General features: G+C 44.5%; 3 protein-coding genes across 6 annotated transcripts; 1 reads left to right on the top strand and 2 right to left on the bottom strand.

Moving 5' to 3' along the window:
* Nucleotides 1-1,178: 1,178 nt before the first annotated feature.
* Nucleotides 1,179-21,980, bottom strand: SLBP (stem-loop histone mRNA binding protein). Of its 3 annotated transcripts, none has more exons than XM_075930904.2 (8): nucleotides 21,883-21,980; nucleotides 20,553-20,687; nucleotides 15,157-15,261; nucleotides 13,913-13,972; nucleotides 13,488-13,619; nucleotides 13,047-13,196; nucleotides 8,732-8,816; nucleotides 1,179-2,775 (listed from the first exon to the last, which is right to left on the bottom strand). In XM_075930904.2, the coding sequence occupies exons 1-8, from the start codon at nucleotides 21,963-21,965 to the stop codon at nucleotides 2,659-2,661; spliced, it is 867 nt and encodes a 288-aa protein (XP_075787019.1). In that variant the 5' UTR covers nucleotides 21,966-21,980; the 3' UTR covers nucleotides 1,179-2,658. The 3 variants fall into 3 exon arrangements, with proteins under 3 accessions (XP_075787019.1, XP_075787021.1, XP_075787020.1); XM_075930906.2 differs by having other exon boundaries at nucleotides 21,721-21,930; XM_075930905.2 differs by having other exon boundaries at nucleotides 20,553-20,690; nucleotides 21,721-21,930.
* A 1,317-nt stretch (nucleotides 21,981-23,297) lies between these two features.
* On the bottom strand, nucleotides 23,298-43,381 carry TMEM129 (transmembrane protein 129, E3 ubiquitin ligase). The gene is made up of 4 exons (XM_075930902.2): nucleotides 42,707-43,381; nucleotides 37,846-38,320; nucleotides 29,682-29,841; nucleotides 23,298-28,734 (listed from the first exon to the last, which is right to left on the bottom strand). Exons 1-4 carry the CDS (start codon nucleotides 42,909-42,911, stop codon nucleotides 28,486-28,488), a joined length of 1,089 nt encoding a protein of 362 aa, XP_075787017.1. The 5' UTR covers nucleotides 42,912-43,381; the 3' UTR covers nucleotides 23,298-28,485.
* A 1,011-nt stretch (nucleotides 43,382-44,392) lies between these two features.
* TACC3 (transforming acidic coiled-coil containing protein 3) lies at nucleotides 44,393-71,728 on the top strand. Of its 2 annotated transcripts, none has more exons than XM_006134740.5 (16): nucleotides 44,393-44,552; nucleotides 49,154-49,316; nucleotides 49,440-49,585; nucleotides 52,476-53,546; nucleotides 54,068-54,158; nucleotides 54,825-55,017; nucleotides 57,569-57,621; nucleotides 59,164-59,300; nucleotides 59,380-59,494; nucleotides 59,851-60,006; nucleotides 63,058-63,134; nucleotides 63,228-63,271; nucleotides 66,712-66,872; nucleotides 68,823-68,929; nucleotides 69,294-69,414; nucleotides 71,543-71,728. In XM_006134740.5, exons 2-16 carry the CDS (start codon nucleotides 49,155-49,157, stop codon nucleotides 71,606-71,608), a joined length of 2,700 nt encoding a protein of 899 aa, XP_006134802.3. In that variant the 5' UTR covers nucleotides 44,393-44,552; nucleotide 49,154; the 3' UTR covers nucleotides 71,609-71,728. The 2 variants fall into 2 exon arrangements, with proteins under 2 accessions (XP_006134802.3, XP_075787016.2); XM_075930901.2 differs by lacking the exon at nucleotides 44,393-44,552 and adding an exon at nucleotides 44,835-45,007.
* Nucleotides 71,729-139,337: the final 67,609 nt, after the last annotated feature.

Raw genomic sequence — 139,337 nt, forward strand, 5'->3', positions numbered from 1 at the left:
AGGAAGTGTAAATTGCATCCTGAAACAAATGCCTAATTACAAACTTATGATCAGAGAAGCACCCACTGATTTCAGGCAGCTTCATTTTTGGGTTCTGAATTTCAGAAGTACCAAGCACTGGTTGACTTCAAAGAATGTTCTGGGTGCTCAGCACCTACAGAAATTGAGCATAGAAAAAGTGAGCCATGTGATATTAAAGGTCAATTTTGAAAGCTTTGTTCTTAGAGTCGACTACTAGTGCAGCAAATGGAGAGGTTACATACCAGTAACAAGCTCAGTTTATTGCCTGCACACAGCTACTGCACTTCATAATTGTTTCCAAAGCAGTGACCATTATAGCCACATGTTCACTTGCCTTTAGCCAGGCTGCCAGATGTAGTAACCTGACTGCTGTTCTGGCTGAACAAGGTTAGGTTGAAAGGTTCACTGGATCTAAATAATCAGAACTGGCTGACCATACTGGGCCTGTTATAATCACCACCCTGTAGCTGCTTCAGGATTGTTGATATCATAAGTATCAGTGAGAAAGCATACCACAAGTCTCAGTGTCCAGTCAGTGAGCAAGGCAGCTGACAGTAAGCCTGGCCCAGACCTCTTTACAAAATACTTGTAATTTCTTGGTCTAGCTCTAGTCTGTGGCATGATGGATTTTAACTTTTTCCAAATACTAAAACAATTTGTTTTAGTGCAGATAATTATATTTTGCTGGATGTTCCTGGTAGTTGGCAATGCAAAGTTGGATATTGGCAGAATAGACTTTACTAATGAACAGATCCAGTCTTAGGGGGCTTTTCCCTTGGTGTTATTAGCAGCTCTTGCTCTCTGGATCTTTCCTCAACAGCCACTAAAACAAGAGACCCTATTACTAACTATGAATAAGATACTTAGAACTTCAGTCCTCATAGCAGATGCCATGAAGCAGAAAACTCCATTTTCCTGAACAGTAAAAGTCATACTCCACCTTTCTCCCATCTTAATATCATATACAAAAAGGAGGCAAACAGAGAGGGAATAATGTCATATGCTCTGCTCTCTAGACCACTTCCTCCCCTAACATCTCTAGCAGTCATGCTCTTCTTAGGCATAGTATGCATCTAAGATTTGAGTCTTACTTTGAGGAAAGCTTATTACCTCCATAAGGAAAACATTAAGAAAAAAATGATTAAGTATGAAAAATGTACAAGTTAAGACACATGTATTTTTATTTTTAGCAACACTATCCCATACAAAAGCAATAGCAACATTAACTGCTTTCAGCAGAATGTCTGTACAAAGTTATCATTTACAACAGTTTTACAATAAAATCAGCAAATACAAATCAAGCGCTTTCCCTGGATATATTGTTTATTTTTCTCTGAGTGTTAGACAACTTATGTCTACCCATAACTATTTACAGGTACCAAATTTAGGCTACAGCTCCTTAATGCATCAGTGCCACACTTCAGGCTTTTTTTTTTAGTAAATGTTGCATACTATGTCCTTTCCCACCACTATAAAATAATCTTTTGCAAATGAGAGGAATTTACTTTAATGAATCAGTCAAAAGGAAAACCATGTCATATGGAAAAACCACTTACACAAATATCTTTACCGATTAAGGAAAATGTCAGAGGTTCAGTGATGCAGGAAACAAGGACAGAGCCTGCCACACTTCCAAATCAATAGCTCAAGTATCTGGTCTAGACCAATAATGAACTAGAAGTTGTTATAGGTTATTGTAGTTGCAGGTGGAAACTCCATGAGCTGGCACCCCTGGGACCTAAGCAGTCAAAGAGTTTTCCAGATCAGGGGAGGTCCACCCTGCTCCTTGCCACAGGCCTGCTGCCCCCAGCCTTGCTGGAGCTGTACTCCCCAGCTCGCTGACTCCAGCTGGGGCTGTGCTCTTGCTGCTAGCCCAGGAGTGCAGCCTGGGCACCAGCCTTGCTGTGTCTGGCCCGGATGGGGCTACACTCCCCACTTTGCTGGTCTAGCTAGGTCCTTGCTGCCGGTCTCTGCCAGCCCTGCTGCCTCCAGGTGGGCGTGGCTACGTTCTCCACCACCATCCCAGCCCCTGAACCTGGCTAGCCTGGGTTCTCTGGTCCAGCAATATTTGTGGCCTTCCAAATCACAGATGTTGCTAGACCAGAAGGTCCTGGATTTTAGAGGTGAAATCTAGAGGGCATGGACCCTTTAGGCAGGATTTGCAGGAGAGTTAGTTCACCAAGGCAGTGTACAAAATCTCAAACCACACCTGCTTATCCTATGGTGGATAAATTGCTCTATGGATTGTCAGAGTGCTTAAGTAACAAGCTAACTTATGGAGAAACAAATGACAACCTGAAGTTTTACAGAACAGTTTTCTGGAGGGTAGTAGCGTTGCTTTTGGCCGGGTACGCTATGAACAGTTCAATGTTTTGAAAATTATAAAAAAGTAGTCTTGTAAAACCATCTGATATACATTAAATTAGAATTCAAAGAGGAGTTACACAGCTTAAGTTCTATTCTTTACATATTTGGTCCAGAAAATATAGAGACCACAAATTAGGGAACAGCCCTTTAACTTGCTTAAGCTTCTGCACTACTGACAGGTAGGGAACAACATCCAGTTTGAGAATATCAAGATATCAGTTCACAAAATTTTAAAATGTTTCCCTTAAAAGAGTATGCACAGAGAACCATTTAGCTCACAGTACTGAAGTCTTTAAGTGGCTCATTCAAACACGCTTCCAAGTCAAATTCACCTTCCACCTGATAGTCAACATGCCTAACCTTGGTGGGAGTGCCAGAAAAGGTGTCCTGGAATATAAAATTACATTAGTGATTAAGAAATTAAGATCAGCGTGAACCTCATCTACTTAATACATCTCAATTTTCTAAAGCTCTATAGAAACAGTACTACATCAGAAGAGAGACTTGGAGGCAAGACTGTACAGAACGCAAGACCTTCTTTACTGCTGTTCTTTGCTCAAGAGGTCATTTTTGGCTGCTTCAGCCTTCACAAGACTTATGAAAATGAACTCTCTTTATGCCTAGGGCTATGATTTTGGCATACATTTTTATTGAAAATTTCAGACAGGACATAGGAATTAAACAATAAATTACCAAATATACATAAGGGCTGGAGTTAGGAGGGCAACTGCTTACCACCCAAGGCCTGAATTAGTGGAATTTTGAGGAAGTCATGCAAGTTTTGTAAAAAAAAATAAAAATAATCACAGAATCTGTGACTGACCCAGTCTTATGCCCCATTTCAACCTTCAGTTGTTGTTAAAGGCATACCCAAAAAGAGTGATCTCAGCAGGTCATGTCTTTCACATATGTTCCCCTTATGTGCTTTGAAAAGTGAATATTTAATGTTAATATTTAAAATATCAATGGCTTTTGAATTAGCTCCACTGAAGTACTATTTCAGGATCTCTGCAAATTCAGACATTCCTAGATTAGCTATACTTAGGTCTTATTTTCAGGAGTTTCTTCACAGCCATACAGCTAAAGCCTTTAAATGAAAACTTAAGACTCTGGAGAACAATTAAATGGTTTGTTCAGACACCCGTGAGTAATGGGGGGGGGGGGGGGGGAGCGGCAGGGGAAGGAAATCCACAAAAACTGGTTACCCATCTTTTTGTAACTATTTTTCTCTGAAATGTGTTGCTCATGTCCATTCCATTCTAGGCATGCATGTTCCCACATGAGGGATCTTCACAGATTTTTGCCTTAGCAGTATTTGTAAGATACTGCCACGGCACTCTCTTAAGTGCGGAGCTCACGAACTGGTTTATCAGGTGTCACTGGCTCTATACCCTCTCGGTTCCTTCTTGTTAACAACTCCGACAACAGGTAACGTGGGTAGGTAATGGAATGGACATGAGCAACACGTCTTGAAGAACAAGTTACAAAAAGATGAAGAATCATTTTTTTCTTCAAGTGCTTGCTTATGTTAATTCCATTCTAGGTGACTCATAAGCAGGAGGTGGGCTCAGAATTCACGCCTTGTATCCTGCAGCACAGCTCTGCCAAAGCCATCACCATCACCATCACCACCAGCTTGCTGGGTCAGAAAATAAGACATGAACGTGAGGGTGGACGAACTGATTGCAGGCCAACAGATTTCTTGGTTAGGAACGTGTGTCAGGAGGCTGATGACACCCATGCCCTGGTTGAACATGCTTGTCATGATTGCCGGAGGCATTTTTGCCAGCTCATAGCAGTAGTGGATACAGGCAGAGATCTAGGAAAAGATCCTCTGAACGGGACACTGAACAACCTATCATCCTGTCCATTACCACCACAAGCAACTTTTGCATAGTCTACCCATGGCTTTATCTATGCACAAAGCCAGCACCCATCTGACTTCCAGAGTGTGAAGCTTGCAGTGCTCCTCTGATATGAGGCTTGGGAAAGAATATGGGTAAACAGGTGTCCTGGCTAGCATGAAACTAGGAAAGAATCTTGGAGAAAGACTAGATGCGGATGGAAGTGAACCTTGTCCTTGGAGAAGACTGTATAGGGAAGTTCCAAAGTAAGAGCCCTGATCTCAGACACCTTGAGGGCCGATGTTATCGCTACCAGGAATGAAACTTCCCAGGAAAGCAGCAGGAGAAAGTAAGAAGCCAGCTGTGCCTCATTACTATCACTGCTGAGATGATCCTGGCTGTTAGGTTTGCCATATCCCACACCATCTGGAAAGTAGGGGTGTTAAATTTAGATTAATAGGCTAATCGAATAGCCAATGCAATTTGCCTTGACTATTTGATTAGTCTATAAGGAAGCCTGGCCTTTGAGGCTGTTGCTACACTTCAAAGGCAAAAGTGATGCAGAGAGCACTGGGCAGTGGGGAGTTGCCACTCTGAAACTCAGCATGGAGCCAGGGACCAGCAGCGCTGCTGCTTTGAAATGCCACGTGGGGCTCCCTGCGGTGTTTCAAAGCAGCAGCGCCATGTGGAGCCCGGGTCAGCAGGGGAGTCCCCAGCTGACTCTGGCTCCACACAGTGCTGCCACTCTGAAGCCTCCCCTCCTCTTCCCCACCCTTGCTGCCACTTTCTCATAGAGGCAGTAAAGGGTGTGGGGGGAAGCAAATAGTCCACTAGTGTATCGACTGTCCAATAAGCTTTTGCTTACAAAGGGAATCCCATAAGTTAAAATTGTATCAGCCTAAGAGGGCTTTGATGGTTTGCCACCGAAAACTGCAAACTGGCTGTGGAATAAATTTTCCTTCCAAACAAATCCAGTCATTTGATTCTGTTTTTTGGAGCAAAGTTGGAATGCCCCAGTTTCTCTTTTTCATTGGCTGTTGAAACAACCAGCATGCCAGGGACAGGGTGGGTATAAAGTTATTCAAACCCGGTGGCCAGAACAAAGTATTTCTTTTCAACCTGTTTTGAAGTGGGAGGGCTGCAGGAAGGAGTTCGCCAGATGGGCAATCTTGAGGACACCATCATGCATTGTGCAAGACTGGTTGGGGCAGAAGCTCAAAGGACATTAAGCAGTCTGGGAAGGAGGAAGGCTCTGGAACAAGCACAGCCTCCTCTGCCTCTGTGTACACCTTTTGCATCGAGCCCAGCGCTGTCAGTAGTTGTTCCAAGGTGGTAGCAGAGAAACAGAGTGAAGGAGGTATTGCCATGACTGGCATTACCCATGCTTTCCAATAAAGCCATTACACCACCTATTGGCTGGGCTGCTATTATGCCAACACTGTTGACCTTGGGTATCCATTCATGCCACTGGGATCTAGGCCAAGGGCTGAATTTCCCTTCCATACCAGAGGAATTCACTTCCGGAGACCACAGTGACATTATTGACACCTGAGTCTGTTTGGAGACCATAGCTGTTGCTGGAAACCAGTACCCAGAGAGAGGAGAGTGGTAGAGGTAATACGGGGACAGGTGCCATGGAGAGTGTTCCCACAGTATAGGTGACCAGACCCAGCATTGAGAAGGTAACAGGTGCCAACAGAATTGAGACTGGTGCCATCCCCTCGCCCCAAGAAATCCATGTTCAGGTGGCAGGACCATGATTATAGTACCAGTGAAGGAGGGTAAGCTGTGACAATCTGGGCAATGACTCCAATGTTCTGTGGGATGGAGAGCATGTCATTGTTTTAAGGGATTGACTGATCTCTGAAGAGTCTTAGCAGCTGGCTTGCCCCTCTTGGGGAGTCTTTGCTGAACCCTGCAGTACATGCAGTGTTGGTGGTGCAATCGGAAGCCATTGCTCTCGATGCTGGGGGAGCACGCAAAGGCGTGGGTGCCATGAAGGATTTTGCTCTCTTCACTGCTCATACTGGTCTCTTAGGAGTTGGAGGAGGACCCTTCAAAAGACTAATGCAGGGGTGGTCAACCTATTCTGGGCACAGAGCCAAGATAGCAGTGGATCCAGCACGAAGTGCCAGGGCAAAGCAGTCAAGAAAAAGAAAAAGGACTGCCTTTGAGGCATTTTGGCCACAGAAGGCTCCCGACGCCATCTTCATTTCTCGTCTTTCATGGCCGCACCAGACAGATCCCCTACCCAGGTCAGGACAAGGAGCCTGGAGGAGAGGGCCGTTTTTGGGAGTGTGGGGGGAGGGCTTACAAGCCACCGGGGGGAGGGGGAAGAGAGAGAAGAGGAAGAGAAGAAGAGCAGCATGCGGCTCAGGTTGGCCACGGCTGGACTAATGGTTCCAACCAGAGAAGCACAACTGCATGGCTCAGAAGGGTAACCAGAAGCATGTCTTTTGTCTAATAACCACTGGCTTTTCTTCCCTAGTGCCAGACAGTCAGCTTCCTCGCCTTCTTTATAGACCCCAGTGATAGAGATCAGTATTAGGCGGATCCCAGTGCCAGAGACATGTCACAGTGATGCCAACATGCTCAGAGATGCTTGCTGGGATGACTCAGAGGGCAGACTGCACAAAGAGCCTATAACCAAATATCCTACTCTTTTTGCATTCAGAAGCCAAAAGTTTCTTATAAATATGGCACTTGTCTCAACTGCTTGGGGGAGGCTCTTGTGAGACAACTGCTATGGAGGGGGGTCACTTACAAGCATCGGATTGCTACAGTCAGCACATTACATAAACCTGGGAGACCAGGACATGTCCCACCTGCGGTGAATCAATGCTGGGACTCTTAACTACTATGAGACTTAACAGCTACTTAAACTTAACTACTGAGAAACAATGTATAAGGCAAGACAAAAAACTGCTAGCCCTTGCTAAGTAAGGAAAGGTTCTCTAAGCACCATAGTCAATAAGGAACTGACAGGTCATAGGACCAGCAACACCTGATATACCAGTGCATGACTATGGCACTCAAGGGGTGCCATGGTCGAGCCTACAGATACAAGGCAAAAATCTCTGGGTACATTTAAACTACATGGCTCTGTCGATGGAGCCATGTAGATGTGTTGTTTTGGCAAAGTCAAATGAAGCCGCGATTTAAATGATCGCAGCTTCATTTAAATTTACATGGCTGCCGCGCTGAGCCGACAAACAGCTGATCAGCTGTTTGTCCGCTCAGCACGCTAGTCTGGATGCTCCCCTGTCGACATCAAAGCCCTTTGTCGGCAGCCCCAGCAAACCTCATCCCACGAATAATGGGGCTGCCGACAAAGGGCTTTGATGTCAACAGGGGAGCGTCCAGACTAGCGCGCTGAGCGGACAAACAGCTGATCAGCTGTTTGTCGGCTCAGCGCGGCAGCCATGTAAATTTAAATGAAGCCGCGATCATTTAAATCGCGGCTTCATTTGACTTTGCCCATGTGTCTAATCTACATGCCTCTGACGACAGAGGCATGTAGTCTAGACACAGCCTCTGATGACCGCACACACGGGTACCCACACGCCTAGAATGAAATAACCGTGAGCAAGCACTCAAAGAACCTCCTCACACTTTAGGAAATGTTATCTGTAAAGTAGCAAAAAGTTGATCATTAAGAGGGCTTTCACCACAGTTCCTGCAAGTGATTAATGCAAGCCAAATCAATTAGATTAAAAAACTGTTGTGATTAATTACAGTTTTAATCACACTGTTAATAGAATACCAATTTAAATTTATAATAGCTTTGAATGTTTGTCTACATTTACAAATACATTTGTTTCAATTACAACACTACAAGAAGTGTATAGTGCTCACTTTCTTATAATGTAAAAAGATTTTAAAAAGTTCAATTCACCTCATACAAGTCCATTCAGTCCTACTTTTTGTTCAGCAATACTCAAACAAGTTTGTTTACATAAGTTTATTTACATTTATGGGAGATAATGCTGCCCACTTCTTATTTACACTTATCTGAAAGTGAGAACAGGCACTCATGTCACTACTGCAACTGGCATTTCAAGGTACTTATGTGCCAGATATGCTAAACATTCATATGCCCCTCCATGCTTCAACTTGTAAGTGCTAAAAAGTTCTTTGCACTAAAAAACAAAAGTTACATAAAAAAATTCAGTTGTAAGATGCACTTTCATGATAAAGAGATTGTACTACAGTACTTGTATAAAAAGGACATTTTATCATTATTACAATGCAAATATTTGTAATAAAAAAATATAAAGTGAGCACTATAATCTTTGTATTCTGTGCTGTAACTGAAAAATATATTTGTAAATGTAAAAATCCAAAACCAGTAAATTTTAATCGCCCTGTTAAACAATAGAATACCAATTAATCATGACCTTTTTAATCTTGCGACTGTGACTTTTAAAAATAATTTGACAGCCCTAATTATTGATTTGAAATATAATTTAGTTGAATAGTTATGGCAAAATATTACTTACATAATTGTCTTGAGAGCTTGCTTGAGATTCAGTAGAATTACTTCCTATGGATTCTGTTTCCATCTCACCAAGATCAACAGGAGTACTACAATTCAAAAAAATTCAAAACAAACGATTTAGAGCAAGTTAAAGTGTCCCAATGATGCACTCTTAACTATTGTACAGTTATTAGGAAGCACACCTCACGCAACACTCAGTCAGTTAAAAATAATTCTGCATTGCTTGCAATGAACTTGGTGCATCACTTTAGGAATTCATAATCTTGTGTGTTCATAATCAGAGGTCAATTTTGTAAATTTAACAGTTTGAAATTATAATGTGAGTTTTACTAAAGAATGTCTCACTCACAAAGTCACACTGAAGATAAAACAGAGCTTGTTTAATCTAAAACCCCAATTACTACTGGATGCTAGAAAATACCAGTGTGCTCTTACGATGTCAGAAGCAAAATTCTATCAATTAACATGGTAAGTTCTAGCTGTTCTTCTAGCAACCTTTAAGCTTTGGTGGGAGTGCCTGAAAAGATATGACCCAATGGTGAGAGGATGACTATCAACTCTCAAGGCTTCCAATATGCAGAAACAGAAATTAGTAAGGAAGCTGGAAGCACTCTGGGAAGAGGTGGTAGTTTTGCCAGCAGTCTGCAGCTCTCTCAGGAAGATCCAGCAGGAAAAAAACTGGCCCCCATAGCTCATGGAATTTAGTGAATGAAGCGATCTCTTGTGCCTTCCCCCCTTCTAGTAGCAGTCTATTTTTTCTGCTGTTGTTAGACACTCCCCTATTTGTTCTGTAGGAAGTTTCTTAAATGTTCCCATTATAGCTACAAATAGTAGGAAAACTAGCTTTTACTGCCTACTGGGATTTTAACTACAGGTTGGACCTCCCTGGTGTGGCACCCTCAGGACCTGACTGGTCCTGTATGAGGGATTTTGCCAGACCAGGAAGGTCATATCTGGCCCTCCAGCTACCACCTCGACCCCTAGGTCTGGACCAGCTGCTGGCCTCCTGGCTGGCCTTCCAGCAGGCTCCACTCACTTCCTAGCCCTCTGCCACAGGGAGCCTCAACCAGGACTGTCTGATCCTAGAACATTACCAAACCAGAGAGTCCCATCCTAGCTCTGCTCAGAATTTAGAAAGCATAGCAGTAAGTTACTTCTATGTCTATTCTAGCATGCCACTGTTACTAGTGCGGATAATGATTTTTAGAGAAATAGATATTGTATATAGAAGGCCATCAAAAGCAAGGCACAGAATGTTTTCCTCCCCCAACACAGAAGCAGGTACCTTAGCGTCTGCGCCTCAGCTTCCCCTGGGAAAAGGGGATAATAATACTGACCTTCTTTATAAAGGATTTTGAGATAACTGGGGAAAGAGTGAAATAAAAGCTAGGTGCCACCTGCCAGATTGGAGAGGTTCTAATCTTCAGGCAACATTCTGGATACCTACCACATAATGAAGGCATGCTATAAAATCTATAATTTGAGCTGAAAATAAAAGTAAGTAAGTAAAAAAAGAGCACTGGGATTTTCCTGAAGCCATGGTTCGCATTTCTGAAATATGGTCTCTCCAGAAATGTCAGGTGTTTCCTGAGCTCAGAAATATCAGTTTTGAAAAAAGCTAAGACTGAAGCAGTCCCCACTCGCTCTGGGTCCCAACTGCTGCACCTCTGCTTTTCAAAGGTTTCTGCCATTTTAAAGGCAGAAATGCAGCAGAGAACACAGGGTGAGCGGGGAACTACTTCAATACCCGCTTGCCCTGTGTTCCGACTACTGTGCTTCTGCCTTTTAAAATGTGGTAAGTGCAACAGGGGGCTCTTACTACATTTGAAAGGCAGAAGCACAGCCAGGATAGAGACCCCACCCCTTATCAGCTAATCAAGCAGTTGATAGAAATTCCATTGACTACTCGATTAGCTGATTAATCAAAATTTAACATCCCTACATTGTATTACAATCTTTAGTTACATGATCACATACTATTTCTTCCACAAGATTCAGCATCCTACAGCGCACAGGAGGGTGCTGAGGGAATTAATCATGGTTGTGTAGTGAATAAAGCCATTTGTAAGTTCCCTCCCTCATTCTCTAGAGAAGTAGGAACATCTACAGAGAACAAGGCAGAGGACTGCAGGAAGGGAAAAGAAGGACTCTAATTAAGGCAGGCAATGGCACGGTACAGCTCAGTTCAAATCCTATCTCAAAGGCTTTCTATGAGATCCTGAGCAAGTTACTTACATGCAAATTTGGGAGACTATTAATTGCTTTGGGAACCCATAACGAGTCCCTTGGCTTTTATTTATATTTTGTCATACTGCGTCAGGTTTTATCAGTCAACAATTATTGTGTCAGATGTTTGGATTGAAGACAATTTCCTGTATTATTTGCTAATTACCTCAACCTGCACAGAGCAAGCAAACAGTACTAACGATGGAAACTGCAGTTTCTAAATATTTGGGTTAAGCTGTTTTATTCTTCTATTTGCATGGTTAAAACTCTACCCGCAAAGTTACATCTGAAATCACTGAAACAGTGAGATATATAATTGTTTGGAATATTGACTCACACTGCCAATGTCAACAGATTCCAATGAACAGGAATCTATTCACCATTTAAGTATTGCTTTCAAAGTCCTCTGGCTAGGACTGAAGTAAACAGAAAAAAAAAGAAAAATGTCATTTATAGCCTAGGTGGTGTCAAGAATAGCACAAGGGGAACCATTTACAGCAAAAAGGCACTAGCAAGTGGACAGTAAGAACTATGGTGAGGAGTTGCTGGGGCCAACTGAGGTGATAATCATGCTATTAGGAAAGAACCAAATAAGTGGTAAGCACTAAGTTAAATTCCTGAGACTGAATAGCAATGCAATTGTCAAAGATAGCAATACTGATACTTGAACCTAGCATTATGGAAGGCAAATTTAGTGGGAAGAGAGCCAAGTGGACTTCACTGTGATTGAAAGAGTCTAGCTGAATTTTGTGCCATAGATAAAGGTGCTGAAACACACTGTTTTAGGAACACACTGTTTTAGTATGTGCTTGATTGGAACTGAACTTTAAACATTTCCTACTTCTCCTGCAATGTATGAAAAAAGCATCAACACAGCGGAGCCAAAAAAAAGGGTTTTCAACTTTAAGCATGGTTATACTCAATCCCCTGCACTAAAATCACTTTACAAATGCGAGTAGGAATGACACACATTGATTCTTTGTGAAGATGTATTTCTGCTTAAGTTTAGATCACACTGGGCCTATGTTCATTTTGTCGGTTTCAGAAAATTATCTCCTCACCACTGCTAGTATCAGATAATTTCTCCTTCCATTTTAAGGGCAAGTAAGCTGTTCCTGCCAAAAAACAAAAGCAAAACAAGAAGCAAAATCTGCAGAGACAAGGGACATCATCACTGTTTCCGCAACTCTGTAAAGTCACAGAATTTGGTACATCATGGAGACTTGTAGGCTCGACAGTTTTATATTGTTTTGTTTTTGAGTGCAGTTACATAGCAAAAGTCTACATCTGTAAATGGTACTTTGATGATAAAACAATTGCGCTACAGTACTTGAAGAAAACTGAAATATTATTTCTTTTATCATTTAGTGTATATATTTGCAATAAAAAATATTGTGAGCATTGCGCACTTTGTATTGTGCTGTAATTAAAATCAATATATTTGAAAATGTAGAAAAACATCTACAAATTAGTATTTTATTAACTGTGATTAAATCTGCAATTAATTTGAGTTAACTATGTGAATCAACTGCAACTGACTGCCCTATCAATTACAATTGGTTAACATAGTAAAAGCCTCCTGATGATTCCATTCTGAACATGAGATCTAGAAGCTTCTGCCAAGTTGTTGTGCTAGAACAGTGATTTAGATATAAAGTAATAGTGACAGCGGGGCTTGTTTAATCTATTGACTAGAATGTGCTTTAGGTTCTGATAGGCTGAGCCTTCAAGCCCTTAATAGTAGCTTCTTGGGTTTATTACTAAGCCATAGCTCTCGAATTTAGCAAAAGGAAGCCAGAAGGACATGAGACAGAAGTTACCCTTGGAAACAACGCACATGGAAGCCATAGACTCACTAAATATGGAGAGCCAGGTGAGCCTTAAGCATTCTGATTGAAGGTGATCTGAATTGGAACTTAGCTAAAAATGGAAACGTGTTTATATGGCGTGAACATTAAATACTGCTTTAATCACTTTGAAAAAGCTGAAGATGAATATACTAAAACATTACATAGATGTCAGTTGATCCATAGTCATTTTCTGAAAAAATTGTAATATATTAGAACAAAAATTGTGGGATCAATACATACATTGTTTGCAAGTCACTTCCTTCTTCAGCAGGAGGGTCCCAAGAATGCAAAGCAACCTTCCACAGTCTGATTTGCTGGTCCCAGGATCTACGGCTATACTTCTTAAATTTATTCGGAGTCCTAGGATGGACCCCTGGGACCCGATGACACCTATATATTCAGAAAAATGTCATGAAAATTCCACTATAGCTTTTCAAATAATCTTTCAAGTGACTGAATTTGTCTAACACTGGAAGCCTATTAAATCCCATTCTCAGAGTATTTTGGGTTGGTTTTAAACCCATGCAAGTATTCAAGACAGTTAAGCTGTTTGACTCTTGTGCAGCTCAGGTTTCTCCCACTTCCTCCCCAGAAAGTTTGGTCTATAAACACGCTTAATAAGTAACCAAATACATGATTGTATTATACATGTCTGGTTCTTTGAATTTACAATAAACTTACCTTGGAACTTCTTTAATGTATCTGTCATACGCAATTGTGTTTTTTCCATAATTTATCTGTTTTTGCCGTCTCATCAGAACCACTTCATCTGTCTCAAGTTCTACTGATACAGTGGATTCCTTTGAATCAGAACTAAAGAAAAAACATTTAGATTTGAGTTAAACTGCATTAGGTTCTTGTGAGTACCAGAACACACAAGCCACCCCCGCAACAGAAATCCTTACACCTGCTGTACTAATTAGGTTTGTTTCTGAAAATGGATGCTTGAGATTTTGTGGAATTAGCATGTTACAAAGTGATCTTGTGAAAACAAATTACTTCAAATTGATTATTTACAACAAGGAAATCATGGGCATGCAAGGAGTTTAAAAACAACTATTGCAGGATATTTTTTCATTGACCTCCAGAAATGAATTTACACTTACCTTCCAGAAGAGGACTTTCTTTCTCTTGCAAATTCATTTATCAAGAGCTTTCTTTTGTATCTACAGAAGACAATTTATTCAATATAAATATGTTTAAAATGTCAAATAAGTGGTAAGTGGTCAAAGGCCCTCTTTCCTATGGAGGGAGTGCAAGGTCTGGGATGGGGGTTAGGTACAGAAGGGAGCTCCGGGTAGGGAACTAGGGTGCAGGAGAGGGTGTCGGCTCTAGGAGGAGGTATGGAAGCAGGAGAGGATTCTGGTCTGAGGGAGGACTGTAAGAGGGGGTGCAGGGTCTTGGAGGGGGAGATGCAGAGGGTTTGGGTGGTATCCTGGGGCAAGGAATTGGGGTGTAGCAAGGGGGAGGAGTGCGAGGCAAGCTCTGGCAGGGAGGTGCTTACCTAGGCTGCTCCCAGCCAGCAGCCCCAAGACTGTCCCCTGCCTGCCAGCAGCCCCAGACCACCCAAGGTAACTGGCTGCTCCCTGAGGCTCTCTGCCCCAGGCACTGGGGGAGGGGGGGACTTTGCACACTGCCCTTGCTCCAGTACAAACACTCAGCTCCTATTGGCCAGTTTCAGCCCTTAGGCTGAAGAATTTTCCTCAGATCAGATTGGCAGAGATTCCGGCATTTTTTTCACCTTCCTCTGAAACATGGGTCCTGGGTCATTTTGCAGGTTTAATGTAGCATAAATGGTAGATTCTCCATAAGTTGAAATCTTTAAATCATAATTTGAGGACTTCAGTAACTAAAGTCAAAATGAAGTGGGGAGGTGAAGTTCTGTGATCTGCAATGTGTAAATCAGACTAGACAATTACAATATTGGTCCCTTCTTGACCTTAATCATCTGAGAAGTTCAAACAGTGCACAGTAAACATTTTTCCATCATGAAAATGAGTCCCTCTCTCTTTCGTAATCTAAAGATTCGTCTTTCAAAACTCCCGCTCAAGTCTTATCCTGGCAATTACCATGCAAACAGATAGGGAGTGGATGGGATAAAGTTCAAAGAGCAAGCCAATCCTGAATCTGCTGGCAGTCCATCCAAACGACTATACAACATTATTTGTCTAGTATTTCTATAAATCTAAGCTGGCCTGGGAACAGATATCAGAATTTGCCCCTAGATATGATAGTCATAAGTGATTATTCATTATTGTGCTGCTATAATTATGAATGTAAAAAAGCAGCTATGATTCTACAAGAACAGGGATTTGCTTTTGTAACATCAATCATACATAGCATATGGTACCTGGCAATTTCTTTATTAACAGTGGTCCTCATTTCATCTTCCTCAACTGCAGATCCCCAGTCTGAACATCTTGAAAGAGGCCCAAGTCCTTCTGGTGTTGTAAAGCTGAAAAACAAAATCTCTGAATACAACTGGAATTTTATCCCAATTTCCCCACATAATTAATCTCTAGTTTGATGGCTATTTAAAGCATTTTTTCAATAGAACTGCTTACTCAGTGTAGTGCTTATGTGTATCCAATAGTATCTACATGCACTACAGGTGTTAACATGTGTTTACATGGGGGGAAGGGGAGAAGGGAGCTGGTGAATGCGAGGAGCCAATTTTTAAGCCAGCTCCCCATGAGCAAGAGCTCCCTTCCCTCCACCCCACCCCTTAGAGGGGGACAGGCAGCTCTGTGGGAGCTGGTGCTCCTGCCTGTCCCTCAATCCCTCATGCTGCTGCCTCTGTGGTAGGCAGCAGCGGGGGAGGAGGGCAGGTGGCTCAACAGGAGCTAGCACGCGCAGGGAGCTAACTTAAAAGCCTCCCACTACTTCCCTCCCTGCCTCTGATACAGAGCTCACTTCCCCCAAGCACTGCTCCCCCCGTGCTCCCTCCCCCCCCCGTGCTGCTGCCTCTGTAGAAGGGAGCAGCTCCACAGACCTTGGCGCCTGGCTCCCCCCTCCCCCCCCGCCTTTGATTCAGAGGCAGCAAAAGTTATGTGTGCATGTAACCATTAGGATTAACTGATGAGCCCAGGCTTATCAGTTAATTGCATAAACAAGTACATGCTAACATCCCTAGTCCTCAGGTACATATTCACATACCCAATGTGCACTAATAAAAAAATTTCAATGCTTCATACCAGCGCAGAGCTTCTATACCTTGTGATGGTTGTTGACCAGGTCATGATGGAAGGCATTCAGATCAATTCACTTGTGTATCTCATAGTAATGGTTATATGTATAAGTGTGTACTCAGATTTTTAAACTTCATAAAAGCTAGTGGAGTATCACTGATACTGTTTTCATTTATCTACTCCTGTCAATGTTGCAGCAAACATTTACACAGTAATTACCCATCAAGGAAAACTTGTGAAATGCTAATGAAAGATTTAAGGATTTACAGAAAATGCTAATTTCAAAGCTAGTGGCCCTTATGCACGTGGGTCAAAAGTATACATGCATTTCTCAGGCATGGTCATCAAAGGAAAATCCCATGTGAGTAGACATACTGTCAACTTGCTTTTGAATAAAGGAGCTATAAATAAGGATTCAAGAAGTGATCCAATCTCTCTGGACTGACTGATTCTAAGAGGACAGAGTAACTCAATGAGAAGAAGGAGAATTAATCTCTGTATTCCAGAAAGGCTTTTGGACAATTGGAAGATTTTAACATCACTGACACCCTTTGGAATTACAAACTCTGTAAACAAATTGTTTTATTTCACCTGCTTTAACCGCTCAAGAACTCATTCTGGTGTAAGTGGGCCCTTGGAACTGGGAGAAATCCGGTGTGATTTTTTATTTTAATAACCATTTAACACAACATTCACTTTGTCTGGGTAGCAAGATAGACTAGAGGCACCAAGAGTGAGACTCCAGGGCCTACTCATGAGCCAGGTGTCAGCCCTTGAGGTAGGCACTCACTTTTGAGAGTCACTCCAGACAGTAAAAAACAAACAAATGGTCGGGTAGCTCATTTTATACTAACAAAACATGTAGATGGTATCATGAGCTTTCGTGGGCACAGCCCACTTCTTACAGTGTGACACAGCTACAGGAGAGTGATCTGTATTCTTTTATGGCATTTCCAACAACAAATTGTGGAGCTGATAATAGAGTTATATAAGTGTAACTTAAAGCAGTAGTTCCCAATGTTTTTGATACCAGGGACCAGCAGACTCATTCAATAGCTTTTGGCAGCCTGGTAACGTTTTATTTGCATATTTGTTATGCAAATGATCAATATGCAAACAAACAATTATCAGTCCCTTAAAAGCCTAGCCCCCAGTGCCAGCCCTAACCACTACAGCCCCACTTCTCCTCTACCTCCCAGAGTCCCTTGCACCCAACCTCCCAGTGCCAGGCTCCTGTCCTCAGATCCCGCCAGTGCCAGCCCCCCACCCTAAACACCTCTGTGCCAGCCCGCTGTCCCTTAGAGCTCCCCCACCAGACCGCCCAGTACCAGCCTCCTGTTTCCAGAGCCCCACTGCACCCAATCCCCAGAGCCTCCCCCAGTGCCAGCCCTCAATATTAGCTCCATCCCCAGAGTCCCCCAGTGTCAGCCCTGCCCCCATAGCCATCCCCTACTAGCACAGCCTCCAGAGCCCCCCAGCACTTGTCCCACCCCTGGAGCCCCCATGCCTGCCCCATCACCCTCACCTAGCCCTGTGCTGCTGCCTATGCCATGGCAGTTCTGGGGGCTCGGGAACACTGCAGCACCTCTCCTCCAGCCACGGCTTTTGGGAGAGGCTTGTCCTGCCCTACCTCTCAGCCAACCAGCTCTGGGCAGGGGCAGGGTCTCCTCCAGCCATGGATGAGTGCTTCCCCGTGCGGCAGGAGACTCCCACCCCTGACCAATGCTGGTTGGCTGAGAGGCAGGGCAGAACATACCTCTTCCAACAGCTGTGTTGACAGTTGTGTACCCTAGCCCAGGCCCCCAGAGGTTCACAGCCCGCCCGGCAGTTGGGAACTATTGATTTAAAGCAATGGGGATGGACAGGTCAGAGAATCTGATGTGCCAACAATAGAGAAGCCACAAAGCTTGACTTTCAGCTGTTACATTGAGTTTGTAGGGCCATATAAGAAACATCTTTCTTGAAAAATGGAGCACAGCTAAGACTTTTAAATGGACGTGGGACACACCCACTGTACTCAATGACAATTCATGTTTGAGAATAATACCACATTCAAGTAGTTTAGCTTTTCACTTATAATGCTAGTTTCTGCAGTTAAAGACTACAGATTGTAAGGTAGGAAAGCGCGGGAGGGGGAAAGCATGCTTTATATTACATTAAAAGCCACTACAAGCAAATCTGACCTTTTACCTAAACTCTGCTGAGTATATTTCTGGCTTTGTTTTCCAGTTACTGCTAACTAAGCAGTTATACAATTTATCTTTCCTCTAACATGGTATCCAAAATTTTACACAAGACTGTAGAAGTGGTCCACATCAGAGACAGAAAAGTTCAATTAAGACAAAATAAAGTCTCAGAGGGGTAACTATTAATCTGTAACTTGAAAAACAATAAATAGTCCTGTAGCACCTTTGAGACTATCTATATACACAGATAATTATAAGTTTTTGTGGGCAAAATCTACTTCTTCAGGTGAGCTGAAAGACAATATAGTTCATTACCACTCATGCAAAACTACTTCTTAGAGCACTAGTTCTCATTGTGGCCCAGAATGGGGATTGCCTTTAAAAAAAAAAGTCACAGCAGAATTATCTCCCCACCTTAATAACTCCATTGGGATAGGGGACCCTCAGCCATCAACTTGTGTCCCAAGCAATAGAGACTATTATGCTGGCTATGGTGGGATGTGTAGATCCTTTAGTTCCTCATGAGATAGCACTTTGATGTCTCCCCCCACTGCAGGCCTGTGTGGGACAACATATGGTCTAGGCCAGGACTCTTAATGGCCACTGTGTCAGTTACCACCCTCCCACCCACTGAACTCCTGCCAACTAAATAAATGCAGCAGTGGCTGCCGGGACCCTGTCCATAGGTGAAAAAAATTCTCTTCGCCCTCTACAATAGGACCAGCCTGCCATCTCCCTGATTCTCTCCAGAAGGGGACAATCTCACTAACCTCTCAACCAGAAAAGGTATCTTTAGTGGGGAGACAAAACCAGGGACACCTGCACTGCTACCTCCCAGCAGTTGGAATAAAAGGCCTAATTTTGCTGTTTCTATGCAGTGTGTGAAACCACAGTTCTCAAAGGTCCCTACTATTTGTAGGCTATTGGCAGTCTGCAGAGCACTCATCTACGGCTTACAGTAGTAGTTTCAAGATTAGAAAAATCTATCTGAATTCATACCAATACAGCCATGCTTGGTGTGCATATCATGCATGTTGGATTTTTTTTTTAAACAACACAGAACCTTAAGATTGGAAGGTACCTTAAGAGATCTTCTACTCCAGTTCCCCCACTCTTGGAAGGAGTAATTATCTTGACAATCCCTAACAACTATTTGTCTAACCAGCTCTTAAAAATCTGCAGTGATGGAGTTTGCACAATCTTCATTTTATTCCAGAGCTTAACCACTCTGACAAAGTTTTCCCTAATGTCTATCCCTAAACTGTCCTTGTTGCAATTTAAGCCCATTGCTTTTTGTCCTATTCTCCACAAGAGCTTTTTAAATTTACTGTATTGATTCAATTACACAGATTACAAAAAAAAAAGGATATAACTGTCACAGAAAGGCAGTATCAGCAAGATGAAGATAGGAAAAATCTGTTTACTTAACACTTGCTTCTTTTGGTGTAATCGAACTCTAGGACTGCTGCAGAACTGCACTACAACATGCAACTTTGGATCTATGGCATTACAGTATGTTGTACAGTGCTCTGTCCGGACCAATCTTAAATATTTTAAATCAATGAAGTCACAATCCCCTTTTTGACTACTGTAAAACCTAACATGCTTTATTCACCATGAAGACTCTCTCAACATGCAGGTCAAATTTACCTTTTCTAATTTTATCCCAACAACTGATGTTTCCCATCCTCTTGGTCCAGGGTAAGTAGCAGCAGCTGGAACAAGGAACAACATATGACCTCAAATCCACCCCCTCCAAATATTCTTGCACAGCTAGAAGTAGCTCCTTGGAAAGTTTCCCTGATCCTGTAGTAGCCCTAAAGCAACCAGTCCTGGCAATGGCTCCCGCTACTCCAAACCCCTCTTCTCTGCTCTCTTATCTCAACCATAAGGTAACGTGATGCCCAGACCCACAACACTAAATTATCTACAAGCTGATTCAGCCTTTCTGGCAAGCAGGGCCTTAGTGAACAAAGAACAACAGGAGAGAAAAGGGCTACCTCTGTATTTGTCACAGTAAAGTAACACCATGATAAAAAAGAAGTCACTAAACAGTGTTTTTCACTTCTTGGTTTTTACATCCTGCCAGTACTTTAATAGAGGTTTTCCCCTACTCGCCCTCACAAAAGAAACCTCAGGTCATCTGAAGTAGTAGTCTGTGCCCACAAAAGCTCATTATACCATTTACATGTTTTGTTAGTCTAAAAAGTGCTACCAGACCACTTGTTTTTTTAAAAATTACTATATAGTGATATATCACATGAGGTCTGGAAAGTGAAAATATACTGGCCAGTTTCACGTTTTCTCATCCACTAGAAATGCAGGCCTGTTTCAGCTGCATACCCTATGGACAAATCCTTTATTACACATACCTATCCAACCTGTTGTCAGAAGATTTATACTTGTTTTCATTATCAAAAACAGAGGAATCCGAATCATTGGGCTTTCTGCGTTTCCCATCTGCTCCACGTTTCCTTCCTTGAGACCAACGAGGTGGATGTTGTGGGCTGCTGGGATATAAGTCAATATTTAACAAGTGGAACTTGCATGCCACCTTTTAACCTTTTACATCCACAATGCAACCAAGATTGCAGCAAGTCTACAGGCACCACTTATACCCTGAAAGCAACACCCCACCCAGCAGCTCCCCTTTCCTCCCTGAAAGGTTTCTAAACCCAAATCTGCACAGAAAATGCTAGCTTCCTGGAAGGGCTCTACAAACCGGGGCGATCTTTCACACCTGCACCTCCCTTAATTCTCCTGGATAGGAATCCCATGCTAAGCCGGGTGATGTGAATGGTTAACCGGATGATGTTCCCATACTGGAAACGCATGCTCAGGCTAGAGACGAGAATGCACCCAAGGGCAATACTCACCGGGTACACTTTGAATTAACAGAGACTGCCCATCTCCTAGAACTGGAAGGGACCTTGAAAGGTCATGGAGTCCAGTCTCCTGCCTTCACAGCAGGACCAAGTACCATCCCTGACAAATTTTTGCCCCATCTTCCTAAACGGCCTCCGCAAGGATTGAACTCACAACCCTGGGTGTAGCAGGCCAATGCTCAAACCACTGAGCGGTCCCTCCCGCACTTAACCCGAGCCAGGCTGAGCAGCCCCGTTTAATCGCCACCCGGGCCAGCCATGACGTTTCACCGGTAGCTGGCACGGCGGGATGTTACATCCCCGGCTAAGAGCGGGTATTTTATCCTCCTCCCCCCCCCCAACTTATTTCCCCTCAGCGAGCCGGGACACGCGCCCCGCTACGGATCCTGTTCCGAGACGCGATGCCGCAGCCCGGCCCGCGCTCACGAGCCCCGGCCCCGCGCGCCCTCGCAGCTCCGGGGGCGGAGACAAACTCCCACCAGGCCCCGTCTGCGGGCGAGGCCGGGGAGGGGAGGCGGGCGAGCTCGGCGCCGCGCTGCCCACCGCGGGAAGCGCCCCCGCCGCTCTGAGGAAAGACGGGTCCCGCCCGAGCGCCGCCGCCTCAGCACCCCGGGCGGCTGCCGGAGCGGAGGCACCTGTCCCCGCCACCGCCCACCTGCTCTCGCCGCCGTGGGGGCTCCTCTGTCGGAAGGACATGGCGCGCGGAGGGGGGGGGCAGCGCTCGTGCCGCAGACAGTGGGAGGGAGGAGAGGCGAGTGTCGCTGCCGCAGACTCCGAAATGCGCCCCGCTCGCGCCTCCCGCCAGGCGCAGACTGACCGGGAAGCTGCGCTCCCGCGCGACTCAGGCGCCCCGCCCGCCTCGTGTGAGAGCGCAGGCGCGGGAGTCCGGGGTTCGACCATCGAGGAGAGGGGGGGGGGTGCGACTATGGAAGGCGGAAGAATCTGCGGTCTCAAGCCAAGAGTCCCCGGTTCCAACACATACCTCTTCACCCCGGGGAATGATCTCTCCCTCGCAGCACCTCAAGGGAAATAGAGATTCGGACAGGGGACGTATTTCTGTGTCCCTCCCCCCCCCCCACGGGTGCCCTCGTGGGCTCGCCCTACAGCTGGAGCCGCGCGACCTCTTCCCCGGTCTCTGGTGAAGGGCTCCGCCCCCAAGGGCGTGTTGGCGGGAGAATCCGAACCCCGCTGCGGCCGCATTGTTGCAGCGTTGGGACTGGTGCTAGCACCTTGCATTGCTAGGAGCCAGCGCTTGTCCATACCTGGTGTTGTTTCAGATTAGCTTGTCTACCTTACTTTCACATCCAACTTTAATCTGTATTCATTTTCAAGTTCAAATAAGCCCTAGTGTATTGAACTCTGCATTGCAACCTGTGTTTTTCCAGAAGGATAACATATGAGAGTATTTTGTAGGCCCTATCCTACTTGTGTTTTGTGCCCTCTGTGGATTTATTATACTACTTTACACACTGGCCCTTTGCTCATTTTCTACCAGCGCTAAAGGTGAAGATGATGGAGATTTGAAAACAGTTCTCTAGTCTATCATATCTAATAAGATGCTTGCAGAACTTAGAGGCATGCTGGATTTATTCAAACAATCTAAACTTTACGGCTGTGTCTAGACTGGCAAGTTTTTCCGCAAAAGCATTGCAGAAAAACTTGCCAGCTGTCTACACTGGCAGCTTGAATTTCCGCAAGAACACTTCCTATTGTCTGAAATCAGTGCTTCTTGCGGAAATACTATGCTGCTCCCGTTCGGGGAAAAAGTCCTTTTGTGCAAAAGGGCCAGTGTAAACAGCTCAGATTTGTTTTGCGCAAAAAAGCCCCGATTGCGAAAATGACGATCGGGGCTTTTTTGCACAAAAGCGCATCTAGATTGGCACGGATGCTTTTCCGCAAAAAGTGCTTTTGAGGAAAAGTGTCCGTGCCAATCTAGACGCTCTTTTCTGCAAACGCTTTTAATGGAAAACTTTTCCGTTAAAAGCATTTGTAGAAAATCATGCCAGTCTAGACGTAGCCTACAAGTTTTATTTTAGGAATTTTTCAATTAGTATTCATGACATTACAAAAATAATTTTATTTGGTAAATATTAGTGAATCTTTTAAGAAGGGTTCTTGCAACAAATTTTTGACAGCCTTGAATTTTAGCTACCAACTCTTGCTGGTGGCTGCTCTTACAAATTTTCCTAAACCACTACATTAGCTTTAGAGAAACAAATAAATAAGCACATATTAAATGTTCAAATCATTATTTATTTATGTAGGTTTTTTCCTACCAATTCAATAATAAAAAGACTGTACAGTTGTATTTTGGTGCCCTGGCCTCCCCTGCCCTCCACGAATCACCCCCCAGGCGCTCTCAACACCATACACACAGACACCATGGCCACATACCCCAGGATCATCCCTCTTAACCGCAGTACCTAAGGCCAGCCCTGCTGCAGCCCCAACTGCCCTGGGCTGAAGCCTAGATCTGGAACCCTACGGCTGGGAGGGTTTGTGCTTAGAACCCCATCAAGTGGGAGGATGAGAGGGTCTGAAGCCTGGGATGGAGTTCCTGAAGCATGGACTCTGCTGCTAGAGCCCAAAGGCTGATGGAGGGGACCAAAGCTCACCTCCAGCTGAACTGTGGAGTTATGTAGCTGAAGAGGAAGGGGGGAGAGGAAGAGACAGAGGGGCTGAAACCCTCCTGTGGAGCACCTGGGCACTGCAGAGGGGCTTCTTTGTTCCCATCTCTGCCCAGAAGGCTGTCATGGCCACAGGAATACTCTCTGATGCCCACATATGGTCATTGTGGCCACATTTGAGAAACATTGCTAAGAGGCACTTCCATAGATACAGCACTACAGGTTGAACCTCTCTTAACCAGGACTCTGGTCCAGCACCATCCATGGTCTGAAAGGACCATGGATGTTCCAGGACCAGAGAGTCCCGTGGCAGGCTGGTGGCTGGGAGCACTGCACCAGGGCTGCTTCCCAGTGGTGACACCGGTTGGGTACTGGGGGGCAAGAGGCAGCAGGACTGCAGCCCAATAGCAGAGCTGCCGCCCAGCAGCAAAACTGCCTGTCAAGACCGGAAGGCAGTGGGGGTTGCCTGGTGGTGGTGATGAGAATCTGGCAGCAGGGCCGCCCAGCAGCACAACCAGGAGTCTAGCAGCCCTGCTGCTGCCATGGCACAGCAGCATAGAGGGACTAGGAGGCAGTGGGGCTGCCCTGTGGGGCCAGGAGTTTGACAGCGGGACTGCCTGGCAGCGGGGCCAGGAACCGGGGAGTGGGGCAGTTGTCCGGTGGCACAGTAAAAAGCCCAGCAGCCCCCCTGCTGGTCAGCAGAGATGCCCGGTGAGGTTGGAAGGCAGTGGGACTGCCCAGAGAGGCCTGGCGATGCAACTGGACCCCAGCAGGGGGGGGCTGCCCCGCAGAACCAGGAGCCCAGCAGCAGGGCTGTGCTTGTGTCAGCAGAGCTGCCATGCTGGAGCCGGGAGCCCTGTGCTGAGGGGCTGGCGACAGTGGAAAGGGGAGGTTGGCAGTGAGGCCATGGTTGGGGGAGAGGGGGAGGAGGGGGCAGAAATGACCTTCCCTGGTCCAGCAAAATCCCTCATCCGGGACCCATGAGGTTGCAAGTGTGCTGCATCAGAGAGGTACAACCTGTAACATTAAAAATTACAAGAATATTACTGCATTTCTCATCCTACAATATTATAAAGTGTAACTAACCTTTATTCTTGGGATACAAAGAACCCCTGAAATTAAAACTTCCAATCATCTCATAAAGAGGCTTTTTATAGTTAAAAAAGTAAAGAAATACAGAGTGAATCTACTGGGCACACTGCTCAGACATGAAAGCTCTTATTAAAAAGACATTTTGGCAATCATCTTATTCTTACTTTATTAAAAATACTCTGCAACTTTATAGTGCTTTTCATCCAAGGATTTAAAATCCTTTATGAATTAAGCTTCATAACATCTCTGCAATAATTATTCCAAATGGGAAAACTGACTTAAAAATTTTCAACGAGAGAGCTAAGTTCAGACTCCGATTTTTTTGCTGTACCTACTCAATTAAAGACCACAACTTTTAACAATTATGTTGTGCAACCCTGATTAAAATAAAAGGTTATCCATATAAAGGCACACACCTATCTGAAAGCAGAATTCAGTCCAGTAAAACTGAATATAATATAAAATGAAAGAATACTGCAAATGCCATTTCAAAATAACCTCCCCACAAACTACTCCATAGCATTTTAAATTTAGTGTTAATTTTTTTTTATTTCAGAATTAGCACAAGCCTATCAGAAGCTGAGAAATTGAATTTGATTCTAGTCAAATAAAAATATTGTCAGTTTGCAATTTTTTGTGACCGATTTAAGATTTACATGGCCAACTTCCACATCAAGTTCCTATTCCATCTGATCTGAAACAGCTGAGATACAAAACCCAGGAAAATCATAATTAATTAATAAGTATAAACCATAGCCAGTATTTCATGGTAAAACGTGCATGCCTAACAGTCATGACACATGCTCAAGTGATTATCTTCCCCAAACACAAGTTGTTTGGCAGTTTACCAATATGAATATTAAAACAAAAAAAAGATGCCTATCTGTCATTTCTAAGAGCCCTTAGCCCTGTCCACAATACAAGTTTTAACCATATTTGTAACCAGTTCTTGACATGCCTGGTTTGTATCTACACACCACTCAAACTGTGGCTTTACTGAAGTTGAAATGAAATCTTATGCTGTTGCAGCTCACTGCTTATAAGGTACAGATGTTTATTTTTAAGCATTTTAAAAATATTTTTATTTATTTATATTTTCTCCTTTGAAGAAATTGGGGAGGGGAAGGGACTAAGCAATAATTATTTACAGCAGAAATTAAGATTCAGAAAGTTAAAAGCTACCTAAATGATAGCCCTGCTCCAGTCTGCTAAAGCCAGACATACAACACATTTTAGATATAGTGATGTAGGATTCTAAATAAGTAATCAAGCAGCATTTTTCTGTTTATCAATTTATTTCAGTTAGTATTGCTGCAAATTTTTTTTCACCAGTTTGTGCATATATAGTGAAATCAAGGTTTACTGACATTTAATCCTAAAAATTTAATCCTTCAAAGCATAATTATTACCAGTGCTTGGAGCTCTAGTGCACAGTGGCTGCTATCATTTTTTACACTATGCTGTCTACTTCTGCTCAGAGTGGTCCTACATGACCTACAATGACTCAGAAGCTGGCACCATGTCTATGCTCTGACCGATACTTGTGGAGTTGCATCAGTGAGAGGTTTTAAGAAAAGTACCTGGGTAGACAAGGCCACAAAGGTTGACACGCTAGAGCTAAGGTTTTAGCTGCACCAGGGGAATCTCTGTGCTTTTCTGCATCAGCATAGCTCCAGTGTGGAAGCTATAGTATATGAAAGCACAGACACTTTTACCACTGTGTTGTCACGCTAACCCACTGCGTGTCCATACTACAGCTTCAACCGCAGCTACCAACAGTGCAAACTCTGCTTATAAATTAGCCTGGTGGGGGACACATGCTAAAAAGTATGGAAAATTTTGCAAAAGTATGCAGAAGGTCCAGAGAAGATCAACAAGAATGATTAAAGGTCTGAAGAACATAAGCTATGAGGGAAGACTGAAATAATTGGGCTTGTTTAGTTTAGAAAAGAGAAGATGGAGAGGGGACATGATAGTGGTTTTCAAGTATCCAAGAGTGTGTTACAAGAAGGAGGGAGAAAAATTATTCTCCTGGGCCTCTGTGGATAGGACAAGAAGCAATGAGCTTAAACTGCAGCAAGGGAGGTTTAGGTTGGACATTGGGAAAACTTCCTGTCAGGGTGGTTAAATACTGGAATAAATTGCTTAGGTAGGTTGTGGAATCTCCATCTCTGGAGATATTTAAGAGCAGGTTAGACAGACATCTATCAGAGATGGTCTAGAATGGTGCTTAATCCTGCCGCGAGAGCAGGGGACTGGACTCGATGACCTCTTGAGGTCCCTTCCGGTTCTAGTGTTCTATGATCCTATGAAATTCTCTTGTTACTGTTAACGTAGTGGTAACTGTTTACGTAGTGGTAACTGTTTATGATCAGGCTTCAAAATAAAGCGAAAATCAAACCAAACCGCTTTCACTAATACTGGTCCTACTTTTAGCCAGCATGACTGCACGTACTTACGTAATTACTGACATCCCATTCATTTGGATAGGCAGTTGCTTAGGATGAAGCTACAGATTTTTACATAGCAGAACATTATTTTGGATTACTCAGATAATTGAGATGCTTGCTACTTTTCTTCTAAAGGGCATGTCTTCATTATCTGCTGGATTGACGGGCAATGATTGATCCAGTGGGGGTTGATTTATCGTGTCAATGCAATAAATCAACCGAGCACTCTCCCATCAACTCTGATACTCTACAAAAATGAAAAGGATAGGCAGAGTCTACTGGAGAGCGTCATCTGTTGACTTAATGTTGTGAAGATACTATAGTAAGTGGACCTAAGTACATGGACCTAAAGTTGCACAACTTAGGTCCATGGCCCAAGGTAATATAAAAAAAGCCTTACAGTCATGCTTAACAGTAGCACCAGCTAGAGAGTGTTGAGATGCCAAACAGTGTCATCTGAGGAAAAGAATAGCTTTAGCTATTCGATGTTGTACACAGCACCAGAGCACTTCAGATTAATAAACTCAATTGATGACCCCTCTTTAATGCCCTTCCTTATATACTAAATATATCTTGAAACAACTTATTTTCTATTCTATGTGCTAAGCCCCCTGCAGAAGTCAGGCAACTTTGGGAACATAATTCCCTAAATGTCTATAGTAGTTGATGTGTGGGGTAAAACATAGCCCTGAGACGTCTGTATTGGGAAAAGCCTACAAAGGTTAATATGGATTTTACAAACAGATTCAAGATGAAGGCAAGTCACAATTTGAGCTGACAGTCCTTAAGAACAGCAACTTGCTGAGTATATTTTATTATAAAGGAAAATCAGTCCTTATGTTAAGAATCATTAAACACATGCGCTTAAACCTGTAACCAGAATAGCACTTAAAATACAGATAGTTTACCAGAATTTCACCTATAAGTGAAACAAATGGGCCACTATTATTGATTTAAAATGAATTCAAGAGCTTGGAAATGAAAAGTAAAAAAAAAAAAAAAAAAAAAAACAACACAACACACTAAAATTTTAACTATGTTAGTGAATAAAAATGGAAAATGTATTTTGAGGAGTGGGGAGACAATGAAAAGATAACATTGGGTTCCATTTTCAGGGCTTTGAAGAAGAAAACTCCAGAGCTTTTATCTCCGCAGAAGCAGAAGAGCAAGAAACAAATCCAATGGGGCATGCATCTAGTCCTGCTGTGAATACATTCCAATTTCAAAAGGTAGGTTGTACCAAAATATTATTCATTGTATTAGGCAAACATCTAAAATACAAAACTTGGCTCGGCAGGTTGGACAAGGCACTTGGCTTGATAGCCAGGTCTCTGGGTGCTCCTGATCCTGTCGGCTGGCAAACCATTTCCCCATGCAAGTCAGGCACCACATAGGACGACAGTAGCATTGTTGGCATTCTCCTTCATTTGGCTCTTGGCAATTTTTAACAAGCTTGATGTTTGCATTCATCTGCATACACCCTATACATGGCTCCAACTCCTACAGAAAAAGAAAAGATAAAAAAAAACCTGTATAACTAATTATTATTTATATTGCTCTTCAACAATGTATATGAAGCTACCTGAAATGTAATATCTGTTATGTATTCCCCTTGGCCCAAAAAGGAAGGAAGATATTTTGTGTGAATCCTGACTCCAATAAAGTTATTGAGTGTTTTTTTCAAGTTAGTTAGGATTTCACCCACTGGGAGTTTTCCAGCAAATTTTGTGCAACTGAAATGGACAGACTATCTGGGGTATTTATTCATAGTTAGTCATGTTAAGGATGCACCTTCAGGCCCCTGGGGGATGGAGCAGGCTGGAAGAACAGTTATCAATGATTTTATTAGAAATTATAATTTGCATTGCCATTGGGCTTTCCAGCCCATGTCCTCAAAATATTTACTTGGTCCAGCAGATAGGGCACTAAACTAGGAAAAAGTAGACCTAAGGTCTACTCTCAGCTCTTTTAACTATTAGTGTGGCTCTGGGCAAGTCACTTAACCATTTTGTGCCTAAATGGTCTTATCATATTTACCATATTTTGCATAGCACTTTAATCTATCAGTGAAAAGTGCCAAGTATTATTTACAATCAAATTAGCCTAATCCTCTCTCAACCCAGTAGTTGTACATTTCTGAGCCTGAAGGTTTATTATTGATACCCGATCTCTATGATTCCACACATGGCAATGTTACTATCATTTCTAAATTCTCAAGGTCAACCCCTAGTATTGACATCAAATGTGAATAAAACTCCTTATTATGATATTTCACATTCTCCCCAAAACTTCATCAGTGGCTTCGCTTGAGGCAAACAGCAGAAGAAACAGCCAGATTTATTTTACTAAATATTTACTGAACTATAAGATAACCAGTATACAAACACAGTAATGGTAGATTTGACTATGCCAGAAACAGCAACTGTCACATGATTAAAAACTCCCACCTGATTGCTGGGAACAGGGTGTATCTGGTTAATTTCCACCAACGATGTAAAGGTTTCCAGAAATAAGTCACTGAGACTTTGATGGATCACAACATTAGCTGCATTACGGATAGGAGCATGAAGTTTCTCTCGCAGTTCCCCATATTCTGTGGAGTTCAATCTGAGAAGAAAGGATGGAACAGAATGTTTTCCGCAAATCCATTAAGAAGAGAAAATTATCTTGTTTGCTACTTTAAAGCATAACATCAAAAAAGTGAATGCCTAGAAAAGTTGTGTAGTTTGGTGCAGTCTGGAACCTAGTCAGAATAAATACACTTTGGGCTTTTTAAAAAAACATAGCAGTAAAAAGAAAAAATGTTACTTTCCTTTTCTGCAGGTCAGCACAAACCCTGAATCCTAAACACATTCACTCCTTTTTAAAATTATTACGAATAGTTCGTATGGGACCATATTTTTGAAGCTGGCTTCCGGAGTTTAGTGCCCAACTTAACACACCTTTGGCTTGTTTCTTTGGAGATGTTGTGCAATTAACAGCTCCCTAACAATTTCAAATGGAGTTGCAGGTGTAGGACACTTTAGTAAATCCTGGTCAAGTTCAGTCATGTCGTAGTTCCAAAAACTGGGCCACCACAACCCTGAAGCCATGTCTGAAAATGTTGGGCCTATGCATTCATGAAAGGAGGCTAGTCTATTAATTCTGAAGAATGAAGCCATCCCTTTAGCTACAGGACAGATACTGATGTTGTTTTGAACACTGTCACTCCTCTGAATGCGTGGAAATCATTAGCCAAATACCTTGAAACAGAGTTCCTTTCAGTTGCTAAGCCAACTTTTCACAGAAGTAGCGTCCTCTGCAAGCACAGAGAATATTTTATTGTTTGATATTATTCACTCAAAGATAAGAAATCGACTGGGAGTTGAAAAAGATGGAAAATTCATATTTTTGTTTCAGTCTATGAATCAAAAAGACAATCAGAGTGCAGAAGATGAAAGCTCGATATTGATATATTTAGTGTTGTCAGAGATAATAAAATTTGAAAATTAAAAAAAAATGTATGGACAGGTGTCAGCTGGCCACTCAGGAGACTGCTGCAATTGCAATACCTTTTAAGATTTAGTTTAATAAAATGTAAGTCCTAAGGATGTTAAAATGTGTTTAATCAAGTAAATATGTAACCGTGGAAAATTTCAGCAATTACATGGTTAAACACGAGGGGAAAGGCAGCTCTCCAGAGAGCCTGCATGTAACCATGAAGGTTAATTGATTAGTCCACGCTCATCGGTTAACCGTGAATATGGTTACACTTTCACATCCCCATTGTGTTTGTGTGTGTGTGATTTAGTTCTTACCATTTCTAATGTACTGCTGTTATATCTGCAGCTGACACAGGTAATGAGTATTAACGTGCTATTTCCTAAATTAATAAAAATCAAGTGCACAAAGTATGCCCTCCTAGATGTTGTAAAATGCTGTACTGAGTTCTAAGTTAACATGTTTTAGTAATCAGTTTTGCACTATTAAGAAATGTCAGTGGGAAACTTGACTTAAATCAATCCAAACTTGTCCTGAGTTAGAAAATCACAATGAATGTGGCTTTTTTAAACCTGCTCTTCCCCCATTTTGAGAAAGCACAGTAATACAGCAATTTTGCTTTAGATTACCAGGCACACAGGACAAATTAGGATGTGAAAGGCAATTATTGCTGGATCTTTCTAGGAAATAGAAGCCTCTGACACAAAACCTCTACATTAGGAGAGTAATTTCAGGAGCATAATAAGAGCTTATTTGGACAGTGCAGTTAGTAGGGACACAACTAACTGCTTGGTTCTATCACAGCCAGAAGCAATAAAGAATATTCCTCCAAGAATTACTAGAAAAATCATCTTAGTCTTAGCCTTGAAAGATTTCTAACAGGTTGAAGTGGAAAACTCTTGTCTCTGGCTATATAGCCTCCAGTTTTTCAGCCTTTACAAATTAAGCTTAAAAACTGAAATAGGGCTGTCAATTGACCTGCATTAACACCTGCGATTAACGCAGGACAGGATTAATGCGTTAAAAAAAATTAATGCATTACTCTCAAGTGTTAATGCTGTGCTGCCTCTGAAGTGAAACTTTGCAACAGGGGAGCTGGGGATCAGCTGGAGTTCCAAGCTGATCCCCAGCTCTGCTTGCAAAGCCCCTTTGAAATGCTGCTCTGGCGCCTTAAAGGGGTAGCGCTGCATGGAGCCCGGGGTCAGTTGGGGACTCCAGCTGACCCAGAGCTCTGCCTTGCACTTCCCTTTTGAAATGCCACGGCTTTTGAACTCCAGCTGATCCCAGCACTGCTCTGTTGAAATGCCACGGCGGCATTTCAAAGGGAAGTTGCACGCAATTATTCACGTGATTAAATTTTTTAATCACTTGACAGCTCTAATCTGAAAACAACACATCTTGTTTTGACTACATTCTCTCTGCAGTATACTGAGAACCATTTTGATAGGTAAGTTAGCCTATGGCATGGTACAATTAAGTCTGCCTCAGCAGAGCAGGGTGGACTAACGGGCCTCCTAATGTTGAGATCCCTTCTAGCAAGACGTTTCTATGATATTTTAATTTAGGGCTGCAATCAGACTGAATACTACTGGATTAAAGTTACAATATGAAGGAGTCTCCAAAAATTAAAAAAAAAATATAAAAGGCACAGGTCCTGAAGATTGTACCTAGGAGATACTTTGAATGAGACATTCCTGGGATAATATGCTTATTTGTAATGTGACGGCTAGTGTGCAGGTCACCATTGACCATGGCTGAATGGAAACATATCTACTCAAGTTCCTGTGATGTTGTCTTCTAGGGATGTGAGTAGTCGAGTACTCTACTACCCAAGAAACTTAGGCCAGTGATGGGCAATAATTTTGATCATGAGCCACTTCAGAAATTTTTGAAGTGGCCCCACCACCTCTGGAAGGGGCAGGGCATTGGACGGAAGGGGCGGGGTCAGGACACTTCTGTGCTTCTACACCCACAAACCTTGATTGGTCTGGGGGTGTGGTAGTGCACAAAGTCTTTGCCCCTCACCCCCACCCAAGAGAACCACTAGATCAGTGGTCCCCAACCTTTTCAGGTTGTCGGGAGCCAGGGGGCGTGGCCGTTCGCCAGGGGTCGGGGATACTTGCCCGCCCGGGGCCGGGGCCCCCCCCATAGCCACGCGCCCGGGGCCGGCGCCCCCCCCGTAAGCGCCGCGCGCCCGGGGCCGGCGCTCCCCCCGTAAGCGCCGCGCGCCTGGGGGCAGGGCCAAGGCCGGGGCCGGCGCCGGGGCCAGGGCACGCACGGCGCCCCCACCCAAGAGAACCACTAGATCAGTGGTCCCCAACCTTTTCAGGTTGTCGGGCGCCAGGGGGCGTGGCCGTTCGCCCGCTGGGCACCAGGGGGCGGGGACACTTGCCCGCCCGGGGCCGGGGCCCCCCCCATAGCCATGCGCCCGGGGCCGGCGCCCCCCCCGTAAGCGCCGCGCTCCCGGGGCCGGCGCTTCCCCCGTAAGCGCCGCGCGCCCGGGGGCGGGGCCAAGGCCGGCGCCGGAGCCAGGGTCAGGGCACGCACGGCGCCCCCGGGGGCGGGGCCAAGGCCGGCGCCGGAGCCGGCAAGGGCACGCGAAGTGCCCCCGGGGGCGGGGCCAAGGCCGGGGGCGGCGCCGGGGCACGCGCGGCGCACCCGGGTTGGGGACCACGGCACTATATGTTCTGAACAGCTGGCGATTCCCTCTAGGTACCTGTGCCCTGGGTGGAGACTTTGCGTGCTCCCTCTGCTGCCCCCAGGTCAAACAAGGCCTGGGGAAGGGGAGCACATGAAGTTTCTTGCTCCCTGTCCTGAAAGGAAGCGCTGTGCTTAGAGTCAACCGCCAGCTGACCAGCAGTTGGTGGTTGACTGAGTGCTGAGCCCCTTGTAGGGCAGGGGAAAACTTCATGTGCTTTCCTCTGCTCCCAGACCCTGATTGGCCTGGGAGCAGTGGGAGCGGCAGAGCCGCCACAGGCCAGATCCACTCGCTTGGTGGGCCAGATCAGGCCCGTGGAAGCCCCTTTGCCCACCCTGATCTAGTTCCTACATAAACAGTGACTTGTAAAACAGAAACAGCAAAACAGAGGCACAATTTAGGAAACAAAATAGATAGTGGTTGGTCCACTATAGTCCAGATTTCCATCATCCAGCAACATAGAATCATAGAATACTAGGACTGAAAGGAACCTCGAGAGGTCATCAAGTCCAGTCCCCTGCCCTCATGGCAGGACCAAATACTGTCTAGACCATCCTTGATAGACATTTATCTAACTTGCTCTTAAATATCTCCAGAGATGGAGATTCCACAACCTCCCTGGGCAATTTATTCCAGTGTTTGACTACCCTGACAGTTAGGAACATTTTCCCTAATGTCCAACCTAAACCTCCCTTGCTGCAGTTTAAGTCCATTGCTTCTTGTTCTACCCACAGAGGCCAAGATGAACAAGTTTTCTCCCTCCTCCTTATGACACCCTTTTAGATACCTGAAAACTGCTATCATGTCCCCCCTCAATCTTCTCTTTTCTAAACTAAACAAACCCAATTCCTTCAGCCTTCTCTCATAGGTCATGGTCTTTAGACCTTTAATCATTCTTGTTGCTCTTCTCTGGACCCTCTCCAATTTCTCTATATTTTTCTTGAAATGTGGTGCCCAGAACTGGACACAATACTCCAACTGAGGCCTAACCAGTGCACAGTAGAGCGGAAGAATGACTTCTTGTGTCTTGCTCACAACACACCTTTTAATGCATCCCAGAATCATGTTTGCTTTCTTTGCAACAGCATCACATTGCTGACTCATATTCAGCTTGTGGTCCACTATGACCCCTAGATCACTTTCTGCCGTACTCCTTCCTAGACAGTCACTTCCCATTCTGTATGTATGAAACTGATTGTTCCTTCCTAAGTGGAGCACTTTGCATTTCTCTTTATTAAACTTCATCCTATTTACCCCAGACCATTTCTCCAATTTGTCCAGGTCATTTTCAATTATGACCCTATCCTCCAGTTGCAACCCGTCCCAGCTTGGTATCATCTGCAAACATAATAAGCATACTTTCTATGCCACTATCTAAATCGTTGATGAAGATATTGAACAGAGCCGGTCCCAAAACAGACCCCACTTGTTATGCCTTTCCAGCAGGATTGTGAACCATTAATAACTACTCTCTGAGTATGGTTATCCAGCCAGTTATGCACCCACCTTATAGTAGCCCCATCTAAGTTGTATTTGCCTAGTTTATTGATAAGAATATCATGCGAGACCGTATCAAATGCCTTACTAAAGTCTAAGTATACCACATCCACCGCTTCCCCCTTATCCACAAGACTCGTTATCCTATCAAAGAAAGGTATCAGATTGGTTTGACATGATTTGTTCTTTACAAATCCATGCTGGCTGTTCCCTATCACCTTGCCACTTTCCAAGTGTTTACAGATGATTTCCTTAATTACTTGCTTTATCATCTTCCCTGGCACAGAAGTTAAACTAACTTGTCTGTAGTTTCCTGTGTTGTTCTTATTTCCCTTTTTATAGATGGGCACTATATTTGCCCTTTTCCAGTCCTCTGGAATCTCTCCCGTCTCCCATGATTTTCCAAAGACGATAGCTAGACATCTGTAATCTGGCATCCCCGTGCTAAGGATTCACGGGTAGAGCTCTACAAATGCTCACATATCTGCTTTATATTCACTGATGTGGATATCCACAGCTCATTTTTTGCAATACAGATGCGGATTGTATCTAGAACCCTGCAAATTTGTGGCTATTCTTAGCTCATTTTTACAGATATAAATTTTGTATCCATGCAGGGTTCTACTCACATGGAAAAGCTAGGCCCTGTGCTTAGCAACTCCTCTCCTACCCTCCCAGAGTGCCACAAATAGCTCATATACGGTGTTCCAGCTCAGGAAGGGAGGGGAAGGAATAAGGAAGGGGATGCTGGGAGAAGAGGAAGGATGTCTGCAAAACCATATTGGCTGGGAGCCAGGAGCACAGCCTGGAGGTCACAGGTCGGAGGACTGTGCTCCCGGCCTCCAGCTGTGGGACTCTGCAGCCATCCTGCCTCTTCTCCAGAGTACCTCCCCCTGCCGAGTCCCTGCTCGGTCAATACCACCCTTCTGCTGCTACTGCTGGAGGAGAGCTCTGCAGCTGGTGGCAGCAGAGGGGCTGGTACTGACCTCCCCTGGTCCAGGACCGATCAGGTCCTGAGGATACTGAACCAGAGAGGTACAAACTACTTACAATCCGGATGACATAAGAATGGCCATGCTAGGTCAGACCAATGGTCCATCTATGTTGGAACTGAAAGTTTTATTCTTTTTATATTTGTATTTTAGGTTTAGTAATGTAAGGTAATCTATAAATTATATTTAATATTGTAGTAAATTAAATTCTTTAGTTAAGTATATATCTCCTATATTTCCTTGTTCTAAAGTTTAGTAAGTAAAGAGACAGGATCTCATATTGTGTCTATGTTAATGAGATTAGAAATATTGAAGGCCTGGGCCTTCGATGTGAATTGTTTTGATTTTGCTTAAAATAAAACACTGCTGTTTACCTTTGAAGGATTCTGTGAGAAAGACTGTTTGTATGAATGAGATACAGTATGAAGGTCATCGTTAGAGCCAGATGGTCAAGAGAGAAGGGGGAGAATGTGGGGTGAAGACAGACTGTGAAGAAACATATCGGCATCAGAAAAACGATGAGTGCGTACCCACGGTTAAGAATTTGATCAGATTGGCAGAACTGACTGCTCTAAAGGTGAAGCGGGGGCACCCCAGAAAACAACTGATTAAATCCAGGACAGGATGAGCCTTTCGAGATGTTTTGGGAATGAATATCAACATCAAATGATAACAGTCACCGGTCACAAACTGACAGTGAAATCCATAGAGGAGAGGATTATAAAAGCAGAGTGCCTTGCTATGGGACTTTGGGTTCGTTCTTGCCACCAACTCCAGAAGAGCATCGGATCGATCAACCAAGGCCCTGCTCTCCCTCTGTGTTCAATCTAACTGGCCACTAGACTGATACAGAATCTGGACTGGCAACTATGACATCGTCTGGTGGGACTGTGTATGAATGATGTTTGTGTGTGAGAGTGATTGAAAAGCATATGCAACAGTTGTATTCTCAATAAATGTGGTGTACTGCCTTTTCCCCTATAAAATATCCTGTGTGCTTCGTTTAAGCAAATAACATCTATCTCAGGATACTGCCTTCTGGCAATGGCCAATGCCAGGTGCTTTAGAGGGAATGAACAGAACTGGAAGAGGCAACTGCTGTGGAGTGACAATACAGGGCAGGTCGCAGCACTGGCCACATGATCTCCACCCCCCCAAGACTCCTCCCTGAGCCACTCCTTGCCCCGGGGAGGGCAGCCAATCGACTCTGCACCCCAGGCCTCGCCATTGCTCCAATGCTTCCCGCAAGCCCACTTCCCTGAGTGGCTAGTGGGGGTTTAGTGCCAGCAGCAGGGGTTGGACTCCCCCCCCCCAAAACTCACTGGCAACCGCAAGGGGGAAGCGGAGCAAAGTGACCAGGAGCCGAGGGAAGTGGAGCAGGCTAGAGCCATTTCGCCTGGCTTCCCCTGCACTCGCAGGCAGCAGCGGAGTTGGGGTGGGGGAAAAGTCCTGACCTCTGCTGCAGGTGCCAGACTCTCGCTAGTCCCCCCAGTCCACTCAGAAGTTCTGGCCCCTTGCTCCTCCTGCTCACAGTGTTTGAGGGGCATGTGCCCCCTCATTTTCCCCACAGAGTGCCCTTCAAGAACAAGTAATCATCAAGTGACCCCTCCCCCATCCCCTTATCCAGCTTCTCACAGAGGCTAGGGACACCATCCCTGCCCATCGTGGCTAACAGTCACTGATGGACCTATCTTCCATGAACTTATCACAGTTCTAACTGAGCAAATTCTCCCTTGTCCCTCATCTCCATCCTTCCTTGAACATATATTTCCTCTGTGTTTACAGTGCTAGAAATAACTTTTTCTAGAGATGGCAAAGGGAAGGTGTCAACACCTTAAAAGTTTCGGGATCTGTAACAGCAGCAGACATGCCACATATGATGCTTCCCCAACCACCATTAAATGGCATATACTATACATGGAATAACATAGCAATTTGTTTTACCGGATGTCAAAAGCTTTCACGTAAGGATTAATACTGGCAACACGGATGGTGAGGAATTGCACAGGCACGTTTGAATCAGGTGAGAGTTCATGTTGTCTGGAATCTGTCACTGTAAGATGAATGTCCTGCTGTTGGGCAACATGTAAACGGTATGTTGTCACTTTAATCACCCAGGTGTCCGTGACAATCACCCTTGCTCCTGGTGCTCCCGTAGCAAACTTGTCAATCCTTCTAAATTCTGTATTAATGGAAGAAGCCACTGCTCGCCAACCTGACTGTGGAAGAGCATGAAAGGCAAGTGTCCGAGCTAAAGGATGGTTATTCCAGCTGTTCCGTGACCAGTAATATGCCAGGATACCAGTGACTGTTGGAGCAAGAACAGCCAGCAAGAAGAATATTTTCCAGCCTTCTGGGGCCTGGTAAAAATAAAAAAGCTGTTTCTTGGGTGTTGCAAAGCACATGCCAATGTAATAACCTGCAAAGAAAAATATCTGCTTTCAGTATACAATAAAATATACGTACTTATACACATCAATTGATCTTATAGTTCATCAGGCAGGTTTTGTCTAGGTGTCTTGTTTTATTTTAAATTGGTGACTCCAGTTCCAACCTTCCTAACCCGAGTCTTTAAAAGACATTTATTTTTTATCATAATTATACAGTTAGTAAAGGGAAGTCGTTGCAGTTTGCTGAATAAATCAAATGGATTTATATAATGGATAGTCAAACATAGCCAACTGGCAGGTATCAGGAGTAAAATTCAAGTTTATATAATACCCATGCCCCAGATATGGAATTAACCCCATTATTCAAAATTTTACAGCTTGGTTTTTTTTTTACTCTTTAGTGCTGTTGATTGATGCAAGTTTCATAATTCACATGCAGATTTCTTACCTGTGAGCTACAAGATTTCTCCTCCCACAACAGCTTACTTTATTTAATACTAAATGCCAAGTATAACTTATATCAGAGGGGTAGCTATGTTAGCCTGAATCTGCATAAACAACGAGAAGTCCTGTGGCATCCAGTCAGATGAATCAGAGACTTCCAATTGTAGGTAAGTGATTATTATGTTATTGGAAATGGCACCAAGTAACCCAGAAATTCCAGTGCAAGTTAGGCAACTAAATAACTTTGAGAACAACGAAAAGTCCCGTGGCACCTTATAGACTAACAGATTTATTGGAGCATAAGTTTTGGTGGGCAAAGACCCACTTCGTCAGAATCATGTAGTGGAAATTCCAGAGGCAGGTATAAATATACAGGCACATGAAAAGAAGGAAATACCAATCAAAAGGCCAGAGATAACCAGGTCAATTAAGTCAGGAAGAATGTGGCCCATTTCTAGCAGCTGATGTGGAGGTGTGAACACCAAGAAAGGTGAAACTGCTTTTGTATATGGCTAGCTATTCACAGTCTTTGTTCAATATCAATTGATAGTGTCAAATATCAATTGATAGTGTCAAATTTGTAAATGAATTGTAGCTCTGCAGTTTCTCTTTGGAGTCTGTTTTTGAAATTGTTTTGTTCCAGGATGCTACTGTGTGTGTCTAGGGAGATTGAAGTGTTCTTCTACAGGTTTTTGTATGTTACCATTCCTGATAACTAATTTGTGTCCGTTTATTCTTTTCCATAGGGACTGCCCGGTTTGGCCAATGTATATAGCAGAGGGGCATTGCTGGCACACGATGGCATATATTACATTGGCAGATGTGCAGGTGAATGAGCCCATGATGGTGTAGCTGATGGGGTTAGGTCCTGTGATGGTGTCGCTGGTATAGCTATGTGGGCAGAACTGGCACCGAGGTTTGTTGCAGGAATTGGTTGCTGAGCTAGAGTTACTGTGGTATAGTGTATAGTTACTGGTGAGAATTTGCTTCAGGTTGGTGGGCTGTCTGTAGACAAGGACTGGCCTGTCTCCCAAGGTCTGTGAGAGTGAGGGATCATTGTCCAGGATGGGTTGCAGATCACTGATGATGCATTGAAGAGGTTTTAGCTGGGGACTGTAGGTGATGACCAGTGGTGTTCTGTTATTTTCTTTGTTGGGCCTGTTTTGTAGCAGGAGGCTTCTGGGTACACGTTTGGCTCTGTCAATCTGTTTCCTCACTTCCTTGGGCGGGTACTGTAGTTTTAAGAATGCTTGGTGAAGGTCTTGTAGGTGTTTGTCTCTGTTTGAAAGGTTGGAGCAAATGAGGTTGTACCTTAGTGCTTGGCTGTAGACAATGGATCTTGTGGTGTGTGCAGGATGGAAGCTGGAGGTATGTAGGTAAGAATAGTGGTCAGTAGGTTTTCGGTATAGCGTGGTGTTTATGTGACCATCACTTATTCACACTGTAGTATCGAGGAAGTAGATCTCTTATGTAAACTTGCTCAGGCTGAGGTTGATGATGGGGTGAAAACTGTTGAAATCACGGTAGAATTTTTCCAGCACCTCCTTCCCATGGGTCCAGATAATGAAGTTGCCATCAATGTAGCATAAGTAGAGGAGGGGCGCTAGTGGATGAGAGCTGAGAAAGCATTGTTCCATGTCAGCCATAACAATGTTGACATATTGTGGGGCCATGCGGGTGCCCATAGCGGTGCCACTGGTTCGAAGGTATAAATTGTCCCCAAATCTGAAATAGTTGTGGGATACTCCCTACAGAAGCACAGGAACAAATCTACACAGACATACCCATAGAGCCCCAACCAGAGTTATTCTATCTATTACCCAAGGGTATTTCTACACTACCACCCTAGTTCGAACTAGGGTGGTTAATGTAGTCATACGGAGTTGCAAATGAAGCCTGGAATTTGAATTTCCCGGGCTTCATTTGCATTAAGCCGGGCGCCGCCATTTTTAAATGTCCGCTAGTGCGAACTCCGTGCCGCGCGGCTACACGCGGCACAGACTAGGTAGTTCGGACTAGGCTTCCTAGTCCGAACTACCGTTACTCCTCGTGTAGCTGCGCGGCACGGAGTCCGCACTAGCAGACATTTAAAAATGGCGGCGCCCGGCTTTATGCAAATGAAGCCCGGGAAATTCAAATCCCGGGCTTCATTTGCAACTCCGTATGACTACATTAACCACCCAAGTTCGAACTAGGGTGGTAGTGTAGACATACCCCAAGATACATAAACCTGGAAATCCTGGATGCCCCATCATCTCAGGCATTGATACTCTTACTGCAGGACTGTCTGTCACCAGCACTCCCAGCTATCTTTGAGACACCACTGACTTCCTAAGAAAATTACAATGCATTGGTGATCTTGCAGAAAACACCATCCTAACCACCATGGATATAGAGGCTCTCTATACCAACATCCCACATGTAGATGGAATACAAGCTGTCAGGAACAATATCCCTGATGATGCCATGGCACAACTGGTAGCTGAGCTCTCTGACTTTATCCTCACCCACAACTAGCAGTAGCAGATTTAAAAGTAACCATCCTGCAACAAAAAAACCCTTCAAAATCAGACTCCAAAGAGAAACTGCAGAACTACAATTCATTTGCAAATTTGACACTTATCAGTTTATAATGAACAAAGACTGTGAATGGCTAGCCAACTACAAAAACAGTTTCTCTCCTTTTGGTGTTCACACCTTCACATCAGCTGCTAGAAGTGGACCACATCCTCCCTGACTGAATTGATCTGTGGTCTGGTAGCACTTTATAGACTAACAAAACATGTAGATGGTATCATGAGCTTTCGTGGGCACAGCCCACTCCTTCAGATATCCGGAGTTATGAGTTGGGGATATAAAATATGGAAATAAATATGATACCTTCTACATGTTTTGTTAATCTGTTAGTCTATAAAGTGCTATCTCAGCTACCCCCTGAAGCTCTTGAACTGACCTGGTTATCTCTGGCCTTCCTTTTGATTGGTAGTCCCTTCTTTTCATGTGTCTGTATATTTATACCTGCCTCTGGAATTTCCACTACATGCATCTGATGAAGTGGGTCTTTGCCCACCAAAGCTTATGCTCCAATAAATCTGTTAGTCTATAAGGTGCCACGGGACTTCTCGTTATTTAAGTATAACTTATGTTCACTTACACTGCCTTATTAGAATGGCATAATGACGCAGAGCACCATGATCAGGGTGAATGCAAGACTGTGTTCATTTCTTGTTTACACAGAATTTTACTTCCCTACAACATGCACTCTAGAGGCCACTCTCAATAGCAGCTCGAATAATTCATATCTAACACTCCAAGCAGAACCTTGCTATTTGCACCATTTGCTGGAAAACCCATTACTGACTGTCAAATTCTGCAAATTATGAAGTAAACAGTCAGTTAGAAGGTAAGAAGATGCTGCACTTCACTGTATTTTTCCCATTGATATTTTATTTATACTATACTATAATGTCTGAGTCAATCCTGGAATAGTGATTTTTTTATAAAGCAATGAATTCTTAGTAATAGCAGATCTGATTAAGGCATTGTGATGTTAGATCTCCTCTCCTAGGCAGGGCAAGACCATCATTATTTTAGTATAGATTAATGAAGTTCTTATGCATATGAAGGAACTGTTTTCCCTCACAGGTATCTCTGTTGAGTTTGTGGATTTGCTAAAGAGACAGAATCATGCAAAGAGACCAAAGCTATGGACAAGACAAGCTCTCAACCTTCAATATCTGGTTCTTGCCTTCCTTCAGAACATACCCACCCACGCACACAGGTCAAGGGAACATTTTTCAAACTCCGTGAAGACAAGGCTGCATTCACCAAAGGGAGGATGCTCGCCCAATGCTACAGTCCCATGTCTATTCTCCCTCAGCACCTCCAAAGCCTTCCCTCCACACAGCTCTCCTGGTCAGTCTCCCCCCTCCCTACAGCCCGTGGCTACTCTCCCCGCAGCCCCGCCTCACCGAGCGGCAGCAGGCTGTGGGCCAGCATGGTGCCGGTGCTCCTCCGCAGGTGGTAGTGGACAAAGGCCACGTCCTCGCTGCCCAGCCAGCCGGCCAGCAGGTTCTGCACGGTGAGCCCGGCCGAGCGGAACTCGTTGGGGGTGAACACGAAGCAGACGGCGAACACCAAGTAGGCCAGAGTGAAGGTCGCGGCGGGGCTCTCCATGGCTCCCCCCTCCTAGCCCGCTCGGCCCCGCCGCCGCGCTGTTGCCTGGGACAGGAAGTTTGTGCCGCGAACCCGGCTTCCCAGGACCGGAATGCTCTACGTGGCCTCCGCCCAGCGGTCCCACCCGGGTAACCCGGGGGCGGGGAAGCTCCAGCGGGCTGCAAAGCAAGGAGACGCCTGGAGAAGCTGCGCGCTCTAGCTCGCCCCGCCAGCATCAGAGACCCCTCTGGGCCGCAGAGCCAGCGTCCCCGCTCCTTAACCGGAGTCTCGGCTTTCCTGCAACACTACAGTTTCCAGCTGGTGGGGCGATAGCAAGCAACTCTCGAGCGAGAGTTATTCAGAGACCGCCCGCCGGAGGTGCCCTGAGCTGGGCTTGGAGGTCCCCAAACCTCATTACCGCAGGGCCTTGTTTTTTAAGAAGAGCTGTGGCCACTTCACACGAGGGGGCTGTCCTGACCCGGTTGAGAGCGGGTGCAAGCTCCCCTATTACTCCAGGCCACTGTGTCTGGCGGAGTTAGTTTCTGTACTGAGAAGCCAGGATGATGCTCTGGTCACACGCGGGGATGTTAAATCTCGTTTTATTGGTTAAACACAACACCGCTGCTACATTTAACCATGTAAAGAGGGCAAGGGGGGAACGCTCCAGCAGGGATAGAGCGCCCCCACCCCCGCCTGCTGGGGTCAGGACAGAGTGGCCCCTGATACAGGCAGGGGCTGCTCCAGGTCCTAGGCGAGGGCTGCCACCATGGCTCCCAGCCCCTGCCAGGCTGGGACACTGGGAGCGGGGGAGGGGGAGGGAAGCTGCTTCTGGGGACCAGTTAACTGGTACCCAATAATAACCCTCTCCCAATGAGAGTGGTGCTTACTGAGTAACTGTTTAACCGGATATCCCTGTAGCATCCTTAGTCACAAGGGCTATACAAAGCAGTGACTGTAGGGGATCAATCTCGGTTTTGAAACTGATTTCTGCGGTCCTGGTCAAGGTAAGCAAACCTGCATTTTCCAACTTAGGCACCTAACTATAGGCAACCAAATCTGGACATTCTGAACATTCCTTGCTCCTACTGACTTACAGGGGAGCTTGAATGCTCAGCACCTCTGAGAATTAGGCCACTTTTCTTTTTAGTATTTTACAGGCCTAGCTAAAAAATTGAAAGGCTAACCTAAAGTCTAAATCAGCTATTAATGTGCACATAGAGTTTCTTGGAAGCCTGGAACTCCAAGCAGGCGTATAGCTTCCTTTCTAGGACGGGGGGGCTCAGGAGCGAACAATGGTTTCTCTGGCTCTCTTGGTGCGTTTGTGCTGTCTGTTTAAATTCTGAGCCGCTCCAGTCTCACCCCTCCCTTAGGAAAACTACATTTCCCAGCATGCCTCACCGCAGCACGGCTTAACGCTCGCGATCTTTGGGTGCGGTAGCTCTTATTGGCTGTGAGACCCTTTCCGAGCCCGCTCGCTGATTGGTCTGTTCATATCGAGGAGCAGCTTCTGGGCCTGTTATTGGAGAGTCGAGCTAACGTTGACATTTGAAATCCTGAGGCGGGGGGCGGCAGCCTGGCTCTGAGAGCGGCTGGGGGTGAATAGCGGAGGAACCCGGGCAGCGGAGCGCACGGGCAGGCCTGAGGCCTGCGACTTGCCGGCAGGTAGGGGAGCGAGGGGCCGGGGAGAGGTTTGTGGGGTCCCCGCTGGGAGGGCGGGGCTGGGCTGGGCGAGAGGGAATATGGGGGGGCAGTAATGGGGGTCCCGAGGCGCGGTGGGTTTGGCTGCTGGGGTGATCCCGACAAAACTGGGAGAGATGGCGGGGGGGGGGGGGGGGGGGGGCTTTTGTCCGACTGTCGGTCTCGGCCGGCCTCGTCCTCCTCGCCTGCCGCTCCCTCTAGTCCATTCTCCCCGCTGGTGACCGAGTCCGGGCGACTCCAGGGCCGTGCCTTGTTCCTCAGAAACGCGTTACGGGAGGGAGAACGATGTTGAATCCTCCGAGGATTGGGCCGAGGCGTGACGGGCAGCTCGGGTCGCTGGTGGGGCTGTGCCGCTCCTCAGTCTCGAGTCACTCACATGCAGCTCCTTTGCCGCTGGCCCTTACTAGACGTGACTCGGGGTAGGTGAGAAGGCTGAGTAAATCAGCCTGGCAATCATGGCTTGTAACTGATTAAAAACCAGTTGTTACTGGTTAGTTAATTTTTTTACATTGTATAGTCAGCCCAATGTCTATGCTGTCACTGAATCCTTAAATCTAATTGTTAAATATTGCAGAAAAAGTTTGTTTGTTTTTTTTAATGTGGCATGCTTTCCATGTGTGCTCAAGGAAACTTTAAATATCGATGTTATTTTATGACCGTGCTTCTCAACGTATTTACCTTTGCAGGGTGCATATGCTACCTGTGTGGCCTTGAGGATCTCCTATGGATTGAAGAGTGATAGAGATGTGGCCGTGTTAGTCAGGTCTAACTGAAACAAAAGACAGGACTATGCAGCACTTACAAGATGGTTTATTAGGTGATGAGCTTTCGTGGGCCAGACCCACTTCCTCAGATCAATTTGTGGAAGAAAATTGGCATGACCATGTATACCAAAGTGATACAATTTAAAAAAAATATATAAAATTGACAAATCAGATTTAAGAACAGAGGAGGGGCAATGGGGGGAACGTTAGTGTCTGTGAGGTAATGACATTGGGGTGATAATTGGGGAAGCTACCTTTGTAATGGGTAAGATAATTAGCATCTTTAAGACCCATACATAAAGTGTCAAATTTAAGCATGAATGACAGTTCTGAGGCTTTTCTTTGAAGTCTGGAGTTAAAATCTCTTTGAGGCAATATGAATGTTTTAAGGTCATTGAGAGAATGGTCAGTCTGGTTAAAGTGGCAAGCAACAGTTTTCTGTCTGTGAGGGAGCCTGATGTCTGTTTTATGAGCATTGATTCTTTGGCAAAGTGTCTGAGAAATTTGTCCAGTATACATAGCAGACGGACCCCTTAGGCATATGATGGCATAAATTATGTTTCTGGATGAGCAGGAATATGTGTTCTTGATCTTGTAACTGGCATGGTTAGGACTGATTGATCAATTTTATGTGTGTTCATTTTTTTCATTGTATCACTTTGGTACATATGGTCATGCCAATTTTCTTCCACAAATTGATCTGAGGAAGTGGGTCTGGCCCACGAAAGCTCATCACCTAATAAACCATCTTGTTAGTCTTTAAAGTGCTGCATAGTCCTGTCTTTTGTTTCAGCTATGGATTGAAGTGTGTGTTGATTGGGCTGCAAGTGAGGCCACATCTGGAATATTGTGTCCAGTTCTGGGGCCCCTACTACAAAAGGATATGGATGTATTGGAGAGGGTTCAGCGGAGGGCAACCAAAATGATTAGGGGGCTGGAGCATATGACTTATGAGGAGAGGCTGAGGGACTTGGGGCTGTTTAATCTGCAGAAGCAAAGAGTGAGGGGGGATTTGATAGCAGCCTTCAGCTTCCTGAAGGGAGGTTCCAAAGAGGATGGAGAGAGGCTGTTCTCAGTAGTGACAGATGGTAAAACAAGGAGCAATGGTCTCAAGTTGTGGTGGGAGAGGTCCAGGTTGGATATTAGGAAAAACTATTTCACTAGGAGGGTGGTGAAGCACTGGAATGGGTTACCTAGGGAAGTAGTGGAGTCTCCATCCCTAGAGGTGTTTGTCTCGGCTTGACAAAGCCCTGGCCTGGTTGATTTAGTTGGAATTGGTCCTGCCTAGAGCAGGGGGCTGGACTTGATGACCTTCTGAGGTCTCTTCCAGTTCTATGATTCTAAGTGGTTTGCGGGTTAAGACCCACTGTTTTATGAACTATGTAGAGAACATGCACATGCTAATATAAAACACGAACATGCATACCATTGATGCTAGGGATGTAAAATCCCATTTAACAAGTTGACCAGTTAAAGTTTCTATTTCACCGGTTAATCAATTAAATGAGAAGTGTAGGTGTTGCTCCTAGCATGCTGCAGACAGGCTCATCAGTTAACCTTCACGGTTACACACAAGCACCCCACCTGCATTGCTGCCTCTGTATCAGAGGCAACAGCAAGGGGAGCAGGTGGAAGCCAGTGCTTGCTGGGAGCTGGCTTTTAAGCGGTTTCCTGAGGAGCTTCTGCCCCCTTCCCTGAGCATGTGAACATATAACTGCTGACAATTTGAGCAGTTAGACATTTACCAAAAAAAACCTCCTGCATTTTAACATCTCTAATCATAACCAGTAAGCGTCACCTGCCAATGGTGAGGCTTACTGGTTATGATTAGGGATGTTAAAATGCAGTAGGATTTTTTGCAAAAAATTTGAGCAGTTAGACATTTACAAACAACCTTTCACATCCCTAATTGAAGCTGCCTGTTTTCATGTTCTGCTGAGTAACTGAAGGTATTACCCATTATATCCCTATTATGGACAACCAGTTACCTGGTAAGTATCACTCTTACTGAGGGATGTTTACTCCGCACCAGTTAACTGGTATCTGGGAATGGCCTGCAGAAGGCTGCTGTAGTCCCAAGGGGCTCGTCTACACTGGCCCCTTTTCCGGAAGGGGCATGTAAATTTCACCAGTCGTCGTAGGGAAATCCGCGGGGGATTTAAATATCCCCCGCGGCATTTAAATAAAAATGTCCGCTGCTTTTTTCCGGCTTTTAAAAAAGCCGGAAAAGAGTGTCTACACTGGCCCCGATCCTCCGGAAAAAGTGCCCTTTTCCGGAGGGTCTTATCCCTACTTCGAAGTAGGATATTTAAATCCCCCGCGGATTTCCCTACGACGACTGGTGAAATTTACATGCCCCTTCCGGAAAAGGGGCCAGTGTAGACGTAGCCAAGGGGGCTGAGAGCAGCAGCACCAAGCATGAAGCTGTCTCCCCCTCTTTCCCCTCCCCCCCCATACTTGAGGCTGCTGGCAGCCCCAAGTGTAGTGGGGGAGGAGAGAGGGTGCGGGAGCAGAAGCAGACTTCTTCCCCTCCCCCCCCCCCCCCCACATGCTTAGTTCTAGTTAACATCCCTAGTTCATAATAGGGATGTGTTAGTATACATGTTTAAATAGTTAATCAATGAGCCTGAGCTCATTGTGCTCTAAAATTATCTATCCTTTGTCTTTGATTTAAAACTCTCTGGAAAAGGAAGTATGAGAAATTGTGCTCGCATTGCATGGGAAAATTATATTCCGTATAAAAATCTGGTTTTCATCTACTCCACATGTGGCCCATGGGCTGCCTGCGGCCCGTTTGTTTGTGGCCTGTAGTGTGGTTTGGGTTTACATGGAGCTCAACATGTGGCCTGTGGGTGGGAGCCAAAACAAAAAAAGTAGTTGATATAAAGGTCTTCTGTTGAGATGCATTTTAGTAATTAAATTCCTGGGCTGTCATTGCTCATTAAAAGTGCTGTCATCTAGGTGAAAATTGGATAAATATTGCATTTTATTAATATCAGCAGAATTTACTTAAATGGGGCCTGTGTGTTGTATAATCTTGCCTTAATCTTCATATTCATGCCCATCAGTGTGAAAAGCTATTCGCATATATTTGCATGTATATGCAACTACACTAAGTTGCGGCCCTCAAGATGTGCTGTAAGTGTCATTGTGGCCCCCGGGGCTTCCAAAGTTGAGTAGCCCTGTGTTCAAATATTATACACAATATTTATGTAAATAGGACCCTATGGTTCTGTGTGCCTTACAGTGTCTGTTTGGACTGTTGTTACAATTTATATTTCAAGGGGTGAATAACAGACATTCTGTGGGAAGAAATGCATATTACATCCTTATGTCCACCATACCATTTCAGAACATTGTCTATTAAGAGCTTTGGTCAAATAAGGAGTTTTAGGAACTTAATTATGATACATAAATAAAATGTTGAAATTTTGTGTGCATTCTGTTCTCCCTATAAAAGCTATGGCTATGGCTAGCTTGAATGTCATGATGACTGCACGTTCCTGTCCAGTTTGGGTGATGGAAGGAAAGAGAAAAGAACTGTAGCAACCAGGTTGTGTTTACCACTGTCAAAAGCAGAATTGCTGATGCTTGTATCATATTACACTAAACTGAAAAAGTAAATATGTATGTTAACTTGCACAAGGATTCTGAGTATTAGTAAAACTCATTTGTGTCTATTAAACGCTTTCTTCACTAGCATGCCAGGTTGATTGTTAGGTGTCTGTTATCTGAAAGCACAGCTGCCTGACCACTCCCTCTTATTCATGTTGTGGGCATGTAAATGTGTTTATTTTCTAGAATGAGTCTGCAGATTTTAAATGGCGAAAACATTGGTGATGATCTAACGGCAGAAAGCCGTTCCTTCCTTTTCCCATCACCAGAATCCACAGGGAGACCATCTATCCTTCGTCCATCACAGAAAGAAAATCTGCCACCAAAAAATGTAGCAAAAGCTACGAAGGTATGTCCATGATTGTTAGCCTTTTCCCTTTCACCATTCCAGGACCTCACTCACAGAACACCATGTATGCATTGTTAGTGCCTTAAAAATATTCAATCAGAAACTGCTTTTTTCACCTCAAAGGTAACTTTTCAAACTCCTATGAGGGATCCGCAGACTCACAGAATCCTGAGTCCTAGTACGGCAAACAAACTGGAGACTGCTTTCGCGTTAAATGATTGTACAGAAGCTCTAGGACACCTTCATCTGCCTGGATCCAGCAATGCTGCGTGAGTAATATTATTGCTCTTCCATATTAAGACTTTTAAGTTACTAGACTGCAAATGCAATATATGTTGAGGATTACTATCTCCCATTAGAAATTGTCATAATCAACTGTGAAGCTTTTATACTAGTCAGCAAATTATAAAAGCAATTTGGTGCTGCAATTAAGAATTATACAAAGGAGCATATATAGCTAGAGCAAAAATGCCCTAGTAAGAAACAGTACTAATATGGTTTGCAATAGAAATTCCTGTACTCTGTTCCCAGCCCTTTTAATGATACTGGTCAAAGGAGTCTGATTGTAAGTAATGTGTGAATTATGCCTATATAATAATGCTATGAAAAAAGCCCTTAGACTATACCTTTGTAATACATGTACATGACTAGAGTTCTTCAGTGATACTTAAATTATCTGAAATAAAGAACAAAATGCCAATCTTCAAGCTGGATAAAAAAGAACCGTGTAATCTTTGACTAGTGGTCAAATTCTGGTCTCCTGCAGCCCCTCTGAACTGAGCACCACTATTTGAATCTAGATCTTTAGGCATAATTACTAATATTTAATTGTAATTCATATGCCAACTAAACTCTCTTATACATCTAAATATGAGATCTGACATGTAGGGATTAAATGACTTTTACAATGGTAAAGTGGAACATTTGTTGACGATGTTGTCAGTAATGATTCAGGCACCAGTACCAGAACTATTAGTTTGGTTGTGTGTTTCCTCTCTACCTTTTCCCATGCTAAAGTGAGAATCCTTGTATTGCTACATAGTCCAGTGCTGCTTATGTTAAGGAGCCTAAGGATTTACTTTCTTCTTTCTAATCCTAAAATATTATAGATGGAAACATTCTAACAAGTGCACTGTGGTGCATAGTTCTCAAGCTCTTATTGGGCTAAACACTGAAAGGTTGGGAGGGGTCTGACTTAGACAAGTCTGCGAGTTCCTGTCTCTGCAAGACAGGGTGAGCGGACCATAGTGAACCATATCTGTTCTTGCTTCCAACTTTATCAAATTAGAACTTTAACTGGTTGGCTTTTAGTTATGTTTTACTGTTTAGCATTTCTGTGTGCAGCATTCATGTAACTATTTTTGTACTTTTTTGTGAAAGACAAAACAATGGGAGGAAATACTTTTTCAGGAAGTAATGTCTTAATGCTCTCTAGTACATGAGCTACGAATAAGCTAACTTGAGCTCAGGGAACTCTGATATGTGAACATACCTAACTTTAGAATTTGTGTCTATAGTGAGTATGCCTAATGATTCTATCATTTATTCACTTATAGCAGTCAGTCATTTCTTTCTGTTGCTCCAGGAGCCTTATTTGTGTGGGTTTTTTTTCCCTCCTTATGTTCTTTCTTGCCTCTCTGGGCTGGATACAGTAGTTTGAAGTCTAAGACTTAAAAACTGTTTATGACTTTCGGGCATATGTTTCATAGATTTGAAGGGGTGTTTGCTGGCGGCAAAAAAAAGTCAACCAGAACAGTTGTGTTCAAACTCCTATTTTCCCTCATGACCCAATTGAAGAAAATTGTTGATGCCTGCAATCCAGCATAATTTGACTTAAGTGGGGGCTGTGGATGAGAGCTTTTGGGCTGTAGGAGAGGCTCTGGCTTTGGGGAATGGTGTCAGGGCTGGGGCAGGAGGGGCTTACTTTGAGCAGCTCCTGGTCAGCAATGCAGCAAGGGTGCTAAGGCAGACTTCCTGCTTGGCTTGGCACTGAAGATCATTTCTGTTCCCTCGAAGCAGCCAGGTTCCCACCCAATGCTCACGGTAGGGGCAGTGCTTGGAGCCCTGTATGGTCTTCCCTGCCCCCTACATAGAAGCTAAGCCTGCTGCTGGCTGCTTCTAGAGTGCAACACAGTCTGTAGTGCCAGGACAGGCAGAAAGCCTGCGCTAGCACCTTTGCTGATCACCTTGCAGCAATGAGACACAGTGCCTGATACTTCATGACCCAGTATTAGGCTGTGACTAGAGATGTTAAATCTAGATTAATCAACTAATCAAATAATTGATGGAATTTGTATCTTGCTACATTTCAGGGGTGGAAGCTTTGTGGGGAGCATGGGGCCAGTGTGGGACTCAGTCCCCCACTTGCCCTGTGCTCCCCATGGTGCTTTTGCTTTTGAAATGTACAAGAGCCTCGGAAGTGCTGCCAGTTCCCCACTGTGCCCCTGGCATGGGTCTCCCCTGCCCAGAGAGAGCGCTGGGGGGAACCAGCTACTCCCAGCTCCTCCTGCCCGCTGCCCCTCTCTGATTTCTGATGGAGGCAGTGGGTGGGGGGAACAACTAATCAAGTCACTAGTCACTTACATCCCTAGTCGTGACCAGTGGATATCAAACAACAGAACTAAAACAGTGATTAGAGAAAGTAAAGCATGGAATGGTCAAAGTGAGTCATGCTACAACATGGTACAGTATGCTCGTGGTCACCCCCGCCCCCCCATCCTTACAAACTCTGTATAAATATCTGCACTAGCCCAGGAATGTATGCCATTCTTTGTATTTAAGGTGTTGGGGTTTTCTTTACTACTGTGGTAGATATTAAGCCTATCCTATTGGATATTCAGCCCCTCTTGTAAAGCATTCTTGGGTTGAGGTGAGGAGAAAAGGAAGGGGACCCAGCAGTGTTTTTCCATATATACACAATGTGGAAGAGAACTTATTATGATTTTTCTCTAATCTCTGAACGAGACCAGGTTAATAGGCTCTTTAGAAAGCACCTGTATTCTCTTGTTTTTTATGGTGATTTTAGCCCTCCTGTCCAGCTCTTCTGGTGTTGCATATAGCATTGCAAACTTGAGCATGTGAGTTGGAGCATGCATTTTTTAATGGTTATCTTAAAATGGCTAACTATAAATTAACACTGATTTTATTTCTGTGCAACAGAAATCAACAAACAACCGAATTTGAGACTAAACCTAGCAGAGAAGATATGCAAATGGAGAAGGCCGTTGTTCCTTATCCAGATGATGAGATGCCAGTGAAAAGCTGTGGTACATACAGCATTGATTTTGATAACTTAAACAACATGGATCCGTTTCAGAGTTCTTCTCAAAATCAGAATTCTCCCAAGAGCCTAAAAAACTCTTCTCTATTAATAGCTAGCAACCCTGAAATGGCTTCTGAAAAAAATAATAGAAATTCTCTCTCTTTGAATGATACACTTCCTTTTACTTCCCCACCAACAGTTACAGTCTCAGAGACAGCAAATCTAAATGAAGACAATCTTGTAGGCCTCTCAAAAGAGACCATTTCCATAGATGTATTGGTGTCAGAAAATGAACCCAAACCAATTCCTAATGATACTGAACAGGATATAATGCCTACTTCTGGACAAGTGAGCAAAACTAATTCTCCTCAGGAATCAACACAAACAGAGATTTCTACACCTTCTGTACAAGGATCTTACAACTTTGATTCTAACAACTCTGATGTAACACATCCTATCAAAACTGGGGGATCAAAACTACAGAATTCTCCATTAGCAGAAATAACTTCAACAAAAGAGTCAAAACTTGTAGAAGAGGCTGTCTTCTCCAAGCTCGAATCTGTAAAACTAGAATTTGACTTTACTGATGAAACAGCTAGTAAAAAGCCACCTCCTAGGAAACTTGGAAAAAGACCGGGAATCAAGCCCCCTTCCAAAAAAGCTGCTGTAGTTCAAGGGAAGACATTGGAGAACTCTGAGGCAAAAAGCAAGAGTAAAACAGAAAATGAAATTCCTGTTTCCAAAGGCTCTTATAGCTTTGACTGGGACAAATTTGATGATCCAAACTTTAATCCATTTGGAGGAGGTTCCAAAGTTTCTAGTTCACCTAAATGCCCTAAACCCAACACTGAAAAAGCTAATCCGCAAGAAGAGCAGGATATTACCTTACCAAAAGGGGAACCTCTTCCAACAGAACAGATTAACAGAATTGTTGTAGATGCAATTGAAGAAATAGTGCCTGAAATTCAGTAAGTAAATCTTTGAACTTGTGGAAAGGCCTCAAACTCTTCAAGGCAAGATGAGTTATTTTTATAGAAATGTTGCTGGGTTAAGAAGTAGAAACTTCTTTTAAATCTAATCTATCTGTTTTCTGTCAATGGAGATGGCTGTTTGGCCATTCTGTGGTAGTCATGACTTGCTATACATCCATGATAACATTTTAGCTTTCATGGGAGAGGTATGCTCAGGGCTCAACCTATGGCGAGTAGATTTTAGCTCGGCACGGTGCCACAGCGCAGTCTGCACATGTGCAGCGTGCCAAACCGCACAGCTGGCAAGCAGGGCTCGCTGCTGCTTGTCAAGCCCTGGGTATGCTGATTGTTAATGGGAGAGCTTGCTGCCATTTAAACAGACCACTATATTGGTAGTGGGACAGGAGGTAGGGTAAGCTCTCAAACAAGCTTCCTATGTTTAAATGGCTTAGCTGGATGTAGGACAATATTGAACCTTAGAACTGACTAGATTACTCTGACTTTAATTATTTGTTTAGTTGCTTCTCTGAACAAAAACCGAGTGAAGGTGAAGACAAATCTGTGGTTCAAGTAGAAATGAAAGAGGACTCTTCAAGAGAACTAACTATGGTAATCTACCCCCACTCTGAGCCCCTTCTAGCCCCCAACTCTGACTCCTGTACACGCAACCTTTTGCCCTCCTTAATGACTCGAGCAACCCCAGGTATACATGCTAGTGTATGTATTTAAGATGTATACACTTCTTAGTTAAAAACATTGTTTAAACTAGTTTGCTGTTTCTAAAGAAGCTGCTGTTCTCCCCTTCTTGCATGCCCTTCTAAAATTGCACCTCTTGTAGATTGTCATACTTCTGTAGTGAAAACAAAATCGATTTTCAAAACTGATGTAAAGAGGGATTGGGCCCTGTCTGTGCCAAATACATCAGACTGAGTTTATGGAACTGTCAGTCAGATCAGTATTATGGACCATATCTGTTTAGAATCTTTTGGGTATTGACAGCATAAAGTGCACAGCACTCTACATTTAAACCAAGGGTTGAGAACCTGACAAATGCAGTTCTGTCTGATGTGTAGATGAATGCCATATGTTGGGTTAACAAATTCCTTCTGCTGTTGAGGTCTTCCCTGTGAACTCTGCTTAGGATAACTCTTTCAATTGTTAGTTTAATCAGTTTGTCACCTATCTCTCTAATTTCTGTAAGTGCCATAGATACGCTGGGCCAGTCATACCTCCCAGTGTTCCATATTACAAACTAAGCATGTCTCCCCCATCTAGGAGGAAAAAACAAGCTCAGCTATCTCGCCAGTTGATGCCTACAATCAAGATAACTTGCCTTTAATTGGCAATGGAACATCTTTGGCTGACCAAGAACATGAAGGCAATTGCGAGAAAACTGAAATGGCAGTTAATATAAATGATCCAACAGCAGTCACTAAATGTGATGAGTACTTCAGACCCTCAACAGAAGGTAAGAATAAGTTGCTCTTAGCAGGGCACTGCAACAGAACTTAGACATATGCTTTTAAAACCGCTCTTTTTAAAGGGGAGGAGGGAGTTGTGGTGGTTTTGTTGTTGTTGTTGTTGTTTAAGCCACCATAACTGGCAGGGTTGTTAGAGCTGGTAGTCCAAAAATATTTTTTCTTTCAGTAATTGATTAGATTTCATGTCAACTAGCAATTGATACTAAATAACCAGGTGTCAAAACCAGTCATCATCCAAACCAGGCCTGGGCAAAATACGGCCCTCCAAGGCACCGGATCTGACCTGTGGACATAGCAGGCTCTACGCTTGCTTCACTCCACCCACATGCCACTCATAGTCCCCTATGGATACGGGAATATGAGTGGCATGGTATAAGAGATGATGGTTACTCCTGCCACCTCTCAGTTCCTTCTTGCCACCAGTGACTGTGCACAGAATATCTGCTGCTCCTGCTAGCATTTTTTAGTCTTCATTCTTACGAATTAGATTTTACAAATCAGTTGTACAGTTACCCGTAGCAATTGTTTAGAGTTTTTGTTCCAGTTGGGACAGGAATTGGAATTTAGTTCTAATTGGAACAGGACTGGCCTGTGGCCATGGCTACAAGCCCTGCAATAGCTGCAAATGACATGTTCCATCAGCAATCATCATAGTTGCTGTCTTAAATGGATCATGGTCAGCTCCTGCACTCCAGCTTCACATCTCTCCACCTCTCCATGGTGAACCCAAAGGAGTGGAGCTGCTTGAAGGAGGTCCTGCAGGCTCACTGCTCTGCTTTTTGAGCTGGTAGGCTTCTGTTCCCTTTCACAACTGTCATGGAAGGTTGCGTTCTTGATTGCAGTGTTGTTGGTGAGACAAGTCTTTGAGATTGAAGCTTTGACCTCAGAATTGCTATACACTGTCTTCTATAAAGATAAGATATGGCTGTGGACCTGCGTGGCCTGGCCTGCCTGCCAAAGATGGAGCCTACTTTCCATGTGCATTAGGATATATTCTTCCCAGAGTTCTGTTCCAAGTCATGCAAGACCTGTGAGGAGATGTCTCCACTAGGGATGTAAATGGGTAACTAGTTAACTGGTGTTTGGGAACAGCCCTGTGCCTGCAGCCTGGGATGAGCATTGAGCTGTTCCGGTGTGGGTTGGGAGCCAGCCGCGGCCACAGCACCAAGGTTGGGATCCCACTTATTTGGTTAACCGGTTAAACCAGTTATTTATAATTCTGATTAGTTAGTTACCTAGTCTCTGCATGTTGGATGTCTGGAGGGTTTTACTTAAGCCTTTCTTAAGTAAATACAAATCTTAATTGTGCCAGAAGATAGGATGAAGGACCTTCAGGTTTCCTCTGAGGGCTTACAACTAGAGCATGTCTTGCATAAGGATGTGTCATGAGCTGGCGTGCTTGCCACCACCACCGATCATCGGAGCTATGCAACTAGAGTGCAGACTTCTTCAGTGGCTTTCTTAGCGCACATCCCTATCCAGGTCATCTGTAAAGCTACAACATGGTCCTCAGTTCATAGCATGCTATACCATCACTCAGCCAGCTAAAAATGGCATTGGGTTCGGCAGAGCTATGTTGCATTCCGCACACTTATGAGCTCTTACCCGCCTCCGTTGTGACTGCTTGGAGTCACGTAATATGGAATGGACATTAGAAATGTAAGCGACTAGTCAATCACCCCCCATGTCCCTGGTGCCTCTGTCACAAAGAGGCAGCCGGGGGCGGGAGGGTGGTAGGAAGGGGTGCTTAAAAGTCTGTTCCCCTCAGCTCCAGCTCTGTGGTAGGGGGCGGGGTGCAGTGGCAGTGTTCCAACTTTGAAATGTACAAGAGTCCCTGCTGGGGCTCTTGTACATTTCAAAGGCAGAACGCCCTAGTCCTTATTAACTAATTGAATAGTCGATAGAAATCCCATTGACTATTCGATTTAGTTAATCAAAATTTAGCATCCCTAATGGACATAAACAAGCACTTACAGAAAGATAACTGTCTTTTCTTTAACTGGTGTTCTTCGAGATGTGTTGCTCAGGTCCATTCCATGATCTGCTCTCCTTCCCTACTTCGGGAGTTTCTGGAAAGAAGGACCTGAGAGTGTGGAGAGCTGGTAGCACCTTTATATTGTGCCATGCAGGTGCCATTCCCCTACAGATACTATTGAGGGGAAAAGCTTCCAGCATCATTGCATATGGCAATTACACATACCAAATATGGAGTGGACATGAGCAGCAAATGCATCTTAAAGAACATTGGTTATAGAAAGAGGTAACTATCTGTAAGAGGAGTGTGGGGGGGGAGGGGAGGGAGAGTAATCTGAGGGAAGAAGGGTGGTTTTGTTTTTAAATGGCCATTATTTGTTTTTTCCCTTCCTTGTTGAAGTTCAGAGTTCTTTTCCTTCTGCTAACCACTTAATCTAACTGAGAGACCGGAGTTTCCCTTTGCTTCCTATCAATTTTAAGTAAATGAAACTTTCCATCCTGATCTACTAACAGCTGTATTACAGCATTAAATTGTCATTTTTATTAATATATTATCTTTTCCAGTTCTAGGAATGGGCATAGAAATAGATTTCCTGGAACAATTTGGTAAATCTTCAGTAAGTATCTGATATTTAAATAGCTAAACTTCTTGGCTTAAGAGTAAGGGATGAGGTGAGAACAGTAAGGGTGTGTCTAGACAGCACTGTTCTGTCAGAATGAGCTACACAATTTGTCTAGCGCCAAACTTCAAAATAAGGCACTATTCTGACAAATCCCTTAACCCTCGTGGAATGAAGGTTACAGGGATGCTGGAATAACATGCTTGCTATTTTGGGAGGTAGTGGGAGTGCTTAAAGATGCAGTGTCACTATTTTGGGATACTTAGTTATTCTGAAATAGCGCCGCAGTCTAGATGTGCCCTTAGATATAAGCCTTTTTTCACTAGGCTGCAGTTCAAATGTGGCCTAGTTGGGAGCAGAATGACTGTACCATCTCATGGATCGACTATGGGTTGAGCTCTTATGTGTGATTTCCCCTACAGCTAGCTGCTTTGTTGTTCTAGCCAAGTCTGAGGTTTGAATAAGCACATGGGCTAAGTCTACACTGGCCCCTTTTCCGAAAGGGGCATGCTAATTTTACAGGTCGTAATAGGGAAATCCGCGGGGGATTTAAATATCCCCCGCGGCATTTAAATAAAAATGTCCGCCGCTTTTTTTCCGGCTTTTAGAAAAGCCGGAAAAGAGCGTCTACACTGGCCCCGATCCTCCGGAAAAAAGCCCTTTTCCGGAGGATCTCTTATTCCTACTTCGAAGTAGGAATAAGAGATCCTCCGGAAAAGGGCTTTTTTCCGGAGGATCGGGGCCAGTGTAGACGCTCTTTTCCGGCTTTTCTAAAAGCCGGAAAAAAAGCGGCGGACATTTTTATTTAAATGCCGCGGGGGATATTTAAATCCCCCGCGGATTTCCCTATTACGACCTGTAAAATTAGCATGCCCCTTTCGGAAAAGGGGCCAGTGTAGACGTAGCCATGGATTGAACTACCATCTTTTCCTTTAATGTATACCCTTCCAAAACATAAGAGTATGGGGAAGCTTCCCCAGTTGGTACCCTGTTCAACGAGTAGAAGACTTCAGGCTCATTAGTTATTAATTAAGCACTTCCAAATTGCCCACCAATCTATAAACATTCTTTGTCCTGCAAGACAAATAGTTCTACCGTAATAGAATGGCCCTATCTTCTGGAGAGAATACGCCACTTGGAGTTGGGGTGGCCAACCCGAGGCTCACGAGCCACATGCGGCTCACGAAGAAAAAAATTGCAGCTCCTGATGGAACCGGAACCACTCAGGTCAGCCGCTCTCACGGCCAGGCTGCTGTAAGCCACATGTGTGCTCACAGCCCACACCATTCCACTCACGGTTCCCAGCGCACTACATCGTATACTGCACATGCAGGCTAGGTCACATACAACATCCCAGCTTGCATGTGCTAGCAGCTGGCTGCTGGGTGCAGGCAGCGGCTTTGGGATCTGGGCATAAGGTTGGGGGGGAGATGCCTGACTCTGAGGCTAGATCTAGACTGCAAGGTTTTTACGGAAAAAGCTACACTACAAAGTAACACATGATTCCATGTGAATAATATCTCCCCTATCTCTTCCCAGTTTAAAGAGTCTGCTTTGAGGAAACAATCCTTGTATTTGAAGTTTGACCCTCTGTTGAGAGACAGCCCCAAAAAGCTGGCTCCTGGTACTACTGAAACAATAAGCACATGTGTAATTAATGCACCATTTCAAAGTGGGTAGGTATTGATCATCTAAATTCTAAGACACAAACTTGGTTTTGAACACTTTATCTCTAATTTTAACTGTGGTTTTTAGTCCTCTTTCTGACTTAGGTATAGTATCTTTGGAAACCCCAAAACCTGCAGTGAAATCCCTTCAAAATGAAGAAAAGCCTAAAGGACTGGATCTTCTGGGAACTTTCTCAGCTCCAGTAAGTGAACCATAAACATGTCAATTTTCATGTTAGTGGAATTTTGAATGTGTTCCTCTAGTGGAAAGTTAGACAGCTTTTTATCATCGTATTGCCTGCTTAGTGTTCAGAGACTGCTGTGGGTTAGAGTGTTGGTGTTACAATTGCCAATACTCTTAAACAAGGCATATGCCTTCACTCTGTATTGGTGACAAGGAGTACTGTGGCACCTTATAGACTAACAAATTTATTGGAGCATAAGCTTTTGTGGGCAAAGACCCACTTCGTCAGATGCTTAGTTTGCTGGGAGGTATGCATGTCTGTGGAGGGAAATGATAATGGTAGCCATTCAAACTTTTTTTTTCTCCTCCACAAAGGATACAGTTCCGTTGATTCCAGATATCTCAACCAGTAATGCTTCACCACTTTCTCCTTTTGCTGTGCCACTCAACGGTGCAGTTGATGCCATTATAGAAGTGCTGAAATACAGCCAAAAAGATATGGATGCAGCTATTGAAACAGTTAAACTAGAGGTAAGAAGAAAGCCTTTATGAATGTGGCATTTATTTTGGAAAGGCTTGTCATTATAACCTGCAAACTTACGCCTCTAAGTTACTCAGCACGTACTAGGCATCTCTTTCAACACTTGCTATTAGGGATGTTAGATATTGTGTAGTTGAATATTCATGTAACTGCATGAAATCTTAGCAGTTACACAACTATTCAATAATCCCTGGGGGCAGGGCCAGCAGCCAGTGCATTCCCAGTCCTACTCCTGGGGAGCTCCCTGCCACTTGTGCTGCTGTCTCTGTATCTGGCAGCAGTGTGGGGTAGCAGGCAGGACCCACTCTGTGAGGGGAGTCAGTTTAAAAACCAACTCCCTGTGCAGACTTGCTGCCCTGCGCTTACTCTTAAGCCCCTGTCCACAGGGAGCTCAGACCTGCCATGGATACCCCAGAGACCCAAAGCTGCCGTGGACAGAAGCTGCTTCGTGGCAGCCTCCCCTACCTACTATCCCGGCTGCCATTTCAGGCAGGTGGCACTGCAGAGCTGGTGTTGGGGGAGCTGACTCCTGCCTCCCCCACCTCTCTGACTCTGTAGGAGGCAGCAAAGGGATGGGGGCGTCTGAAGAACTAGCGTGCGTTGGGAGCCTTCTTGAAAGCTGACTCCCCGCACACGTTGTCTCCCATAATATTAATGCAACCACTGCTCTCCATGCTACAAATGGTGCTTGTCACAAAGTGGAATTCAGTGCTAATTTATGAACCATGAAGCCATCCTTAAATTGCTGTAGCTCTTAAAATATTGAATAACTTGTTGAATTTACTCTGGGATGGGGGAGAGTAGCTGTTAGGATTACTTGTTTTTAAAGTTACAGACTGTGGCACCTTAGACTAAAAATATATAGTATCATGAATAAAACTCACTACATGAAAGCCCATCAGATGAACACTGAATACATCTGATGAAGTGGGTTTTGCCCACGAAAGCTCAGATATATATTTTTGTTAGTCTCTAAGGGTATGTCTACACTACCCTCCTATTTCGAAATAGGAGGGTAATGTAGGCATACTGCAATTGCAAATGAAGCCCAGGATTTGAATTTCCCGGGCTTCATTTGCATAAGCCGGGCGCCGCCATTTTTAAATCCCGGCTGGTTCGAACCCCGTGGAATGAGTAGTAACGGTAGTTTGAACTAGGAAGCCTAGTTCGAACTACCTAGTTCGTGCCGCGTGTAGCTGCGCGGCACGGGGTTCGAACCAACTGGGATTTAAAAATGGCGGCGCCCGGCTTATGCAAATGAAGCCCGGGAAATTCAAATCCCGGGCTTCATTTGCAATTGCGGTATGCCTACATTACCCTCCTATTTCGAAATAGGAGGGTAGTGTAGACATACCCTAAGGTGCCACAGGAATGCTTATTGTAGAATTTAGCTAAATGTCCGACTTAAAAGGGATACTATGTCAAAGTGCTTATTTCTTACATATCTTTTGTCCCAAGTGTTCTACACTCAGAGGTTGTCTGAATAAGTAGTAGTGGAAATGTGCTTTGTAGATGGATAGCTTTTGTAAAGAGAAATTTCAGATTTAATTGTTGCTTTTCCTTGTTATAGAATTTCTTCAGCAAAGATTTTTAAATGGGCAAGTCCCATTGAGAACAATAGGGCTAGAAGTACAGAATGTTCTTAGTAAAATGGCCAGTATATACAGTCGATGTTTTCCCTTCTTCCTGATAGCATGGAATGCATAATCTTTATAAGGCAGTTTGTTACTCCAGTGAGTGACTCCAATAGGAAACAGAGGCTATATTTGCTAAGCAATATTTATGACCAGAACCAGGCAAACGTTTTATCTTTACAAACCAGTTTCTTCTAATCTAGAGCCACTAAAACTAATATAACATCATGGTTATTTCATGGCTTCACTACCATACGGGGGGACCCTTTGCTGTGTGTGTCATAATTTAAAAACAAGCCAAATATTATAATTGAAGACTATGAATTTCCTGAGAATATAATAATTACTACTAGGATAGTTCTACATAGCTAATGAGTAAAACTGTAACTTCATCTTAATGTAACTTGTATGAACACAAGGAAAGATTCAACCTGCAAACTGGCATTGACCTAAAAAGATTAAAATAATTGGCTACATGTTGTGGGTCAGTAGTGTAAAACCTCTAACAACGAAGGGAGTAGGTTGCCAATATCACCAATTAAGGGAAATCTAGTTGGAAAAAACAAGTGTGATCATCAATGTATGTATAAATAGTAAACTTAGTTTTGCTGTATGTTGCAACAAATACCATACTATCTCTGTACACTCAGCACTTGGAAGGATCACTGGTAATCTGTTTTAAAAGCAATTTGTGTGTGGGGAGGAAGAGGAGGGTTATTTTAGAAGTGCCGAGTATTACAAAGAACATAAGACTGGGTAATTATTGTGTTTAACTACTCTACTAGTCTCACTCTAATTTGTACTAGAGCTTTCTTCTATAACTGACACTTATAAAATCGTGTCCATAGGGAAAATTTTATCTTCTATCAAAACCTCTTTATACTAGGGATGTTAACATGTAGTCGACTATGATTAACTGATAAGCCTAAGCTTATTGGTTAAAGAGCCAGTGCTGCCTGCCCCCATGCTCACTTCTCTATGCTGCTGCCTCTATGAAGTTGCTCTGCCTCCGAGGGAGCAGCCTCTGTTCAAAGTGGGCCTAGGTTCGCTGTGGATAAAGGATGGTCCTTGGCAGCAGCCCCTGTCTGCAGGGTTTCCCAGCTCCCTGAGAACAGAGGCTGCTTTGCTGCAGCCTCTTCTGCCCACTGCCACCCGACACTGCTGCCTCTTCATCAGAGGCAGCAGCACAGGGTGGGAGTGGGGCTGGAGTATATTGGCTGCCAGCCCCGCTGCCAGCCCCACTCCTAGTGCTATAGAATAGTCATGTAACTGCTAAGATTTGATGCGGTTAGATGACTATATTCAGTTACCCAATATCTAATATCCCTACTGTAAACTAACATTCTGAACAACTTGAACAATATCTTATTTCAGTTCCTGTTAACTAAACTGTGAACTTTTTTTTAGGTTCAACAAAAGCAGATGGAAGTTCTGGAATGGAAAAAGAAATATGAGCGACTTTATATGGAGTACCAAGAAATGGGGTATGTACCTGTCAATTATACAGCTTGACTTACTGCTTTTAATTGCTTTCTCTAATGTATATTCAATATTGATTTTTGTTTTTGTTTTTTTAGAAAAATTGTTGCAGAGTTTGAAGGAACAATAACCCAAATGATGGGTGAGTGTATTGGATATTGAACTCGAGATGGGTTTTTTACTTAGACCTGAAGGGCATACTAAATATAGTTGGCTTTGAAACACACAGTCTAGTACTCTTCTGGTTAGTACTTTAGTCGTCTTTTCAATACTCTGTTATATGTTCTATTTTACTGAATCCTTGGAAAGGCAATCAGAGCTTGTCTGATAATGCTAGCAAAGTCAATATGTTTAGGAACAGATCTCTAACGCAGTGTGTGCACAGCTATATGCATCTTAATTACACAACTATAGTACTTCATGTCTGTTTGACTTGTATAGACACATGTACGTAGCAAAGTGGGTGTCTGACTTATACCTAACTGAAGCATGCACAGTAATGGCCACAATATAGCCCATAGCTCTGCAATTGTGGATGGTACATTGAAAGCTACAGGTTCCACTTGCTTACTAAGCAAAGTCCATAGTTTGATACTGCAGAAGAGGAACAGACTGTTGTTCTCGTTTAGATCACATACAACCATATCACTTCTGACCAAATGTCAGTGGAACCATCTGGTGGACAGTGGTGGTTTCTGCTATAGTCTCTATATGAGTTCTAACTGCAGAGGAATAGCTTAACTCATGTCAGCTGAAAGTTTATATCTTGAGTCATAAGAATATGAGAATGGTATGACCCCGTATGTCCAACGGTCCATCTAACCCAATTTCCTGTCTTCGGGTGGTGACCAGTGCTTTAGAAGGAACAGAACAGGGCAATCAAGTAATCCAGACGCTGTTCCCAGGCCTGACTGACAGACACTAAGAGTATGGTTGCATTCCTAACCATCTATTGGTGTACCTATCTGCCACAAAATTACTTTTTAAATCCAGTTATAGTTTTGGCTTCCACAACATCCCCTGGCAACATGGTCCACAGGCTGACTCCACATTGTGTGAAGTATTTGTTCATATTAGACTTAAACCTGCTGTCTATTTTATGGGGTGACCTCTAGTTCTTGTGTTATGTGAAGTGGTAAATAACATTTCCTTACTCACTTTCTCCACTCCGTTCATGATTTTCATAGACCTTTATTGTACTGTCTCCTCCTTGCTCCAAGTCAACTCTTTTTCTAAAATGAATAGTCCCAGGGCTTGCTTTTTTTTAATCTCTTTAATATAGAATCTGTTTCATACCTCTAATAATTTTTGTTGCCCCTTTCCATTTCTAATATATGTTTTGAGATGGGACTGCCAGAATTGAAAGCAGTGTTCATGGTGTAGGAATACCATTGATTTACATAATAGCATTAGAGAATTTTGTCTTATTTCTTAATGGTTCATAACAGTAGTGCCCTTTTTGACTGCCTCTTAGCATTCAGCAGATGTTTTCAGAGTATAATCTAGAACAATCCCTATATTTTTCTAGAGTTGTAATGGCCAATTTAGACCCCATAATTTTTGTCTGTATAGTTGGGATTATATTTTCCAATGTGTAATACGTTGCATTTGTCAACTTGGAATTTCATATGCTGCTTTGTTTTCCATTCATCCAATATTAAGAGAACTCTTTGAAAAGTTAGTTAGCTTTGGCTGTAACTATCATGAGTAATTTGTACCCTCTGTAAATGTTACTTCTCCCCTTTTTTCCAGATCGTTTATGAATATGTTGAACGGTGCTGATCTTAGGGTAGATTTTTGAAGGACATTGCTATTTACCTCTCTCCATTCTGAAAACTGACCATTTATTCCCACCCTCTTGTTTTCTGCCTCTTAATGGTTTACCCATAAGAGGACCTCCCCTCTTATCTCAGGCCCTCTTCCTTTGTTTTAAGAAACATTTAGCAAGAGATGTCAAAGACTTTTTGAAAGTCCAAGTACACTATCTCAACTGGATTACTCTTGTCAGCACGCTTGTTGACCCTCCCTCAAACCCTGAATTCAAATAGATTGGCAAGACATTTCCCTTTCCCAAGAGACATCTTGCCTCTTCCCCCACAAATCATGGTAATCTGTGTTGGATATTTCTGTCTTTTTTATTGTAGTTCAACCAATTTGCTTGGGACTGAAAAGTGAGGCTTATGAGTCTGCAATTCTGAGGATTATCTCTGGAGTCTTTTTAAAAAAATTCATGTCATGTTAGCTATCCTCCAGTCATCTGGTACAGAAGTGCCAGGTTACACACCACAGTTCTTCAATTTCATGAGAGTTCCTTCAAAACTGAGCCTGCTGACAGAGAACTGCTGGGTTTTTTATCAGATTTTTTCCCAAACTGCTTCTATTGACTCTTCAATCTGAGTTCCTCAGATTTGTCCCTTGAGAAGAATGACTCAAGTGTGGAACTCTCCCTTGTATCCTCTGCAGTGAAGACTGCTGCAAAGAATTAATTTAGCTTTTCCAGAATGGTATTATTTTCCCTGAATGCTCCTTTAGCACCTCAAACATGCAGTGATCTTACTATTGTTTGGTAGTCTTCCTGCTTCTGAGTTACTTAACTTTATAGATGTAATTTATGTTGTGCTTTTCTGTCCGATGTTGATGGATGTTCAGCTGCATGTGTGTTCTCCCTTTGTGTTTCCCAGCTCTGGGCAGGTAGCTGATACAGCAGACCTCGTGCAAATTGCCTAAAAAGGCCGCAATACATGGTTTAGTAGTGAAGGTGCCCAGCCAGGTTTATTGTTTTCTGTTGCTCTTTTTAGCTTGCTTAAATATACTTGCTGTGCCAGAGTTTATGCTCCTTTCTGTCTTACTTAGAAGTCAAATCCTATTGAGTATGCCTCTTCTGTCTCTAACAGCTGCTTTTACTGTGTTTTTAGCCATGGTGTTTTTTCTTTCCTATTACCATTTTTAATTTGGGGGATACTCTGTCATTTTAAGAGAAGATATGCAAAATCTATATAATTTGGCTTAAATCCCTAATTAAGGATGACTTGTGTTTACAAGACTGACAGTTCTACAATGTCCTTTGGTCTTTTAAAGCAGTGGTCCCCAACCTGTGGAGGTTGACGGGGCCGGCGCGCGCCCCCCCCCCTCCAAGCGCCGCGCGCCGGGGCCGGCCCCCCCCCCCTCCAAGCGCCATGCGCCCGGGGCCGGCGCCTCCCCCTCCTCCAAGCGCCGCGCGCCCGGGGCCGGCGCCCCCCCCCCTCCCCCAAGCGCCCAGGGCCGGCGCTCACCATGCGCCTGGAGCCGGCTCCGGCACAGTGCATGCGCCACGTGCCCAGGGCCAGGCCAGCCCCGAGCACATGGCGGGCGCACACGAATGCCCCCGTGGGCGCCATGGCGCCCACGGGCACCGTGTTGGGGACCACGGTTTTAAAGAGAATTCTGAAGGAAATGTAATATCTGCACCATAGACCATGAGAAGTAAAATTTAGTAAGGAAAGTCTCATGCTACATAATGTCTGGTCTTGTGACGTTAGTAACTGGGACGAGGAGGTGCTTTGCTTTCAAAACACCCAGCCCTCTTGTATTTTTCATTTTTAGAAGATGCACAGAACCAGAAGGAGCTTTCAAAAAAGGAAAACCAGAAGATACTGGAGGAGAAACAGCAAGTTCTGTCAGATTTGAACTCCATGGAAAAATCTTTCTCTGAACTCTTCAAACGATTTGAAAAACAGAAAGAGGCTTTAGAAGGCTATCGCAAGGTAAGATGATGGAATGAGACTGGTACAGTCCTTCCAAATCACAAACAAGACAAAATCCACTAAAAGTACTCTGCATTTCCCTCGTTGAGAATTGTATAGTAATTTAACTAGCTCAATTTCCTGTCCTTTTCTATCACTGACAATTGAATGAATGACAGTGAGGAGGAGGTTAGATATGTATCCAAAAACAGCCTGTCTCTGGATTATATATAGGTTCCAAGGCCACATAAGATCATTGTGATCACCTAATCTGACCTCTGGTGTAACATGGACCAAGTACATTTGTATGGGAATTATCTGCTTTGGGTTCAGGAGAAGTCTGCCTATTGTGCTAGCTTTTGAAGACCCTAACTTATATCACGCCTCCCTTGTGCCAGAATTGAATGAACAAAGGAGGACCATGCCTTTGCTTTAAAGAGTTTCACTCAATAATAACTTGTTCTAATTTTTTTTTAAAGGCAAACAAATAGATTGAAGGGTAAATGAGAGGAATGACAAAGATAACATGTGCACTGTCCAATCTATGGTTTGATTCACTTACCTCCATATATAAAAAAGGAGGTGCTGATGGCACTCCATGGTTATGGTTTGCATTACAGTTTTTGTGGGGGTAGAGTTCATGTATACTGCTCTTCCGTATTTCTACTTTTTAAATGGCTTTGCCTGCCTCCTTTAATTGAGGTTCAAAGTCACAGTTGTCTCATGGTCAAGTTCTAGGGCAGTGAGTCTTCCTCTTTTTAATAGCAGTCTCTGCTATGCTTCTCAAGCACGTGGGTCACCTGAGGCCTGATGGTGCATGCTGATCCCTTTTCTAAAATTCAGGGCTGGGGTGTCAGGAGGGTTGGGAGGAGAAAAAGATCAGTAAATCTCCCCTAGCTCACTAAGTGGCTTCCGTTACACTGCAGTTTCATAGTTTATATTAAATACTAGCAGATTTACCCAGCATTGCCTGGGTCCTTCAGGGAAAGGAGCTGGCAATGCAGGAGTGCAATAGGCAGGGCGGGATCTTAGGGATGGAGGGACAGTGCTGGGAGCAGGGGGTGCATGAGTGAAGGTGGTAGATGAGGAGGGACTCAGAGCTGGGGGTTCCAACCAGCATGGGCCTTTGGTCTCCCCATAACTCCTCCCCCGCACCTCCGGCCACCAGAAAGCTACTTACCCCATATGCTGGCAGGCGAGATGGTGGAGCCCCAGTCCTGATGGCCACTCCCTTGGTAGTACAGCTGTCTCCATAGACACTCAGGATAGCTACCCCTTTGCTGGCTTGCTGCCCCCAGTGGTCACTTCCAGTATCACATCCCTTTGAACAGGAGCTCCTCCCTTTTCATGTTATAAAAACAGCCCCTTTCCAGGGGCTTTCTGTTATGGAACAACCAAACCCTGACCTTGCTTTAAGTTAGGAGAAGAGGAAACATCATAGTAAATTTGGTGGTCCTAGCTCTTAACGTTTCGGAGGAGTTCTTGAACAAATGGACTCGCAGACAGACACAAACCTCTAAAATGTAGATGGTGAGAGGGAGCTATTTAATACCTGATTCAGTTGCAGCATGGTCCAAATCCTGATTTTTTTTTATTTTTTTTTCCCCACACATGGATCTTCCACCTTTCCTGGAAAAGGATAGATTTAGCCTTATTGCGAGACAGAGTAGCAGCTATATTGAAGTGGCACAGAATTACACAATTTCAAGAACCCGGTGGCTGTTGGTAATGGAAGATACAAAATTAGATGAAGTTGAGGATACAAACTAGGATGAATTTCTCATTGTTAGCATTTGAAAATGAGTGAGTCTAAAATGGAGATGGAAGAGATCTCACCATTATCCTATTTGTGCTCTTGAATAGACCTTTTAAAAAAAAACCTGTAGTAGAGTCTTACCTGCCCCATAGGATAAGGTTAAATGCAAACCATGTCCTTGACACTAACTGAACTCTCCTGTTACACTGGACTAGAATGAAGAGGCTCTGAAGAAATGTGCTGAGGATTATCTTGCAAGGATTAAGAAGGAAGAGCAGCGATATCAAGCATTGAAGGCACATGCTGAAGAAAAACTGCGTCAGTGAGTACTCCCTACCTTCATATGTAGGGTGAAATTCTGGCCCTGCTGCACTCACTTGCAAATCTTTTTGTGACGTCAGTTGGGCCAGGATTTCACATGAGTGTCTTAAATCTCAAAACCTTTCTTAAAAATATTGTAACCACTTATAAAGTGACGTACCTATCTTGACTTTAGACCTGTGATGTCCAGCATGCTAGCCACTAGTCACATGTGGCTATTTGGCCGGTTGAGTGTGGCTAATTGGCTATAGCAGTAGCCACTATAGTAACTACTGCTTCAGAACTGGTTGGACACCGCGGCTTTAGACCATAACACATTAGCTTAATTTAAGTCAGATTTAAACATGAGCTCACTTTCATTCCAGAGCAAATGAAGAGATTGCCCAGGTACGGGGTAAAGCCAAGGCCGAGACTGTAGCACTGCAAGCTACTTTGCGTAAAGAACAAATGAAGGTACAGTCTCTGGAAAGAAGCCTTGAACAAAAGGTCAGTATCTGCTACTTGAGTGGTTTAAACTAGCATCAGAACTGGTGTTCTCATGAGTGCCACTGTGAAATAGGAGTCTTGATTTTATGTCTCAAACTTTGGTATGGCAGAACCATTTGATACAGAGAGATGGAACCAATCTACCTTTGCAGAATGGGTTCATTTGCATAGATGAGCCTCTGAAGTCTACATATTATTAGTCACTTCCAATACAGGATACTTGCTGGACTGTTGAAATGGTATAACTACTATAAAATATAGATTTGGGTTAAAAGTGAACAAAATACCTTGTCCTGCGAATGAAGCTTAAATATGATTGCACTATAACAGTTCTAGATGCATTTTAGTACTAATAGAACAGACCATCATGTTCCTGGATGTAAATTTGTAGGCCACTGCCATCTAATAGACAGTATTGTTGGTGGACTTCTTTTCAATGTCCTAAATAGTTAGGTCTGAAAATCTAGTATTCTGCAAGTGCAGGGTTTCATGTTTTCATGTAAATTGCTATTGAATAGTATAATGGCACAAATGGGCTCACCAAAAACTAGTGGTGCATTGTAAGTTCATTAAATTCTCCTTCATGTAAAGCTTTTCCCCTTCTTTTTGAATGCCAGTAAAACCGTTGCTTGTTGGTAGCATCCTGCTCTTCTATTTAACCAATACTATGGGTTGAGCCTCCTTGGTCTGGCACTCTCAGGACTTGACTGGTCCTGAACAAGGGAATTTGCCACTGCTCTTCTGCCTCTTCCCCCTGAGCTGCTGCTCCTCCCCCTGCCTCTCCGAGCTCAAACACTGCAAATCGGCTATTTGCAGTGCTCCCGGGAGGTCAGGGAAGGAGTTGCTAAGCATGGGGCTCCCAGCTTTTCCCTAGGAGTGCTCCAGCCCCAGAGCACCCACGGATGATGCCTGACAAAGGAAGTCCAGATTAGAGGTGAACATGTACAATGCTGTTGAAAGGAAAAGAGTTGCAACCAATTCTGTGATGCTGCAGAGACTGCTGGCTCTGCTGCCTGTACCCAGCTATTGTGGATGGAAGTTCCACACCCAATCTACTTCCTCCAAATTAACTTTTTAAAATTCTGCATAGTGGGCTCACCGCTTCCACTTGGTTGCCATAAGGATTAACTACCACCACAAACACTTTTAAATACTACACTTTATTTAGCATAATGAAAGCATTGAGAACCAGCATTACTCATGCTATAAACATAGTTCCATATTGAACTGCTTCTTCCATTTAGGAAGTGGAAAAACCAGGTAACAGTAATAGGAGTGTTTAAAGTATAGGTTGTATGTCCCTTGTCCAGCACCCTCGGGAGCTGACTGGTATTGAACAAGGAGATTTGCCAAATGAGGAGAGGTGTCTCAACATGGCCTGAGTTACCCCGGCTAGGACCCTAGCCAGGCCTTGCTGCTGCCTGCCCAGCCATGGCTCCACAGGCTGGAGCACCGTGGCTTCTGCAGCTGCTATTGGCCCCCCACTACCACCCAGTAGTGGGGGCCAGAACACTCTGCTACATCCCTGCCACCCCAGGGGCTCCTGGCCCCTGCCCCTCCTTCCCTACTCCTGCTTTGTGGCCTGACCTCCTTATACCTGGACTCTATGGTCCAAGAACATCCATGGTCCTGCTGGACTACAGAGCTCCAGTTAAGGGAGGTACAACCTGTAGTATCTTCTGTTTAGCTGTAAAGAGACGAGTGTGCGCAACTTACTCACAGTGAGCATCCTTAACAGCAGATACTACATTCTAAAATTTAGACCAGTGGTTCCCAGCCTTTTTGAGTATACGGACCACTTTTCAATCCATTAAAATTTCATGGATCCCCAAACGATCCATTTTTGCTAGCTCAACTAAACCCTTCCCACAACTGATTTAGATACTGCCTGGAAAGTTGAGGAAGTATCATAATGTGGCTATCCCTTCAAAATCTAATTAAGATATGGTTTGTTAGGCTGCCTTGTTCCAAGTCTTTACCGCATTTACAGAATTCATGAGAATTTGCAATGGAACTCCTGTTCCATACAGCATCAAAGGTGCCGTGACTCCGGTGACTGCAAATTCATGATATCAATGTGTTTGCAGTGTTAAGTTCTTGATTCACTAATTCTTTGTCTTCTTAACAGGCAAAAGAAAATGATGAACTAACAAAAATCTGTGACGACTTGATTTTAAAGATGGAAAAAATCTAATAGTTGGACTGGACTACTTTGTACATATGTTCCCTTAGTTCATTCTATCCTTTTTTTCTTTGTTTGTTCAGTAACTTCTTAATTATGTATTTGGAAAGTAATAAATAGACTTTACTTGCACTTGTTCCTTCACAAAATGGCGTACGTCTAGACAGTGGCGTTATTTCGGGATACCTCCGGTGTCCTGACATAGTGTTTTCCATGTCTTAGTCAAAATAACAGGCTTATTGCTATATTTCAAAATAACGAGCTTGTTATTCTGGCGTCTGGGTAAACCCCTTTCTATGAGGATTAAGGGACTTGTTGGAATAGAGGTCTATTTCAAAATTTGGCACTGTGCAGACAGTGCCAAATTTGAAAATAGACTCTCTTGAAATAAGTTATGTACTTCTACTGCCATGCTAAACTGCTACTCAGTGGGGCTCTGGTTAGCATCTGCAAAACCACTTCTGGTGCTGCCTCACAGCTTATATGTTGCTCAGAACTATATTTCAAAACCAAATCCTGGAGACCCTGAAGTGGAATGTTCAATTTATTTATTTAGCTATTTACAAAATTTTTAAAACACAATATAAATATATTTAAAAATTAAAATGAGACCCCAGGGGAACATAAAACCTGCTAAGACATCTCGAGAGGAGGGACACATGGATGCACACGCACACACACTCTGAAACACCAATTAAAGCACGAGTAAAAAGGGTGGCTGTAGCCTGGCTCTGAAACAATGCTAGCATTGGCACCAAGTGAATATCCCAGGAGAGAGAATTCCACAGCCTGGGAGCAAAAGCTGAGAAGGCCCTGCTCTGCGTAGATGTGGAGGAACACTGAACAGAGCCTCCCCAGCTGACCTCAATCCCCGGGCAGGTTCACATGGGAGAAGACGATCCGTCAGGTACCCTTGACCCAACCTGTTAAGGGCTTTATAGGTCATAACCAAGACTTTAAATTGTGCCCGGAAACATACGGAAGCCAGTGCAGCTGCTGGAACACTGGTCTAAATTGCTCCGTATAATGAGTATTACTTAAAACTCGAGCAGACTCAATCTGGACCAGTGTGGGAGTGTAACCTCGTCTAAACCAGGTAGCATGCCACATTCCCAAACAGATGGCTTCCTGATCCACATCAGGCATTTTTTGACTATCTCACCAGAAGGCTGTGTGCAGCTGGGATTTCCTTGGCATGGAGTCAAGTATCAGAGGGGTAGCCGTGTTAGTCTGAATCTGCTAAAGCGGCGAGGAGTCCTGTGGCACCTTATAGACTAACTGAAGTGTTGGAGCATAAGCTTTTGTGGGCAAAGTGACGAAGTGGGTCTTTGCCCCCGAAAGCTTATGCTCCAACACTTCAGTTAGTCTATAAGGTGCCACAGGACTCCTCGCCACCTTGGCATGCAGGAATTTCAGTAGTATAGCCACAGGAAACTGAAGTATTGCAAACTGTATGAGACTCTTACATTCAAATCCATATATAGCAAAAATCCAACCAAACAAAACCCAAAGGCTGCATTTATTAACCTTGTGCTCTATATAGTAGAAGTGGGTCGTAAACATTTAAATAAAATGGCTGCAATAGGTTTAAATAGTACACTGGCTCAATTTTTCCTTCTACCTTCAAACTGCTTTTGGGAGCCACAAGTCAGAACGTTTTTAAAACAAGGGAGGGATTGTTATTTTTACTATAAACGTATTAAACTCTCTTTCTTAAATCCAATTATGTTGGTTATATTCAGCATTTACAGTTTAAAAAACAGTTAACAGATAACATGATGCATCATTTATTTATGCATATGCATATGTTGGGGCTCAGTAGCACAGAGTACCTGTGACAGTTTATCGGGGAATCATGCACATTACAGGTTACTGGAAGAACAGTGTATATCCCCAAATGGATTACTTTGCTTCTAAGGATTCAGGAAACAGCTATTGCAAGTTACAGTTATGGAGGCAAATCCTCCCCCATAGATATCAAGTTGTGTTCATGGGTCCTATACTTAACTTGTAAACGCTTTGCGGCAGGGAGCTTTTCACAACATGACCCTGGTTCATGGGGCTTGTCAGTGCTATGGCAATACAAATAATAATATAAAAGAAAAACTATTTATGAATCATAGCCCCCCAATGTCTCCAATCAGATTTGATTTAGTCCCCCCCTCACACACACACATTCTCCCCAAGAAAAATGGCATCAGTCAGTAGCAGTGTTCTGGAGTGAAAACCACACAAGCTTCAGGCTTTGATTGCCATGCAGTTAGGAACATTGCATAAACATGCATCTAAATAAATGGCAGACTTTAACAGGTGTGTGTCCTTCAGTTGACTTTGGGAGTACCTGATGGGGTAGGCTGGCAATGGGCCACCTAATCAGCCATTTAAACCTCTCTCTGTCTTCCAAGGTGGCTGAGGGATACTATGCCATGTCCTGGTTAACTGTTCTAATGTTTGTCTTTTCACTTTAACAGCTAAAAGAAAGAACTACAGCTTTTCATGGGCTGTTTTAGCCTGGTCCACAGAGAAATCCACACGGTTCTCCACAAAGTCAAGCACCTGCAAACCAGCACATAACGAACGTTTGTTAAATCAAGAGCCCGATTCCAATCAAAGTTAAGACACTACTCTCGTCCCTCCCCTCCCCCGCCAAGTAAACTTTGCACTTACCAAATTCAAACAACCCATTTTCCTCTGTACACAAGTGACAATTTTTTCATTACCCTCTTGGGGGATGCTGCACATGCCATAAGCAGAACAAAGGCAACAGAAAAAAAGGTAATTCCATTTCAAGTGAGCAAACTACATATATGCTTTAGAAGAAATGGGCCACTCATAGTCCCAAACCTCAGAGGTTTAATTAGGCCTAGAAAAAATTTGAATTTCTTCTGGATGCCTGTATATGCCAGCTCTGGAATATATCCCCCCATTTAGACAAGCATGCACCAGGAAGCAAAATAAGGTAATATGCACAGATTAAGATTTATGGAAAGCGAAAAGAAAACATTTGAAATAAGATGGTTTTATAGATTTCATTATGTATAACATTCCACCCACAGCTCTTTCTTGACTAAAACATTTTTTAAAACCCTGCTTTTCTCTTCATTAACAAAGCAGGACTGACTCTGTTTCTCAAGAGATAAGGAACAAGCTGGGGCCAGATTAGAGTGCTGAAAAGTAGGGCAGAAAACTCACTGCTGGCAGCTGAAAGTTTTATTTATAACTGTGCCTTCATGCTTTAGCATTTCCATTTTAAATTGCTGTCAGTAACAAAAGAAAGAGCTATCTCTAGGTTGTAAAGAGTCTAAAAATGGGAGCAGGGCTCACATCCTGGGCTACATCCAGCATGGCTCAGGAGATGAGGCAGCAAAGCTGGCATTAAGACATTTTTACCTCCTTTTTCCTTACCTTCTAGTCCAGTTTTGGACTTTATCACACCCAATAGCTCCTAATCCTGCAAGACCATTCCAGTAGCCAGGGATTACAAAGATAGATTCCATGGTCATGAGCTTTTTCTAGATAAGGGTGCAGTCTGTAGAAGGGCAATGTAGCCTAGTGGGCAAGGCACTGGACTCAAAAGACATGTATTCTGCTCTGTGTTATCTGTGCCTGTTTTCTGTGCCTCAGTTTCACCATAGGACAATTGTGAAAAATGATACTTGTCTCTTTTGTGTAAAGATATGTGGAGTATAAAAGCTAGGAATTATTGTTGGTATTTTTGCATGTTCTGTCTAGAAGCAGTACAGTGCAAGCATTTGAAATTTTAGCTGGCCAGATCAGAGGTTAGAAAATACATCATTAATAAGCCAGGAAATGTCACATCCGGTAAAAAAGGATTCACAAGTCTAGTTTCTATGGAAATCTCTATAGATAAATAAAATTAGTTCTTTCTGAGTGCTTGTTTATGTCCAATCAGGTCATGTGTGTGTATGCATGGCAGCTGGAAGATTTTTCCCATAACAGCATCTGTCAGGTTGGCCTGGGCACCCCCTGCAGTCATTCCTTTGCCGTGTTCAATAGAAAGCTCTTCCAACCTGCTACCTCTCAGTTCCTTCTTACCACCAGTGATGGTTAGCTGGAACATCCCATAGCTCTTGCTTAGTAAGAGCTATTTATCTCTGACATATAGTTCATTCTTTATTTAGTAGTTGTTATAGTTAGTGTACAATTAGAGGTCCCCCCTTTCTGACTTCCCAGAGCCATGGCATGTAGGGTTCAAAAACTGTGAGGTCTGCACTGAGCACATGCCAAAAAGTGACCCCTACATTGCATGTTTAAGATGCCTAAGTGAGGGTCACCAAGAGGAGCGTTGCAGAATCTGCCATGTGTTCTATCACAGAACTTTGAAAGGAAGCAACAGCTCAAAATTCTGCTTATGATGGCTGCTGTCCATCCCCATACAGACCCAGTGTCTGGGGAATCCCGTGCTCAGCACCTTTTCCTCAGGGCACCATCATCCCAGGAACCAGCGTGGAGAAAGAATTCTTCACGAGATCCTTGGAATCTTCATGGTGTAACTCACACACCTCCTGGGTGTGATGCAGTGTCCCATGGAGTGGCACATAGACCACTCAGAGAGCGAGAGAATGAGTTTCCTCTACAGCCTGCCAGAGCCAGCTGGCTTTTGGCTCAACCTGTAGAGGCTCATGCTCCAGAGGTCCAGGTTTGGTTCCACCTGTCGACATGACAGTGGCTCCTCCTGCGTTCCACTAACAGGCAGGCAGGCACTGGTCTCAATGGCCAGGGCCTCAGAAGAAAGACAAGCCAGGAAGGGATCATTCCCCTGCAGCCCAAACTAAGGAGCTGGAGTCTGGGAGACCCCCGTTGAGCCACAGCGCTGCATTACTCATGGGAGTCGCGTTGACTCCTGCGTCCTGAATCCGGGCCTGCCCTGATGGCTGGAGCCTAGGAATCAGCAGCTACAGCTCCCTTTGATCTTGGAGGCATTCAAGGCAGTGCAAGACTTATTGCACCTCACAGACCCGTTCTCACCTTCCTTGGAGGAAGAGCCTGAAACAGGTTTTTTCAAGGATGTACCTTTGCAAGCACTGCATCCACCCCGCCTTACCTTTTCATCCCGACTGTCCCCTCTCTACTGCTCATGGTCCCACATCACAGCAAACTATTGGATGCTCTCTGCATGGTAGAGAGGGGATATTCCATCCAACACTGCCCCAGGGTCTTCTGGGGTTCCCGGTCAGGACCGTTTGGCAGCTGCTGGCCCTACTGCCACAGGGTGTTCCCTGGGGCTCCCCAGTTGGGTACACCCAATTGCCACCGGCCTTGCGGCTGCCAGGGGTTCCTTGGCTGGAGCCACCACTGCTAGGGCTAGCCCTGCTGCCACTGGGCATTTTCTGGACATCCCTGGCCGGGGCCGCCTGCCTCCAGTAGCCCTGCTTCAGCTGGGGGAATCTCTGGCTGGTTACCCCAACTCCACTCCTACTGGGGGTTTCCAGCTGGGGCCACCCGGCTGCCACCAGCATTGCTGCCACCAGGGGTTCCCTGGCTGGGGAGGGAGCTCCCCCACCCCTGCATTCTCTCAGCTAGCTCCCACTCCCACCTCTGGAGCCCTTTGGTCCAGTAACATCCATGGCCCTGCCAGACCACAGATGTTGCCGGACCAGAGAGTCCCGGATTTGGGAAGTTCAACCTGTAATAGAGTTAATAGTGATCCGTTAGTAGAGTTAATGTTAGTTAGGATTAGTTAGTTGGTCCTGGACAGGACTTTGTCTAAGTATGTGGCATGCCCTGATCGCCAGATTTCAAACCATGTGACCACTGTAGCTGTTTTGAAGTGTCTAGGTGAAGGACACATAAGCAATGTGTTTTGTAAATCGTTCAGGCCCTGGACAAAGAGGCAGAGAGACATCCATCTCAGGCTGCTCTTGATGGAGTCAGTGTTAACTCTGGCACCAGAGCAGAGGCCCAACTTGGCCCCCATTACCACAGCATCCATGTGGAGCACCCCTCCAGTGTTGTCATCCACCTGGCACCGATCCCCCTCCCTCGCTCCTAAGAAACTTGTGAGGGGAAGATGTCCCACTTCCCATAAGGAAACGGGAAGGGCTGGAAGAGAGCCACAACCCACACTGGGTGGCTCAACTCCTCTGTCAGGGCATTGGGCACCAGCCTGGGTTGAGCAGTTTAGCTCACCTGAGCCATGCCTGCTACACTGGACAGTGTCATGGGCCTCCATCAACTAGAAGTTCTATCAACACCTGAGGCCCTACAGGTAATGCAGAAAATCCTGTCACTTCTGGTGGTTCCCTAGCCTAAGGGCAAGCCCACCTTGGGATCCCTCTATAGGTCCCCATCTCAGTGGCACTGTTCTCCATCGTGGGGGGGGGGGGCATTCCACCAACACTCACCTGCATTCCTTAGAGACAGGGAGGCAGGCTCACAAAAGCATCTCTGGTCTCCAGACACTGGGTGCCAACAGTGGGATTCTGGGCACATTTCTCTGGTTACCTGGTGCAGACCCATGGAGGCATGTGCCATCTGGCAAGCATAGCGGCACCAACCCTTCGTGTCTCTCTTGCCTCACTGCCGACCACACAACTGCTCTGGTGCACACAGCCACTGAACTCACGGAGTAGAGAATAGTCACTGAGACATTCTGTCCCAAGTTCTGGGGGACCCTCTAGATAACTGTCATACTCCAGCTCCCGTTTCCACCCTAGGTCCTGGTACATATGATTAGCGTGGGGCCTATATCACTGGTCTACTGACACTGATCTGCTGAATGCAGACAGTCACCAGTTTTACATGCCAGGAACTTGTCCTGATCCACGTATTTGGTTTTGCAATGCAGTGGTCAGCATCCTTCAGAGAAGTGTCGCTGCTCTGCCCATTCATGGTCACTGGCCAGTGCCTGCTACAGTGCTGAGCTGCAGTTGCAAATGATAGGCCAGTCTCTGGCTCCAGAAGTACCAGCCCTAGTGGTACCATCTGTGTCATCAGCACTTCAGCCATCCTCATAGCCATTGACCAGCTGCTTGGTACCTTTGAACCCGTGGGGTTTTCAGTCCCTGTCCACTCGATCAGTAGTGGGAGTCTCAGGTAGGCCATCAGCCTTGACATCCCAATTTCCACTGGAGGCAGTAGCATTGGAAGAAGTTCCCCCTCCCCCTGTGCCAATGAGGACACCAGGAAACCAGCTCCCAGACTACCAGAGGATGGGGATGCACCTACAGCACCAGCTTCATCTTCGTCATGGCTGGAGGAGGCTATCTCAGCTCCCCCTCATCAAATATGTGGCAGGCCATGGTTAAATTCAAAGCCTCATTTCCCGAGATGCTCAGGAAGGAATTCTCAGCGATGCCTGAAGAGGGCGCAGCAGGATTAGTATCTGTAGACTTGAAGGACGTGTACTTTCACACTGCAATCACACCATCCCACTAAAGGTACCTCAGGTTTGTGGTAAACAATATTCACTGCCAGTTCATGTCAGTCTTAGTTATTTCACAGCTGACAATTTTCATAGATTGCAAGGCCAGAAGGGTTCCATTGTGGTCATCTAGTCTGATTTCCTGTATGACACAGGCTATAGAACTTCCCCAAAATAATTCCTACAGCATTTAGCAAATCTAAGTTGCCTATCACATCACTTCAGATTGCCTTCCTTTCCCCTCCTCTCCCCTCCAAAATGGAATCAGACCCTCTGCTGGTATAAGTCAGGTAAGCTGCTGGGAGTCAAAAAGCTATGCCAATTTACATCAGCCGTAAGGCTCTGATCCAGGATCTTATTCTAATACAGATATTGACTAATTTTGTTTTCATAAAGTCAAGATGGCTTAAACAAGATGACCTCAAAACAAAGGAGTTATCTGGTGGTTGCAACCAAGAGACAAAGAAAGAAAATAATAGAGACGTGGGGAGAATCACCAGTGAAATGCAGAGCGGTATTGATTTAAAATGAGAAAAAACGTGCAACTTCCTCCTTAACAAGAGTTGAAGCAGGTTCCTGTTTACTGTAAATTAAGTGTTTTTGAAGAAACACTGACTGACGCCAACTGTGAGGCTTAGAAGTGAAATTTAATAGGTCACTGCTAATACTTTGAACGTACATTCTCTTGCGGATGTTTGATATGCCTAATGCATAGCACACTGCAGCTGGTACTTTACAGTAAACTGTTCTGCTCAGACTGCCATTCCCAGTCCTCAGACCTGACATTTCAACACTTTGAATTAATCAACATGAGCACTGAGTGTTATTAACCTCTTTCTGCTGCTTTATGTCCTGATGGTGACAATTATGTAAGCAGGAACTAGAGTCAAACCTGTAATTCATAGAATGAAACCTGTAATTCATTCCTATGTATTTTCATAAATCTCTCCTATTTTATGGCTTGTCCTATTTGAGACACTCTGGGAAAGTGCTTATGCATTCCACTTTAGCCAATTATATACCATACAAACCAAAGCAGCATGATAACCAGCACCTTGATTAGAGATCCAGTAATAGATGATGGAGAAATGCATGTAACTGGTGATTAACTGGGACCAGGTGTTGTAACTGTACCATGATATGCACTTCTGTAAGGATTTGAGAGGATCATGCTCAACCAGGCTTCAAAGAAAAGATCAATATGTATCTACATGTGCTTGAAAAGAAATAACGTTAATAGTGGGCCAGGTTCTGGAAGGTGCAGAGTCCCTTTTGGAAGGTGCTGTGTTCCCTCAACTCCCACTGAAGTCATTGGGAATTGGGAACACTCAATACTCCAAAAGATCCAGCCCAAAATTTGCATTTGAAGTGAATGAAAAATCCATACTGGAATAAAAATGTAGTCACAGATGTTGAGGTGTGTGTTTATGTGTGTGAATCGGTGCATACACAGGCACTTGTAATGTATAGCATCAATATAGATATAGATAATATGCATCTATCTATCTATCTATCTATCTATCTATCTATCTATCTATCTATCTATCTATCTATCTATCTATCTATCTATCTACATTACAGGTTGCACCCCTGAAGACTGGCATTCTCTGATCTAGCAACATCCACAGATGCTCCTGGAACAGAGAGCCTGGGAGCCTCAGAGGGCAACAGAGTTGGCAGCCCGGGGGCAGCATAAGATCGGGGCTGAAGTCCCTTGGCAGTTTGCAGCAGTGTAGGACCAGAACCCTCTGGCAGCCCTATGGAGCGCAGAGCCAGGGATGGAGTTAGAGTTCCAGGGCAACCCCATGGAGCCGGGCTTGTAGTCCCACAGTAGCTCCTGGGCCCCACAGCAGGAGCCAGAGCCTTTGCCGCTCAGGGAGCTGGCAGCATCTGAGTGAGCAGCCCAACCAGGTTGGGGGGGAGGGCAAGACAGGGCTTGGTGGCTGAGGGCTGGGGAACTTCCGATCCAGTAAATTGCCTTCTTCGGGACTGGTCAGGCCTTGATGGTGCCAGACCAGGAAGGTCCAACTCATATTAATATTCCTGTTGACCCAGGAATAGGGACACTGAGATGTTAGGTGGTCTACTAACTCGGAGGTAGATATTCCTATTGCCTTAGTGGTTCTCAAACTGTGGTCCATGGACCAGTTGTTGGGGATCCATAAAGAGCTGGAAGGTTATACGCTGCTAACTCTTTTTTCCTGTCTGTTAAATTGCCTTATAAGAAATTTAAGGTACTTTCAGGAGAAGATTTGCACAGACACATCTAGGAGCTAAGTACCCAATTCCCACAGGCTTCCAATGAGAGTTGGAACTAGTCAAAATCTCCCTTAACAAATTCTTTCTTAAAATGACTTTTTGTTTTCCCTGTAAGCAACTACTGTAGTTGCCTCAGGGCTATCACGTATCTGTGAGGGCATGTCTACACTAGGGAGTTATTTCAAAATAACTTCCTTTATTTCAAAATAGCAAGGTGAGCATCCACTCTACCAAGCCTGTTATTTCAAAATAGTAGGCTTGTTATCATATATATGGTAGCCCAATGTCTGTGCCTCTGTAATGCTGAAACACTGGCTGTTCCCTCTGGGCGGTGCTGTTGCCTCCCGCCATGGCGCTCGGCTGACTTCTGCGCCGCTCAGCCGGGCTGCTGCGCGGGAGCAAGCAACACAAGCGGCCGTGGACGACCAGCCAGGAACAGCCAGGGGGTGGGGCCTGGACGAGCGTGCATCTCTGACATCAGGAAAGGGCATCGGATTCAAAAGAGGAAAGTAGAGCAGACACAGAGGACGCGGAGGAGACAGAGAGGAGAACAGAGGAGGCGGAGGACAGTGAGAGAGAGAATGAGAGTGAGAGAAAAGCAGCAGCAGGAGGAGAAGAGAAATATAGTGAGAGGCGGGAGGAGGAGAAGAGAAAGAGAGAGAGATGGAGAGAGAGGCAGGAGGCGGAGGAGAGCTGAGAGAGAGAGGGGGAGGCAGTAGGAGGAGAGAGAGAGAAAGAGACATGTAGCTAGAGACTGGAGGCTCAGGAGAGAAGACCGACGCAGAGGAGAGACCTGAAAATCCCGTCTTATGATGGGCTAATTGGCTAGTTTTGAAATAATAACTCCTGTTTGTGAAAAGCAATAAGCTTATTTTGAAATAGTTATTTAAGGAGTTATTATTTCAAGATAACTTATTTCAAAATAACCTAATAGTGTAGATATAGACTGAATGAGAAGGGCAGGCATCCCTTAGCCAATCTCTGTCCAGTTCACTATGGGCACATCTCCACAGCAGGGTTTAGCTCAAAATATGTGTTGATGCAAAGTGTTATTCAATTAATTTGGCTAAGTGGGAGTGGGACAAGTGGTGTAATAATGGTGTCCAGTTCTGGTGCCCACAATTCAAGGATGATAATAAATTGGAGAGGGTTCAGAGAACAGCCACAAGAATGATTAATGTACTAGAAAGTCAGCCTTATAATGGTAGACACAGGGAGAAAATCTATTTAGCTGCAGAAAGAGAAGATTAAGGGGGACTTGATTACAGTCTCTAAGTATCTACATGGGGAACAAATATTTAACAATGAGCTATCCATTCTAGCAGAGAAAAATGTAACACAATCTGGTGGCTGAAACTTGAAACTAGACATATCCAGTGTGGAAATAAGATCTATATTTTTAACAATGTGAGTAATTAACAATAGGGACAATTTATCTAGGGTTATAGTGGATTCTCCATCACTGACCATGTTTAAATCCAAATTAGATTTTTTTTTTTTAAAAAAAGATCTGCTCTAGGAATTATTTTGGGGAAGTTCTATGCTCTGTGTTATAATAGAGATCAGACTAAATGATCACAATGGTTTCTTCTGGTCTTAGACTGTAGGACATTTCTCTTAGACAAGGCTTCTACAAGCAGGATTTCCTCCATCAACATTGTGTGCTTCAGGTTCTCTCTAACCATCTCATGTCCATGAGTGAAACTAGTGTTCATTCAATTAAAACCTGTGTTCACTATTATATTTAGTTTCTTAATCTTATAATGAAGCGAGTTAACTGGAACCTTATTTCTAGACAACAAATTAAGCAATTTCTTCATATCAGGTGTTTGGATTCAAGCCTGATAGATTTGGAGGAAGTTACAGATATTTTTTTGAGCTGAGTTACTTTGCTAGTCTTAAAATGAAATAATTAGCACAATCTACAACATAACTTGCTTTAGTTTTGATTGCTAAAACATGAAAAAAAAATGAAGGCCCCCATTAAAAAACATAAGAACAGTCATACTGGGTCAGACCAAAGGTCCATCTGTCTTATGCCAGTGCCCGATCCCCCAGAGGTAATCCTCAAGTGATCCATCCCCTGTCACCCATTTCCAGCTTCTGACAGAGTATAGGGACACTATTCCTGCCCATCCTTGCTAATAGCCATTGCTGGACCCATCCTTCCTGGATTTATCTACTTTTTGGAAATGAGCATTAGATGATAAATATATTGGGAATTAAAGTAGACTAGCTGAATAAAGATTGCGAGGCATTTCGGTACCTTAATGGCATTTTGATACCTCATCCCAATTGAACTGAATGGGACTTAGACACCTAAATATCGTTGTGGTCTTTTTCTGACTTAGGGCTGACCAGTGGCAGCAAACTCAGCAATAGCACTGCAGCTTCAGTCACTGAGGGACAATCGTCACTCACTTATATATACTTTTCACAACTAACTTGCTATGTATCTTTTCATGAGTGGTGTACCGGCCAACTTGTACGCTAATATCTAAAATGTATTTTTAATCTATTCCCCTAAATTTGGGTTATTGCTGATTTTTTACTTTACGTATCTTTGACTTTTAAAACAAATGTTGTATTTGTGGATAATTTAAGCACTATACCCAGATGTACAGACACTGTTTTCTTAACCCGTGTATTGTGCAGATTGTTAACACGACTTAAATAAAATGTATGACTGAGCAGAATGAAAATAAATAGGCCCTTATCATTGCTAATGTCTATCATTATTATTTGACATATTTGTGTCATTGTGGCACACACAGGAACACCATTGAAGGATCAGAGCCTCATATAACAAACAGACATATAATAAAGAAGACATTCCATGCCATGGACAGCTCACCATCTGCATGTCAGACAGGATGCAACGGACTAGTGAAACAGACAAACCAAATCAGGGTGGACTGGGAGGCTAAAGTAACTATAAAATGAACAAAGTTTAGCAGCAAAGCAGAAGTCTCAGTTATGCTCTTGCCTAACCAATGCCAGAAAGTAGTGAATTTTGACGGGGAGATTTTCTCAGGCTAAGGGGCTTCTGTAAAATGACATTGATCTTTAGCCAAACACTGGATGTTTGAAGAGCGATACTTGGGTTTTAAAGTGCTATCTGGCCATGACTTGCTGAAAGACAGAAAACCAGCAAATGGATTTTGGTTCCTTTTTAATCATGAGAAATCTCTCCTGACCAACTGCTGCAGAAAAGTTTGGGCTGTTGGTTTTTTTTGGTTTGTTTTTTGCAGTGCAGGAAGGAAACAAGGGGCTTTTTCATCCCCTTTTTGCTGTCAAGCCTTTTCTGTTTGTAGCAAGGTTCTTTTCTCATGTGTATTGTGAGATCCTACTACCAGAAGCTGACTGATCCTGCATAGTAAATGTAGGTGACCTGAAAAAGTATAAACCGTATTTTTATGGGAGTCCAAAAACATGCTACAAAATCTGCTTGTCTGTTTATTGTGACTTATTTTCATTTGCCAAGGAACAGCGTGTACACTTTTGCCTTTTCAAAGGATATTGTGTATGCTATTGACAAGGGACAGCTTGGCTCCAGGGCCCTGCCAAGTATCATTGCTTAACAGTGACAGAAATTTTCTCTTTCTTTCTTCCTTTCATTCTTCCATTCTTTCTTAAATACCAACTATACAAGTATGTTGTGACTGCAACAGTAATAATTATAACAGTACAGCTCTGGTGTGAAGATTAATGATATACTAGGGCTATAATTTGGGTATTTTCTTACTTATTTATTTCTTATTGCTGTCTTTCCCTTGAGACCTGTTTCCCACATGAATTTTAATCTTGTTCTGGTATAGTTGATGCTTGTTTTTTACTTGCGGAGCTGGCATACTTTCATTGGGAGAAGTACTGTCATTTGGCTGACTTTCTAGCCTTGAGTTGCATGAAGCTATCCTATATTTTTCAACCCTCCATTAAAGCCAGCTGATATTTCAGGTCCTTCTAGAAAGACGAATGATATCTGGGAGGTGGAAAATCCCATTCTTGTTATAAGCGTGGTGACTGCCACCATCACTTGTAGCTTTCCTGGGATGAACTCAGATTTAATATTCTTCTCACTAATTTCTTCTATGCATTGGGGCATGAGGATGAGGCTGAGCTGCCATTGGAGGAGACATACACTTACTATCCACATATTGGTGGCACTTGAGACAGTGGTGTTTTGTGATCTCTCTAAATGGTCATGGGTAGATTAAAAGAGAAAGGGAGAGAGAACTGGTCCTGGTGGGATTCCTTATGGAAGAGATCTGTGTGACAAATTAGTGGTGTCCTTGTGCCCCTTTATCTCTGTCTGATTGGAACGAACGGCTCCAGCACAGGACTATCTCATGTTCCCCCATGAGATGGTGAGTGTGGGCAACTAGCACTGCATGACCTCTAGTGCTGAAGGCTGAAGAGGCCCCTCTAGTCACTTAGCCTCTTGCATAATTCCCTGGGGAACCAAGATGGGCCATCAAAACTCAGTGCTTTCCATCAGCAATTTGTTGCAATAGTCTTTCAGTTCACCCACACCTGTATCTTTTTCAAGGAGACTATTTTCTCTTCCGGGGTCTTCTGGAAGTTTTATAGATTTCAGCTATCTAGCCATCCATCCATCTTAGATTGTCACCCATCAGCACAAGTATTTGAGCACTTTTCACGTAAGCTTCAGGACAATAGCAAAATCCGTAGTGGGCTTTCTTGAGTCTCTGGCTCGTCACCTTCACAGAATCAGAGTCCTGGTTGGAGGATGTTTTCTGGGAGGGGATTGGGGTCAGGAAGGAGAATAATAGCAGTGGTAGAATTGTGAGGGTCACACGTGGCAGACAGTCTCAAAGAAGAAGGTTTTGCAACATTTTCTGAAGGTGGCCAGGCTTTTGCTCCCCCTGATCTCTTCTGGAAGTTTGTTCCATAGCCAAATCTCCTTGACAGAGAATGCTTTATTTCCAGAGCTCACAGGCTTCAGTCCTGCTGTTTGTGATCTGCATTGGCACAGAGGAGCATTGCAGTTATGATGAGTCAGATTGAAATTTGGTCTTTGATGGGATCTGTTACTAGCTTTGAGAATTAGGGCCAAGGTCGTAAATTGGTATTGGAATCTGACTGAGAGCTGGTAGAGGGACTGAGCATGGGCCTGATATGCTTATGATGGTCTAAGACATGGAGAAAGAGGGCAATAGCATTCTGTCCCAGCGGCAGCCTGTGCAGCACCGTCACATACAACTTCAGAGATAGCAAATAATGGTAATCTGACCGGGAGGTGGCAAATGCATGGATCACTGTGGCCATGTCTTAGTCCAGGCAGATGGATCAATGTTTCCCAGCAAGTTGGAGGTGAAAGAAGGCATATTTGGAAACTGATGTTACTTGTTCATCCAAGCTTAGCAAAGGGGGTCAAATAGGACCTTGCGACTTGCTACCACTTCGATGAATATGGGCTATCTATCTTAAATGGAAGGCAGAGACAATGTTTTAACCAGAATTTCCAAGTGTTCCCTTTTCTACCAGCATCTCCTAGGTCTTGCCTGGGTTCTGCTGGAGGCAGCTGCTCTTCATGTAAGAACTAATTTTCCAAAGGCATTCTGACATTTCCATGGAGAGGGTGTTTGCATCAGTTGAGAATGAGATACACAGCTCAATGCCATCAGCAAATGGTTGGCTTCTAAGAACCCAATCGCTCATTAGCTCTTTCCCTGAACTCATATAGATATTGCAAAGAGGACCACTGGACCTTTCACAACAACAAACTTTATACAATTGTTGTTTATTAAGGGCATTTTTAAATCAAAAGGAATGATCACAAATTGGACAAGATTTTCCATGACCATGTAACTCAAACCACAGTCTATGGTCACTTAGTTTGGCTGCCTGCATAAAATAGGCCAGAGAACCTCATCCAGCAATTTCTGCATCAAGAGCTTCCAGGAATGCACTTGGTTGACGGTGCTGACGGCAGATACAACTTTGTGTCCTGAGGAAGGACAGATCTAAGTGTGGAGTGTTTTCATTGTGACTGGTGTTTAATCCTAGGCAGAAGATGAGGTCTTAAAATGGCCATGCTTATTTTAGCTATATATATCTACCTGTATTATTTCAGAAATAGGTGACAATCACAATAGAAAAGAATATTTAGCAATGCACAGCCCAGATTGTCAGCAAGTATAAATGGACGTAATTCCACTGAAAACAATGGATGATGCCACTTTACATTATTTTTGGATTTGACTCATTATCTCCTAAGGGGCAGAGTAAAGGCTGTTTTGTTCAATACTAATGGTTTCATTGCTGGATTTTTGAGCCTTAAAGGGCCTGATGCTTCCTAAATAGCCTTTATTAATGTGAACAGTCTGATAGATATCCATTGGACCGCACAGAGGAATAAGGATTTCCTGCATGAGCAGGGATTGCAGGATTAGGATTAATTTAGCAACATTAGGTGCTAATTCAATAAGGCCTGTAGGCACACTGAAATCAAGCATAAGCTTAGACCTGTACTTACCAGTGCCCAACTGAATTGGGGCTTTATTCTTTAATTAATGCATTTTTTTGTGTTTAATTTCATTAGACAGTTTGGAACTGTGTATAGGACAAACAGTTATTATTGAGGAAGGCAAGAAGCTAAAGTCATTATTCTGGTCTGTTAAATTTAATACAAAATACAAATATTGTCAGGTTTGTGCCACCTGAATCACATGCCTGTGCTTGTAACATGTTGGTTCAATAAAACCTATTAGTGTGGGTAATACACGTGGGTGACTCTTATAAGTGGCAGAGAGAATAAATTCCAGAGTACTACAAAGGAGGCCTTTATAAAGGAAGCAAATAACCGTAATTGCTTTTCTATCTATTTGCTTCAAAGAAAATGTAAATAATCCTTCTTTGCTTGTCCACACTGGAGCAATATAACCAGAGAGTTTGGCAGAAAACCACACATTGGCAGAAATCACCACCAAAAGCTCATAAAGAGAGTAGACAAACAAATAAAAAGCCATGGAGTATAATTTTTTTTTAAACTTTGGGTGAGTTGTGTTGAATCATTCCAAGGGTTTATGACCCCTATGGGATACGAAGGACATTTATCTTCTTTGAGTTGTTTTGCACTGTAAATATAGCTTTCCCACTGCTGGGGAAACCACTTCCTTTGTCACTAGTCTGCCTCACATGGAGTCTAGGCAGGAGAAAAGGGAGGAATATTGGCACAACGTGAACAAAACAAACACTAAATTCTATGAGATGTATAATATAAGGGTTGTGTAAAATAAAAGTGCATCAACACCACTGTTATTACAGAATAAAGGCTGTTATTCTGGAAAAACAATACTAGCATCCAAAATTTTAAAAAAAATTAATGGAGATTGCCTATCTCCTTGAACTGGAAGGGACCTTGAGAGGTCAATTGAGTCCAGTCCCCTGCCTTCACAGCAGGACCAAGTACCATACTCCCTGACAAATTTTTGCCCCAAATGGCCTCTGCAAGGATTGAACTCAGAACCCTGGGTTTAGCAAGCCAATGCTCAAACCACTGAGCTATCCCTCCCCCCAAACAGCAATAGTATTATTTCAAAAGAAAATCAAAATAATGGAGGGCTTTTTCCAACATTGGTAAACCTTACTCCATAAGGAATAATGCCTCTTCCAAAAAAGCTCTTTCAGAAGAGGGTGTGTGTGGACGCGCCACTGCTGCTATGTCGAAATAGCTCCTCGCCAGGGCCATTATAAGTTATTTCTCCCCAGTGCCTTCTGGGGCTCTAAACCAAGATCGCGCGTCCACATTAGAGGAGACTGCCTCAGACTAATTTTGAGGCTTCCCTGTAGTATGGATGTTCTATTTTGAAATAAGCTATTCTGGAAGATATCTTCCGGAATAGCTTTTTCCGAAATAAGCTTGCAGTGTAGACATACCCTAACAAAGCTGAATATGGCAGAAAGTATTGTCACTTGAGATACCTTAGATATACAAAACAGGACATCCATTCCCTTCTGAAGGGACATTCTGCCTACTCTCTTTATTTTGAGTAGAGCTGATCAAAACTTTTCTAGCGGAACAGTTTTCCCTCAGAAAATGCAGATTCAATGGAATTGCAACATTTCATGGGAATATATTGATTTTGTTGATTTTGCAACAGGAAATTATCAACATTTGTTACAGCTGTAATTATTGAAAGTTCTTTTGACAAGGGTGCACCACTTTTATTTCAGTTTCATACTGTATTATAGATGTTTCACTAAGGTTGTGTTGATGTTTCCAAAACATTTTGCAGGAAATTTCAAATTTTTGACTTTGAGCACCGATTCCAGACAAATGGAAATTTCCAACTGTCAGCTTTTCCTGCAGAACAGAAAATCCTTTTCCAGACCCCTCTAATCTTGAGTGTTTGTCTCTCTCTCACTACAATGTCTGACTGATCCGTGCTGATATGCAGCTTTTAGAAAGCACCAGTTAGCAATATTTCAGTGGTGGTCAACCTGTGGCCTGTGCAGGTATGGCCACAGGTATGGCCACCCACAGGTCCCATTGGCCATGACTTACTGTTTCCAGCCCATGGGAGCTCTGGAAAGTGGCATAATCCACTGAAACTTACTCTGATGAGCTGGTTATCCATCACTGCCATGTATCAATTGAAAGAAGGAGATGAAGGCCAAATCCTTGAAATCTCTGAGAGATTAATTTGTGCAGCACTTCCTAAGAATCATAGAACACTAGAACTGGAAGGGACCTTGAGAGGTCACCAAGTCCAGTCCCCTGCCCTCCTGGCAGAACACAAGACTGTACATGCAAAATCAGACCCAGCCTAGCCTGGCATTCTGCTCTTGGAAGTGGCGGGTATGTGACCTAGCTCTCCAAAATAATACACCTAACTAACTTGTGCAATGCTGCATGAAGGGGGGGAAACAATTTTAAATAATTGTAAGTTGTTTTTCAATTTGCTTCCAAGAAACTTTAAATAGACCTTCTTTGCTTGTCCACACTGGAGCAATGCAACCAGGGAATTTGTCAGAAAACCACACACTGGGGCTGTGTCTACATTGGCACCCCTTTCCGGAAAAGGGATGCTAATGAGACACTTTGGAACTGCAAATGCCGCGGGGGATTTAAATATCCCCCGTGGCATTTGCATGAACATGGCTACCGCTTTTTTCTGGCTCGGGGTTTTGCCGGAGAAAAGCGCCAGTCTAGACGGGATCTTGCGGAAAATAAGCCCTTTTCCGGAAGATCTCTTATTCCTACTTTCAATAAGGGATCTTCAAGTATTTGCAATTCCGACTGGTCTCATTAGCATCCCTTTTCCGGAAAGGGGTGCCAACCTATAAATAGCCTGGCTGAAATCACCATAACAGCTCATAGAATGAGTAAAAATGACAGTAAAAACATCACACAGTATCAACTTTTCACAAATGACCCCCTTACACCTTAAATTGTGAAGTTGGAATGAGAACTGGCCCTACTCAAAAGCCCTCCATCCAAGCACCCCTGAATTTGAGAGAATTCTGAATCCAGATTCTGACTCAAAGATTGTTCTGTGAACATATCTGCAGCCACTGGTTCTCCGCTGGGGGTGTCCATGTCCCCTGAGCAGCTGGGAACAGGTTTCAAGGGGGTCTGCTAAAATAAACCTGAGCAGCAAGGGCTTGGACTTTGGCTTCAGGATTGCATGGCAGCGTTCTGCCAGGAGTATCGCCCCCCCTCCCCCCAAACTCAGTTTAGTGGGCCACCCTGTCTGAGAGAGATTTCCTGCCACCATCAAAAGGGGCTGCCTAACACAGCCATTGACCCCATGCACAGGTAGCAGCTAGCCAAGGAGACACACCACTGCTCTCTCTGCCTTGTTACATCAGCACACCCAGCCAGGGCTTTGTCAAGCCGAGATATAACCTCTAAGGATGGAGATTCCACCCCCTTCCTCGGTAACCTATTCCAGGCCTTTACCACCCTCCTAGTGAAATAGTTTTTCCAACCTAGACCTCCTGCACTGTAACTTGAGACCATTGCTTCTTGTTCTGCCATCTGTCACTACTGAGAACAGCTTCTCTCCGTCCTCTTTGGAACCCCCCTTCAGGAAGTTGAAGGCTGCTATCAAATCCCCCCTCACTCTTCTCTTCTGCAGACTAAATAAGCCCAAATCCCTCAGCCTCTCCTCATAGGTCATGTGCTCCAGCCCCCTAATCAATTTGGTTGCCCTCCGCTGGACCCTCTGCAATGCATCCACATCCTTTTTGTAGTGGGGGCCCCAGAACTGGACACAATACTCCAGATGTGACCTCACCAATGCCGAATAAAGGGGAATAATCACTTCTCTAGATCTGCTGGTAATGCTCCTTCTAATGCACCCTAATTTGCCATTTGCCTTCTTGGCTACAAGGGCACACTGTTGACTCATATTCAGCTTCTCATCCACTGTAATCCCCAAGTCCTCTTTTGCCGAACTGCTACTTAGCCAGTCAGTCTCCAGCCTGTAACTATGCTTGGGATTCTTCTGTCCCAAGTACAGGACTTTGCACTTGCCCTTATTGAACCTCATCAGATTTCTTTTGGCCCAATCCGCCAATTTGTCTAGGTCACTCTGGACCCTATCCCTGCCCTGCAACGTCTCTACCTCTACCCCTAACTTAGTGTCAGCCGCACATTTGCTGATGGTGCAATCCATCCCCTCATCCAGGTCATTAATAAAAATGTTGAACAAAACCAGCCCTTGTGTTTGGAGTCCCCCCTCTCCTTCCTTTGCACCAGCCCAGTGAATCTGCCAGCAAGCAGCTGGCCTGCAGAATGCATGGGGACCCACAACTGTGTGGGGTGTAACAGCAGGGTGCTAAGTCTCCATTCCCCACGTACAGGGATCTATCTGCTTTGTTGTACCCACTCTGCCTATGCTTTCCCTGTTCTGCTGAGAGATGATTTCAGACTCCTGGGGCCCAGCAACTTTCCCAGCACTTGATTCAAACTTCCAAAAAGTGACAAAATATCCCAGAGGACAAGAGAAGCGCTCTCCTGGGGCTAGCCTCTCTCCCTGAGGCAGTTGCCCAGGGACATCTTTCGCAGAAGCTGTTCCATTTCATCTCCCTTTGAAACTCACAGACAACATCAATCAAGCAAACTGGCAGGCTGGACCTCAGCGAGTGCTGCTTTGTTGTAACATAATATATGAATCCTGGCTGCGGGGACTGAGTTTAAGATGATGGTGGAACAAACGGTATGTTGTTTCCCCTGGCCTGTCTCTGACCTGGCTGGCGCGCTGCCTGTTCTGTCAGCACTTAGTAGCACTTTTAATGATTTTTTTCTTTCTTTCCCATTGTTTACTCAGTTTAGCACCGAGCTCTGGAATCTGTTAGGTATGTGTGGACTAGATTCCATTAAACTCAATGGTAAAATATCCACTGACCTCAGTTATGCAGGAGCAAACTCTAAGCAGGTATATGTCAACAGGCGGCATAGCCGCTACTATGAAACTGCAAAGACAAAGGGCCAGATTCTCAGCTGGTGTAAACTGATGGAGCTACATTGACGTGAATGTGACAGATCTGCCACTGGTGTAAGTCAGTGTAACTCCACTGCAGTCAATGCAGTTACGTTGATTTACACCAGCTGGTGATCTGGCCCAGTATTCTTGTTGACTTAAAGCCCAGAAGATAATTCTCCACCGGAAAGGTGCATTTGAAGGGCTAGCTGAAATTTCATTTCCAAAGGATTTCTCTGAGCAGATACCTGCTCTCCTTCCTTTTGTGTTAAACTGCTGGACAAGCACTGGGCCAAAGTTAGAATTTCTATTCCACGGGAAATTCCAATAGTTTGAAATTTCCTTTCATTCCGAATCAGAACAAAATGCCACCGGGAAATGAAAAAACTCAGAAAAATATAGTCTTGACAAAGTCAAAGCACTCTGGTTAGACAACTACAATACAGTCAAACGATTAGCACTTAAAATGAAGCACTTCGCTAAATTTTTTGTCAAAAACTTCCATGAAGCTGTTGTGTTCTTGGGAAGCATTTTGATTTTGTCTAAACAGCATTTTTCCAGCGGAAAACTATTTTTTAACCAGCTTACCTATAGAAACATAATTTGATGGGTTTTCCCCCAGGCAAGTTGCCAAAGAATCCACCATTTTACCAAGGCCGTTCTTATGAATGCTGGTGCCCTGTGCAGCCCAAGCATCTGCTCTCTCAGCCCCCGCCCAGAGCTGACTTAGCCAATAGGCAGACTAAGCAAGTACTTAGGGCACTAGCAAAGCAGGGGCACAAAAAAAAAAAAAAAAAAAAAAAAAGATTTTACAGTATAGTATTATTTTTATTTTGAATTACATATGGGGAGGTACCATAATCTTTTCAGTGCTTAGGGTCTCTAAAGGTCTTAATCTGGCCCTGCCCCCACCAGGAAGAGGGCCAGCAACTCTGCAGGGGTAGGAAGCTGTACTCAGGGCTGTGGGGGCAGGAACAAGACAAGGAGGCTGGTGGGGGAACAGATGGACGCTCCAAGTGGTGCAGCCTGTCAGAGATGAGGGCCGAGAGACAGAGCAGGAGGTGGGAGATTGGGGCTGCAGTTGCTGGTAGGTGGAGCAGGGGGCCAGGGGAATGGGGCCACCAGAACTGGGGGAGGGTACTCAGAGCAGAGGGTGGGATGGCTGCAGGATTCAGCCTCTGGAACCTGGGAGGCAAAACAGGGATTTGTGGGGTTTAGTTGCCAAGGTTGTGAGGCAGAACAGGGGGCTGAAGGTTTGGACCAGCGGCGCAGGCTGGAGGGCTGAGCTGCTGGGGGCTGAGAGGCCAAGAGATTGTGTTACTGAGGTGTTTACCTTGGTACTGCACAACATGTTGATTAAGAACTAGAATAGAAAATTGACATGGCACACATTAATGGATTAAAAACTGGATAACTGATAAGTGTCAAAATTTAACTGTAATCAGGAAATCATCAAGCAGCTTTGTTTGCAGTGGGAGCCTGCCGAGATCAGTTTTAAAAAGTGCATAGACAAACATTCTTTTTCAATGACCTGAAAGAAAATATAAAATTGTCCCTGTTAAAGTTTGCAGATGACATATAGGTTGGGGGAGTGTACATAATGAGGAGGACAGATCACTGTTATGGAGCAAATCCGATCATTTGGAAGGATAGGGTGCAAGCAAAAATGAAGTGTGCTCATACAGCTAAACGGACCTTTATATATCTGGGAACAAAGAACGTACAGTGCTTACAGGCTGGGGGAAGGTATCCTGGGAAATGGTGGAATTTTTAACAGTCCGTGTAATTAACCATTGGAACCACTGACCAAGGGTTGTAATGGATTCTCCATCATGGACAATGTTAAAATCAAGATGGGGTGTTTTTCTGAAAGAGATGTTCTTGGTGAAGTTCTATTCAGACCAGCCCCATGTGTGGGCGGCAGCAGGGGGGAACTTGGACCAGCCCCATCTATGGGGGGAGAGAGGGAGGTTACCGGGGTGGCGGGGGGGAGGGGGTTGGGCTGGCCCCAGGCACCAGTGGAGAGGGGGATCTCAGGCTGTCCTCTATGGGCAGGAAGCTAGGAGGATTCTGGCAGTGTCCCACTTTCCCTTTGGGAAAATATGATCACCCTATCGCTTGGCCAGAGCATGGAGCAACTCATCCAAGATGAAAATTTTTTTCCTGAGTCGTGGATACAAAATTATTGTCACTGGGAAGGATTGGGAGGTCGGGGATGAGAAGGTTATTTGCATGAGCTCACCTACATCCTGTGACTGCATCATTCCAAAACATAAAGCCAGTTTTTTTTGTGAGCAAGCAGTATTGATCCATGGGCCAGCTTGAGACCTGCTCCATCTCTCAGTATATTTTATGGACTTGGAGGGGATATGGAATGGGGCCATTCAGTCACCAGAGTGGCTGAAGGAAACAAATCAATGTAATAGCAGTCATTCTATGATGAAGGAGCCTCTGATTTAAAGCTACAAGGCAGAAGGGGCTTATGATTAAGACACTGAAATGGGACTTAAAGTACATGGAGTCAGTCCTTAGCTCTGCCACTGACTTCCTGTGTGAACGAGAGCAAGTCACTTAATCTTTCTGAGCCTCAGCTCCCCATTTGTAAAATGGGGTTAATATTACAGGGTAGTGTGAGGGTGAATTAATTACTATTTGTAGCATGCTCAGAGACAACAGTGATGCAGGGGGCCCATAGAAGTAGATATATAAAAACAAACATAGTTTTAAATCAAAGAAATATACAATATTCAGGGAAATCCCTCCTCAGTGCACAGGACTGGTGGGGGCCTCTGGTTCAACGAGTCCAGTCTCCTGGTATCATAGACAATTCTGCCATATAATCCTGCTCATAAATATATCAAGCTCCATTTCAATGAAAGAGTTACCTTCGGAGGCTTACTTCAATGACCAGACACATTTGCTTTTAGGAGGCAATAAGCTTAGAGTCCTTGAGGAATCCAATGTCGTCAACTTCAAGAGTTCAAACATCTATTCTGTTCTCCATGGATTCTTCACCGTTGTCTCTGAACGCCTCTAGTAGAGCAGCAAGCAGGGTGACTAACCTCTGTCACATCTGGTTCATTCTGTCTTTCCTCATCTCCTCAGCAGAGGGATGGTGCACACAGTGGAGTGTTTTGTTTTGGTGGAGGTTTTTTCTTTAAGTGTACACCATAAATCAGGCCTCAAGAATCATACGGTGGGCTTTAACATTGTAAGTGGTTGAAAAAACAATGACTGCTGTGTTCTTGTTGCCTTCCAGTTTCTGAACCTTTGAAACTAGTGAGTTTGGAAAACAAACTTTTTCTTTTTGATAAAAGCTGGGATTGTCACCTCATCAGCTGATCCTGGGAGTGGGGCAGCACTGAGGATCAGCCAGGAGATCTGCACTTCAGCCCATGATTTGAACATAAAGGTAAAAAAGTTGTTGTGGCAGATTTAGAGGGAGTGGGGCCCTATGCTCAGCTTCAATTTTTGCCCCCCCTTGGGGCCCAGCTAGGAAAAGGAACATTCTCTCTTCCCTCCCTTCCCTCCCCCAGGTTTCAATTTTTTTTTCTTCCTCCTCCTCCTATAAGTAATGGGAAGTAAATGAAAATAAAGTGAGGTTCTGTGATTGTCAAAATAATTTCTTACAGTACTGCACGCATGGAAGGGACACCAGGGGGGGTCTCCCCATATGACAGTCCATGGGACTTTGTCCTGCCCCCAGTGGTGACCCCTCCCACACACCCCTTTACCTGCAGCGGTGGTGATTGCTGGGGAGGAACACAAGGGGGACACCAACTAGGTGACTGCCCTCACATGACTCCTCATATTCCTTTGGTATATATGGTCATGGCAACTCACTTTCAGAATATGATCTGAAGAAGTAGGTCTACCCCACGAAAGCTCATCACCTAAGAAACTATCTTGTTAGTCTTTAAAGTGCTACATATTTTTCCTTTTGTTTTCCACAGAATAAGTACAACAACTACATAAACCCAGGGTTTACTTTTGATCCACTTGCTATTTACTGCACATTCAGGGGAGCTGGAACAATTTGGATAGTGAGAGTGCTGAGAGCCATTGAACCGTAAACACTCCTGGAAACCGCTTGAAGCCAGGGTATGCTGCAGCATCTCCTGTACCCCTAGTTCCAGCACCTACGTGCACACTTAAATCACAGGCCTTTCCATCAGGGAAATGACTGTACTTTCCTGATTGTGTCCCCAGCAATTCTGAGATTGTTCAGAGGGGCAGAAGTAAATGGGAGGGAAAGAGTCTGGATTCTAACTGTGACTTGTTGTAACATGCAAGCAAGGTACTAACAAACTTCAACAGGACTTTATTTACCAAAAGTGGAGCCTCTTTACAAAGCTGCTGCATCCCTCAGTAACTCTCACTCAGCCCCCTGCTAATCTTCTCCTCACTCCTGCCTGTTTCCTGTGCTTCCAGACTCCCAACAGTCAATTCTCCCAATTCTAATAATTATAAGCAGCATCTAAAACACCACATTCCCTCCTCTCTTAAGAAGCGCTCTCAATTATAAAATAAACATTGTTGTTCTAACCACAGCAACAAATATGGAACAAGCCACTATACGGTTGGCAGAAATATTACACTGAAAACACTGCATAACATAGTCTCTAGTCCAGACAGGTGATTGTTTGGGTATGACAGACTGTCTCTCAGACCCCGTTTCTAGTGCAATGTCTTGTTGTGTTGGTACTATGGTGAAGTCATCCAACACGGGCTGGGTGTTGACCTCATCTCCTCTTGGTGCATAGGCAGGTGCAAGATAAGAAGCATTCCATACACGCCCATCAGAAAGTCGATAGGTGCAAGGTCCCCTCTTCTCAATGATTTTAAGAGGAGATGTGAATTTATGGTCCCCTTGGCGTAGAATTCCAGGTTTTCTTACTCTAACAAAGGAACCACACTCAAACTTCGGTTCCTTAGCATCCCGTCGTTTGTCTGTGAAAGCCTTATACTTTGCTTGGTTCTGTTCAACTATTTTTCTCACATCATCCTCTTTTGGTCAGGTCTTGACTTTAACAATCCAGCAATGTTCAGTTTAGTATTAATCTGTTTTCCATGCAGTAGCTCTGCAGGTTATCTTTGCATTGTGGTATGTCGTGTAGTGGTATGTTGCATTGTGGTATGCTTGCAAGAAATCAGTAGTGAAGGTTATCCACAATCGCCCTTCCAGTTTAGACATTTGCAAACTCTCTTTCAAGCCTCTGTTAAACCTTTCGATTTCTCCATTGGCTTGAGGGTAATACAGGGAAGATCTTCTATGTAAAATGTTCCCCTCTGCTAGCAAAGTTTCAAATTCCAGGGAAGTAAATTGACTACTTATCCGAAACCAGTTCTTAAGGTTACCTTCCCTGCTAAAAACAGGAAAGAGGAACTTAATTACTGTAGCAGAAGAGATTTGTTATGTAAACTCTACTTCAGGCCATTTACTAAAATAGTCTATTAGAGGGATGGCATAACAAAAGTCAATTGGAGCAGTATCAAAGGGTCCTACAATGTCAATTGCAACTTTTTCCCATGCAGAATCAGGAAGAGGAACAGGCTGTAATGGTGGGGTACAAATGCTGTCTTATCATGCATTTGGCAAGTGACACAGGATTTTACGATTGCTTCAGTTTGGGAGTCCATCCCTGGCCACCAATACAGATCCCGTAGTCGTTGTTTGGTTCTGACAATTCCTTGATGAGTATCATGTGCCAGGTGTGTGAGTTTTGACTGTAATTCTTCTGGTACAAGTAGCTGGTGTGTACCTTGTAGCACACAGCCATCAAGCAAAGAAAGTTCATCTCAAATTCTAAAATAAGGCAGCAAAACTGGATCAAGGTTTTTAGGGTTACTGGGCTATCTCTTTGTCAGAAATTTCCATAGCTTTTGTTGAATTGGACATGCTAAGCAAGCAGCTTGGAATTGCTCTCTTGTTATTGCAGTAAGAGTGCTTGTAATAAGTGCAACTTCTTCATCCTCATCCTCCAGTGAGCCATCTGGTGAAGACAAAGGCAGGCGAGAAAGGCAATCAGCTATCACATTTTGGTTTCCAGGCTTATATTCCAGTTCATAATTGAAAGAGAGTAGTCTTGCAGACCATCCAACAATATGATTTCCTGCTCTTCCTAGTCCTTTTGTGGTTAGCAATGTTGTCAAAAGTCTGTGCGCAACTTGAATGTTTGGCCCCACAGGTAAGTTCTCCATTTTTCAGTAGGCCAGACACAAGCAAGTGCTTCTTTTTCAACTGTAGAATATTTTCTCTCAGCATCACTCAGTGTCCTTGAAGCAAATGCAACAGTCCTCTCTGTGTTGTCCTCATGAAGTTGTGTGCGGACAGTCCCAAACCCATAATCAGAAGCATCAGTAGACAATGTGGGCAATGCAGGACTGAATAGTAAAAGTACTGGACTATGTACAATCAAGTCTTTCACAGTTTCCAAACTAGCTTGTGAATCTGTTGTCCACACCAAGGTTGAACTTCTCCGTAATTCTCGTAATGGTTCAATGACAGAAGCATAATTGGGAATAAATTTTGCATACCAGGAAGTAAGACCCAAGAAGGAACATAAGGTTTGCAAATCTGTTGGATGAGGATCCTTTGAAATTGCTAGGGTATGATCTAGATCAGGTTTTAGTCCAGCCAGTGAAATTGTATGCCCCAGAAAGGAGAGTTCTGTTTGTCTAAATTTGCATTTAGAAAAGTTGAGCTTGAGGCCTGCGGTGCTGATGCAGTTTAGTACAATCTGCAGGTTATTCTCATGTTTCTCAGAAGTTTTTCCAAATACAATAATGTCATCCAGATAGCACTGAACTACATGTTGATTCCTCAGAATCAATTACATCATTTTTGGAAGGCACTTGGGTCAGATGCAATACCGTATGGAACACATTTAAAACAAAATAGTCCCTCGTGTAATAAATGCTGTGAGATCTCTGCTGTCTTCATGCAACATAACTTGGTGGTATGCGCTCTGCAAATCAAGAGTAAAAAACATCTTTGCTCCATGGAGTTCTGCAAAAACTTCTTCTTTGTGAGGTAGTTGATGGCTGTCAATCACAATAGCTTTATTTGGCTCCCTTAAGTCCACACAAAGGCGAATGCCTCCGTCCTTCTTCTATGTCACCACTATAGATGAAACCCATTCAGATGAGTCAATCTCTTCAATAATGTCCTTTGTACAAGTTTTTTAAGTTCCTCTGAAATAGCTTCCCTCACTGAAAATGGTAAGCACCGTAACTTCTGTCGTACAGGCATCACATTATGTTGCATTTTAAGTTTGTGCACAAACCCATAAGCACAGTCAAGTTTCTCTTCAACCTGGTCTTAGGTCCCAGCTGAAACTGGCGTGTGTACTGCAAGAGTGCTTTGCTGAGGAAGATCAATTCATCCATTAACTACCCTTAGGTTTAAAGCAGCCAATAAATCTCTGCCAAGGATAGGAATGCCTTTGTGGACAATGTAGAACTCTGCAGTTACAAAGCAATCACCAAAAGTCACCATTGCTGGCGGGCAGCCACGTACTGGAGTTTGGTTTTTCAAATAGCACATCAAATGAAGTTTGAGTTCAGTAAGAGGCACATCTTTAAAGTAATGCAAATAGATAGAATCAGGTAGTATAGCTACTGCTGAGCCAGTGTCCAACATTAGCTGAAAAGGATGTGATTTGTCCGAAGATGTGGCAGAAATATTTACAGTGCACCTTATCTGTTCTGGAATATGTGCAGTAGTGATTTTGTCCACACTCAGCACAGTAACATCTGGTATTGTAACTGCATGCATTTGTTGATTGGACTGGCTACTGTGGCATACCTTAGCAAAATGCCAAATCTTTTTGCAGTGATTGCACTGAGATACTTTTGCAGGACATCTTGTGTAGCTTGCGAGGTGTTGTGGGGATCCACAGCGAAAGCATGCTTTTGAATTTGCTGATTCTGTGGTTTTTCATTAGCTTTCTCCTTGCAATTATTTGTCTGCAATGACAGTGGACTTTTCTGCAAAGGAGTCACAGCCTGGACTGGGCCTCCTGTATTCATGCTCATTATTTTGGCTTCTGCTATAGCTGACTCAATCTGGGTAGCAATGGTTATTGCTTTTTCCAGTGTAAGTTGTGATTCTAGAATCAAGTGTTTTCTTACACGAAGCATGGTTGTTTTCTCAATGAGCTGGTCTCTAATCATCTCATCTGCTATATTCCCAAAGTCACAAGTTACAATCAGACTCCTCAGAGAAGCAATATGCTGCATTATAGTCTCTCCTGGTTTCTGCTCACACTGGCAAAATCTGTAGCAATTAGCTACTATGTTCACTTTTGGCACAAAAAAGTTCTTTAATGCAGTGAGTACAGTCACTTATTTATCATCTGCAAGGGGAAAAGTGTAAAATATACACTGCCTTCTGCTCCAAAACAGTGGATTAGCAGATAAATCCACTTATCTGTAGCACCGATTGCAAGCAGATAAGTCTGAAACATATGAATCCAGGCAGTAAAAGCAATTGGAGGCTCACCTGGGCTTTGCAGAAAGGGTGCAGGTGGGTTCAGAGACAGATCCATCCTCGTCGCCAAAATGTTGTATCATGCAAGCAAGGTACTAACAAACTTCAACAGGCCTTTATTTACGAAAGTGGAGCCTCTTTTCAAAGCTGCTGCATCCCTCAGTAGCTCTCACTCAGCCTTCTGCTAATCTTCTCCCCACTCCTTCCTGTTTCCTGTGCTTCCAGACTCCCAACAGCCAATGCTCCCAGTTCTAATAATTACAAGCAGCATCTAAAACACCACATGACTATAGACCAAGATCTTCAGAAAGGATTTTGAAGGCCAGTTTCACAGCAGCTGTAACTTGTAGATTAGGTGTTAAGTAGCGGAGTGAGCCTTCTCTTACGCTCTGAGCAGAAACAGACATAAGCCTCTAATGGTTATTTGAGATGTAACCTTTCTGCCAGATGGTGTAGGCAGCAGCAAAGGCGGGTTCAAATAGCCAGGGTCTTCCTCTTAAACCTAACAAAAACACCAGTTCAACCCTCCACCAGGAATTGCTGGGGTTACTAAACAACTTCTCTGGGTACTCTAAACAAGCAAAACTTCCCCACTTACCACCACAGAGAATGAAACAGAGAAAACTTTATGAATGGAAAAGAGAATGCAGTAGATATATATATATATATATGCATGAATGATAAAACAACACCCCTTTCCCATGCAGTAAATTTAGCAGTAGTCCCCCACTCTGCTGGGACTCACTGTGAACATCCAATAGGGAAATGTCCTTTTGACACCTCTATTCCCCCTTTGCTATCTGCTAAACCCCCATTCACAGTTTGGTGCCAATGGGTAGAGCAGTGTCAGAGTTCTGACATACACTCAGGCCAGCCTGTCTCTAGGGAAGTCCTGTCACACCATCAAAGTGATTTCAGTATCGAGTGACTTGACAGAAGGGATCCAGCCAAGCCAACCACGATTCACTTGGCTCTGCTTCAACAAAGAGTTTGATGTTGCTCCCTATGGAGGAGGCCCCTGGCTCTCCTGTAATTTGAAGCTGAGGTTGGGGAACCAACAGCCTTTAGGTAGAGCACTGACTATGCGAGATGCCTTCCTTGCCACAATCTAGGACCTCTTTTCCCCTCTGACTTTTCACACTCTAACCAATTCTGAGTTTGCGGCCATTTATGGTATTATTCCCACAGTGTCCCTGGAGGAATTCTGGGTAGAAAGCTCATGCAAATGAGACTCTTTCAGTAGCTGTACTTCTCCCTGTTCACCAAGAGATGGGGGCTCTTCTTTCTGATACAAAAAATTAAACCCGGTGTACTGCACCTTACAAGGCAGGCTGATGGATTGCAGTGGAAGATCTCCCCCTACTCTCTGCTGGGAGTTCTCCCCCTACTGGGAGTTATCTTATTACACACAAAAATGATGTTGAGAGCATTAGAAAGGTTGAAAAGTCAAGCACTTAGGGTATGTCTACACTAGCTCGTTAATTCGAGCTAGGTAGGCAAATGAGGCGACCGGAGTTACAAATGAAGCCCGGGATTTAAATATCCCCGGCTTTATTTGCATGTTCCCATCTGGTTGCCATTTTGAAATTTCACTAGCCCAAACTCACTGCCGCGCGGCTACACACAACAGTGAAATGTTAATTCAAACTAAGTCCTATAGACAATTCAGTTTAACTTCTGTGCCAGGAAAGATAATGGAGCAAGTAATTAAGGAATTCATCTGCAAACATCTGGAAGACAACAAGGTGATAGGAAACAGCCAGCATGGATTTTGTAAAGAACAAATCACATCAAACCAATCTGATAGCTTTCTTTGATAGGATAACGAGTCTTGTGGATAAGGAAGAAGCTGTGGATGTGATATACTTAGACTTTAGCAAGGCATTTAATATGGTCTCACATGATCTTCTTATCAATAAACTAGGCAAATACAATTTAGATGGGGCTACTATAAGGTGGGTGCATAACTAGCTGGATAACCGTACTCAGAGAGTAGTTATTAACAGTTCACAATCCTGCTGGAAGGGCATATCAAGTGGGGTTCCGCAGGGGTCTGTTTTGGGACTGGTTCTGTATAATATATTCATCAACGATTTGGATATTGGCATAGAGAGTATGCTTATTAAGTTTGCAGATGATACCAAGCTGGGAGGGATTGCAAGTGCTTTGGAGGACGGGGTCATAATTCAAAATTATCTGGACAAACTGGAGAAATGGTCTGAGGTAAATAGGATGAAGTTTAATGAGGACAAATGCAAAGTGCTCCATTTAGGAAGGAACAATCTGTGTCACACATACAGAATAGGAAGCTACTGTCTAGGAAGGAGTACTGCAGAAAGGGATCTAGGGATCATAGTGGATCACAAGCTAAATATGAGTCAACAATGTGACTCTTGCAAAAAAAGCAAACATGATCCTGGAATGCATTAACATAGTGTTGTGGCAAGATACAAGAAGTCATTCTTTTACTCTACTATGTGCTGATCAGGCCTCAGTAGGAGTATTGTGTCCAGTTCTGGGCACCACATTTCAAGAAAGATGTGGAAAAACTGGAGAATGTCCAGAGAAGAGCAATGAGAATGATTAAAGGTCTAGAGAACATGACCTATGAAGGAAGACTGAAAGAACTGGGCTTGTTTAGTTTGGAAAGGAGAAGACTGAGAGGTGTTTTTAGGTATCTAAAAGGGTGTCACAAGGAGAAGGGAGAAAAATTGTTCTCCTGGGCCTCTGAGGATAGGACAAGAAACAACGGGCTTAAACTGCAGCAAAGGAGATTTAGATAGGACATTAGGAAAAGCTTCCTGGCTGTCAGAGTGGTTAAACACTGAAATAAATTGCTTAGTGAGGTTGTGGAATCTCCATTTCTGGAGATATTTAAGAGCAGGTTGGACAGACATCTATCTGGGATGGTCTAAATGTTACTGGGTCCTGCCGTGAGGGCAAGGGACTGGACTTGATGACGTCTCGAGGTCCCTTCCAATTCTAGCGTGGTATGATTCTATGATTTTTCTGCATTGTGATATGATAGTGAGCACATACATAAGAAAAAAGCTAAGGGCTAGAGGCTAATTCCATTTACAACAGTACACATTTGTAGCTATTCTACTGACTTCAAGTGGTGTTATTCCAGGTTTGTGCAGGTGTAAATGAGATCAGAATCTCAGTCGCTAAACTTTCATGTGCAGACCTTGCAAGTTGTCCCATGCTGAGTGGCACCTGCAATCTTGTCTTCAATGGACTTCACTGGCATAAGGATCTGCCTGGCTACATCTGTTTGCAGGTCTGGGTCCTTAGTCTCTACCACTGTATAGTGATCAATTCAATAGTCATATTAAAGTTATGGGCTAGAGCCTCAGTTGGTGTAAATTGACACTGCTGAAGTCAATACAGTTGTGCTGATTTATACCATCTAAAGATCTGGCCTTAAATATTTTTCTATCAGAACCCCCCCCCCTCTCCAAAACCAGGTTTTCCAATTGTCCAACTTTGCATTAGTGTATTGTACAAGCGAGGAGCAGAAAACATTAGCAAAATATTTATGCTATTTTTTTGTAATTGGAAATATATTTCTGAGGTAAAGTCATCAGCCAAGTGACAGTTGACGCTCTGCAGGCTGATTGATTCCACAACCGCTTTATTCCTGATGGAGATGAATGGCTTAAAAGTAATGCTGCAGCTGATTCAAGCCCACAAGCGTAGATCCTATTCTTATTGCTCACTGTTGTTACAGCTCCCCATTTAAGAGAGAAGCTTAGCACTTCATTTAACAGCCCTTTATATGCCAACAGAGCATAAATTAAATGAACCGGAGAGGCATGTGCATGCATGCACAGTCTTTGAGCCTTTTTTTCATCAGTAAAGCAGGGATTTTGTTCTGTGTTTTAGCTCCAGTCTTGGTGTGTTTTTGAGCAATCTGGACCTTGCTACCATGAAATCAACCCTAAGCTTGATCCATGATTTGAGATGGAAGTGACTGCATTTATTCTGGCTAACTTTAGTCATGCCACAGAAAGAAGAGAAAATAAGAAAAGGTGGGAGAAATAATCCAAGTTGTTTCTTAGGCCGTGCTGTGCTGGGAATGTATGTCGGTATAGATTTGTTGGTATAGCTTTGTGTGGAAAAGCTATCACCTCTGAAGGAGGTGGAGTACATATGCCAAAAGGAGAATCCTTCCCAACAGCATGTTTTGTTAGTCTTTAAGGTGCTGCTAGACTATTAGTTGTTTTTTAAGTTTTTCCAGCATAGGTAGTGTTAGGCTACATCTACCCTACAACAGAAAGCTATGCAACTCCAGCTACATGAATAATGTAGCTGGAGTTGAGGTACCTTATGTCTAGTTACCACAGGGTATCATAGGGGTTGACCAGAGAGTAATCTCTTCACTAGACCCTCTAAATCAATTGTCAGTGGATTGATCTCAGAGCATTGATCTGGGCTGTAGCCTCACAGCTGTACACTGTGCCAGTGTAGCATATTAAGCACAGACAAAGCCTTCAAGAGACAAGGGTGGTGAGGTAATACCGCTTACTGGACCAACTTCTGTTGGTGAGACAGACAAGTTTTTGAGCTACACGGAGCTCTGCTTCAAGCCTGGTCCCAGAGCTGAAACTCTATGTAGTTCAAAAGCTTGTTTCTTTCACCAGCAAAAGTTGGTCCAATAAGAGCTATTACCTCACCTCCCTCATCCCTCTATTATCCTGATACCAACATGTCTACAACAACACTGGAAACAAGTTATTTCTTATTCAGGCAGCTGTTTGAGTGTGAACAAAATCATAAAATAGCTGCAGAAAATACAAAGTCTACATTAAAGGCATATAAAAAGATTGCGCCTAAAACTTGGGGCCATATTCTTACTGGCTTTGTACTAATGTTGGTCTGGAGAAACCTCAGTGAGTTACTCGGGATTTGGGGCAACTCAGCTCAGAATCTGGCCCAGGAGTTAAAATTTCAGATAGTAAAAGATGGCAAAGTAAAGACTTCTGGCTATCCTTGGAACTATAACTGGATATAATGGAATGAAACTGATATCACGGCAAATGTAAATTGATTGTCTGGAATATATTTCCTAACAATTTATTAGACAATGGAATATTTCCCCAAGGAACACGGCAGCATCTCAATTGCTGGAGACATTTCAAACGGTTAAATATGTCATGGAATGCACACACTAGAAGATTCCTTTCATGCCAGATGGGACCAGAAGTGATTAAAGAGGTCTTTCCCATCCCTGCTGTCTAGAGTGTAGGAACACGGGAGCTTCCAATAACCGCTGTCAGCATGAAATGGCTACCGTAAAAAGGATGAGTAATAACGAAAGAAGGCATGCTTCTATTCATGCTTTCTTATATAACCAAGACAAAAGGGACATTTTATTAAAACAAAAGGCAGCGGGGGGGGGGGGGGGGGGGGGAGGAAATTAAGCCATGATGTACACATAGCCTGTGGATCTCAACATGATAAAATAATATTAAAGCCAAGAGCACAAATTTAAAACATGGACAAGAAGATCCAGAGACACAAGTATAGGGATGTAAAGATCCCCCATTCATGAAATCCCCTCCCAAAGAGCCCTCCGCTCAAAATAAAAACAAGCACCCTCAAGTGTTTTATAGGGGCTATATCCCTCGTGTATCAGTGTATTGGCCCATCTGTAACTAAAGATACAGGTTCCCGTATGGGCAGGTTACTCAAGGTTCTTGTGCCTTTCTCTAAAGCATCATGCACTGGCAAGCCTTGGTGGCAGGACTAGGTTAGATGGATTATGAGTCTGCTCTGCAATTCTTATGCTTCTAATGAGCTTTATTAGATAAACCCAACTAATTCATTGTGGTAAGAGAGTGGGTTAGGATATGGCCAAAGGTCAGGACTGATCAGTTCTACCAGTGTAAATCTGGATTAGCTACTGTCTTTACATGGAGCAATGGAAACGAGAATCTAGCTGTTTAGTGTATTAGTGTGGGTGAAAAGTGGTGTTTCAGTTCGTGTAAATCTCTGTAAGTTACCTGAAAGGAGAGGGGAGGAAATGATGAATAAAATAATGAAACCCTCCCTGTGTTCTCCTTCAAATAAATACATACAAACACAGCTATGCAATCAGTCAATCAGGGAAATGCCAGGCAATATTACCAACACATTTTACAGCACCACATCCTTCCTGCTCTGCTGCAGCTTTGTAAGGAATGTAAAAACTGGCCCATGTGCTAAGCAAACAGTATTTTCCACCTTTTAAAACCAGGACTGCATTACACAGGGATCTCTTGTAACAAGACAGGCATTCAATGGAAGTGTCTTCTGCACAGTATATCCTTTGTAACTACATAAGTGTCTCCAATGGAAAGGGGATGGATTGATTTGCTTCTAGAATGAAAACGATAAGCTCTTCTGGACAGCTTTGACATACAGTGCTGCTGATTTGCAAGGGAAGCTGTCACGGCAGACAAATGGGTCTATTTCACATAAAGCTACTCCTTTCAGTAAGTGCTGTAAGTTGTGTGATTCTGAACATGGCTTTTTCTTTAACCTTCCTCTTCTCTTGTGAAAGCGCAACTCTGGTTAGACACTGGTTTTAAGTTGCATCCTGCAGAATGTCCCTCTCCAGTTGGATGAGAAGAATTGTACATAAAGCACAAGGTGTAATGAACCCTCTGGGCCTCATCAAGCTTAACTGCAAACTGGAGATAAGTATATCCATCCACCTCGCTGCACTGTTGAGGATGATTTTCCATTACCTCACTGAGAGGCTTCCATTACTCTGTATCATTCTTTGAACATAGTGCCAGTCAGGGGAGTGGACAGCCACGGTGAACCTCTGGACAAAGCGTGGCTCTGTGCTCCTGGAAGAGGTGGGGCTTTGGATGGAAGGGGTGGAGCCAGGGCAGCCAGCCCTCAGCACCACTTGAAGCATGTCACGACGCATCCCCCCCCAGCCCTTAGAGCTGCCTGGAGCATGCTGCGTGGCAATCTGGTGGCAATTTAAAGGGCCGGGAGCTCTGGGCACTGCCGCTATTGCAGTAGCAGGGGTGGCAGCTGCAGCCATGGGCCCTTTAGAATCACCAGGCCCTGGGGCAGTTTCCCGCTTTGCCCCTTCCCCTCGCATTGGTGGGCCTGGTCCCAGTCACTGAAATGAGACCATTCAGTATGCAAGATACTAGTCCATGTGAGTGCAGCACAATCCAGCTCACAGTCATTTACACTCATGCAACTGGTTCTTGGGACTCTGAAGAGTCAGGTCCAGGTCCTAGCTTAGTCACTAACTTCCTTTGGAAACTTACTCAAATCTTGTAACCTGCCCTGGGCCTACCTGTTGAATGGGGATCCTTGGACAGGCAGGGGTGTGAGACTAAAATCTATTAATCACTATGAGCACGTTCAGATAAAATGGTGAAGAGGCTCACACACATATCTAGACAGACAGGGGAAAATCCAGGCCTCTCTGAAGTCATAGGGAGTTTTGGCATTGATGCCAGTTTGCACTGGTACAAATGACGTCACTGGGTGCAGGGTAATGGGGAATCAGGCTTGAGAAGTACAGAGTATTTTAAAGAGGCCAAGAATTGAAAACAGGAGTCCTCCAAGCTCAGCCAGCATTCTAGGCTGCTGACAGAATAGCTGGGCCTCCGTGGAACGGGAAATCCATTCGAGTTCCTCTCTCAGTGGAGTGTTCAGTCTGAAAAATTTCAGGACCCGGGGTCTTGTTTCTTCAAGGTTTATAGCTGAGCATGGCTAATGTGATTAATGGCCTGCACCGCTATTTATGGGACTGCATACATTTCATGGGGAGTGTGTGTTATTGTAGAATTTATAGTTCTGAGCATTTTTAATAAATAAAGATTTAATTCCACACAGAGCTATAAATAAAGGCATCAAAATGCCACAAGGGAAACCCCCCCAGGGCCTGATCCTTCCTGAACCGACTCCTCCTCCCAACCGGGCCTATCACTCCTCCCCCATCCCCTAACATTGAAATAAAGCTCCCCTCCCCCCAGGCCTGAGGCTCCATTATCATCCTTTTTTTGAGCTCTGTGTCCTGGGTGAAATGGTTTGCCTGTCTCAGTGTTTTGTAACTCAGAGGGAGGAAATCCCTCGCCCTGACACCAATGCAACTGTTCCATTGGGTCCCACCCTTCTGTACTCCCAACACCAGTGTAATATGCCCCCTGCCCTTGGCTTTCCCTCCCCCAACTCTGGCATAGCCCCTTCTCCTGAGTCTGATCATCCACACCAATGGGCCTGAGTCTCTGCTTCCCTACACTGGTGTAATCTCTCACCTGAGCTTGACCATTCCTTCACAGCACCCTTTTCTCTGGTCCCTCCTCCCCCTCACTAGCACCCGTGTCATCGCCATATGAGCTTGCTCTGCTCCACACTGTTTCTTCACTAGCTCTGTGCCCCTACACAGAAGGAGCTCTGGCTGGGGGTTACTGTCTGGATCCAGGCCCATTGTGCACTGCACAAGCAGGTCACAGGGCCCTTCACAGCCTGGAGAATCCAGCCCAAAGTGGGTGCACGATATTATCAGTTCACTCTTAGCTCCCTTAGCCAGATTCTGGAGTGCAGCTGAGCTGCTCCCAAGTGCAGGAGCCATGGTGGGTAGCAAGGTGTGTACCGAGGCACAGGCTCACCTCAGAAGTCATCATGAACCTCTGGACTTCCCCTTCCTTCCATCCACCTGCCCTTCCCCTCTTCCTCGATCAGTAGGGAAGGAGGCCAAGGGGACATTTTGTTCCCCTAATCACTAATCTAATCTATTAATCACTATGAGCACGTTCAGATAAAATGGTGAAGAGGCTCACACACATATCTAGACAGACAGAAGAAAATCCAGGCCTCTCTGAAGTCATAGGGATTCATGTTCCCTCATCTCTGCACAACAGTCTCCCAGGCTGACACCACATAATTTCATCCGTTCCCATTGTTCACACTCCCCTTCCTCATGCTCAGGGCCAGATTAAGAAAGGGGCTTTAGGGACTGCAGCCCAGGGCCCCAGGTTAAGGGGGGCCTGGACTGCAGCCACTAAAGCCCCTGCATACTGCGTTCTGAGCTGGTCTGTCTGGCACAGCGGGTGGTGGGGGGGGAGGCAGCTTTGCACACTGCTGTTCCTCCTGCTACCCCCTAGTCATGTCGCCGTGATGACTACCACAGTGGGAAGCTTTGCCTGGTGCTCCCTACCACGCCTATTGGCTGGGTATTGTGGCCAATGAGACCTGAGGGTGTGGTACCTGCAAGTGAGTGCAGGCCCTGCGAAGCTACCGGTTCCTCCCACCGCCAGATAGGAGCTGCCTCAGGTAAGTGCCCACACCCCAACCTTCTTCCCCAGCCTTGAGCCCCCTCCACACTCTCTCTCCCAGACCCTGCACTTCCACCCCAGCCTCCTCCTCAGAGCCCCTTTCTACACTCCAAATCCCTTGCCTACCTGGAGCCTCCTGCATCTCAAATGCCTCATCCCCTGAGTTTGCACCCCCAGTCAGAGCCCTCACCCCCTCCCACATTGCACCCCCCTCTTGCCTCAATCCGCAGCCCCCCTCCCACCTGCTAAGCTCCTATTTTTTGGCCCCTCCCAGAGTCTAGGGCATCCCATAAAATCTAATAGCCCTGGGTCCCCAAAATAATTAATTGAGCTCTGCTCATCCGATCCTGGAGTACTTATCTGAAAATGTGCCCTTTCACCCTGAGCATTTTGCATAGGAGGGACCAGAAATTCCCTCCTTTGTGATGCCATCAAATTCTTAAAGAGAAGCTCTAGAATCATTGGGATTTTAACAAAATCACTGCTTGCAGCCATTAAGGCATGTCTGGAGGTCAGCACTTCCAGATTCAGATGCATTCAACTCTCTGCTAGTCAGCACATGGCTGGATGTGCTCGCAGGGGCAGAACTGCCAACATACGAGATGTCAAAGCCAGAAATCCAACCACATTGGTCTGCCAGTGTAGTTTATTTCCATCTACAAAGGCAATCATAAACTCACCCTGAAGTATTATGAGTAACAATCAAGGGAAAGAACAAACCTAAAGCCTCCATGAGAGAATAGGATGTATCTCCTCTGGAAAAACGCTGCAAGAGGATGTATTTCCTCTGGAAAAACGCTGCATTCACTCTGTTTCTTAAAATGGCAGCTGACCTTGTTGCCGCAAGTACTGCAGTAGTCAGAAATAAACATAACAGTAACAAAATCCATGCGCCTCAAGTTAAAGCTCTGTGGGGTAGATGTTTGCTATTCCGGCTTTTGCTCTGCTAGATTATACAAGTCTCTGTGCACAGATATTCAAATGCCAATTACTTCATAGTTTCACAGTGCACAGTCAAGAAGAAATGGGAACAGAAATATATTTTTCCCTGTATTATTTAAAAGCCATGCTTGCAGATACAGGGTCAGAGTGTGATCTCAGTCACTTCATTGTAAATTTAAAATAACTCCAGTGATGAGATTGTTATTACTCTGAATTTACATTAGGACAGGCAAGATCAGAATCCAGCCCTTAATCTTTTCTTCTTTCTTACTTAAGTTCAAAAGCTGTTGAAATGCTGGTTGATCTTTAAAACAACAGTTGCTCTTGTGAATTTTTCCAAGTTGGTTTAAATTAGGCTGTAGAATTTATAATTAAAAAGGAAGGTGCACATTTTAGTCTCTTTTGGCGTCAGTTGCAATTAACATCCTCATTACTATGCTGATTTATTCCTGTTCAAGTCCTCCCATTACTACTAAAAAAGAAGAGACAAAAAAAAGAGGAGATAAAAGAGAGTGCTGGTATTTCAATATTTCCTAGGAAATCTTTGCTTTTTTCTTCTAGACATTCTGCTACTGCTTTTCGGTTAATGGGCCAGCGTCTGCTGTCAGTTATGCCAGTGGAACGGAGAATACCATGTAACCCGTTGCAAAGAACACCTTTCAAAAAAGGAGCTCAGAGCTCTATCCCAGTCTTAACTGTTATCAATTATTTATATTGATCAAGGATCAGGACTTCTTTGTGCTAGGAATTGTACTAACATGTAATGAAAAAACACTCCATGTTCCCAAAAGCTTCAGTCTAACCAATAGCCTCATTCTCCTCTCATTTATACCAGTATAACGCTATCCGTTGCCTTTGATGGAGTCATTACTGTTTTACATTGCTTGGAGCAAGAGGAATATAGGGCAGAAAGGCATACCCATTGACTGCAGTGGAAATGGGGTATCAGCACCTGTGTTCAGAATTTGGCCTTGATTCATTATTAAAACCTCTCACAGCTTCTATTAGGTAGGTAAGTAGCTCTTTGGAGCAGGGACTGTCTTTGTGCCATGCACAATGGGTCATTGTCTGATCTGGGCACTGCTACCCTAAGCTACTAAATATTTGAGTTTGTCTGTGTGTCTGTTCAAGGACCCCTTTCCAATCCTTTCTTTAGAAGCTGTGAGACTAGAGGAGACCAATAAAAACCGTACTCATTTACAAATTCACAGCTGATAAAGAGGACTGGGGTCTCGTGGCAATTTTGGAACACCTTGAAAGGTAAACCTAAGAATCTGCTGCTAGCTCTGCTGCACTGTATTCTCATGAGTCAAGGGGTTGGGAACCAGTTGTATATATTACACTTAATTCCCACTTTGCTCGGATTCCAAAAACACCAGCTGATTTCAGTGGGATCTTTGGATGCATGAAGAATGCACTATTGGGCCCTTTGAAATCAGCCTGTGATAAACTTACTGCTTATCTTGAAAAGTCACTTTTTATAGCACTGCAAACACACACCTAGGCTTTGTCTACTCTACATGCTTTGCCGTAAGAGGCAATGTAAATGAAGCGCGGATTAGCATTTTCTCGCACTTCATTTGCATAATCTCTTCCAGTCCATTTTTGCGCAAGGGGTTTTTGTGCAAAAACAAGGAGTGTGGATGTTTCCTTTTTGCACAAGATCCTTATGCCTACCGGGGAGAAGAATCTTGTGCAAAAAGGGGGTTTTGCGCAAAAAGGAAACATCTGCACTGCTTGTTTTTGTGCAAAAACCCCTTGCGCAAAAACGGACTGGAAGAGATTATGCAAATAAAGCATGAGAAAATGCTAAGCTGTGCTTCATTTGCATTGCCTCTACCGGCACAGCGTGTAGTGTAGACAAAACCCTAGAGTAGCACAAGCAGGCACTATGTACTTTACTGAAAATGAGCTGCTCTGAAATGGAAATAATGAGCATTAATGAAGCTGCTAGTAAAATATTTATCCTGCTCTCTAAGGGTATGTCTCCACAGTAGTGTTATTTCAGAATAACAGATGTTATTCCTAAATAAGGTAATTTGCATCTACACTACATGCAGTTATTTCAACATTATATCAAAATAATTTCAAGCTGGAGGACTTCTTACTCTGACTCCCGTAACCCTCATTTTATGAGGAGTAAGGGAAATTGGAGGAAGAGTGCTCTCTCTCAGACTACCTGCTGTGTAGACAGCCCCAAAAGCTGAAATAAGCTATTTTGACTTAAGCTACGCAATTGATGTAGCTCAAGTTGCATAGTTTATTTTGGCTTTAGCCCTGTTGTGTAGTCACAACTTTATCTACGTTAATTGTGTAGCTGAAGTTGAAATACCTTAGCTCGACTTTTGGTGCTGTCCACACTGAAGAAAGTAGAAGGGACAACACTCTCCCTTCGACTTCCTTTACTCCTCCGTGGAAGCAGGGTTACTGGCATTGCCCGGGGTGCCCCTCTAAATTCAAATTAGCATGTCTTCACTAGACCTGCTAATTTTAACCCTGGAAGATTGACATCCACAGCTTTGATCTTCTCTGTTGTGTAAACATACCCTAAGTGCAGCTCCTTGATCTAAGAGTTTATTTAATGTTGTCAAGATTGATGTCATGTAAAGGTTGCTCAGTTAAGAGAGGATTCTGATATGAAAGAGAAAGTCAGAGCGTGACAGTATGAATTAAACTGTGGTTAACAGTGAAGATGAAAAACGTTACCTTGCAGAGAGGTAGCGAGGCCTAATGGCTAGGCTGCTAGACAGAACGCCACGAAATCGGAGCTCTGTTTCAGCATTTGCAAGTAGCTTGTTGAGTGACATTGTGTAAGACCCTTCATTCTTCTCTGACTCAGTTTCCCAATCAGAAAATGGAGATAATTATATTTACCTCCATTTAAAAGTGTTTGGAAGTCTACAGATACAAAGTGCTCTTAGAGCATATAATTTGTTTAGCTTTGAACCATGCATCCAGACCTCCCTCTCACTTTGATTTATACATTTATAAAAGCTTCATAGAGCAGACTCTCACTTTTAAAATGGTTTTTACTAACACAGAAGGTGCTGTGCAGACTGACACTTTTTTTAAACACCTAAAATAATTTGTATAATGTTCAGTTGTCTCTGCATGAGGAGGTATTTTTGCAGGCCAAATGGAGCTGCAAGTATAATAATAGACTCAAGGGGGCACTGTTGTTAAAGAGAAAGGGGACCTCTGCTGGGAACAGAGGAGAGCAATAAAAATAATATTAATTTACCAACTCACAGCAGATAAAAATGCCTGGGAAAATGAGGGCCTTTTGGTGCTTTTGGAACACCTTGAAAGGTAACCCTAAGAATCTTCAGCTAGCTGTGCAGCACTGTATTCTGATGAGGCAAGGTGTTGAGAACTTGAGTTTTTCGTGTCTGATTTCTGATTGCAGAACTCAGAGGCTCCTCAGACCTCTCAGTGAATAAAACAGGCCATGAAACATGAAGCAATTACATCATTTCATGTTTGTACAAGGTTTTGAACAGGTAAAGTGCCATGTAGACGCGAAGTGCTATGGACATTGATGGGATCTCATGCAGAACCGACCCATAATGCCTTATGCATTAGTGAGGTGTTTCTCAGACACCGATTATTCTCATGTTTTTTTTCTGTTGTGCTTGTTCTTTTCAAACAAAGGGGCTATCGCAATTTATTATCATTACTGCTTACGCACCAAGAGGGTGCAAGGAGATGCACAGTCCAGCCAAGGAGATTGATGGCGGTGCAGAAAGATGACACAGCGGGAGACTCGGACGAACACAGGAACTGCAGTGATGGATCAGAGCAGTCCTCCATCTAATCCAGTAACCTTGCTTGGACAGCAACCAGCACCACATGCTTTGGAGCAGTGATTCTGAACCAGGGGTCCAAGGCCCCCTGGGGGCCTGCGAGCAAGTTCATGGGTGGCCACGAAGCAGGGCCAGTATTAGACTCACTGGGGCCCACTACAGAAAGCCAAGACCTTGGGACTGAAGCATGGGCCCTAAGCCCTGCCACCAGGGACTGAAGCTGAAGCCTGAGCAATGTAGCTTTGTGGGGGTCCCTGTGGTGTGGGGCCTCAGGCTTGCTGTTACCCCCTAACATAGACCATGGCTTTTATATGCAAAAAATGAGCTGTTGAGGCACAGCTGGGCTGTGGAGTTTTTATAGTATGTGGGGGAGGGGAGAAAGAAAAGATTGAGGTGCCCTGTTTTGGAGGAAGGTCCCATGAGGACCTTCCTTAGGATTTATGGGGCCCTATACAGTGTTATTAAATTGGTGCCCCCGAAAGAACCCCTCCTCCCCCCATTGCTGACACACACCAAGCTTTGTATCCTGCAGATACTGCAGCAGCCTGGGCTGGCAGCCTGGGGGGAGAGACGACAAGGCAGCCAAGGATACCGAACCACCCAAGCCTGCCTCATAACCGCAAAGGGTTAAGTTCCCTGCAGAGACGTCTGGGGTACCTCTCCTTCATGCAGAATGAGCTGTGCTGTCGCATTCGGCTCTGTGAATACAACCCCTGCCTAAAGAGACTACAGGGTGCGCTGGATGTGCAGAAGCCAAACCAGTCTTACCTGCTGTCCTGGCACAGCCCCAAATTTTCAGGTGTCCTATGTAATCATGTATGCTGCATATGCCTAAGGATGGCCCTGGGTCCAAAGTCTGCAGTAGGCGTTTATGGAATACTTTATCCCCAGGAAAATTTCCTCCACATCCCTTAACATTAGAAATCGGTTTAAGCCCTGAAGCATGAGGGTTTAGATCCTTCACAAAACTTTTAGGCATACTTCCTTTTATATTGGTTCCTTTAGTATTTACTGTTATAATTCTGGATATTCTTGTTATCTATATAAACACTCTTCTTGACTCCTGCTAAACTTTTGCCCTCAGTGCTATCTTGTGTGGCAATGAAAACCTTGTAGCGTATGTGAATATTTCCTTCTATTGGTTTTGCATGTGTCATCTTTCAGCTCTGTTGACTAACATCTTAGCAGGTTCTGTCTTAAAAGAGGAATATCTAAGGTGATGTGAGGACATGGGCAACAGCATAGTATCCAGCATGGAAAAAGATATACACTAGAGAGGTTATTGGCATTTATTAATCCTGTCTGCCAAGGCATCTGCCAAACTTTCTTGAGCAGTTTCCTGATCAGCTTTTTGAACGTGTAGTCTGCTCTGCATACAATGTGCACATTTGTGATATTGACACAACATTTTGGGAAGGGTTCGATTTGTTCATCCATCTCATGCGGGGGATGAGCGCTAGACAATATGGACATTCCTGGGATTAGTCTTTATTTAACAGTTGGCAGATCTCTGTGAATCTTGAAGGAGCACCTCCATCGGTCCTTAAGCAAATTAAGAAAACCTACCCTACTTGAGAAATCTCCTAGACGTGACTCTGTAGTTGTAAAGCCTTTTGTTTTCTTTTTCCCACCCCACTTCTGGCCCAGTTTACATCAGGAGAACACTGCTGAAATTCAGCATCTGTTTCCCAAAAAATGAAGGCACAAAAGAGCCATTAAAGACACCAAACATGCAAATAATTGAATGTTTTCATATGCAGAAGAACGGCTGCTTTTAGTAACTCATCACAGAGCACGATGGCATTAGAGGTTATGGAATGAGAGCCTCCCCACAACATCAATAAAGGGAAACGATCCAAGAAGTAAGTTAAACAGTGCTGCTGCTGCTGCTAAGCTAGTTTGAATATAGCCTTTCATTCAGCCTTCCCCATGCAGTTTCAGAATCATTTTCCATTTTTTGGTAAATGATGGCATTTGTAGTTTTTGGCTTCCCTGTCAAGAGTTTATATTTTTGTTTTATAATTGCCTTAAATATCTAATTTCCTACATTAGTTGATGGCCACTTGGATCTGCCGGAAAATTAGTTGTAATGCTTCTGAACCTGGGCTTGATTCTTTTTCTTTTTTCTGTTCCAACACCATTAGAGAGCGAGAATGGTGAGACACATCCAGAGGCACGTTCTGTGTAGAAATGCAACATCCCAGCTTTATGGGAGATGCGAGAAGACAGATCACATAGCAAAGGGGGCAGACTCAAAGGCCACGTCTACAACATGAGTTTTCTCAGCAAAAATACGCTAATTAGGGACTAATTTGTATTAGTTGTGATCTCATCTGCATATTTTCTGCCGATCTGTTTTTGTGCCAAAACATGCAGTGTGGACATTTTCTTTTTGCGCAAAAAAACCTTTTCCACAAGATCGGTATACCTCTTTTTTGGGGGCTTCCTGCAGCTCCCCTTGGCTGCAAAGGATGAAACAGAGCCAGTGGGAGCCATGGGGCTCCATGGCCGTAGTGCCGGTACATAAACAAACCGGGGTGGCCAGTTAATGTGTTTCTGCGGTACACTTGTAGAAACACTGGTCTAGAAAACTCACTCCCATCTGCAGTTCTGTGTTGGGAAGATTAGGCCCATGTCCTACTCTAGCAGCTCATTCAATAGCTTCAGGGGGTAGCTGAGTTGGTCTGTTACCAAAAAAAACCCAGCAAATGTTCTGGTAGCACTTTATAGACAAACAAAACATGTAGATGGTATCATGAGCTTTCATGGGCACAACCCACTTCTTCAGATGACTGGAGTTATCATGTTTTGTTAGTCTATAAAGTGCTACCAGACCATTTGTAGCTCATTCAATGTCATTTTTGCCTGAGTTAGGACTTCAGGATGTAAGCCCTTGTTATGAGTGGCTGGATTTCATCTCCTCTTTCCACACAGTGTGTGCCAGTTGTCTCCTCCGAACCCTGGCTCACTAGGCAGGGATGATAGAAGAACAGCTTATGCTCCAGGCCACTTTAGAGCCAAGATTACTCCTGGAGGAGTTGAGGTTTGAGGTTTAATGAAACGGGAACTAGTTTGCAGGTGATTTCATTTTCCCAGTACCAGCGATGTCAGAAAGCGAACTGGTTGGCAATCTTTGTGAAAGTCACAGGTCTGGAGTGTCTGCACCTGAACTCACAGGAAAGGAATGGTTGGAGATAACAAAACAAAGCAGAAGAGAATGATAGATGTGGGAATTGCCTGCAGTTGTCCACAGCCTAAAAATGATCACTGGGCCAGTGATTGGAAAACTGAAGATGAGGAAATCTATTGGATACGTATGAGCCTGCTCAGCTATTGTGGCTCTTGGAAACTCTCCCTATAATAGAACCTTGCAAGTTTTACCATCCATTTAAAGAACAGTCTGTCTCTGAGAAGTGACTTACTGAACTAGCAGTATGGGGTCTCAGGCTTATGCGGCTGCTGCAATTCCACCACACATATGCACATTAAAGATCTGCTCAGTCTCATATCCTTACTCACCCTAAGATGTAAACAACTCCATCAGCTCCCTCACAACCGATGGCGATCTAACCTATGCAACTTCAGCCTCGCAAAATCACTGTACTTACCATGGTGTCTTCCACGTGATAAAGTTGACAGGGGCTACTCTCCCATTGACTCCTGCTACTCTCCTAGTCCTGGTGAAGAACAGGAGTCGACAGGGGAGTACTTGGAAGTTGATTTATCACGTCTAAGTAGACACAATACATCGGCCACCAGTGGATCAATTGCTGTAGCTTCGATCCACTGCATAGTAAAGACAAGTCCATTGGCTTCAAAATATATAGGGCCATATTGTCAGTTGGTACAAATCAATGCTAGGTGATGAAGGTAATGGTACTACACTGACTTACACAACTTCAGTGTCCACTGCTCCAGACGCTGATTTAATTTAAATCAGAATAGATGTAAAACCATTCCATAGGCTCAAATTGATGTATATGAGCTCAGAGTTGGGCCCATTTTTTATTTATCCATTTATCATATAAAAGAACAATATGGATTTTAGCGGGAAAAAATGAATTGGAGACCTGCTGCCCAGTGATAGAAATTCTGACTAGGAATTCAACACTTCTCCTGCATGATTGAGCAGTAGCATTTGCCTGGTCTATAATCAAGAAAAGGGCATTTCTTATAGCAACCTGACTGGCTGAAAGGAATTGATTTGCTGAGCGGCAAAGCTCTTAGCCACAGCTGGTTCTTTCTCCATAAAAAGATAATCTCTACACCAGGGCCATCACTACTATTAAGATGCCAATGAGGAAAAACTATGGACACACTGGGCCAAATTCATTCATGATGTAAATCTACTGACAACGGAGAACAATAAGGAGGTGCACAGAAGTTGTTGGGCAAGCCTGATTTAGAATTAGACAGTGGGCCAGATCCTCAGATGGTACAAACTCGCAAAGCTCCATTTAGGCACAGCTGTAGGCAAACAGTAGTTCATAAATTGCACCGGCAAAGGTAATTTTCTGATGATCTATTAGCGCTCCACATTAAACACCCTCCTTTCTTTCTCTCACCGCCCATCTGCAATGGCCAGTCACAAAGCTACATGGGTGACCTCCAGGCCCCAACCATTCCCTACCCCTCTGTACCTACTCCTGGCCCATGAGTTTTGCGGAGGGAGTAAACAGAATCCAAGCGACACATGAGAGTACTTACTGCCTCTTGTTCTATATGATCCAAGCCATAGTTAGAGCTAGGTGAGAATTTTCTATAAACATATTTTCCCCCCAGAGAAAATGCAGTTTCCACAAAATTGAAATTTTCCATGGGCAATTTTTGGTTTTCCTTTAAAAAAAAAAAGTCAGAAAAATGAAACTGAAATATTCAGCTTGGGTGGATGTTGTCCACCTGAGCTGCTGCTGTGCCTCATGCCCCCGTTCTCTTCTATGGGTCAGGCTTCTGGTTGGACTATATCTGCCATGATGCAATGCAGTCTCCTCTCTGGCTGAACCACTCGGGTATATCCAAGTGTGCCATCTTGGGGAAGAAATGGGGGTTTCCAACCATAGCAGGACACTGTCTCCGGCCTCCCCTCTAGTCAGGAGCGAGAGCAATGCAGGCAGCTTTCTTTGTTCACTCCTCTCCCCATCCTCTTCATGCTACCTCGCCATGCCGCCCACTGCAGTTGGCTGCTCTGCGGTGGCAGGAAGTGGAACGCTCCAGCCCCAGGGCACTCCGCTTCCCACCTCCATAGAGAAGTGGGGTGCAGTGGGGTAGGAGAAAGCAGTGCAGCAGGATGGAGCAGGTTGCTGGGCCATTCTGGCTCCCGCCATCTATGTGATGAATACAGGGGGGTGACTTCTGCAGCTATCTCACGCTCCAGATCCCTCCCATTCATAGGACGGTTGGGGTGGCCACCATGGAACCCCCAAAAGTGTGAGGCCTGGGGACGACTGCCCCGACTCCTCCTATGGCGCCAATGGCATGTATCAATACAGGCAACTTTTTGTTTTCAGAAACCACTGGACCCTAACCAGACAAGAACCCTTCCCCTTGACGTCCTAAGTCTCAGCCCGATCTGCTAAGACTGGTGAAGGCTAGTACCTCTTCTGCTCATTTGCTTAGAAGAGTTTAAAAGCAAATTGCTGTTGTACAAAGGTATTATGTTCACAGACACACACACACCGAAGTTAGGGAAACACAAATGCCCCTGCTGGAAGGTTGCAATATAAGAAGATAACACTACATTTTTTCTTAACATTCAAAATAACACCCCGCCTATTACACCCAAGGCCCTGCCCCCTGTGGGAGCCATGCCCCCCCATTGCAGAGGCAGGTCTCCAGTTCCCCGTGTTGCCTTCCCGGGTCCTGGAGTAGATGGTAGGCAATCCCATCTTCCCCATTCCCAGAGCACAGGGAGGACAGGCTTGGGGGCAGCCCGGGAACCATGCTGAAGCAAGGGGTGGAGTATGGAAGGGGCCATGCTTGACAGTTCGGAAAGGCAATGCCTTACCCTGCCTCTCATACCCACCGCCCATGGCCTTGTTCCTTCTGAGAGTGATAGCTTGCAACTCCACCTCAATACCTCAGAGAAGGAATGTGGTATACTCTTGTTTATTCCAATGTGCTGGGGGCATACAACATTTTACGATAACTGGATGTTTGGACAAACAGAAGTTCTATTTTGAGCTGCAGCATCACATGGGGGGATGAGGATAAAGGATTAAGATAATCCAGATTTTTAGATAAAGGGAATACGCATATTATATCATATATGCTTTTTAGAGTTAGCTCATATACATCCTGAGATTTCCAATTTGAGACCCAGCTTCTAAACTTCACTCTGCCCCTTACAGTTAAATATTTAGTGGAGCTCCAGACCTTCAACACCCAAGCACAAACCACCATCAATTGAGTAACTCAGGAGGGAAGACAAGCTGTCTACAGTAGTAAGCAATTATGCTTGGTGTGGATGTGGGCTTCCACTTTGGAGAGAGCTTCCACCACTGCTGCATAGTAGTGCCTAGCACAGTGTTTCTTAAACTGTGTTTTGTGGCACACGGATGTGCTGTGGAGATCAACAGAATTCAAAATGGCCACCCTTAAAGGGGCAGGCAACCTTTTGTTTTTGCTCAATAACTTTCTCCCAACCCTTTTTCTTTCTCAATAACTCCCCCCCCCCTTTTTTTTCTTTGCTCAACAAAAAATCCTTGGTGTTCCCCATAAAAAAATTGTTTGGTGTTCCTCAGTGTGGCTATACCGGGGAAAGCCCTCAGGCTACCTGCCCTCCCATGGCCTGGCAAACCATTCCCAAATGTCCCCACCACCTCACCCGCAGTGCTGTCCTTAGCTGGCTTCCTCTGCCCAGCAGCCTATAGTCGTCGTGATGCGATATCTTCACTCTCTGGGGAGGAGAGGGAAGAGGGGGGCCCAGGCCTGCCCTCACTCATGGGCTCCAGCCCAGGGCCCTAAGGATTCGGACCCTCCGGGGTCCGGTCTGACTGATGGGGCTTCCTCCTGAAACTTGTCAGCCCACCAACCTTGTCCGGTTCTGCCCTGGGCTACTTCCTCTCTCTCTCTCTCTCTCTCTCATTCTCCTCTTCTACCAAACTGGCCGCTCGCATTAGGGACCTACCCAGTCTCCGGCGGCCCGGCCACTCGATCCCCGCACTGGGGTTCGGGTCCCCATTGCCTCATGTGGACCCTGCTAAGGCCGCTGCCCGGGCTTACCTTCCCTCCCGTTGCTCCACGGACGGGGGAAGGAAAGTCCCTGCTATTCTGCGCCCGCCTCTCCCCTCTTCCTGGTGCAGCGCAGCACTTTGAATCTCCTGCCGCTTCCGGCGCTAGCCAGGACATCGTCCTGACTCCATGAGGGTGGCTCCTCCCACCCCGTAGCATCCGGGCAGTGGCTCGACCACCGTGCCTGGGGCCCCCAGACACTCAGCGACCCGCATACAACTGGCGCAAGGTCGGTGCCCCGTCCCTAGCCCCCTGAACAGGGCGCGCTGGCGGGGGCTCCAGTGCGGGGCAGTGGCGCCCCGTCACATTCGGTCTTAAAAAGTTTAAGAAACACTGGCCTAGCACAACAGGGTCCTGATCTTGGACAGACTATTGTAATACAAACAATACTAATTTTAATGCTAAGTAATAGTCCAGGGATTAGAAACACACTGCATTACAGAAGGGATAAGTGGAGTTGACCAATCATAGAGATAAAATATTAGATGCATCACATTTTGGAAAGGTTTCTCAAGACATCTGGAAAACTATTTTTACATGTACCTGCCGGATACAAAAATAGGAAGCAGTTTAAGCACCAGAACAATACATCCACTCCAATAGTAGCAGGAATGAAAGGGCGATTTTTATGCCAGGTGGAAGTTGTAAAACACTGGCATGCAACAGGTCTGGTATGCCAAATATGAAAAGCACCTTAGTGAAGAGTTCCTTTGGCCGGGGAAGCGGGGGGGGGGGGGGGGGAATGAAATTGCCAAGACAGCCTTGGGAATGTACTTAAATAGATTAATATGAAGAGACTTGCCAGAAACAGTAAAAGAAAACAAGTACTAACAGCATTAGCTGTCTGCAGGATTTTCCTAGGTAAATAATAGTTTAGCTCATTGTTGGTAGATGAACAGACAGTCTCATGTTCACTCATGACTGTCACATGGATTGGTGCAGACTGCCAGAGCTAGAGATGTCAGGATCTGTGTTCTACTGTAAAGCCACAAGTGAGGGAGATGAAAGAACCCTAATGCCTGAAAAATAAGGCTTACAAGTTCTTTCAAAAAAGTTTTTTTTCCCCGAAAGAACCGCGTCTAGACTGCGGGTTTTTTCCAAAAAATCCTTTTTCGAAAAAGCAATCGGAATCCATTATGCAAATGAAACGCAAAATTTGTAAATCAGCACTTCATTTGCAGTTTCAAAATCCTTCACTTACATTCCTCTGTCGAAAGAGGAAGGTAGGCTACATGTAGCCTGGGAGTTGGGACTCCTCATGTTAGTAACACTGTGTGTGAGCTCTGAGAAGTGAATCCCTCCCTTTTTCCTCCACCCAAACAGCTCAAAATATATCCTGCTGACCAAGTATTTACCTCTTATCAGTACAGCCCTGCAAATCCACGGATAGTCACATGATAGCCAAAGGTATCTGCAGTTGCAGATGTGGACGTGGATACCTGTGGCTCATTTTGGTGGATGCAGATGCTCAATTTGTGCCTAAATCCCTGCAAATGAGCAAACAGTTGCTTTATATCCTTGGGTATCCACATACGTACAGGTGGATACAGATATACATGGATATTTTTTGCAGATGTGGATACAAATTTTGTATTTATGCAGGGCTCTATTTATCAGGATTCCTCCCGGGCTTTTTCTTCTTAGAACATAAGAACAGCTATACTGGGTCAGACCAACAGTCCATCTAGCCCAATATCCTGTCTGCCAACAGTGGCTAATACCAGATGCTCCAGAGGGAGGGAAAACATCAGGTAGTCTTACCATGATTCCTCTACTGTCACCCATTTCCAGACAAACGGAGGCTAGGGACACCATTTTTACCTATCCTGGCTAATAGTTATTGATGGACCTAACCTCCATGAATCTATCTAGCTCTTTTTGAACCCTGTTAAAGTCCTAACCTTCACCATATCCTCTGGCAAGGAGTTCCACAGGTTGACTGTGTGCTGATTGAAGAAAAACTTCCTTTTGTTTGTTTTAAACCCCTGGGCTGTAATTTCAGTCTCAAGTTTTTAGCGCTCACTCATTCCTAGCAGACTCTGGCCTCCCTGAGCACTTCCCCTGCAGCTTCCTGCTGCTTATTTTTGGGATACCAGGGAAACCTGGGCTGGTGTGTCTCCTTCATGATCAGGGTTGGCTGGTCCCAGAACTTAAAGGGCAGGCACCTTGTTCCACTTACCATCAGGGAACTGGAACAAGAATGTGTATTTATTATTCAAAATGCAAAAGCACGTCGGAGCTGCAGTCGAGGCCCAGGCCTCCATTCTGCTCGGTGCTGCATAAAGACTGAACAAAAAGTCAGCCTCTGCCCCAAAGAGTTTAAAGTCTAAATAACTGCAGGACACTGAACAGAATGAGTCGCACCTAAGATGGAGGAAACAGCTACCTAGAGGTGAATGGCCCTCTCTGTTTCACAGTGATGTATTGGTTCACTTGCCTGTGTTAGTGTTATTTTTGGGCTGGAGATCATGGATCAAATGGCAAGTGTCTGCATAGTGGTTTGCCTCTCGGATGCAGACCCTTTACGTATAAGAAAGCATAATTGATAAGAAAAGCTCTCAGCTGGGCACTGTTTAATCTGAGCTTCAGATTCACCACGGTGCTTGAAATGTACTTGCTCACTGCATTCACTGTCTCCGCCTTTGCCCTCTTGCTCTCGCTGGCTACGCTGCCACTCTCGACCACTGACGTCTGTTTGTGATGAAGGAGAAAATGAAAAGCAGGCTTCTGGGTCAAAAGGGGCAGCTTGCACTGTCTGACCATGCTGACCAGGGGGATTTATTGCAGAACACGATAATGCAGCAGCTAGTATAGAGTCCTGAAATGTGGCAGGCTCATAGATCAGAAATAGAAAATGGCGGGGATTTTGAGTAAAGTCACAGAGCTAGGGAAGGGGCACAGTTCTGATATTCTCTCTACTCAAGCTCGGTTCCTTAAAAGCCCATCCAATCAGCAGTTATTTGCATTGCTACCAAACTAGGACCCAATTCAGAAGGAGACTTAAGCCAAACTTTAAGGTCTGACACCCACGAGGCTACTCACCTGCTTCCAGTTAGTCATGAGCTGAATTCTCATGTTGAATTTGGCTCCATAGTCAGATCCCTGTGGATCCTACAGGGCACTTCTACTCTCACCAAGCTCAGTGCTAACTTCTCTGTGAGTTCAATAGAAGCAAGCCCAAGCCTTCTATAAGTGGCCCTTTAGGGCACGTCTACACTAGGAAATTATTTCAAAATAACTTGTTTTGAAATAACAACTCCCAAAATAACTATTTTGAAATAGTGTGTCTACATTACAGGGAAGCCTCAAAGTTAGTCTGAGGCAGGCTGCCTTAGGATATATCTAGACTGCAAGCTTCTTTTGAAAGAGAGTATCCACACCTGAAAACCAGATTGAAAAAGCAATCTGCTTTTTTGAAAGAGAGCATCCAGACTGCATGGATGTTCTCTCGAAAGAAAACCCTGATTGCTATTCACAGAATGGCCACCAGGGCACTTGTGCTTTTTTCGATTGCCTCTTCTTTCGAAAAATGTCCCTATTCTGCATCCACACACGCCTTTTTTCAAAAGAGCTCTTTCGGAAAAGACGTTCTTCCTTGTAATTTGAGATTTACCACTGTCAAAATAACTCCTGAGTTCTTTTGATTTAATTTCGAAAGAATGCGATTGCAGTGTGGACGCAAGTGAAGTTTTTTTAAAAAAAGGGCAGTTTTTTTCGAAAAAAAAAATGTCATCTAGACATACCCTTAATGTGGACATGCTACCTTAACTTAGAGCCCCAGGAAGCACCGGGGAGTAATTACTTTGAATGACTCTGAGGAGTAGTTATTTCAAAGTAGCAGCAGTGGAGCATCCACACTGCCACTATTTCAAAATCACTATTTTGAAATAAGTGTTATTCCTCATTGAAAGCAGGAGTTATTATTTCGAAATAATCAGCCTCTTATTTCAAAATAATGGGCTTGGAAGTGTGGATGATCTGCTTGTTATTTCGTAATATCTCCTTTGTGTAGACCAGGGCTAAGCGTGCTTGTCACAAGGAGCCATCTGGCGACAGCTTGTTTTCTTTGCACGGACAACACACTGGTGAAGTATAAGGGTAGGCCTAGACTACATGGCTCCGTTGATGGAGCCATGTAGATGAGTTTACTAGACATAGGAAAATGAAGCGGCGATTTAAATAATCGCTGCTTCATTTACATCAAAATGGACGCCGCGCTGTGCCAATCAGCACAGTGGGGCAGTCTGGACGTGCCACGGTTGACAAGGGAAGCCTTTGTCGACTGCTGTGGTTTGCCTCGTGAAATGCTTCCCTTGTCAGCCGCAATGCGTCCAGACTGTGCCTCCAATCAGCTGAGCCACATCCCTACCTTCCAGCATGACTACCTCTCTCCCCAGCTTAGTGTCATTCGCAAACTTGCTGAGGGTGCAAACCAACCCACCATCCAGATCATTACCTGTTTGTGATGGACGGAGAATATCCTACAGGCAGCCCCAAGAGCACTGACAGGACCCTCTCCCCTTCCAACTATATCATCAGCCAAAGCATTACCTGCACGACCTACTGGGCACAGGACTGCGCTATCGTCACCCGCAATCGCGGATTTTTGCGTCTCTTTAGAACCCAACAGATTGTTCTACCTGTGAAGCTTTGTCTGGAGGGAACGCAGTCTAGCCAATGAGCATCGGCACATGAGCCAGTGCTTCTTAGCTGCCTCAGAGCTTCGGTGCATTGGGCCTTGGCTATGCTCAGGAGCAGCTCAGATTCAGTGGGTGCTGTAGCTGCATTGGGGCTGGTCTCTCATGCAGATGAGGGCAAACCAGGGTTTGCTCTAACAGGGATTCACAGGTGTATGCCGAATGGGAGCTATTCCTGAGCATCAACCAGATCTCAATTTTTCATATGTTAAAATTGGGGTGATACTTACCGCTCCTGCAGGGGTGTTCTGAGGGTTAATTACCGTATATTCCGGAGTACAAGACGACCTCTGATGTTAAAAAACATCCCCCAAAAATCGGGGGTCGTCTTGTACACCGGATGCCCCGCCGCCGGAGCCCCTCCGCGGCTTTGAAAGCCTCGGGGGAAGCCGGCGGGGGGGCATCCCAGGCGCGCATGGGCTGCCCCCCCGCCGGAGCCCCTCCGCGCCGCCGCGGAGGGGCTCCGGCGGGGGGGCAGCCCATGCGCACCTGGGATGCCCCGCCGCCGGCTTCCCCCGAGGCTTTCAAAGCCGCGGAGGGGCTCCGGCGGGGGCGCAGCCCAGGCGCGCCTGGGATGCCCCGCCGCCGGCTTCCCCCGAGGCTTTCAAAGCCGCGGAGGGGCTCCGGCAGGGGGGCAGCCCATGCGCGCCTGGGATGCCCCCCCGCCGGCTTCCCCCGAGGCTTTCAAAGCCGCGGAGGGGCTCCGGCGGGGGCGCAGCCCAGGCACGCCTGGGATGCCCCGCCGCCGGCTTCCCCCGAGGCTTTCAAAGCCGCGGAGGGGCTCCGGCGGGGGCGCAGCCCAGGCGCGCCTGGGATGCCCCGCCGCCGGCTTCCCCCGGGGCTTTCAAAGCCGCGGAGGGGCTCCGGCGGGGGGGGGGGGGGGGCAGCCCAGGCGCTCCTGGCGGCTTTGCTCCCGGTGCCTCTGGTCTGCTGGGGACCATCTCCAGCAGACCAGGGACACCGGGAGCAAAGGAGGCGGAGGGGCGCTGGGGTATAAGATGAAACCCTATCTTTTAATTAAAAAGATAGGGGGTCGTCTTATACACCCAGTCGCCCTATACGCCGGAAAATACGGTAGCTAATCTCCATGCAGCATTTTGAAGATATAAAGCCCTACCTTACAGCAAAGCATTATTTATTGTAAGGATTAATTATTTCAATCCTCTTCTTATACTAGGAATACTTAGTTACATAGACAGTGCTCCATCAAAGTGCTGTACATGCACTAACTCATCTGGAAGAGAAAGCAAAAGCCACTTATTATATTCATATGTATGTCTAAATATCTACTAGCTAGACAGAAGGGAGGATGACCTGCTTTGCTTTCCTCTGTGCCTGTCACAAGAGGCAGCATTTGCCAGTGCATGACTCTAAGTAAAGAGACAGGAGAGATGCTAGTACGGTAATAAACAGCACTACAAATGAACATGGGTCTTAACATGGGAACATGACTTAACATGGGTCTCAGTGGAATGGTTGCATTTTTTGAGGCTCTAATATCCCAGAGAGCTGGAAATCCAGCCCAGCTGAAGCCAGAAAGGAGGTGGCCATGGCAGGTTACATGGGAGGAGGAAATCAAGAAGAAAATGGAATCAGAGGAGAAAATAACCAAAGACAAGAAAACAAATCAGGAATAGTCCTGTATTTTGTTTGAACTGTTGAAGTATGTTTGAAGCAGGAAGTCAGTCAGAATTGTTGGTGTCCATTGGGATAAAGGGGGCAGTTAAGGAGAATAAGGACATTGCAGACATGCTAATGATTTCTTTCAGCTCTCTCCTCAGAGGATACTGGGGAGATGGTTACTCTTTTCAGGTAATAAAGATGAGATGTTGTCCTAGACTGAGTTGTCAGAAGAGGAGGAGATGGAACAAACTGATAAAATAAGAGCAACATGTCATGGGAACAGAAATATGCACCCAGGAAGAACTTTAGATTGAAGTGCCAACATGGTTAATAAAAATATGCACTCTTTTTATTGACATCAGTTACTCCGCCAGATGACTGAAGAAAAGCATATGCTGTTTTAAAAATCAGAAATAGGGTGATTCAGAAGCCCAGATAACCCAGACTGGTAAGACCTCCTTTGCTACCAGATACATTGGTTTCCAAACAGCCTTACAGTACTAATTGGAGCCACAACCTTCACTTTCTCCTCCAAAAGCTTTCTCCTTTGATTTAGTTTAATTTTTTGGATGCATGGAGATCAAACTATGACTTGCATTATACACGGGCTCTGACGTTCACCTTTGAGACAGAAGACTTCCAAACAAGAGCCAAGCATATTTGCACCATCTCACAGGTGCAGTCTCAGCCTCAGGGAAGTTCATAGCTGTTTCTAGTCTTATCACATTCCCAAAGCAGCCAATGTCTATAGTCTTAGGGATTGAATGATGGATAAAATACAAGAGGTGAGGAGATAGAGAGTTTGGACTGAATAAGTGAAGTGAACCTTTGGCTTGACTCTCATGTTAGGCATCTATTGCCAAAACAGATGAATAATGTTATTACACAAATTATAAATACAGCAAATCCTTGAAACAACATGTCGGTTTCCACTGATTTGCTTAACATCTTCTCAGCTGCTGACAGGCTAGATGTTTTTCTTAATGGATGAATGCTGAATATGTGTGCAGCTCTAAGCCAGTTAAAAATTGTTACAAAACCTTCCCTGACATGCAGTGACTTATATTAAGGCCGTACAATCTCAATTCTTGTCTCAATTAAAATAAACTGGCTGTCATGGTGATACAGGATGCCTTTTTTTTTTGGCTAAGCATACTCTATGGCAGTGTTTTTATGGACTGTCTGAAGTGCACAGTCTAAAGGATCATACAGTGAATGATCAGACAGGCACTTCATTCCAGTCAGTGGATGAAGTGGTGAGAAATGATTAAGAGGATTAACTGCTGTTCCAAATATGTCTGCTGGAGCAGCCAAAAGATTGTTAGATTCTGAAATAATATGCATTAGTTCATTTGTTTTCTTTTGTATTGTCTCACTTGGATTTCATAATTCAAGGATCCCAAATTCACACAGGAGTTACACTATTGCAGTGTCAAAAGGTTGCATTTCCCTGCCAGAAAATTAAATAATGCACACAATCAAAATGTCACTAACACCTACTCATCCACAATGGGCAAATTTTGACCCTAAATGTGAATGGTTCAAGCCAGAAACTAGCACCTAATTGTAGCAGGGAATAACTAAACTGAGCTGATATTCCCTCCAGGACCCTGCACTTCCACTCATTTATTTAGGACTCATTTTCAGCCTTGCTGGAGGTACTGAAATATCTGTTGAAAATTCTCTTTGGCCAGATCTGAAAATGTTCCAAAGCCTATCAAAAAGATTGTTCTCAGCATGGGGATGGGCCTCGATTCTCTTAAGGTGTTTCTACACACAGCCAGGGGGGCTGACAGAATTGCCGGGCCTCTGGGCAAGGTATGTGGGGGGCCAGCTATGTGCTCCTGGAACGGGGGGACCTCAGGCAAAAGAGGCAGAGCTGGGGTCAGCTCTCAGCACCACCCAGAGCAAGCTGCACCACACCCCTTCTCCTCCCCCTCCCCCAAACCAGCCTTCAGAGCCACCTGGAGTGCACCATGTGGTATTCTGGTGGTGATTTAAAGGACCTGGGGCACCAGCCACTGCAATTTAACACCTGTGGTAGGCCCATGCCAGCTGACTTAGGCTTGTGAGGCCTGGTCTATGGGGCGGTAAAACTACAGTGTTGACATTCAAGCTTCAGTTGGAACCTGGGCCCTGGGACTATCTCTGCCTTGTAGGGTCCCACGGCTCCACCATCATACCAAACCCAGAACATCTACACTGACATTTCAGAGCCCTGTAGCCCAAGCCCCATGAGCCTGGGCCAGCTGACCTGAGTCAGCCTGGGGTGCTTACCTGCTCTATAGACATCCCTAAGAAAGCCTGATCCCAAACAATTTCCAGCCCAATTTTGCACTCTAGGGCTAGGTCTACACTGGCGTGTTCTTGCGCCAGAAATATGCAAATGAGGCTAAGAGTGGAATATCGCCATGCCTCATTTGCATACCTAATGAGCCACCATTTTTGCAGAAGAGGCTCTTGCACCAGAAGGAGCAGTCTACACTGCCCCTTCTTGCGCAAGAAAAACCCTCTTGCGCAATGCCGTTATTCCTGAAAATAATCAGTGTAATTGCATTGCGCAAGAGGGTTTTTCTTGTGCAAGAAGGGGCAGTGTAGATGCTCCTTCTGGCGCAAGAGCGTCTTCCACAAAAATGGCGGCTTATTAGCTATGCAAATGAGGCTCAGCGATATTTCACGCTTAGCTTCATTTGCATATTTCTGGTGCAAGAACCCGCCAGTGTAGACATAGTCCAACTGTTTGGATAATAGGGGGAAGCAGAATTTAGAATCCACGCTCTCCCTGACTTGGATTGCACCGATACATTGACTATGGGTAAAATCCTAATTCTATTGACTTCAGTGGGAGTTTTGACATTGGCAACACTGGGGCCAGGATTTTACTTTCTATGTCAGTGCTAAATTGTGCATGTTTTACAGAGAGGGAGGAACTTGGGTGTACCTGCTCTGCAGGGAAACAACAGGGCAACTCATTCATATTATTGCCTTCAACTGCCTTGGCAACAGCTTTGTGCGCTAGGGATTTTTCAACCTTGATCCCGACCCCAGCTCCATGAGCAAACAGTTCAGGAGGACAAAGACAGGTGGTGGGGCCAGGGATCCAGTACTCAAGCATCTTTGATTAATTACAAATAGAGCTAGCTGAAAAATTATGGACAATATTTTCTTTTTTTTAAAAGGATATATCTTGCTGAAATCAAAACTTTGAGCAGGAACATATTCAGTTCGATTCATTTTCATTCATTTAATTAATTTTCATTCTGAAAACAATTGCAATTAAGAATTTTGATATGAGTAAAATATTCCCTTTGGATATTTCCAGAATGGGAGTGTTTCAGTTTTTCATTTCTACATGGCTTTTCATTTCAAAATTCTATTTGGTTTTACACTATAAATGATATTAGATATTTTTAAAAGATGCAGAATCTTAATGCATGAACTGAAATGACTTTTTTTTTAATATTGTATTTCTGGCTGTTTCTCATGATGATATTTTGTTCCCATATGGAACAAACATAAATTTTGAAATTGCAGAATGTCTTACAAAAACAAGAGCCTTTGCGGGTAAAATGAAGTGGGTTTTATGCACGAAAGCTCCTGATTCTCTCTCTCTCTCTATATATATATATTTGTTAGTTTTAAGGTGATACCGGTCTACTCATTGTTTTTAAAGTTACAGTCTAACATGGCTACCCCTCTGAGATTGTCCTTTATATGTGAAGCCATAATATTCTGGGATTCCTCTGAGATGACCAGGACTACATAAACATAAATGAGTATTATTTATTATCTGATCCTAACACATATAGTACAGTCTGAATTATTCTGGACATAAAATCCCCATTGTACTCCTCACAGCCACATTTTAATTTACTTATTCCGTGCCCATCTGCTGCTTGTTGATAAAAAGTTTGTTGGGTCTAGATTTTGGAATCATAAAATTTCAAGGCTAATGTTGTGTGCCTCCATCTTTGTGCAATTTCCTCTTCATCCTAGACTTTGGATAGCTTTGGTTTGTTCTTGTATTTATTTCACTAACATAAATAAAACTTATTTTGTAGTTCTTTTAAGTGCACTAAATATTAATGAAGCGTAAAGGCAACAAACTGAGCTAAATAAAGGAGCACAGAGAGTGTAAGGAAATACCTCTTGTTGATTTGCCAGGATTCCTGTGTGTTTTCATATTGAAGCTCTGTTTATTTGAACTTAAGACCAACACACCATTTCTGGTAGAACTGAAGGCTTGATAGTCACTCACAGCAAAATTTTCCATGCATATCATAATTATTGAAACAGCTGCCACAGACCTTAGACCTTAGAGATGCTGATTAGTCCAAATCTGGTCAACACAGGACTGGTCCTTACAATAGATTTTCCAGCTCTTGAAGGAAGGGACAGTCTGTTCTCATAAGCTTGTACAAATCCTTGCTCTGCCACTAACTTCTCATGTGACCTTGGGCAGGTCACTTAGCCTCTCTGAGGCTCTGCTTCCCATCTCTACAATGGGATGTGACGGACTGGGGTCTCTGGTGTACATCCTATGTCAGGATGGGTCAACGATTCTTCCCGGCTCACTGTTCCCTGCAAGACTGCATCTGGAATCAGTAGCAGAATCGAAGGCACGATGGAATCTGCCTTATGGCATTTTATATCCATCCCTGGTATCTTCCAAGCTGGAGCAGGTCACATGGCCCAGTGACCTATCGTTGTGTCCCATGTCAGCAGTCATGATATTGGCTGGTTTGCAGGTCCTAGACACATTCCTCAGCTGTATATTGTCCTCTCTGAGAGCCTTGCTGATTAGCATAGTCACTGACTGAACATTCCTGGCCCATTGCTCTGTCTCACACAGAGAATCTCCAGCATCAACACAGAGTACATATTTATAACTCCACATACAGATATCATACAAGTACATGAATAACATACATAAAATCAGTAGAATATAAGCTTTCATTTGACACCTCACATGGCCCCCTTTGTACAGACTTTGGGGCAACCCCCCTTCCCCATGAGTGCAGAAGTGATCTGGCTTCTCCCTTTAAAATCCAGTAACGTGACATGGGGATAACAGCAATTCCCTACAATTGAGGATAAATACATCAAAGACTGTGAAGCACTCATATATTATGGCAACAGGACCTAGATAAAAACCTAAAATAAGCAGAGCAACTTTGATCAACAGTACTTTGGTTTTGTTTATGCATTTCTGGTTTTCCTAAATATGTCTGTCTTGCACTATGAGGCCCCGCTCCAGCAACACACTGAAGCATGTGCTCAGCTCTAAGCACACAACTAGTCCAGTTAAGATACAAAGAATGCTAAAGAAGCTTGAAATTCCTCCACAGCTCTGTGACTATAGGATACAACTGAGTCCGCTAGGGCTTGAAGTGTTTAAGCAAGTGGTAAAACTCCCATTGATTTCAGTGGTGGAGGAAGGATTGGCTCTTAACACACACAACTGTACCTTTAAAAATCCCAATAGAATATAACTCCTAACTCTGTTGTTTAACACCTTAATCCTTCAAGAAAGACACAATAGAGTCAATGGTGCTGCACATGGATGGAGCACTGAGCCTGCAAGTCTGGGGCATTAATAGTTTGGATCCATCTTCTCCTAATGACCCTGGAATCTCTGAAGAGTCCTCTCACATAAACTGTTTAATTGAAAAGAAGGATGGAATTAAAATAATAATGATGGTGGTGATTAAGAAAACCCTTACAAAGCTCACGCAATCTGCAACTCACCACTGGTTCAATGAACCCTTTCACTTTTAATGATTCAATTAGCTGTGAGCATCTAGAACAGTTTTTAAAAAAATGTTTTACAGCTACCTCTCCATTGCACACTATGTTGACAACACCACCTGCCTAAATTTTGAGTTGTCCTCCATAGGAGGGAGGAGGAGAGAACCTAGGCATTTTTATTCCTGGACTGCAGTGTAATCTGACTAAGAGAAGATGTCCCCCATGCTTGCAATATTTCTTCAAATTTCCTGAGACGATGACAGGCAATGCCTTGCATGCTGAACACACTGTTGTTATCCAAATACAAAATTCTATGTAGCTACCTAAGACACTTAGTAAGGTTTTAAGGGATACCCCAGAGTTCCTTGCTCTCCAATATTTTGCTTATGACTTCCACCAAATCTGTTAGCAGTAGGGATCTAATAATAGTCTTAATTCTGCCTGGACTGGGGAGAACTTTGATTTCCTTTGACCTCAGTGAGAGCTTTGGCAGTCCATCCCCAGGGAGAGTTCAGCTCCTGCTGTGTCTATCACATATATTTCCAGTGAGCACTGCCCATGAGCATGCACCATTCTTTTTCAACATAGTAAAAATAAAAAACCCTCTTTTCCCTTGACAAGACACAGGGCGTGATTCTCCTAGTATAAATCAGGAGTAAGTGTACTGCATTCTACATGTGTAAAAATGGTGTAAAGGAGAGCGGAGTCAGGTGCCTTTTCTATATCCAGTTGGAATTGGGGGGGAGATCCTTTGATGGCTTTCTGGATTAAGGCGTGAGTTTGTGTGTCTTAAAAAAACTTCCACATTCATAAGTTGGAGGGAATAAGACTGCCTAAGGTAAACCTGCACTGGTGACTCCAGGGAGAAATTCCCGTGCTTTAGAAGAGAATTCTGTCTGGAATAAAAGGACTGATTCTTATCTCACCTCATACCAGCTTTAAATCAGTGCCACTCTGTTCACTTTGGCTATGTCTAGACTGCAGGCTTCTTTCGGAAGAAACTTTTCTGGAAGAGATCTTCCAAAAAAACTTCTTTGAAAGAGAGCTTCCGCTCTGCCAAAGTGCATCGAAAAAGCAGATTGCTTTTTCGACAGATAACATCCACACTGAATGGACGCTATCGCACATTTCAGCTGTGATTACTATGGGTGGAGTGGCTACCAGGGCACCTGTGCTTTTTCCTCTTTCCTTTTCTTTCGAAAGAACTCCCTATTTCCTGTCCACTCACACCTTTTTCTGAAAGAGCTCTTTCGGAAAAAAGCATCTTCCTCATAAAATGAGGATTACCAATGCTGGAAAAACCCCTCTGTTCTTTCAATTTTCTTTCAGAAGAACACGATTGCAGTGTGGACGTAATTGAAGTTTTTTTGGAAAAATGGCCGTTTTCCCAAAAAACATTAGTCTAGACATACCCTTCGTTGTTGTGTCATTTGGTTTATGTATATGACCAGATGTGACAACACGTCAGGGTTCCCCCGACGCCTGCACCCCCGTAGTGGCACGAACAGACTCCGTCAGCCAGTAGGATTGAGGGAGTTTATTGCTTCTCCAAGGATGCAGCACAGCACAGATGTAATCTGGTTACAGGGCAGGCCTAGGATGCCTCAGCCCCACTTGAGATGCGGGAGACTGGCCCCCTAAATCCCAGGCCTCCTTGCTTAGGCTGTTTTCTCCATGATTCCAGACAGAAACTGACTCTCTTCCAGCCCTGCTCCCCACGACAGAGGTTGGTCTCTGCCTTCCTCCCTTTGTCTCTCTCCCTGGGAGGCAACCTGTCAGACAGGTTGTAAGACCCTTGCCTAGAGACTCATCCGCTGTCCTGTTGGGCCGTGCTACAAATAGCCGCCAGTGGAGATTACCCGCTACCCAAGCCCAGCAACCAGCAAGGCACCACCATACCACACTGGGTTATAGAGCAGACAGCACGCCCCCACTACGTCACATCAGAATCATGCCCTGAAGTGGGCCTTAAAGTACATCTGCACTTCAATCAGTGGTGTGAAGGCAGCCCACGTAGAGGTAACTGAGCTAACTTTGATCTAGCTAGCTTGAATCATAGCAGTAAAGCCATGGCAGCTTACCAGCCAGGTCATAAGTCTCAGAGGGGTAGCCATGTTAGTCTGTAACTTTAAAAACAGCAAGCAGTCCTGTAGCACCTATATCATGAGCTTTTGTGGATAAAAACGCTGGGCTTTACCAATAAAAGCTCATGATATAGTAGATGTTAGTCTCTAAAGGTATGTCTACATTACAAAGTTAATTCGAACTAACAGCCGTTAGTTCGAATTAACTTCCATAGCGTCTGTACATATAAACTGCTAGTTTGAACTTAATTTGAACTAGTGGAGCGCTTAATTCGAACTAGGTAAACCTCATTCTACGAGGACTAACGCCTAGTTCGAATTAAGTAGTTCGAATTAAGGGCTGCGTAGCAACTTAATTCGAACTAGCTGGAGACTAGTCCTTCCCAGGTTCCCCCTGGTGGCCACTCTGGGCCAAACCAGGAAAACTCCTCTTCTCTCCCCCAGCCCCGGGGCCCTTAAAGGGGTAGACTCTGGCCAGACAGCACTTGCCAGAGACAGCTCTGCTATCAGTCTCTGCCCCAACCTAGTGGCCACAGGATGAGCCAGGCAGCCAGTGACAGCCAGCCGCCCCCCGCCCAGTCCCCCAGCAACCAGGGGCCAGCCAGGGGCTGTAGATGTGAAGTAGGGACACAGGCGCACGCAAGAGCAGGTGCGCCTGAAAATTAAATAGCTGCAGGAGGCATACGTCAGGGCCACCAGGGGCAGCGCCGTGGCAGAAGCTGCCACCTGCCCCTACTTCCCTGCCCTCAACTGACTCTTGAGGGGCGGGGCGGGGCGGGGCGGTCCGCGCCAGCCCAGGAGGAAGTGAGCCGGGACCGGAGAGCCCTGACCCGGGAGCACCGGAGGGGCCACAGCAAGGAGCTCCAGCGCTGGAGTCGGCAGGGTCGTCCAGGGAGGCCATACCGGGTAAGTGCCAGCACTGTCCCCTGCCCGGGGGGGGGGGGGGAGCCAGGGAAGGAGACCAGGGACCGTGCGCGTGGGCCATGCCTCCCACGGATCACGCAGACACCTGTGCATGTGTGAGCACGTGCCATGCCACCCTTGGGCAGGTGGCTCCAGCTGCGTGACACCCATGGCCCAATAGGCACATGCGTGTATGAAGAGACCTGATATGCTCCCGCCCCCGGGGTGGGACCCAGCAGGATGCTTTCCCTTCACACGTCTCCTCTACCTGGAGGCAGGGGACATCTCCCCCTCCTCCCCCCGGCCACACTATACATGGCACAGGGACATGGGTGCAGTCTTGGGGCAGCTCCCAGTCCCGGGGAGAGCCAGACATCCTGACCATGGCCTCTGTGCAAGCACAATGGCTCTGATGGTGCAGGGCACAGTCGTCCTCACGTCGCGGGGGGGGGGAAGGGGTTTGTAGGGGGACTGGGCCTCATCCACTGTGTCCCCAGGGAGAACTGACCATTTCTCTTCTTTCTCTACAGCTGCACCAGCTGCTCATGCAGGGATCACCACCCCGCCCGGGACATGCTCCAGCGCCCACGGCCTGCTCCAGACCACCACCACGGAGCAGGAGTACTGGGACCAGCACCTGGGGTCCTTGCGAGCCCTGCACTGCACAGTGGAGGCCTGGATGTGGGCAGATCTGCAGTTCCCCCAGGAGCAGCTGGCTGAGGTCCGAGCCAGAAATGCAAACCTGCAGGCCCTGCTGCAGAGCATGGTGCCCTGTGCTGGTCCTCCCCCCCCCCCGCCTCCCCTCCCACCTCTTCCTCCTCAACCCCCACACCCTCCTTCTCAATGTTCACACCCCCCATTCCATCCCCCCGGAGACGCTGAGGGCCCCTCCCTCACCATGCTGGGAGGTGGTTGGCCCGGCGAGACCCCCACCCCCATCCCTAAGTTTCTCCTCCCCCTCCTTCCCCTTGCTTCCCCCTTCCAGCTCCCTCCTCCCACCCTCTCTCCTGCCCTTTCCCTCGTCTCCCACAGTTTTATTCCCCCTCCCCAGTTTCGTTAAATAAAGAGTTTCTATTTTTGAACACACGTGTCCTTTATTTTTTTATATCAGGAAGGGGGGCTAGGGAGGGATAAGTGGAAGGACATGAGGGAGGAATGGGGCACGAGCCCCCAATAGGGAGGACTGGGGTGGCTCTGCAGGCTCCTCGGGGTGGAAACCCTCCTGCAGGGCCTCCTGGATCCTGACAGTCCCCCGATTGACCCCCCCCAGATGGCAGTCTGCGGCAAGTGCAGCTGGGCTGATGGCCGAGTGCTGTGATGTGCTGAGTGTGAGTACTCAGGACACTCCAAGCCAGGACTGCTTTGCTGTCCCTCATCGAGTTAGTTCTCAGGGTTCCCCGCTTGCTTGTCTATCTGTCCGGGGTGGGGGTCGGATCCCTTTAAGCACAGCCCTCGGCTAGCCTGAGGCAGCAGCTCCACACTCTAAGTCCTAACCTGATGCCCTGCCGGCAATGGTTCCGGCCAGCCCTAACTTCGGTTCAAGGTCCACTCAGTGTGGATATGCTATTTCGAATTAGCAAAACTCTAATTTGAATTAGTTTTTAGGTCTAGATGCACTAATTCGAATTAGCTTAGTTCAAATTAACTAATTCAAATTAAGTAAATTCGAATTAGTGCTGTAGTGTAGACATACCCCAATGTACCACAGGACAGCCCACATTATGTACGTACTCAAGTGACTAACCCATTCTGCCCTTCTCCCCCACGCCACATTGCTGCCATTTCACTGCTATTGTTATTCGAGCCAGCTGGATGAAAGCTCTCTCAGATATGC

This window comes from Pelodiscus sinensis, chromosome 4 (assembly GCF_052426305.1).
Source record: "Pelodiscus sinensis isolate ZL-2025 chromosome 4, ASM5242630v1, whole genome shotgun sequence".
NCBI classification, from domain to species: Eukaryota; Metazoa; Chordata; order Testudines; family Trionychidae; genus Pelodiscus; species Pelodiscus sinensis.

Bases quoted from the DNA above. Each gene is read 5' to 3' on its own strand.
- SLBP (XM_075930904.2), bottom strand. From the start codon at position 21,965: ATGGTCGAACCCCGGACTCCCGCGCCTGCGCTCTCACACGAGGCGGGC. The intron at 13,620-13,912 runs GTAAGTGTAAAT...TTTTTTCTTTAG, and splicing joins AGAAAGTCCTCTTCTGGAAG to TTCTGATTCAAAGGAATCCA. The intron at 8,817-13,046 runs GTATGTATTGAT...TTTGAATTGTAG, and splicing joins GGAAGTGACTTGCAAACAAT to TACTCCTGTTGATCTTGGTG.
- TMEM129 (XM_075930902.2), bottom strand. From the start codon at position 42,911: ATGGAGAGCCCCGCCGCGACCTTCACTCTGGCCTACTTGGTGTTCGCC. The intron at 38,321-42,706 runs GTGAGGCGGGGC...TTTTCTTTGCAG, and splicing joins CCACAGCCTGCTGCCGCTCG to GTTATTACATTGGCATGTGC. The intron at 28,735-29,681 runs GTGGGAGTTTTT...CTTTTTCTGTAG, and splicing joins ACCCTGTTCCCAGCAATCAG to GAGTTGGAGCCATGTATAGG.
- TACC3 (XM_075930901.2), top strand. From the start codon at position 44,874: ATGTTGAATCCTCCGAGGATTGGGCCGAGGCGTGACGGGCAGCTCGGG. The intron at 49,317-49,439 runs GTATGTCCATGA...TTCACCTCAAAG, and splicing joins ATGTAGCAAAAGCTACGAAG to GTAACTTTTCAAACTCCTAT. The intron at 57,622-59,163 runs GTAAGTATCTGA...ATCTCTTCCCAG, and splicing joins AACAATTTGGTAAATCTTCA to TTTAAAGAGTCTGCTTTGAG.